Below are 140,947 nucleotides of genomic sequence, written 5' to 3'. Positions count from 1 at the left end.
TGCTTCCCATGGGCGATTAAAGATAACTTTAAGAACCATGTAAGACACGAATAGAATTACTTTAAAAATGATTACACACAAACTTAGTAAGAAGCCTCGATATTTGAGTGCCAAGAGAATTACCCTAAACAACTGTGTTAGAGCATCAACAAAAATCTTTAATAATGTCACCATCCGAAGATGACACGAAAAGGTCGATAAACCAACGGTTACAGTTAACCATGGAAAATAACGCGCAAAGACTGTTTACGTGACTTACTCTTTTTCTCACGAACGAGTACACGAATGAGATGATTATAAAAAAAGCAAATATTCGCTGTCATCTGTTAAATTATCTTCTTCATCACCAAGCGCTTTGAATGTCCGAATCATGGACCCCCAGAAGAAACTTTGACAGAAGGTCTTTTCGAATGTCCTCTTCGTCCATGTTGACCAATGCCAATATAGTTAACAACATGGCCACAATCATCGTCGGAAATGATAAAAGCTTATCTTGCAAGATTGATCAACGGACAGGCTCAAGAGTCAGGAGTCAAGATTCACGAAGATATTTCAAAATTCAAGATAATGAATTTATGAAGAATAGATAGGAGTTCTTTCATATTTGCAGGCTGGATCTGTTGTAGTGTGTTCGGCAATGTTTTGCTATCGAAAATGAAGAGAAACAAACACTCTACACGGCACTGGTGCTTTTGGAATGAATGTCAAAGTAAACATGATTGTAAAGTTCTTCAAAGTTGCGTAAAGAAGAGAATAGGTGAACCACGAAGGTCACCAAGGAAACCCCCATTTGGAGCTCGACTAAAAAAAAACCTTCCGTTTTGAAGAATTCCGATGCTCTTGACATCCCTTTTACCAAATGTTAAATATCGTACCATACAACATCGTACCAATTGTATCCGTTATGATTTCTACCCGAGATACTTTTTCATACGAACTCTGAAAAGCAGTAGATTTGCCGGAGATTTCTCAAGCTGTCGAGCGCGATCGGCTAGAAGCAGCCAAAATAAATGCGGGAGGAAAGTAAGGTAATACTCGTAGCAATGCACGAAAGAAAATCAGTTTCCGTCGGAAGCTTCAGAGAAAACATTTGGGCAAGCGCTACTCGCGCTTTTCTTCTCGACCTGACGCAGAGGTTTTCGCGTGCTGTGCCACTTCTTAGCCATTTCAGTTTCTTGGGAGTTTCCGTAACATGCTGCCAGTGTGTGGTAATTTTTTGTAATCGGAAAAATACGCCACAAACATTCGTCAAAAGTTCGACGTCCCGGGCAGATGGCCCGAAACAAATCGGTTTTCTCGAGCCGCAAAATCACTAGGAGAATAGAAGCGACTGGTAGGTAGCATCAATGACTTGCATACAATGTCGCGTGCAATATTACATGCAAGTAACTGGTGTTACTTACTAGTCCATCCTGCTACCCTAGTCAAATTTAGGATTTTTCGGGTTTCGGATTTCTCCAAAAATTACTCGTTTTTCTTGGATTTTCGTCGTCTCTTCCGCTTTGTCTCCGAAACTACTGAACCAATCCGCGTGAAATTTTGCACAGCGTGCGTAGTTTTGTAACACCGGACAGTGAACAAAAGACAGTGCGACGCTCCCACACCTGCGGGGAGGTGCGCTCCCATACAAACACTAGGTAAAATTGAGCAAAACTCGGATAGTTTTCAAGCAATTTGAGCCAAATTCAGCTGATGCGAGTTTTGGCATGTACACAACGGAAAGCGAGAAGGGAAACCGATCAGGAAGCCAGGAAGTCCGATCCTCTGAAACGCAGGTCAATCGAGGAATGAGGATCAAATGAGGCGTAGCGACGCGCGCCAGGAACAGCTAGTTTATAATTAAATGCACATCCACGATATTCGCAAAAGATTTCTTTGAAGGGAACAAACTAAATCCCGATGAGCATTTACCAAGTTGAAACACCAAAGTAGCAAAACAGCGTAGTAGCAGAAATCCATTTCGGTGTCCTAGACTCAGTAGCTACTGATTGCAGTGCAAGAAATCTGTCAGGGACCCCTTCAAACAAAAGTCCAGTAGTTCGATGAACAAGGACAACGATTTCCATCCCACAGCGCTCTCCGAAATGCGGGAAGCGCATTCGTCCTTCGCACTTCCTACTCATACGGCGGCCGCTACTGCACTGCGACATTCATCCTCCGGTCCCGGGGACCGGTAGTGTACCGGGAAGCACCTACCCCGCGCCCCGAGGAACCAAGGAGGACCGAGACGTCGAATAAAAACAAAAAGCCCCGGTCAACGACAACGACCGTTATACCCGTGAAACCAGAAAATTCATTAATTTCCACTAATTTCGGGCTCCTCTCCGCGCTGCGTGAACTACGTACCTCTCCGAGCGCCCCGGGCGGCCTGGGATGTCCTCTGCGGGCCTCCCGAAAACCCCTCTCTCTCTCGCGCTGAGCACTTCTCCAGGGATCCCAGCCCGGCAGCGCGGCGAACTGTGACAAAATATTGTTGCCCTGGCGCGCCCAAGGCCCAACGCATCCTTGAAGGTCCTCGATGTTCGGAGCCCACCCGTCGTCGTCACCATCCGACGAGATGCCGATGATGACGACGATGATGATGATGCCGTGTGGTGAAGGAAGAGACAGAAAACCAACCCCGGAGCAGCAATTTGGCCACCCCCGGGGGCGAGTGTTGAAATGTGAACAATCCGGCTCACAGTGGTGCTGCTGCTGCCCGGATCTCCGTTCGTCGCTCCAAGGCTGGAGGCCATCGTCCGCAAGGATACGTCGGCCAGCGGCTGGTGACCGGCTGGCTGGGCGAGGAGAGTTGAGCGACTTTCAAGGCAACGGCGCAGCGCAAAAAGCATGCCCCGAAGAATGATAATGAGCTGTAAGCTTTGCCAACATTCCGTCTGCCCATCGGGTGTCCTTTTGCGTCCGCTGTTTTTTTCCCTGCCACTGCTTCGTCGAGCCCCGTTCCGTCCAAGAGGAACCACTGCGAGTTCCAGCGAAGGTCTCCGTGGCCCAAGAAAAAGGACTCGCAGTTTTATGGAAGTTCTCTCGCTCTCGCTCTCTCTCGGTCTGTTTGTCTAGCTCCGTTTCCTCGGAACCTCCGGGCAGGGTTCCGGGCATCCAGGGTGTCCTCCGTGAAGGCATCTAGCAGGCCCTCCAGTCACGGGGTCCGGTCGGTCGGGATGGCGTATCCAGTGGCGATAACAAGGTTAAATAAACAGTTTACAACCCCTCGCTTTGGCAAGCCATAAATATGTCCGCACGTCGCTCTCGGATACGAGTCTCTGACAGGACGGGACCAGGCTCCTTCCAGGTTCTATTGGATGATTGGTAATAAATATTTTGCATTTCGGTTTGTGTCCGGTTTTTTCATTTTTTCAGTCCTCCTCGTTGCGACATGACCTAGCAGACGAAGAACTCTTGGACCGAGCATTGTCGCGCGGCCTTCCGTTGCCCCGGGAGAACCTCCCGCGTACGTGCCGATGTCAAGAGGAATGAAGACAACCGTTTGATGCTTTGGTGGACAAAACGCGCGTTTATTGCGCAATGCTCTGGTTCATAACTCGGAGCTGTATGGGAAAGCAATAAAAAAAACGAAGACGACGAAAGAGCGGAATCAATTATGAGGTGAATTGCCTCGTCTTGGCGAAGAGCCTGGTATGGCTTCGCGGGGGAAATCTGGTCTAAGAAATGCGAACAATGTGACAACGAGAAGCACCCCAAACTGTCGTTTCCGGGTTGCGATACGATAAAGAACTGGCTGACTCTCAATCGGCCCAATTCAGGCTGAAATGGTTTATGGGATATCCTTTAGCGGGTTTACAATCCCGTTGAACGTCTATTTGGTTTATAGACACTTTTGGTAGGAAAAAAATGAGAGGTTTTTCTAGAGTAGTATGTGTAGGTAAAGCGGAAACATACTTAGCAGGAGTTGACGCTCGTAATTGAGGAAGAGTTCGAATTTATCGAACTGAATCAATCAATCAATAGAAATCATACTGATCAAACATAATTTCACTGCTTCTTGAAGAGAAAAAATACCGTTGAAGCGAAGCAATGGCTCGAAAAGTGTTATAAGGACTCCACTCCATCAGAAACAAACATATCCCTATTCGTTGTAGATTTGGCTCCCAGCGACTTCTGGTTGTTCACTGGCCTCAAGAAATGCTCATGCTGAGGAAATTTCGATCGAATGAAGAAGTTATCGCGGAAACTAAGGCCTATTTTGAAGATAAATATAAATCATTCTGCAAAAGTGGTATTGACATGTTAGAGTGCCACATTTGGCCACATTTGCCTTTACAGTGGCGATATTTTTAGCTCTACGTACATTATGAAGGATTCCTGAATATTTAAAACTGTACAGGTTTCTTCAAATTTTCCAATGTACTGTGAAGTAAAACGATTTTAACGAGTAGGACGATTATAAATCACTTCCAAAGACTCGAAACGTATTTGAATTTCAATCCCTACGTTTGTAGTTAGTTTTAACAATTTGAGTACAATGTTTTGTTGATAAACGATGCATACAACAATTCAATTCAACGATTAATTTCAAAACTACAAAATGGACCACCCTGCTCCATTGAAGGCAATGCTCGAAAACCCACCAAAGACTAGTGATTATAATTTTAATTAATTGATTGGATATAGGTAAAAGTTTGATGGAATCTACTTCAATCGAAATACCTTGCGGTACCGGACATCCCGTTCGTGGTGGCCCTTGTTTCAACCGCTTTGCCCTCTGTGGTTTCGGCAATAATTGAAATGTTTGGACCACTGGGCCACATTGGCTCGGGATGATAAAACCACAAAACCGTGCCCCGAACGCCGCTAAGGACCCGGTTTTGATTGCAGTTAAACAAAGTCCTACACAACCAGAACTGGGAGTGATACCCTTTATCGAGCTCGTGGCTCGTGTGTGTGTTGGAAGTTTTGACCACAAGAACTACCACAGTTCCATCGCGCAGACCACAACGTTCCAACTCGAAAAGTACTCGAACGGCATTCCAACTCCGGTTACGGTTTGCGGCTACAAATCCCCCAACAGTTTGTGTGTGGAAATAAGTCCCGAAACAGTTTGATAATTAAAGTTTATGTAGCGTAAGAGTTTATTTCAAATATTTTATAATTATTTCTTATCCACTAGTCAGTTCATTCCTCTATTCTGTAGTATAAATATAGCCTAATGCCCGTATGCCCTGCCCTCTTGAGCACCAGAGCTGCGCGAGACCTTTGAGCAAGCTGGGGAAGGCAGCTCGGAAGTCAGCTCCTCCGAAGGTCGTTTTGATCTACAAAACCTCGCTCGGCGGCAGCAGCAGCCTCGGTTTCTACTATCGAATAGTGTGCTTACACCTAACAGATCCTAACTCTAGTGGCCTAAGATTCTAACCGCGCGGAAGAGAGTCTCGACTCAACTCAAACGGCAGGTCACCCGTGGCCCCGGGGTGTGTTCCTTAGTATACCGGATGTACCTTACGTATTCTTGCTCCGCGTGGAGCTCGCTATTTTACAATCTTCCTCTCCCATCCTTACAGTGACCGACACCGACTCAGCAGTGCAGACGGCTCATCTCCAGACCTCCGAGCTGCCCGAAGTAGGGATAGCCGGACTTGGCCTCGGCGGCCAGCGCGGCCGATTGGTAGTGCGCCGCCGAAGCGGCGTGCGGATGATGATGGTGTGCCGCGTGATGGTGGCCCATGTTGTTCGAGAAGAACGTGCTGGAGATGGCGAGAGAGAGAGAGAAAGGGTTCATTAGTTACTGGCCGGCTTCGGCTGGGTGGCTTCGGCTTCTTGGGCAGCGAAGTGGCGCAAGTAACCTACCTGTAGGCGTCCCAATCGCTGGCGGACTTCTGGTGGGAAGCCACGGCGGCGTCCACGTTGGCGCCGGCCGCCGCCGAGGAGTAGCCACCGGCCACGGCGACGGCGTAGGACTGGGCCGCAGCCTGGGCCTGGTGATGGTGGGCGGCGGCGGCAGCAGCGTGATGGTGGTGGTCGGCCATGCTGGCTCCGTGCTGGGTGCCGTTGTCCAGCATCGTCGAGAAGTAGTTGTAGCCACCGGGCGGCGGAGCCGCCGAAACACCGTGGTTCTGGGCCATCTGGACTCCGTGGTTGGCGTGGTGTGGTACCGGGGACACCGAGGTGGACGGGGCGCCTCCCACGTGGGACACTGGCGGACTGACCGAGCTCGGGGGGCTCATGGACGCGGGCGGACTCATGGTCGCGGACGTCGGATGCATCATGGTCTGGGCCAGCGGATTGTAGGAGGTTTGCGTCGGGGCGTGCATCGACGCCGAGGGTTGGCCGGGGCCGGCGGACGAGTACTGGGCGGCCCAGGCTGGCGTCATCGAGCCCGGGAACCCGGCAGCGGCTGCAGCGGCGGCCGCTGCGGCGGCTCCCATCGGTGATCCCGATCCTTGATGCTCGAACGGCACCTGATACTGGGCCGCCGACGGGTACATCTGCTGAGAGCTCATGTGCTTCCGGAGTCGGGCCCGCCGATTGGAGAACCACACCTGAACGCGGGCCTCCGTCAACTTCGTCTTCTGGGCGAGCTCCTCCCGAGTGTACACGTCCGGGTACTGGGTGCGGGCGAACGCAACCTCGAGCGCCTCCAGCTGGTCCCCGTTGAAGGTGGTCCGGCAGCGGCGCTGCTTGCGCTTCAGCGTGATGCCCGGTTCCGACTCGGTGTCGGAGTCTTCGTCGCACGATGACCCACCCAGGATGCCGTTGATCGAGTGGTTCCCGCGTAGCTCCGCTAGACCGCCGATGGAGTCGTCCCGACGGCCGCCGCCACGCAGCAGCCGACTGATCGAGCTGACCGATGGGGCCGTCGTCTTATCGCACAGCCCGTCCTTGATCAGACGGTCGCGGATCTCCCAGCTGAAGATGCCCGGGTTTACCTTGCGCAGCTCCTCGATCCGGAGCTCGATCTCGGGTGTCGAGACGCGTGGTTTCGAGCCGCCGATTACGCCCGGCCGGATCGACCCCGTCTCCTGGTAGCGGTTCAGGATCTTCGACACGCAGCCGTGTGAGACGCGCAACTGACGCGAGATCACGCACGGACGGACCCCGGACGCCGCCATCTCGACGATCCGTAGCCGGATGTGGTTCGGCAGAGGGCGCCCATTGATGAACACTCCGCCCAGCTGGTTGACGCGTCCCTGACCTGGAGCAAGAAAGCAGAGAGAGAGAGAGCACCGAGTTAGACGGAAGGTCGAAGAAGAAGAAACGCCATCAAAGACCGCGCGCATCGCGAGGATCAGGAAGTAGGAGAATGAAGAAACGCGGCCCAGGGATCGACAAGGGTGTGAAACACTGTTCGGGGATGACAGGGATTGGTCGATTGGAACATAGAGAAACCAATTAAACTGCTTCCGCCCTCGGGATCGCCCATTCCGGTTCCGGAATGAAACCCGTCCCAACTACCCGGAGACCTATAGGTCTGGGAAAGTTCCAAACCCAACTAGCTGGAAGAGCTGGCTTCGCCCGTGCGGTTTTTGACCGGTGGCTTGGGCCGGACCGTAAGTCGTAATCAATTACATCGCAGGATCTCCGAGCCGTCAAAATGGCGGCATCCACCCCCCCGGGGGTCATTAGGCTACCGGTTCCGCCGACTTGGGCTCTGCCCCGTCTGGAGATGCCCATTTTTGGGGCCGTCCGCCTCAGGTTCATTTATCATCACGCTCTTCGCAGGCTACCTGTCAGGGGAAGCGGGCCTCTTGGGGCCGCGCTCGGTAGCCTAATTAGAAGTTAATGGTACCGACGGCCGTATCAACGACACGCGGACTCCTAATGGCTCCAACGTCCGGAAGGTGCCGGCAAGGGACGGCAGACAACGAGCGTGTATCAAGATAAACAAGAGAGCGTCCAACAGAGGTTAGAAACAAACCGTCCGGATTCGGACTTCTGGTGGTTCGGAAACTGGCGGGAGCATCATTTGGCATTCTTCATCATGGGAGCCTCACCGGGCTGATCGGGACCGACCGTTGGGATCGTCGATCAGGGTCTGCCCTCCTATCAGGACGGGGGCCAGCTATCGATCGTGGGGTGCGCATGAATTACCTACTGCCTCCTGCCGCCCAGCGTAACACGTAATTACAGCCCTGCGCGCACCGATCACGATGTTTGATCTCCGATTCGATTGGGGGCCGCGCACACTGTTGGGGAGAGACCTACCCCAGAGATACTTTGCATCTCAACAACACCCGCGACCAGCGATCACTCAATCGGGGGCCCCTCCACGGAAGCGCTACCACCACACGTCGTAGCTGTCCCCCGCGGGCCCGGGACCGTCGAATATTCCAATAAATCCCCGTTCGGTGATACCTCCGAAGGTGACAGAGATAAAGTGCGCGAGTGGTCCGGCCGGCCCCATTGAGGCGTTGAGAAGATAAATGGCCGCGCCCCCCCCCCTTTTACGTCGCCGGCGGAGGGTGTTGAAGTTTCATTAAACACTTCACGCGCAACTCCTGGGGCACCAAGATCCGGACCTCGCGCGGAGATCGGAACGGTTTTTGATCAATTGATTAAAATGTACCGCGATCGATGCGCCCTCCCTGGGGAAGGGGGCATGAGAGAGGGGGTCTTGAGTTCCTCGTCGCTTCGCCTACACGGAGGAACGATCGCCGAATTAAGCGAGTTTTGGTCTTTTTGGTCCCCAGCCAAGTCCAGACCGCGGCCGCCAAGTGCTTTATCATATAAATTGATCATTTTTAGTTTATAAATATATTAAATATCGGTATAAATTATTATTCCACGGGAGCGAAAGAGAGAGAGGGAGAGAGAGCGATCGCGAGAGATCGGACGCCCTGGAATGCGATCAGCCCAGGCAGGCAAAAAGTCCATCCTGGAGCCAATAAATTCCTGGCGATCCCGCCTGGGAGTCAATAAATTCCTGGCGATTTATTTCACGCGCGCGCGCGCACGCGGGGTGGCGTATGGCGTACCGTGGTGTCTTGCGAGATGACGCATGGCGGCGTTGAAAGCCGGACCGGACCCGGAGCCACCAGCGCCGCCGCGGCCGCCGCCGCCGATCACGACCGAAAATAACGACGCCACCCGGACCCGGGCCACGGGCTCTGCGCCGGCCGAAGAAAGGTAATAAAATATTCCGGGGCACCCATTACATTATCATTATGAAGCATCGCCAGCAGACTTCCAGCAACTTCCCTGGGCCAACGGAGGTCGTACCGTATGGCGTGGCCGTGTGGCGTGTGGAATGTGACGCGCGCGAACACGTTTGGCGCGGCGCGGCGCGATGAGATGAGTGTGTTGTGTTGTGTTGTGTGTTGAAAAACAGGAATTACTAAAATAAGATCAAAGAAATATTGCCGCCCCCCACCGGGTTCCAGCCGCAGGGGCGGTGCGGCACACGGGAGACGAGGAGCGACGTAGCAGAAGGACGCGCGAAAGCAAGAGAAGCCGAAGAACGGACCGACGGGAGATGCTCGACCGCGGACCGCGCACCGTGATCAGCAGCATCATCAGCGAAGATCTCTCTCGGAGGCCCTTTCTCAGACGCGCCAAACTGTCTGTCGGATTTTACGATCACACACACACACACACACAGAGGCGAGCGCACGCCCGCAAAGGCCCTCTCGCTCTCGTTGAGGCTGAGGTCCTCCAGTGGCGGAAGGTGGGATTGGCTTTAGCCGTATCTTAATCCCTGATCTACAACAGGGCACTTTCTGACTTCGGGTCTGGAACGCTTTTGGAACCTTTCCCGGTGGACCGCGGGTAGTTTAGTAGAATAGCCCCATCCCGAGTGGTTTGCATTGTGAGGTGAATCATTGTTCGAATCCTATTAGGCGGCTAATTGAAAGAAGTGCGCAGGCGCGCGACCCGGCCCAGGGGACAAGTAACATATTTGTGGTCATTAATCTTGGGTCCCCGGCCCGAAAACGGTCCCGAATAAAGGCGGCCGAATCTGGGTAAAGGATATGCGAGCGATCCTTCTCGGGATCGCGCCCGCCAACCGTATGCCAACTCGGCGTCTCTCGGCGCACAATTAATGGTGCAACTATCAGTTCCCGGGCTATGATCCCGGGCTATGATCCCCCTGGACTTGGACCCTGCAGCTGTCGTAATTATCGATATCGAGATATTACGATATTCGTTCACACCCTCCCCGGGGATGATTTATGGCCGTGCGCTCTCGGCCGACCGAAAGCCGTCGGCAATCTCGATCACTTACCTTGGAACGGGTAGCCACTGAAGATCGGCGACATGTTTAGGCTAGCGACAGCCATCGTTGCTCAGATCGCGTGTCCTTGACACTTGACGTCCTCCACAAATCACGCACGCTCTTCTCGGCCTCCTTTTCGTCCTCGCCACACACTCTGATCGTTCTCTCTGATCGTCCTTCGGCCACAGTCTCAACGGCTCACTTCGGCTCACGGTCTCGCTCACTTGTCACACAAATGGTCGGAAGGATCCCGAAAACAACAACGACACCAAAGACACAGACAGAGATCGGTTGGGTCACCCAGTTTCCCTGAAGATCACCTTTTTTCGTTCTCAAACTTCAAACTCCTTTTCCGAACAGCGTCTTAAGAAAAAGATCCGATCCCGAGAGAGAGATGCTGCCCGTCGGAAAGCTGCCACCTTACTGATTCGGAGTCGGTGCCGGCCAACAGGTTTGAGCCGAAGCCGAGCCTTTTCCACGGCCCCGTTTTCATCTCCAGCTTCACTTCTTCCACATCCTGCGCTCCCTTCGCACATCGAAAGCTCGCGCAAAGCTCGCGCAGGACACGCCCACCGAGTGACTTAAGCGGCTCGAGTTCGTCGAGTCGCTCCGAAAATCGATCAAACCCACGCCGAGCGCCCGGATTGGTTGGGTCGGGCCCTCCGGTGGTTGTGTGTGGTCACAGTGTGAGGGTTGCGTGTGTGTGTGTGTGTGGCGGGGCCACCAACGGAGGAAAATTAATGTCAACTTAGTTGGCCTGGTTGACAAATGCGCGCCCGATCCGTGGCCATCAGCGCCACAAAGGATCTGTTGTTCACACCCGTCCCGTCGGTGGTCGTGTCCTTTGATGTTGCCCGCCGTCGGTTGCCTCGGTTGGGTGTTTATTTGAGGAATGTCCTTAACACAACGCACACACACACACTTCGTTTTGGTAACGTCCGCAAGGATCAATTAATAAACGGAGGAGCCGGGAGTCGAGGCGAGCAATAGAATGGTGTCGATTTTAATTACTAATTTATCACTTACAAAACGCTCGTTTAAAAATGTTTACCAATTCCCCGTCGACTAACCCGACAGTTGATGTTTTCCCCTTTCTACATTCCACAGTTTAATGTACGAAATACAGTGTTCTGGGTGGCACTAGAAACAGCGCTCCAAGTGCTATGTGTGGATCCCGACTATCGATCACATCGAACGGTGGCCGGTCCGGTGCCCCGTTGGATCGAATCGAAGAAAAAACAGTTGCGGACCTTAAATGGAGCGTGGAAAAGTGAGTGACATGTTTCGAAGTTGCGTGTAATTTCTTTCACTGGCTTACGGTCGGTTCCAGTTGCATCATGCATCAGCGTTGCGTTGCCAGACAGCGTTACAGTACAGTGCATTAGCAACATACACGCAACCTTATTTAATGATTTGGTGATAAACCATATAACACTGTATGGTAAAAAAATAACGAGAATTTGTTTATAACTCAAAATACTCTTCATTTATTCTCCTAAATACGTTCGTTTAAAAGCTTGCAAGCTTGCGTTTAAATGATCAGGAAAATGTGATGCAAAATCATCACGTTTTTGGCACCAATTGACAGTTAATTTTTCTGAGGTCCAAATGGTCACTCAAAATGGATTCCACGGATCCTCTCGATATTCCAACAAGGTCAACAACAAATTGGAGCGTCAATTCTTTGATTTTTTTGACGCATAGTTCATCAGTTGATCTTGATGATCGTCCTGGGCGTGCCTCGTTTTTAACGCTTTCCTGACACTGTTTGAACATTTTGTACCATGTATAAACTCTTGTTTTCGATAGAGCTGGCTCACCGAAGGTCTTTTGCAACATTCTCAACCTTTTTAGCAGCAGTAATTTTATTCCGGATACAAAAGTTAATGGAGCTGAACAGTTTCTGATGTTTTGAAAAAGAAGAACTTAGAATCTTAATAAGTATTTTGACGTATAATTGGACACAGATGTTGGTGACAGTGATGCCAACTTAGAAATAACAAACGTTTGTTCCGAATCGAAATCACGAACAAGTTCCAAATAAAAATTCTCCTTACTTGTTGGCCACAGTGTTGACTATAAGTCTTCCGGAGGGACAGTCCAAAAACCTAACTAATGCTAATGCTAATGCTAATGTCTTCCTAATTCGATTCGTTATCAGAGACCAGACCGGCGGCTGATCGTTCGCCATCCCATTGAGCGGTGATCGGTGCGTTTCATTCATAAACTTTGATCGATATCGAACTGAGCAGAACCTCGGGTGTGCGCGTAGTAGAGTCCCGGTTTTTGTATAGTAGTTTTAATCCCCAGGCCCACGCTTGTGGGAAAGTTGCGGGTCCGAAAAAAAAGGGCAACCATCTGAGAAATTGCTGGAACTGATCGCATTTTACCGGCCTCCGGCTGGCTGCTTCTTTTGCGGTCGCGGTCGGGAAACGTTTTCGGTACCGTTGGTACCTCGACTCTTTATTTGACCGCGATTCGATTATGCTCACCACTTATCTTATTTCGCTCTCTCTCTCACACACGGCTCGGCGATCGCTTTCGGCCATCGGTCCGATTTGATATGTACAACAATTTTCATTAGAAGATAAGCTTCTTCACGGCCACCAAGAACGGCTCACCGACCGCGGTTCTTATGGAAAAATGAGCCTCGCTTGATTGGATAGATGAGTTTTTCTCTGTTCATACCGAAAACAAAAAACAAACACTGCCAGCCTGAAACGCAAGGGGCACCTAGGCCTAGGCGGGCGGCTGAAGAGACGCGTTCTGTGCACAGGGCGTAATTGTTTGTTTGTGTTTTTATGCGCTTCCGATGCGAGCGATCAATCAATTCAATCAAGCCAAAGGAAGCATTAATTCCACAGTCTCCACGGCCGTCACGAAAGCGCGCTTCGGCACCAATTTCGAAGCATTCGGGCGCTATGTCGAATTATTGATTATGGCTATTTATTTTTCGGGTGTCGGTTTGCATCGGAGCCACCCCGAAAGACGGTGGCGCCAGATAGGATTGTGTTCTAGGGCGCTGCCTCTCGCGGGCTGGTCGCGTACGGTGGCGGAAGGATTTAGAGTGCCTTTCGGTGGGAAAGGAGATTGGCTGGCCGCGCACGGATTCACATAGAGAAGAAAATACTTCGACTTGTATGATGAGTTGATGTTGTAGTACTTTATTAATCGGTAACGGTTCGGTATACAAAATGACGAAAACCGCTCCTTTTGATCCATTCCTGAAGATCAATTTTCGAGCAAAGTCTCGCAATACTAATTAGATTAATAAGTAAAATCAAACAAGCATTTATCTTTCCCGCAGCCCTGATACCAGAGACGAGATGGGCCAATCCGTCGAACAGCAAGCTTCCATTGATGCTGGCGGAAATCGGTGAAATGATGAATGAATGCAAATCAGGTCGCAACATTAGCAGCCTTGTCCTGGCCGAACATCCCGCGGCGGTGATGATTTCGAACCGAACGATCAGCAAGAAGGATCAGATACCTTGACCGCTCTTGAATCCGCTTAGGGCCCGGGCGCTATATAGAGTGAAGCCACGCTAGAGCCGAAAAGATTAACGGCCGCGCTTGGTTTCCATTCCGAAAGGAGCAGTACCACCGGGCAGCATGTAGAGTAATTAGAAACGCCACGGCTCACGTCACGTCACGGAAATCGGAATCGAAGAAGATCGGAATCAAACATTTTCCCTTTGGCTTCTCCGTTCGACATCATAAATGTGCATGTTTGTTTAGGCATGTTCCTTCCAGGCATGTGAATGGGGCGCGCACCGGGGCAATGGGAACTGATTTACGGACGCCTGGTAACCCCTGCCCAGAAGTGTCTATATGAGGCTGAACTAATCAATTGACGCGCAGTTTTAACTAGGTCCGCGGGGCCCGTGGCGCTCCGCGTTGTTTGGGAAATGAAATGATACTCCCTGGACGATGAAATATGTACGAAATCAATCTGCCGGCATCGGTCCGCTCATTAAGTGAGCGCCCCCAGGGCCGGAGCCTGCCCGGGTCTTCGGAGGAGCAGAGAAGATGGCGCCACCGGCCACCGGCTAGTAGAGTGACCGACGGCAGCGCGGATTCTAATTCGTTTTGGATACACCCTACGAAATTCGATCGGCCCGACTTTGGCGATTGGGGGTTTTCGGAATTATGAGTCCCGATAACGAAGGAGGATCTTCGCATTGGATCCGCCGTCCGCATCCGCTGCGGGCTGCGCCAACCAGCGTTTTCTACACAGGTGAACGAAATCGTGTTCGTTTCGGTCATTTATAGTGCCCATCCCGATGGGCCGGGTTTGGTGGTTCCAGCAGTTTTGGGGGCCGACAAACAGACAACCTGTCCATTATCGACCTCGATCACGGGGTGGATGGCGATTGTGGGACTATTTTCCAGCAGATTTTTTTATCACTTGCGCGTTTGCTTGAAGTTCCAATGTCCAAGTTCACGTTGACAGCGAACACTATTTTTGTGCTCAGAGGCGATATTTGCCAATGCATACGATCGGACCACCAAGAGAATCAAGGTCCTAACGAAGTACAAAGGATTTACTTGTGGAAGACAAAACTCACGTGAAGATGAAATTTTGTCAACTTTCCGAACCCAAACTCTCTCTTTTTGGAACAAATTAAATTCAATTCTATGAGTTAATGAAAAATCGTTTTTGTTTATTGATCAGCTGGCGAAAAATCCAATTCATCACAAGTCAGACCTCGAGTCGGACACTTCTGGGGTACCCGTATATTACTTACAAGTTTTGCCAACCGGAAAGCATTAGCACTAATTAGCAAGCAAATGCAAGTATCTTACATTTGATATTATACAAAACGACTGTATTTCACCAACGCTATTTAGAGAAAAGACTGGCAGATTTATTCCAGATTTTAAAAGCCGAAGACCTTAACACGACAAAGCAACGCCACTAAATTTATGATAAATATGTTTGAAATTTACTATTTAGCTTGCTCAGTTCAATTTTTCGCCGTACGAGATGCCTAAACGTTAATTTTACATCGTGTCACATGGATTAGACGAATATACTGAAGTAAATGAGTCGTGATATAATGTCTCTAGTTTTTCCGAACAAACCCGAATCTTTTAGAAACTGTATGGTAAGTCAAGATTAAAAGATCTTCATTGTTATTCATTTTCATTGTTCATGAAAAGTACTATTATTAAGTTTATTTTTTTGCTTATTCAATCCCTTAGAATCCCTTAGAACAGACAGAGCCTTATTAGGCACCAATTTAAACTGTTGCATTCAAGTTGATGAACTGTCAGGGTTCAATGATCAGGGTTTCGTATCAGTGGTTTGGAGACACTGTCATATTGTCGTATTGCTCTGAGTCTTGAGAGTTCTTGTTTTTGTAGAGTGAAATATTAATACATTTTTCGTTTTACTATAAAAATGAACAGAACTGCTCCGTTATTTTGATACTAATATGATGATGGAAATGAAACACTTCAAGTTTTCCTATAGACTGCACAACCCCTATCGACTCCTGGTAACATCACCAATTCTTTATGGCTTTCTGCTACTACAATGCCATCCAATCTGCTTTCAAGCAAAGCAACATCTCTGAACATTCAATTCCGTTACCCATATCTGGTTTAGAACGTGCTCCTGTTAGAGTTCCAATGCTCCAACCCAAAAGAAGTCTAATGCACGACAGATAGAATATGTTTTGAATTTTAGTACATTTCTTCGCCTCTGCGAATGCGACGATCTCGAACCTTCTAAAGGCGTGGCGATACCCGAATGAGGTTAAAGATCGAATTTCGCGGTCGCGAACACCGCTGGTCCAGGTCCAGAGTGATACGTTCTAGTGAGTGGAGCGCCGACCGCCGGTGCGATGGACTATCGATGATAGCGATGGAAAATGGAGCCACTTTGCATCGGCTACCGTGAAGAGGAGATCAAAGGGAGCGCCTGCAATTGGACGCCTGCATCCGACTGGCACGAAACCATTCGCTGCTCCTGGCCACCTGCAAATCAGCGACCAAGTAATTCGATTTTAGTTCAAAGACCTGACACAGAGCGCGGGCAACTTTCGTGATCGCGTTTCTGGCAGGATCAAAGGGTGAACCCCTAGGAACCCCCGTACAGATATGCCCGCCCGTGTGTGGGCTCCTTCGAGTGAAATCTAATTTATCGGATTGAAGGGCCATAAAGCTGGCCGAGGCGGATCAGTCGGATGCAGCCAGTAGCCGGACGGACAGTTTACGATCGCACGCGGCGAGTCTAAATTGCGCAGCCCAAGTGCAGCCCCCGATCGAATGCATTTCACAATCGATCCGGTGGCCCACCTACGAGGCTCCCCCGCTCCCTTCCGGGGCTACTGTGTGAGGCCCGGCTTCTCCTTCAAACGGACCCGTGTGGGGTCCGCCAACAAAACGGTCAATTTCTTGCTAAACTTGTGCCATTTCACTTGTGCGGAATGAGATGAGTTCCGGGGTCCAATAAAAAAAAGCCGCACCGAGGAGGTGTACGGATGGATTCTGAACGGCCGATCGGTTCCTAGAACTCGCCGGCTCAACCGAGAGTTCTGTGGCTGTTTTGCGTATTCCGACAGAAGTCCGACAGCACAGACGGACCGTTTCCGAAGCGCGCGGAATTGCACACCGTATCGGATCGAGGTGTTATCGAGGCCACGCAGGTTCGGTCCTGCGCGCACCGATGCCTTCTTCGGTCGGTCCTCGCCCGAGCATCAAACGGCATAGCTCCCCCCGGGCTTTGTCGGCGCTTTTAGGCATTTATTTTTACGTTTGCCCATACTTACACACATATTTATGACGATTATGATCTATTGATCGTATCTTTTGAACTCGTTTCGGAGCGCGAGACCGAGTACCGAGCGCGGATGGGTCCGCCGACTTGCGCTTTCGCCGCGCACTGCACCTTATGAGGTGCGTTCCGTGGATGCCACAGCATTCCGTGTCCCGAGGACCCGAGAGAGCTTTACTGTGCGTGGTGCTGGGCACAGGATGGGACTGGAAGAAGCATGGATAGTGGGTTGCAGGTGCCGAACTGTGACCCATATTGCGATTATGCATCATTTTAAATAATATTAACAAATGGGTAAATTTTACTCAGAATGACTCAGAATTGGCTTAGATTTTTAAAGAACATTCTTAATATTCCTCTAACTTTTTACCAGAAAGGCAACCTTATTATACCCTCTGAAATATGTTTGAGATCAACTTGATCAAATTTAAAATGTAGTGAAGTTAACTTAGCAATGAAGAGTTTAAAAGAGAAGCAAATAGTAGTCATTATGGTATAAGGATTCTAAGTTGAAGATAATTTAATAATAGTTGATGAATTCAAACAAATCTTGATCAAACTTTAATAAAATTAAAACATAGAAATAAAGTATAAACATGTCAGGACATTAGGTTCCACGCAGAAATTGTCTCATCAGCCATTGAACCCACTGTGCCGAGTGGAGCTCGTCCCGGGCAGTGCGCATCGTCGTCACGATGTCTGGGTGGCTTGGAAAAATAAAAACCCCGAGACACACCGCTTAACGCGAGATGCGTGAAGTTCCCGCACTGCCTGCCTTACGCCAGCAACTTCGTCGCTGCCAGGACCATCGCCGCTATCACCCCGCAGGGTCGTCTGCGCGGTCGGTGCGTGTATCATGCTCAGTGCAGTGAAGAGAGAGAGAGAGAGAACGATGACGAAGACGAAGTAATAACACTGTGTGCTGCAATTGGTAACACCACGGCGGCGGCCCATAAAATCGCTTCCACTTTGCATCGCTCGCCACGAGAGATTGACGGGGAGCCCGCGGTCGCCGGAGACATTCGTCGGCCGGTGGCGGGAGGCATAAATTTTGGCACGGATCGAACCGAACCGGACGATGGATGGTCCGCACCGATGGCCGATCACTTTCTTCTGAGGGAAGTCGGCAAAAAGGCGCTTTGAACTCGCGGCATGGCGCGTCTTGATACGCGCGGCACCACAAAGCCGAGTGTGACATATGACCTGCGCTTCGGCCGGCCACACTTGAATGGATCCGCTTTGGACCACTCATGTTGCGCCGCGGGTTCGTCGTAGATGAGATCAGCCCGGATCGATCGTCCCGGGTGGACACACACGGGCCGTTGTGCCGATAGAACAATTACTCCCGTGGAAAAGTTGTGTCAAAGGTGCCGTGGCGGCAATGATGAGCGAATGATCCACTCCGGAGCGTGAAAGTGTGAAGCATCACTACAGAGAGAGAGGCGTGCACCGTTCCGATCTTCTCCATTCGCCACGATCCGCCACACGTTTGGGGGCAATCGATCGATCCGAGCATCAGACGATGCTATTGGAATTATTGGAGACTTTTTGGCTGGTCTTAGGTAACGGTCTTGGATCCAGAAGTCTAGCAAAAAGTTGACAGTCATACCAAACCAGGATCTTTATATAGTGTTTAGCTAATTAAAATGTAAAATAGTCAAGTCACAGAACCAGTATTTTCTACAACTGAAAAAATCAAGTATCGTGCATTAATTTATTAATTTGTTTAAGGTTTAGAAACAAAGGAAAATTATGAACGAAATCGAATCTGAAATCGTAGAAAAAATTCAGGATACCGTATTGGAAAATTGCCGAATGACTGAAAGAGAATTAGTAAAGGCTGAATAATAAAGTGTATTTCAAAACATAAAATTGTGTTTTTCTTATCGAGGTTACGAACTTACTGAACAGCCTAATATTTTCTCTTACAAGGTGAGTCCTTTAACTTTAAAACTTTAAAACTAAAACTAAACACTACAGTTAGTTCATTACCACATTTGATGCTTGGTCCGAGAGACCAAACCAAAGAGCATGCAAACAGCTCCACTCAAAGGCTTAAATCGTACTCCAGAAGAGCTTCAGAAGTCCTTCAAAAGAAGTCCAAAAATAAAGAACATCTTCCTTTGTGCCGTCTTGTCTATTGGGCAAATGTCGTTTTGTTCTACGTCCGAGCATCATTTTTCAACACCCGCCAAGCGCCCGGCAAACGCCCAGCCCAGCTCATATCCAGCATATGCTGCCAGCGGATCGGGCATTCCCGGTCACCATATCAATCATTCACGACTCCCAATTCGAGCGGATCGGTTTCGATGTACCTGTCATGTTTGGTCTAATTAAAGTTTCCTGGGGCCCGCGCGGCGAACCGAGCACACGGCACCGGACGGATTGACTAATAGACTTGCGCCCGGACTCCGGTCTGGCGCGGTGGCATGATACCCGTGAGGCCCCGCGCTGTAATCATGTGTTAAACATAAAAATACATTTATATTAATCGTTTTTATTGCCGCGGCCCGCTCGAAACATCTGACGACTCCGCCAGCCTAGACACCGCCTAGAGGTCTGCGCTCTCACTCTATCTCCTTCTCTCTCCACCGAACGGAGCTCGATGAAAGCGAAAAGAGAAAGAACCGAGAGAAGTATCGCGGGAAGAGCATCAAATTCCACAACGACTCCTTCGACGACGGGGGAACTGAAAACGCGCCACCGGTAGAACCTGCGCGCCACGGAACTGGTCTCCATTCTTGCGACCAAAAGGCCCGAGGCTCGTTTCATCGCCATCGACCCTTCACCCTCTCTCTCTCTGCCTCTCTGCCTCTGGCGTTGACCCCTGGAGGCCCCGAGGCTACGCGCGGACCTAACCACTCCGAGGCTGACCGTTTTGCCGGTTAAAGTCGGGCCGGGCCGGGGCACACAATATCGAAACGATGGACAACAATGCGGCGCGGGATCGGGCCGAGAGCCTGAGAGTCTGCGGACGGAGCGTCGGCGGGCCGGAGAACAAAACTCCCGGGATCCCGGGTTTGGGACTCGAGCGTTCGCCTTCGCGCCTTTGATCGGGGTTTCCCTTTGATTTTTGCCGGCCACCCAGAAGCGAAGGAGTCAACGCGTCTCTTCTATGATGGACTACACCACGAATTGAGGCATTTCGCTCGCTCAGTGTCCGGTCATAGCTGACGCGGATTAGTCCGTGATTCGCCGGCCGATATGGGCACATAAATGGGATGCGGTTCTCTGTGTCTTGTCTGCCGTGGGAAGTGCGATCGGTGCCCATGTGGTCCGGATGCCTTCAGCTTAACCCGTCCCGTCTATTAGTGACATCCTCGCCACATACCGTTTGGGAGGCTTATAAACTTTCAATATTATTAACTTTCGAAAACGAACTCTATGATAAGAATGGGTTCTGGGTTCCGTGGATGGCATGACGACTGCGTAATATTCTCAGTTTTAGATTATTTTGAAACAATAACTTTGTAGTTTCTAACAAGGAATGTAACGAAATGGACTGGAGGGCAGGGCTTAATATTTATTAATAACTTATAAAGTCATTTAATTACCGATAGTATTATGCAAAATATGTATTTTTTAAACAGGTTAAAGGGTTCTGCTATTTCATAATATTTTTATTTTAATCTTAGAAGAGCGAGCTAGACCGTATCACATTAAATGTTTAAGTATAAAACGATAGTATCATAACTGCCTCAATCATTATGAAATTTACTAAACATATTGATGAGATGTCACACATGGGTCAAGGATTCCCGGGGCTTAGTCTTTTAATACATAAAGCGGGTCGGCTTTCTCAAGCAACTTTATTTTACATTGGACAAAGCTCCTTATGTGCACTTTTATGTTGTTTCCTGATTTGTTCTCATCATTTTAAGCCGCTAGAGAATTCAGTAACATTTATAGCGCAGTGACGCAACTGAGTCCTCATAATATTTTTGAAGACATATCTTTTGTTCTTTTGACATTTTTTGATTGAAAAGCTATGATAAATTAACACCCAACACTATTGAATTAACTTGAACATAGTACACCCATCATTTAACAGTTTAAAGTAAAACACCACTCTTCATGACTCTATCAATTAAAAATTAATTATTTTCTGTAAAAATGTTTCCCAACAGCCTTCAAATCTTAGAATACCGACCTCGGTCAGTCAACTTCAATCAGACGGGCTGGTAATCTGCTTACAGAGCACTATCGTCACGTGCGAATAATTTCCTCCGTCTCGGGGCCATAATTTGACCGGAAAGACTGGCGAAAGAATTGAACTTCGCCATGACGGCTTCACTCTGAAGTTGTGCCGGCAGGGTGATGAGACTGTAGGGTGGCTTTAGGGCTCCAGGGACGTGTGAATCGCCCTGCTCGTAGTCGGTGCTCTTGATAAAATTAAGACATCGAACGTTTTGTAACGACGCAAGGCCAGAAGGAGTTAAAGTTGACAACAAGCGCGGCCATGATTCGAATATTACAGTTCACGATTTTACGACTACAGTTACACCAGCGATAGCAAACACCCCAAAACGAAGTCCTGAGCTCATGAATCAACCAACATCCAAAACATCTCAAGTAGACATTAATGCTTTGTTGCATTTATTGTTCTTGCTCACCCTAAAGAAAGAGATCTTAAAACCATTCACAGCTCTGCCAAACACAGAGTCGCCACAAGGGAGCGCCATTGCTGTGGAGTTCCCGACTCCAGACTCCAATTAATTTGTTTAACATCGACACCAGCCTGGTGCCGTTGGCGCCGCCCGAATCCCAAATCGTAAACATGAGATTGTCCATAAATCTACGACCAGTTTTCTGAGAAACGCGTGCCTACGACTTTTTCGGGGGGGAGCACACGCCACTGCCACCGGACCAAGTGGTGTCTGCCACGCCACGCCAAGCCTACCAGCTCATATAACCATCATAATTTCATAATTATTCTACAATTATGAAGTGACGCGAAGTGACGCGCATTCTCCGCAAGTTCGGCGTCGTCGCTCAGTCGCCTGTTAGTCGGGCTACCCCAACCGCACATAAAACCATAAGCAACGTTCTGTAAAACGATCACCAGACGGACGGCCAGGGCTTGAGGGAACTCATGCCTCAGATTTCACGAGGGAGAACGTGACACGTAACCACAATTTTATAGAGACGTTTATACGTTTATTGGCAGGCTGCAGGACCGAACTGGCGAACCGAACCGAAACACACAAAAAAACCCTTCCAAGGACTGATCACTTTACGGTGGGACCATAAACGGCCGGGTTTTGTGGGTCCGTGACTCCATGTGACTCGGAGTGAGTAGTGACACTGGAAGTCACTCAGAAAGATCGTAAGTCGATCGGGTCCCGTTACCCAAATCCTGCCTTTCGAAGTCCGGGCTTTCGCCCAGCGTCCCAGGGGCTCCAGGAAGGACTACGAAGGACCCTGCAGCCGGCCGCTGCATAAAACGGAGCGCATTAGCGAAGGATAATGTGTTTATTGTAGCAAACTTTGAGGTTCCCACCCTAGAGTCCGGCCCTCTCGCCAGCAGCCATGCTGCGAATGCGCTCGTAAACAAATAAAAATGGTCGGACGGTCGGGTCTCCGGTCATCCTTTTTGCGGATCGATCCTTCTACCCACTGGTGAGCAAGGATCGGGGAGGATCGAGACTCCGAAACGATGACCAGCACGAGATCTTCGCTAATCCAATTTGCATTGTTTGTTATTTCTGACGGCTTTTTTGACCCGAACTCCGCTCTCCGGAGATACGAGATGCGCAGTTCCATTACAGAGAGCCCTTTTACTTAAGTAAGTTACCTAAAGCTCTCTAGTGTGATTGAGGTTCAGGTCCATCTATCTATCTCGCTCAACCGGCAATCCTTTGGCTCTGGCTTTGCCATAAAGCGCACGGCTTTAATTTCGTCCACCATTTCTGCGGCTTATCTGGGCTCAGTTCGTCGACCTGATCCGGTTAATAACGTTACCTGGGCACCGTTAAGCAGGGTTCCCGTTTCGAAACGGGTTAGCTAATGCGGTCCGGGGCTGGTGGAGAGTTGCTGTTGCGGCAACATAGTACGGGCACTTCATTGGTTGCTGTGGCCACCGGCCGTCTGGACCATTTAGGGCTTCTTAGGCTTGGTTGACTATCTCAAATATTTGTAAACTAACCAAAACACGGCGCGTTGCGGCTGCGAGAGGGAAACGCAAAACGATGCCAGTTCTCTGCTCGATTCTACTTTGCGATATTGTATTTTTGCCATAGAGAAAGTTGAAAATTTAACTAGAAGTTGGAAACAAATTACAAGTTTGTACGAAAAGATGTTTAACTCGGAACATTTATCATTAATATCTTTCTCTAATTTCTGGCTGGCACAATTAATGGCTGGCTACTTCACTTCGCTTGAGTAATATCAAATTAGTTGTTACTTCATTAATGAAGAATGTTTTTCAAATTCTAGATTAAGCTTTATTCTCATTGCTTCATGCTGAACGATTGTACAGTCTAGTTAATTGTAGTCTTAGTTGCTGTCGAGAGCGACTGAAGGATAAAACGTTCGGCTCAGTCGTTCTCTAGTGCTGACTAAATTAAAGTATTCGTAGGCACACGTCGAAATTTAGCGCTCCAATTATATCCAGGATATCGGAATCTCGTGAGTCAACTACGACGGATTCAAAAAGAGATCAAGATCTATAAGGATACTTCTTTCCTGGTGAACGAAGTGAAGTAACTTCAGAGCAATCAATTGTACGTGAAATAGACTAACCCAATTCAGCCATACTTGCGCCATTCATCAATCGATCTCAGCATCTCAGTTTCGTCTTTTAACATTGTTTCGTGAAAAGCATGCAATTTATTGAAGGCACAAATTACGCTCAAAATTGCGTTGGGAATTGGAAATTAAATGATAAGCATCACGCGGTACAAATTGTACAAATTTTTCGGATGGTTCCGTCGACAAGAATGTTGCTATTTTCGGAAAACACGAAAAGCGTCGTACGTAAATATTTGCTCTAGGGCCTGCGTAGGAATGCCCTTCGGACGTTAGAGCGTTCCGGGTAGCCGAGATGCACCACGCTGGCTTGGAAGTGCATCGAAAGGCGAACACGGTGACAGTGAGGAAACAGTACAGGGTGACAATAAACAAATAAACTCATAAACAGAGACCACGGGGTGCGGAGACAACGGTAGGGAAGCCGTCGAAGCGGTCAGGGCGAGAAATCGTACGCATTTGTTCTAGTTCGACACCGAAAAACCTCCGCACGAAGGTCATGTCGGACTTCACCACCACCAACACTGCCTCGAAGTTCCACGAACGTCCTCCGACTACTATCGTATGTCCTTGTCAAACCCCGGCTTTAAGGCCCGGCCTTTGGCCCCTACAGTAGATGACCAGTTTTTTTGACGGCTCGAAGGCCGAACCGGAGATAAAAGTCACTCTTGGAACCGATTTCGTTTTCCGGGAGATCGGTGGGAGCGTAGCGTGGAGCGATTAGGACTTCCAAAATCCGGCCCCGCTCCTCCGGTGTGCGCATAAAATCGGTTTTAAACGGCGCAACTGCATCACGGAGCCGTCGAGGTCAGGTTTCTCTCGGGTTGCCTCAGGAGAAACGGCAAATCCATTTTCCGCTCCGTTGCCGAGATCCAAGCTCTTGAAGGACGATGGTCACCAGTGTTTGCCACTGGCGTCGTTGTTGGCGGCCATTGTTTTGCGAGAAAATGCTGCGGCAACGGCAACACAACTCAATTAGGCCCAAAACGGCCATAACGGCCCATCGCCAAATGCGACGCCAATGTCACTCCACAGGTGACTTCGTAGGCTTCAGTGACAGACTCTGAGGTGGTTTTGGTGTGTTTTGTTTTTCAGAAACTGTGGCTTTTGGTAGGCCGGATTGGCACCTGTCGTTGTTGCTGTTGTTGTTGAGGGCCGAAACATGCTACCGAAAATCCTGCAGCATTTCGAAGGCTGAGTGATACAAGGAAAACAAAATAAATTCTGCAAAGAGAGCTATAAATCTTCCTTTTTTTAACTGTTTCTTGAAAACTGCATTTTGAATGTCACGTTTATCGGCAGCTTGACGATTGTTATCAGCTTAATAGCTTTGATAGACTTTGGAATTTAATAAAGGATCCATTGAGGACTATGATTTATGGGCCTCTCTATTACTTTTCACGCTACTCTAAATTTTTGATTACAATTCTTGTGATTTGTGTGAATAACAATCTTTCGTTTCATGAATACTACAAACAAATCATAAAGTTTACAATGGCGAGCGAAACAACAGAGAACCGTGGACTTGTGGAATCCTCAAGCATTCATTCAGGTGAAGCAAAAAGGTGAGCCCAGAAACGAAGAAACCATTTCGAGGCCGTAACGGCTCATGAATGAAATCAATCGAAACTGCGTCAGACACTGCGCGAGATGATGGTGTGTGATTCAGTTCAGTTCGTTCCCGAACTGGTTATTGTGGCAACACAATAAACCGAGACCATCACAACATCCTCCAAACCGCCACCGCCACCGCCGCGCGAAGAGGTCCACCCACCATGGTAGAGGTGTCGGCCATAAAAATGCCAAACCTCCCGAAGTCACGATCGTCCTTCACAAAACGGTAGCCTGAAAATAGTTAATTAAAGATTTTTCTCTCATTCTCTCCGTCTCTATCTTCACGACCAAGGAACGAGTCTCTTTCCGTGCGTGTGTTAGACCCCCTGATTTCACGCCGCTCCTGTGGATCACTCGGTAGCTTTGTTTGGCTGTTTCTCCTTTTGACACGGGGAAATGATTTTAGGCCCCTAGGAGAGAAAAAAAACCAAGAAGAAGCACTGATGACTTTTGTTGGGGAAATCTCAGGGGGAAGGTTTGGCGACGGCGAATGGGATGATGTCAAGTAGTCGTCGATGTCGTCCAAGTAATATGAATAAGAAAGCGTTTCCAGTTGCGATCCTACAGGAGACCATATAGTTTGTAAAACGTTGCTGAGGTTCAGACCTCGCTATTGGCTAGGTATGCTGTACGGAACTGAACATAATACTTCCATTTTGTAACCCTGATGGTTTGGAACTATTATCTCCAGGTGAGTTGAAATGAACACAAATTGAAACGCAAAACATTAAGAGGAGCCTTAAGCGAACAATATTTTTATCCGAGAGTTGTCTTAATGGTCTGATCCCTGCATTGTGCGAACGTATTCTAGTCTACCTTGCAAAATTAACGTAGAGTAGATCAACTTATCCTCTACAGTCGCCAGAAGTGACGTTATCGTTATACTAAACAAACAGTATTAGAAGATTGGCCTGTGGAGGCAAGGCGACCATAGAACTTCATGTAATCAAGAAGCGAGTACGTCTAGGTACGTTTAGTCCCCGATTCCAGCCAAATGCCAGCCGCTTGTTTAATCTGGTATCTTCTAGTCTAGATCAAGTCAGATCTATAGGGTATCAAACGAACAAATTGACGTTTTCTCACTACAGACTTAAGAGTCTTTCATATAGACAGTCCTTGAAAAAGAGATTATCAATAACAGTCTACAGCTTAAGGGTATCCACAATTATCCACTGGATGATCCATCAAGTGTTTAGATTTTAAACAACTGATTATTTGACATTTAAAACTGGAAATTCATTCTGGAAATTGTAGACATTTAGAAAAAACTGTGACATTTACGAAATGGGATGCTGTACGTCAAACTGTAATTTGAAAAACTGATTTCTACCTCGGTGGTTAATGAGCAGAATTGTTGTATTTGGAGCTCGAAAAACCCTCACGTCGTGCAAGAGAATCCAATACACACGCAACGAGTGACTGTTTGGTGTTGGCTCTTCATTTTACAACAATTTACCAAAATCTTGTTAAATTCTAGATAAAGGGAGTTGGTACATTTTGACACAAATGGCCATGGTCAAGTCGTTTGCCCATACTTTGCAGTAAGCGGAACAAAACGATAGGCCTTAGCTTTCTGCTTAGCATCGCCTGGAAGCGCCTTGCCTATGGACCCGCGGCAGGACGTTCCCATAGTTCATTACGCGTCCTTTTCGCCTTATATTTTAGCTTCTGTTGTTCTTTGACTTTTTTTTGCTACTTGCCCAGGCTCTCTTCATCTCAAGTCGATCCGCCGCAACAGCCACCGCGAGTAACAGAGAGAGAGCAGAGCGCGGCATGACGTGGCAAGCGCGGCAGGATGTTTGTTGTTGTTGTTTGATTGAACCGCGATCATCATTTTATCATTATTCACCGCGCCTCGCGCCGCCCCGCTCCGATACCGGACGGCCAACTCCGGCGGACTCCGGCTCCTAAACTCGAAGGTGTCTAAATGGGTGTGAGAGTTATTTTAAAATCATTAAACACCGCTCACCGCACAACGCCGCGCGGTTCCGCGTCTCCGCCGCGCCGCGAGGTAGCGTCTTCATCCGCTCCGATCGCACCAAGCGGAGACCTTCAGAGGGTCCGCCACAGCAGCGTCGTGTGTTGATCGTGTTGAGTATTGATAAAGTTTCTTGGCTCATTTGGCTTGGCTCGTTCCACTTCTTCTCCACCGGCCCGGGGTGGTTCCACGGAGCACCGGCGCGGTCCACAGAGGGCTACCGTGTTACTACAACGAATGGCGCAGCGATTGGATGCCGAATTGAATGGACAGATCGATCGATTGATCGCGCTGGTGTGAGGGTGGCTGAAGGGTGCCGGCGGGCAGGGGGGGAGCGGCCTGCATCCCCCGTCGGAGGCTGGCTGCTGGCCGGACAATGGGAAACATTGAAAAATGGTTTTCGTAACATGAAGGAAGACAATTAGTCCCGAGATAATTAGGCATTTCCTTCGTAAGACCCCCCTCGACATAACGGCCGGCCGGACGGACGTGGTGTCGTAGGGGAGGGAGTCGTTCGGTAGTCACCTCCAAGTTTGAGGCAATATCGCGCGTATCGATGCCAAGGGTGTAGGAAGGTGTTCCGCTGACCGACAGCAAATCCTGTTGCGAGCGCGCGGCACGGACACAGCGGACACCCGGACAAAAAAACGCGGACAGCCGCGGCTCAGAAGCTCGCGACGCGACGACGTAACGACGACGTCGGCTGAGCCGGCGCATGAAAGCCTTCGGGGCCTCAAGGTGATAAAACCGAGCGGGACCGGACTTGGCGCGTTTTTCTTTCTTTTTTGGGTACCTTTTTGGCACTTGTTAACAATTAAGCACCACGTAAGCAGCGCTCCATTCGGCGCATTGTGTAACTATTTTGACGAAAACTGTTGGGGCATCAGAAAAACGTCGAACTGAAGCGAAGCGGTCTCAAGGGGTGGTAATGCTAACTCTACTTTAAGTCACTTCAGTTCAATTTCGAGATAAAGTGTTTTTTGTATAAAAAATAAGAAAAAATCCTCCCTATCATAAAACCTTAATTGCACTGCCAATAGTGACAGGAGAGCATGCGACGAAAAAACGAGTTCTGGTCTTTTTACTCACTTTCAGGGGCATAAAATAGGAATCTTGCGACACGAAATCATCGCTGAACTGTGACCTGAAACGCTAAAATCCTCAAAAGGGTGCATAATTTACCTTTATTTACTGGTATGGTCCCCTGTCAATACTCGTACTACATTGCCTAGGTAAGTTTTGCAACTTAACTAAGCCAAAGGCAGAGGCAGACTAAGACAAAGAATTTGCAATTATTGCTCAAAACTATAAGGATTACGTTTGGTTAAGAGAACGTTGAGCTATAAATAGCGCTGCTGCTAACGATCTGTACTACCCCATTCAGTGTAAAACTGTTGAGTTACTGTCGCAAATTATTAAATCTGAGTTTGAGAATCGACAAACTGAATCAATCAGTTATGACATTATTATGAGACCTACCTTGCTGTTAAAGAATTATTGGCCTACGTTATCAAAGCCACTATTCTCCGCAGAATGTTCGAAGTTCGAATCACGATTCAGCATCACTCATTCTAATGTTTCCAACTCACATTTGATGTGATTTCAAACGACTGCAGTTTCCAGTGCGAGTAGCTTGCACAATTAAATTAATTTTATTGAATAATACAAGACTAATCATTCAATGTTGGAAAACTACAAAACTGTATCTTCGCTACACAAAAGAGTTTGTGATCACTCAGAAATGTTAACAGTTTTTATGTGCTTCGAAATATTTTTTTTCCGTTTTGTCCCAAAAGTTGTGGTTTGAAATAATGTTTCCTTATTGGCCCGTTATTATGAGTTCTTTAACTCTCTACAATTACACCTCAAAACACTTTCCCTATAACTCACCTTACCCACACAATTTATGAGGTTTTGTGTGTGAGCACGGAACCCCGCGCAATCAACCGTCGGTCGGCAGCATCGTTCAATCAGGACGAGAAGATGTAAGAGAACGAGAGACCGGCGCAGGGCACGAGAGACTCGTGCTACATTCGGCCACCTACGCAGTTGATTGGGAATGACAGATTACGCCTTACGCGAAAGGTGAAAATATCTCCATACAACTGCCATCGCGGAAGAGCCGCTATTCAGTTGTCAAATAATGTGTCAATTAATTTTCTCGCCCTCTCTCGCCGGAACCAGGTCGTGCGCATCTACCGAACTCGGACCAGAGTTCTGGGTCCGCAGGTCCTTCTACGGGATTGCTGCATCTCTTGTAGGCCGCTAATCCGTGTTTGCTCACCTGGAGCTGGAGCTGGATCATAACTTAATTTTTTTTCTTTCCGCCTTGGCCGCGACCAAAAGCCGCCAACGTGCTGAGCGTTCGGCCTATGTGCCGAGTGACCGATATGACGGCGGGACCGGGAATTAAACATGCAATCGCAACGCGGCAAGTCGGAGCGAAGAAGTCGCTAGTCCGGTAACGTCTCGCCGGCCGGTTCGGCCGGCAAGGAATCGGAAATTAAGCGGACAAATAAGTGACACAAGAATGCCGTAAAGCTCCGAATTTCCAGCCGAGGACGACGCGGACGTCTCGCACAGCCGAACCGAACCACGGGCGGGGGCAAAAACTTGCCCGTTCCAGGACGGGTCCGGCGATTCATGCCGAGCGTGACACACAAATGCGACAGTTCGAGAATGCTGTCGGGAAGGATGACCTGCGGTACTCCCCGAAAGGCGATGTGCAATCGCTGTTTGACAGGACAAAAGTTTATTGCTACCATATTTCTTCCCATTAGCCTTTCTGCCTGCGCCCGGCCCCGAGCAGGAGGCCCCAGCATAATAGGATTGCGATAAGGATCCGGCGGTAATTTATGGTTTTTATGATTCAAATTGATTTTTAGCACCGATAATTAGTGAGGCAAGCGCTTTGTGCCCGAAATTAGCATGCAGTGAGGCAGAAAACAGGGTGACGCTGCATGACCGAAAGAGTGCGGAAAGCCGAAGGAAAGTGCTACGGGTTCGAGGATAAGCGATGCAAATATGCGGAAGAAACATACTTTTCTTTATGCAACCATCGCACCAGTTTGGAGGCTGAGAATTTTAATAACTTAACATTTTTTAGTTTTACCCTTTTTTTATTATAATTTTGGATAATTGATCTCACCTAAGATGATACGCATGGTGACGCTGGAAAAGAGTAGTTCATCATGAAGTGATCTCACATGACATAAGTTAATAGATTACAAAGCGATTACAGGTAAAATATTCTATTAAACTGATGTCTTTCATTGTTCTTGACGTGGCCCTAATTGGCCCATAATAACAATCAAATGTGGGTGGTATGACACAATTTATGACACCAAATCAAAGAACAAGATAAAATAATTCACTGTCGGGGGGTGGAAAGATATAAATCAAACGCAGCGCCTTTTGGCGAAAGTTTTACAAAATAAATCAACCGATGCCCGGATCGGTCCTCGGGTCCTGTCACCGCGAAGGCTCCGATAAGTGTTGACGGCGAGCGAAAAAATAAAACCAAACCAATCGAAAGAAATATCATAACAACACTCAATCATACAATCATTAGTCCGCGGGCGGGCTGCGGGGCCTGGGGAACGTTGCACCGGAAGCGGAAGCGAACCCGTCGGGCCGCGGAGTAAAACAAAACACCCCAAAAGCGGAGCGCCGGATTCCGGCACGGCCGCCGGAGGCTCCATTACGGCCGGGGGAGGAGGCTCGCTACGCAAACCGACGACGGCGGGCAATCTGGTTTGCGGTCAAATTTATCGCGCCGCTGCGCGGAAGCTTGACGAAATTTGATTTATTACCGGAAGGAAATTCGATCGGTGGCCGGGTGCTCGCTCCAAGCGTTCCGCGTTCTGTTACCAAATGACTCTCGGGTCGGTCGGTTCAAACCCCGGGCATATGGTAGGGTTGTCGGCTTCAAGGAAGCCCCGGACGTACTCGTTCAGCAACTCGTGGCGCGATGTTTGGTATGCATGAGAAACAATTAGAACAACGATAGCTTTAATGTTAACACATGGCTCAACAAATTCAACAGATTTTCATCTTTTTTTATACAGGCCCACGGAAAACGAACCATCTTCAGACTCGACAAAACAGCATCGTTTTGAGATACAGTCACTTGTTGCTTTTGACAAGCGAAATTGAAATTTGTTGAAGCAACGCCAAGTGAATCTTGCGGACTTATTGACCCATGTGCTAGTGATATGATGGATTTCCGCAACTTTGAAAATGTTGTTCGCCTTATACAACCGAGATGCTGTTACATTATTATTGGTATTAAGAGATGAGAAATGGAGAAGACAAAAACAAAATGCCAATAAGCTGTATTAGGATGTTTTCCTCCGTTTGCTCGCATCGCTGAAGTAGATCCGGGAAAGTTTTCCGTCGACGCGCCGAAATCCTGTAATCCACCAAAAGCAACTGCCCCCTGGCAGTACGAAGAACATAATAATGCCGTAGACATTCCCCACCGAGAAGCAATGGGCTTTTAATGCGTGCCAAGTGATGCTCGCTTGTCGAACTTTTCCGACACCAATCTCATTCGTATTCGGACGTTCCATTTCTGCGAAGTCCGACAACAACCAAGAAAAAAAAGACACCAAGTTATAGAACGCGTTCACATTGGGAAACGGTTCGCAACGAAAGGATCCGCCCGAGACCACCGGACCACCAGCCCAGAAGTATTACGGAAGCTCTCACGGCACATGATTGCCCCGAGGGAAGCAATCACTCAAACTGGAGTGTCAATCTCGGGCGTGGGCCCTTCGCCCCTGGACGGGGTGGCAAGTGGAATGCAAAACCCCGGCGGCAGTGAATTTGGTTCGCAGAAATGCTCAACTGTAGGCTGCCGAAGCAGAGATGCGGACCAACCGCGACGCTTTTTGTTTTGTTCGATCCGAATGCCGGTAGCACCCAGGATCGCCCTGTTTGGCGCACAATGAAACCGGTAGCCAGTAGACGCGAGGATCCTGCGAAGGAATGAAGAGGATAAAAACAACTGTCAACCCACCTGCTGTCCGCAATTCATCTTCATCGAGGCGAAGAATCACACCGTCGCCAACGATCGATAGCGTAAGCGGTTGAAGTTAAGATGAAATGGATGATCGATTTGTGGGAATATTGTCTGCGAAGGGTTACCCATACATCACGGGCTCACCTGATATCCCTTGGCGATGGCGAATCTTTATGCCCTGGCCGAAGTGGGGTCCGATATGAAGTTACAAGCTTGAACCTTGCGGAACAGTGTCAGCCGTTTCACTCATTCCAGTAAGTGCTTGGACGTTTAATAGAAGGAGTTAATGATAAATCATTAAACAGAATAACTAATTTGTACTAACGAGCTCACAATAAATGATTAGACAAAAAGATTTGTTTATAACTTTTATGCTTCTATGATCATCCTTTTTTACAATAATATTTGTTTATATTTTGTCGTTGACTATTTATTTGTGTTTGACAAAACACCTTATCAAGAGTCCGATATTATTGCCACAACATAGTCAAGCTACTTCAAATATTTTCGGCATAACTAATCAAGTACTGATAATAGTCGGTGGAGTTAAGTTTCATTTCTATGTTTAACATAAATAATTACAGCAATTAATAATACGCTCTAAATTTAGATTATTCATTTTCAAAGCATTGGGTTTCCAATTTAGGATGTGCATTGTAATTAAAGTAGTTAAGGCCTGTTAAGGTACTTTTATTATTTATTTTCACAACATTGAAACAATCAATCAATTATTTCATGTTAAAATCGTACAAATACTATTTGAATGCCTCAATATGTATAGAATATAAATACATCGTTCAAGTCACAGAGAACGAATAGCATCGGATATGTCGAACATTGAATATTATATTAACTGAATATTATGTTGAACATATTGACACTGTCCACTTCCCTTACGTCATTTTGAATATTTTGTTCGAAGTCTGTAAGGCAATGTAAGCTTTGTGTTGAAGCCCCGGCCGTGCAACTGTCTTGTAAATGTTGCAGAAACGTACTATTACAGAAAATAAAAGTAAAATTTATATCGATTTTCACGTTGCAGTATTCAAAGCGACTCAGAGCCTAGAGCAAGCATCAAGAAACCATCTCGGCCACTTCTCTCGACTCGACACTTTCTCTGCGCGAGATCCTCGAAAGTGTCTTTTCCATTCGTTCGTTTGGCCCAAGCCCAATGTTGATTAGCCGTCCTCTGGGGTCCGGTAGCAATCGACCATTTCCGTTTGGTAATTCTGTTTTTCTTTCGCCTTTCCCTTCTGACTCGATGCTCGGATCGATGGGAGACATTATTTGATCGATTTGATTCCATTTTTTCCATCCCATCGACATCGCCCGGACGTTGTCGATTCATCGGCCGGGCGCGCGGCGTCCATTTTCTCCATCTTTTTTTTTGTTTCCCACATCATCGTGGTCGGTCGGTTGTTGCTATTGTTGCTGCGCGCGTGTAATCCGGTAGCCGCGGATTCTGCCCGCGCAGTCCTGGTACAGGCTTCTTCTCCTTATTTTAGCAGGAGTTTTGTTTCTTTTCTCTTACATGGTTCGTGATTTTCGTGAAGGCGTCGGTGAAGAACTGTTTAATTTTATATACATTTCATACCGCCCTCCCCCACAGCCACCGGTGGACAGACCCCCACCCGGTGAATGCTCCGGAGAGCATACGGCAGGTACATAAAGGGTGGGCCCCCCGTCGCAGCCTGAGTCGGAAGCGTGAAGTTTCCTTTTTTGTTTTCGGATTCACTCTGACCTACCTGTGTGTTATTTTTTCCCCCGTTTTCACACGCACGCACGCACGCACACACACACACACGGTGGCCGCCACCGAAATGGCGGCCATTAAATGATTGGCCGAAACGCGCTGATTGGAAAAGGGCGAGATTCGAAGATGGAAAGCAGTGTTAGGAACGAAGTTGGTGGTAGCAGAGCGGTGGCCACCGAGGCAGCAGCATTTGGTGCTGGTGCCTGGTGCTCAATTATTTCCTTCCTCCGTTCCTCATCCGCCTGAGAATGTTGCCGGTTGATTGAAGAAACATGGTCGACGCACCGTTCTATGCTTCGCGCGCACCTAGGCCGGGCCCGCTGCCTACCCCCGGGGTCCTTGTAAAACCGCAAGTGCACGGGTGCTACTTTGAATACACATTCCAGCGATAATTATAAAAAAGAGCGTTCGCCCCGTTCAGCATGCAGGAGGGAGTGATGTTTTACATTCACAAGGTGCATTAGTTATGCTTCGGCACCTGAAAACGATAAGCGAAACTCCAGAATACACGGTGGTCAAATGTTCATGTTTGATTCTGAAGCAGTCACCGACCGGGTTTCGATCGATTTTTGATCACTTTAGGTTTTTAATTTATTTCATGTTTATTAAACATTTTAATTCATTACTTTGCATAGACGAAACTTTTAAGAAATCGTAAGAAGCATTGCGAGAACGACTTAGGTAACCAACATTTCCATTTCTGTCACGAAGCAGTTACTCTCACGGAAACTGTTAGCATAACAGAAACTGTTAACAGTTTTAAGCGAACTGATTTATAACACTTTAGCAAAAAAGCAAGGAGAATGGCGCATTTTGAAAACTGGAAAAACACAAGTTTATTGCATCCGTGGGGGGCCCCTACTTTAATGAATAAATGAAGAGTTTTCGAGTTATAAGCAAATTCTCGTTATTTTTACCCACAGTAGTATTTTTATTATATTATATTATTTTATTTGCTTCAGACAGACTGTCTGAGCTTGCAAGAGCTTAGCAAATTAATATTTTCAATACGTAGAACGAACGGAACGTCTAGCCACCGTTAGTTTCCTGGGATTTCCTCATGAGCCATGAAACATTATCGCGGTCTGGTTCGATTACATTTGCTTGAGTTATGTAAATGAAAATCTTTTACTTTGTATTTTATTTGAATAAAAATGCGGTTTGCGCCAATTTAAAAATTTTTTAAAAATGCTAGAGCTTCTATTTGGATGTTTGTGGTTGATTTCGGATAAATTTCTGCCACCAAACATCGCAAAAGTGTTACGATATTCTACATGGATTCCACAGCATTTAATACGTTCATTAAACAGCTACAGATGCAGGAAACGATAAATTTTCAACAGAGATTATATTATATTAGTGTCAATATTGTCAATTAATAGTTTCTTTTTTTTAATTTAACAAAATAAGTCCTTAATCGGCAATCAATAGAAAAAATAAAGTTGTAATGTAGCAGACAGAAATGGCATTGCTCACTGACATTTTGATATAGAAATTATCAATGCTTTTACTAAATTAAAGGAAAAGATCAACAAATTTAACCAATTCTTTACCGACATGATACGATCAACTGTTGTTTTCTTAGTTGTGCACAATTTAGTTGTAAATAATGAATAAACTTAAAAATACGGCACGGTCCGGTCTTCTGAGATTCACGGATAAACTTTTCCTTATACTACCCAGCGAGCGTGTTTCGTACTTTCTCAACTTTGGGCTTTTGTAACCCGCTTTTTTCCAGCCCCATAATTCTTAGCCTAGCCATAGGTTATTCCACCGAGGCCTTGGGGCCCCTGCGGCCACCACTGGCCACCGCTCGACTGCGCCTCGCCTGGCTATTGTAGTTAGGGGCATTCAATCGATGGATCATTAGCTACTGTTGCTACTTGAATTACTTCAATCATTACGCAAAACGTTAATGGCCGCCGTACACGCCGTGCAGACACGCCGTGCCTACGCCGCTCAGGCTTGGCGCTGAAAAAGGCGCGATCGGCTGATGAATTGAGCGATGATCGTGTACACATCACGTGTCTCTCTTTCGTCGGGAAAGGACGAATCAAAATTGATCGTTCTGCGCGCGAGGCGATCGAAGCGCAGACCTTTGCGTTCCGTCGTGGCGTGGCTGACGAGGGGGACTGACGAAGGACAGAAGCTGGGTGAATCAATAATGTGGTAATTCCAATCGCTCCAACGCAGAACCGAACACAAAGTGCAACAAAGACCACCTGCCCACACTAGGCTGGACGGTCAGTAGGTGGGCACAGGGTGGTGATGAAAAAACAACAACACAGCACTGACACTCTGCATACAGGGGGCTGCAATTTATAAAATTACCCTCAACGACCAGACCAAGCCGAGGTTCGCCGAGGGCTCGTAGGAGCGTAGTTACTGATTAAGCGTGGAGTTCAGTTTTCGAGTGGGCTTCGATGAGCCTATAAAAATGTTTTAGCACTTAAGTACTAATACTGTAAATGCAGGAACAACAAGAATTAATAAACCAATAAGTTCGAAAATGAATAAATGCTCTGACAAGAAATCTTTTATAGAGCCTCACACATTTACAAAAGGCTCAAACACATTTATCAAACAACGGGCTCAAAAAGACCCATTTGAAAAGGAATATTATTTATTTTATCTCGGAACGGCGTTAAAACATTCATTGCTCGTATAAAAAGCAATGTTTTGGTACTTTAAGGTGCACATTTACACCTTTGCATGATGCCAACAATCCACCGCGTAGCTGACATCGCTGTCTTCAGGTGGACCTGGTTGTCGTCTGCTCCATTATCGTCTCTTTAGCAACACGACGCACCTTCAATCAATTACATGCCGGTTCGATGGCTGACACCCGGACCATAACCGGCACGCACTCGACCGCATCCGGTTACTAATACCCCTGCCACACACACACAGGAGGAGACTCCTAATTATGGAGTCGCCAGGACCGCGATGTGATGCCTATTATTACGGTGTGACGACCGTCGGCCGTCGGCGGCCGTGCCGTGCGTGTGCGTGTGCGGCATGCGTCTTGGTGGGCCGTTCGAGACCAACGTAATCCCCAAAACATACCGTTTTATTATGGATTAAAGATGGCGCGAATTGAGTGTTGACAATCGATTATGGACGCCGTTTTTCTCACATCGTTTGCGAGCCTTCTCCCCAGAGTCTGCTGGGTGTAGCCGCCGCTGTGTAACCGGTTTGTTGTAACATGTAATTTGAAAGCTGTTTAGTGTAAGTTGTACGTAAAAGCGATCGAGTTCCCGATCCCGGAAAAGCGTTCCAATTATCGAAGGCTTTGGGTAAAATACTCTGTTGGGTTGCCGGCAGCTTTTAAAGTGTTCGCGGAAGGCATTAAACAAATTATTAATAAATTTGTTTAAGAAAAAATTATGTATTTTAGTAATTGTGACAATCACAATTACTTGACACCAGGCCAACGTATGAAATGGTGAAGAATTTCCCGCCCTACTAGCCAAACTAGGTTCATAAATAACCTGATAACTAATGAAGAGTAATACTTTTTCCGTTTGTCTTTTAAACATTTTATTTGATTTGCTCCAGTTTTTCCTAATGTGCGCTCCGGTGAACAGTTTTCCCAAAAATTTCCCACAGTCCCGGACCACAGACAGTCCCGTTACGGCTCCGAGGCGATCGTGACGAATCGTGCGCACCGAAGCACACGCCGCACCCTATCGCTTGGTGGAAAACTCCCCCAACTCCGACTGCAACGGTTTTCCTTTTCTTTTGGCAACCGGGCCCGAGCCATTATGTGTAGGGGTGGTGGTAGCAAAATGGTGCCCGGCGGCCGCGTGGAGGGTTCAACGAATCGAAACAAAAACAACCCCCGAAAGAGGGAGCCGCCCGACGTCGTCTTCCACGGTGGCCCGGGTGTCAGAACATTAGTTTTCCCAGAATGTTTATCCGCCAGTGCACACGCCATGCAAGGCCCTGCAAACGAAAGTGAGAACTTTGATCATAAAATTTAAATTACGATTCACGGTCGTGTGAACATCGCGAACGAGGGCCGAACGGCGTGGGCCACAATATTTGCATAACCAGAGGATGGATGGTTCCGGCAATCATCGCGCGTTCATCAAGGTGGCCTTTTTGTTGCACATCCACAGATCTAGATTGATCATATCGAGCATATTGCATGGCCCGATAAGCCGACGTGCTAGCTCATGGATGGTGTTATAGCAATTTAATATTTTAAATAATTGTCTATAAAAAAACGTTTGGATATGCCTGAACAAAATAAGGAATTGACCTATTGAAACTGAATGAAGGACTTGTTTTGATTCAACACAGGGGCAGACCCACTGAATGACTGAATGTTTTGAATGCAATATGTTCTTTTAATGAAATTTCGAAAATTACTATTAAGTCTCAATGGAAAATGACAACACGTTTATTTGTCCTCTGTAGTCGACATCGCGAATAAAAAAGGAAGACCTAATGAAACGTGTTAACATTTATAGATGTTATAGGCTTGCGATTAGAGTTCTCTTCAATGGCAACATAATAAATTTTTTTCATAATTATCAAAATATGTCCATTTTTATTTTATCAAGTTCTTATCACTTCACTGAGAGAATTCCAGGTTGTCGTCAACCCAGCTGGCTTAGTTTGCGGTGTGCTAAGATTTTATTGTTTCAGAAAATAAGAAACATTTTCAAACGTTCCACAAGACACTCACACAGAGCAACGGCGGGCCACTATAAGAGCCAGCCGATCTCCTGCAAACGGTGCGTCCACTGACCGAAACACCAGCAGAACTTTGCTCTCGGTAAATGCAAAAGCCCACCACACTGACCACCGGAATCACGAATCTGTAGTGGTCAAAGTAGAAAGTCCTTAAGTTTATGCTGGGCTGCCGTGCACTCGGACGACCGGTCGGTTGAATTAAACACGGAATAAATATCTGGCAACGGACTGGCCCGTGTTCCCCTTCGATGCCGGGCCGAATAGTTCAAGGCTCAGTTTTGACTCTCTATGCCCTAGGTTGGGCTTTCCACCACCATGTTGGAGGTGGCAAGGCAAGTTCTTGGCCGTTGTTTGGCGACTGGACTTTGTAGAGCAAATGGGACCTTAATTTATGATGGCGTGCAACGAGTTCACGTGCCGGCGGCAAGCCAATAGGCTGTTGCTTGCCGATTGTGCTGCCAGTTTGGAAGATATTTATGTGACATTTGGTGGCTTTTCGTGTGTGCATGTGGTGGCGGCGGCTGGTCAACGATTGCCACCCATCGTTGCAGACTCGTTGAGAGGGCAGCAGCAATCAGCGAGACGGAAACGGGGAATTGATATGATTAAATTTAAAACATCCGGATATTGAACGAGCTCACGGGCCATGGTTCGGCTCTTTTATCGGCTGGGATCTAATTTATTTTACAACCTCTGACCGGCCAAGGGGCCATGCCGGTGCATCCAATTGATAATGCGTTTTTAAATCACCGCCTGCAATGGCGATGGCGGAGGAACCAACGCGTGGCTACCGCTGGAGTGTTTTTGATTTATTGAATTGATTCGGGGTTATAAATTCATTATCAGAGTCTGGGAAACGCCATCTAGACTGTGGTCGTATCTTCTCTCAACCGCCTCTTGAAAGGGGACATGTTTCTGGTTCGATCAAGTTACAAGAACATTTTTTAAATTAGATTCCATGATTTCTTTGATTAGTTCTACAGGCTACGGGCTCTATTCTACAATAGTTTATTAAGGTTCTGTCCCAACGAAGAGAGGGAGCGATTAAGCCCGGCCACGATAAACTAAATGCTACTTTCGATCAAACATACATAAGTAGTAGTTGATTGCAGTAAAAAAATACCCTAAACACAGAAAACACTTCAACATAGATCAAAACACAAGTACAATACTCAGCAATGGCGAGACCCAATAAAACAAACTTAGTTTTTACCGAAAATCAAAAATCAATCAAAATCATTTGCCGTCATTTGATTGTGTTTCCACGAAGTGAATGTTAATGTGTCTATATTTTGATAAGGTGCGTTTTAAATAGTTTGTCTGCGAACCGATCAGAATTGACATAGAATGAAGAAGCTTTCAGAAGACTCGTAGCACAAACTCGTTGCACAAACGATGTATTAAAAGTTTAAAGAAGAAAAGAAATGGTTTGGAACTATCGCCAGTAGCACTAAAAACCCACGAAGAAAACTCTCGCACTTCAACGGATGTCCAGTCAGTCCCGCAACTTTGGCGACCGTAAGCGCATACGAACGTAACTAACATTTACCTATTGTTTCTTCCACTCTTGAAAAATTCAAATTACCACAATAGTTTTGTGGTTTTTCAACGTAAAAAGTTTTTCCCCAAACAATGCTTCCACAAAATTCTAAGTGGTTAAACCATTTAAAATGTCTACGGACTTCATTGTTCGCACAGAAACCCCTTCAATTGGTGCAACGCAGACGGATGATCTACGGACGAGCCAACTTGAAGTGTCAATTTTAATTTTAATTGTGTAACGTTTAAATTTAAAAGTCTAACGTGTGGATCTTTCTTGCGCACCCGGCTGCGAAGTCATATCAAATTTGTTCTTTGTTCTTGTTCTGTTTTTAAATTAAAATTCAAAGTAACTAACGATGAATTCGAAAAACCAATGGAATTGATTTCGCAACGATTCAAAAGCATACAATCCAACTAAAAATTTGCTTTTCTAACACGAATGTACTTGAACGAGTTTTCCAGACCTCAGCTAAACAGTGAAAATTGTGCATTTTTAATAAATAAGCCCCCGGGAAGTTCACGCAGTAAGTTCAGCTGCAAAATTATGACAAAAAACCTGCCACAATCGGCGAATCCTTCAACGCGCGTTTGACTGAACTTGGAGTTGAAGTTTAAAAATAGTCAAAAACTCGAGAAATTAAACGAGCGGCGCGCCACGATCGATCACGAGGCCGAATCTCGAGCCGCGCGCAGGCTCGCGCATTCGTCGACGAATCGATGAAACAGAATCACGTCCGAATCAACTCGACCACACACTGAGCATCAACAACAACAACAACATGTTGGGTGATGAATTAACCGAGCGACGACGAAAAGTAGGCGGAGTTTTTCCTCCCTTTCCCTGGCTTTTCATGTCCCTTTCCCTTGCACCCCTTCCTGACGATCGGTACCCGTTCGATTAAATCCGGCCCCTACCGGAACTACGGCCCTCACCCCTCGGTTCCTCGGTCCGCCGTCCAGGGTTTTCACCCCACCCCAGGCAGCTAGGGTGTTTGCGTGTGTCCGTTTCCGTTACTTCGGCAGTGAACCTAAAATCCGGCCCCGAATCACACACACACACGCGCACGATCGAAGCGATCCGTTTTTCCCGCGGGTCCGTCGCGTTTTCCTTGACGGCGGCGCTCGGATTCGGTATGGCACCCGGTATGGCGCGGATAGGGTGATCCGCTTGGGACCCCTTTTCAAGGGGCCGCGCCGCCGCCAGGCGCAGGCGAGAAAGAAACGCAAGATCACCCGGGGCCGGGCGCAAAAGAGGGTGGCGTGTGGCGCACGCGATACCGATTGGGGCGGTGTTCCTGCGCCAGAGAGAGCGAGAGAGCGCGAAGCGCAGCAACTCCCTCCGATCGATCAAACACGCGGTGTGAGTGTGAGTGGCCACCGCGGAATCGGCGGTGGTGGCGACGGCGGCCGCTTCGGCCGCGGAATAAATCCGGAATAATGTTTTTGTTTTGTCCGCCGACCGGGCCAGTTCGTTGAGAAGGCTTTCGCCAAGCGGTCGGTTCCCGCGGTGTGTCTCTCTGTCCGGATCGTCGTCGTCGTCGCTGCCGTCTCCTACGGGGGACACCAACCAACCAGCACCGCTCCGCACACAGCCAAGCACACGCGGCCACAACAAACCGGATCGCGGACCGTCGTCGTGAAAATGCAACGAAAGACTTCGATGCGCGAGGTTTCTCGCCTGCCGCCAGAGTCGGCGTCAGTGCCGACGGAGCTTTTCGGCTGAGCCCCTGGCCGGACCACCAGACGCCGCCGGACGGACAGTGGTGTGTGGCGATAGTGAAACCGGAACAGCGCAGTTCCTTCCATCCTCCCGATCTCGGTGATCTCGGTGGTCACGTGCGTCGCCGTCTGTGTGATCGCGATCGTGCGTGTGTGTGTGTGTGCGCGCGCGCAGTGATTAGTATCATTATCTTGATTATTATCATCAACATCATCATCGTCACCATCGTCATCAACATTGGCCGCGGTTCCCGCCCCATTATTAGCCGCGTCCTGGCCCAGGAGCCGTGGCGTCTACAGTGATTCCTAATTATGCGCCACGGCCACGGTTGTTGGTGGCCAATTTTGTGTTAATGAAATTAATTTCGAACGAAGACCGGCTAGTGTGTGTGTGTGTATGTGAGTGTGTGTAAAGTACTCGCGAAGCTAGTGTCCACAGATCCCCAAACCTGCGCTTTTCGGTGACAAGCGTGGAGAGGGCCGCAACCGTTTCTTAAAGGTCCTTCTTCACTCCCTTCGAGCGATCCTCTTGCGAGTGGGGTGGATGCGTGCAATTGTAAATGATAGTGCTCACTAGTGATAGTGTGTGTGTGTGTGTGTGTGTTGTTTGTGATACCGATAATAGCATCCTCCAGGCGATCGAATCGCTCGCTCACCCGGAGTCCTTCTGCCGGAGGTAATCCAAACGCGCCAAACGCGTTGAACCATTTGCCGTCGGATCGGATTGTTCGAAATTGAGAAATTAAGCAAACGGTAAAAACTGTAAAAGGTGAAACGGGTGAACCAAAATTACCAAGCGATGGATATGTCCGGTGCGAATTCGCTAAACATGCGACCGCTGTTCAGTGGGTATCCATTCCAAGGTAGGTGACGAATTGAACTTAGCGACATTTTACTTGTTTAATTAGTAACTAATTCCCCGTGGAAATTGCTGCTTATCAGCAGTTTATGTTCTGATAAATGATAAGTTCGGTGTTTATTGGTCCATTTGCTGTGTTCATGCTGATCATTATCTCCCTATGATTGTGCAGCCATTGGCAATTAAGAAAGGAAGCTAGTGAAATGCTTTGAAAATAGGGATAGGTGAAAAGTAAGACAAATGATAAATAACAATGATTTGTAATGATAAATAACAAAACTAAACTTGAAAAGACTTCAAAATCGGTCCTAAAAACAGGCCCAAAATCACTGCTAATTATAATGCGGTAATATTGCAAAATAATCAAAAGATTGTTTTACAAGTTATTGTCTTGAATTACAATCTCAGAATACTAGGAAACCTGTTAGTTTGAGTGGATAACAAGAATTAAACAACTAATTTTAGCAACGACCTCATGGAGATAATAAAATAACCAAAACTCAATGTATTATGTGTGGTCATGAAGGCAATGAGGCAATGATAATAAACTTTTAGTACTCGGACAGAGCAGTAAAGAACTACACTTTTTATATTGAAGTTCTATTATTGAGTTTACACCTTATTGACGATAGACCAAGTGTAAATAGTGGATGGTAATTTAATAGATGTAACTACTCTCTAGTTCATTTATATTCTGTATTCTTCAATCAACATTAGCGAAAAACGACCAGCTGTTTGGAGATGGTCTCGCAAGCATTAAAATTCTCTAAATGCCACACGATCGCACCTTCACACCTATTTGTAGCACCAACCGGCCTGACATCGAAGAGAAACATTTAAATAAATCACCAAATTTTTCACCACCCCTAAGAACGCAGCATTTGAATGGCAAAACAAAGAGAGACAGAAAAAAAACAATAGTAAAACAGAGCCAGACACCGCACACCGAGGATCCGGAGCCGGCACACTCATTGTTGTCGGCCGATCGAACGGTTCGGTCTTAAGCAGACAAGCGTAACCATCCACACCGGTGATCGTGAAGGACATAATGGACATCGCACGCTTAATCGGGCCGATTGTCGGCTCAGTGTGTGCCCCCCGTGCCAGCTGATGGCATCAGGTCGGCCGGCCGAAAGTGTCGAAGCGAAAATCAACCGTGGAAGACACGGTACCGGTCCCGGAGGACGATCCTCGCTAACCTCGCTCCAACTGACCGCACATTCTCGCCTTCCCGTCGATGGCCTCCAGGACCCCGGTCTGCGCTCCGTGGTGCAGCTTCTTCCACACGCCACGCTACGCCACGTCGTACAGCATATGGTCCACAAATTAGCCATACCTGAATTCCGACGAATAGAGCCCCGACGCCCCGGACCACCTCCATCACACACACACGGGGGCGAGAAGAAATGGAAAACCGGAAAATCGGAATTTTTCACGCTCCGGCCAGATGTTTTTCTCCGGCCAGTCCGTCGATCTGATCGACGGGCCGACGATGGCCCTTTCGATCGGTAGCTCCCGGAATATCGGATCCGGATCTCGACTCCAACAGACCGACCGACCGACCGACACTCTGCTTCCTCTCGGTTGATGGGCATCGCGATGCAATGGCGGGTCACAATGGCGCACATTGCCATCGGCACTTTTCGTTCTCGGGCGGCGGGGGATTTTCTCATTTTCTTCACGACGGGCGTAAAGACAGCTGAAAATTATGCACCAATGCACGCACGCTTTGCTAATGGTTTTGAGCTTTTATGTTGTGGGTTGTTGCGTCGGATCGAAACAACTGTTCCCGCCGGGAGATGATGTTTCGGGTTTTGGAATATGCGTTAGCGCACATTGTTCCCTCTTCATTCTATTTCCAAAGGAAGTGATTAAATCGTCATGCGCTGAGGGTGCCTGGTCCTCTCCGTATTAGTGTTATTAACTAATTAATTATTGAGTTAATTATACATAAACTTATGTTAAAAGTTACTCTTGTTTATTTAATGAGCAATCAATGAGAAGATAACTCAAATACCTTATCTTTCTACTATCTTTACCACCTTCGTTTAGCGACCAGTCCTAAAATAAATGAAGAATATCAAAAAAAAATTATACAATCAACAATAAGTAATAATCTATCGATAGGAATGACTGAAGGCAAACTGTGTAATTTAAATTAAATCAACAAGAAACAATAGTTACAGGTGCACTTGGGTGTAATCTAGACATTTAAGGGATAAGCTTGTCCCCGATAGATACTACTGGCCCCTGGTGGTCACGTAACGGAGGTGCTTCGACGGCGCCTTATCATGAGCCGCCTGATGCTAATTACTCAAAATGGTCCCCAATCCGAGGCATGGTCAGGCACGTTAGACCACCAACCATTGTGCACATGCCACACGGTTCTTCGACCGGTGTTTACAGTGATCGTTTTGGTCACTCGCGATACGTGACTGGAATTTTTTTAGCATTCGCATTCGCTCATCTCGCCCTAGGTTAGAATGACATCCAGCGTTGGGACGGTTTTAGTAACAAACCTGTTGACGAAACGACTTGAAGAGTGTGCCATTGTCACACTCTGTTTACGTAATTGTAAGATAGGTGTAGCTCTATGCATGGATACTAAATATAACCTTATTTACTACCCTTGTTGTCGTTAGTCACAGTATCGTTTGTCGTTCTCGGTTTTAACTGTTGGTAGTCGGCACTATGCTTCGGAATGTTTGTTTACTCATTCTTTTGCTATTTTTATTTTTATTTATTGTTTCCTTTCAATTGGATTGTTGCTTTCATTTTTCATGTTTTTCATCGTTTGCTTTTATCGTTTGTTATCACTTCGTTTATCCTACTATTAAATTTAATCTTGTTCGACATATAATTAGTGCTACAATTGTCACTCCTTTTTGTATGCATATTGGTCTAACGATCATTGACGCTAATATTTATTTTATACTTATTGCGTACTTTTTATCCCTATGCGTCTAAGTAGTCCTTGACTTAGTGCCGTTCGGCGTCAACTCAGATTGTGACTCACTCGAAACATATAAATGATAACTCTCTAATTGTCTCTCTCTTTCTCTTACTCTCTCTCTCTAACACAGGTCAAGGCCGTGTGAACCAGCTGGGTGGCGTTTTTATCAACGGGCGGCCACTCCCGAACCACATTCGGCTGAAAATTGTCGAAATGGCCGCGTCCGGGGTGCGACCTTGCGTCATCTCGCGCCAGCTGCGCGTCTCCCACGGGTGCGTGTCGAAGATCCTCAACCGCTACCAGGAAACCGGTTCGATTCGTCCCGGCGTAATCGGCGGCTCGAAGCCAAAGGTGGCCACGCCGGAAGTGGAGGCCCGCATCGAGGAGATGAAGAAGATGAACCCGGGCATCTTCAGCTGGGAGATCCGCGAGAAGCTGATCAAGGTACGTGCCGGGTGCTCCGGGGCTGGTACGGCTGTCTATTCGGCCGTCTACCTGATGGGCGCAGAGTGTTTGAAGTTGAGATTGATTCTGGGTTAAGCCTCGCCGGGATGGAGCCGTTCTTCTGGGCGGGGTGGGTGTCCCGACTCCACGGGTGGCCTTTCAATCGAAAGCGAAGCAATCGGTGCCTTCATTACACAAGGAAACATTATTCTACAAACACTTTAACAATACGGAACTATCGAACGTTAGCAAGAGCCTCCGATACCGGAGGTTGCCGGTGGGATTTGACAGGTTTGTCAAAAATGTTGCCGGCAGAACGTTGAATGATTCTGGCCAATTCTGGTCCACAGCGTGGTTGGGAATTCCATCACGGGAAACAGCGAAAGAAAACCCTTGACACCACTTGGCTTGGCTTGGCCACGTTCCGACGGCGAACGATGATCGGGCAAATGCGTTGGCAAGCGTTTTCTTCGCGCCGTTGGTCGGTTTCTACTCCATTTTGTTCTCGGCAGGAAATGGTTTCATTTTTCCATCGCCGGGCCACGCGATCCGTGTGCTACTGGCTTCGTACTTCGCACCTCGTATTGTGGCAGCCTATTGTTTCGTCGGCCACCGGCGTCCGTAGCCGAACTTGCCAGTCACTCTGACATAATTAGCCTGATGTACATGTCTTTCGGAGCGGAGTTTCTCTGCGCACACGTGTGTGCGCTGCCAACGATGATGGTGATGATGGTGGGGTTGTTAAACGCGACGGTCATGCTGCAACGGACCGAACCCCACCAGAACCCGCGCACCGAAAGCGAACTTGCTTTCAATTACGATAGGGCGACGGGCGACTAGGGCGCAAGTAATTGCACAATGTCGCTGCTAGCCCACCACGATCATCTCTTCATCGGCCTTCGAAACCTTCGGATGGGTTTCTAGAACTGGTCGCCCCACGGAGGCGAAGGGAGGCAACATATCGGGTATCGGGCGTGTTTTTATTGAGAGGTGCCACGGCGTTCTACGCCACACGGACCCCAAAAACTCACCTCCTTCGTGGTCCTATTCATGTTTGATGATTGATTATCTCCAGAAAGTGTGCGGTGGAGAAGCCATTCTTTTCCTTTCATCTACACACACACACACACACACACACAAACGCCGATTTGATCCTATTTCTATTGCTTGATTTTTCCAATCTATATATTTCAATACTTCAAAAATGTGCCTCATAGGCGCTGTTTCAATTTGCGTCATTTTGGTGCCACGTAGTCCACGTAATGGTCCTCTTTTATTGGAACATACTAGAAAAGAGATCTACTGCTATTGGATGTATTAGAAAATGTTCCATGAACAAGGACTCGCTACGGCTAGAAGTGAAAATACGAGAATTATGCCCATAAAATTTCATAATCGAGTTTATAAACTAGACAAACTAGTTTGTTTTACTCTGGAGCCAATTGGAGGTTGATCACCGTAACTTTGCTCAGATTAAACAATCAATATGATTCTTATGTTTTGCTCCTTTTAATTGCTCTAAACTTTGTAATCAACATTGCAACTCACAACCAATGAATAGAGTTTTCTCGAAGAACTTTCTCAACCAAGACGGTATTGTTCCAAGCTGACAGTGTTTGACCAGTTTGGTCTTCCGTTTCAGAATCGTTCCTTTTCTTTTGATGTTCGATTTACCATAGAACAAAATGTGCGTCGAAAGGGAGTCCTGTGATTTCACGTGTGTCTTATCGAAATGTTTCGCTCTAATTACCGAATGTAACACGGTGGACTTGAAGCAAATGTATTAAAATTCGGCATCGGCGTAGACAAGTGAAAAGATCAGGCAAGTGAATTGCCTATAACCACACTCTTCTAAACAATTTGTTGTCATTAAGTCTAATAAACCTAATAAAATTTGAGATGTGCTCTTCCGGCGGGTGGCGAGTTATCCAAGGCGACCCTAAACGGGATATGTTGTTTAAGTCTTTTGAAACGAATTCTAATAAAACCACTTACTTCTGTTAATCTGCCCAATTGAAACAATTCCAACATACAATATACTATCAAACGACCCGACTAACGTTGTTTAATCCAAATGCATGACTAAACATTGTTTTACTGGTAGATAATTATAAAATAATAATAACATTTTCACATCGGTAGCAACTGCATAACACTTGTGCATATAATGTAGCTCATTTAGCATATACATTTAGCGAGTATGCTCTGAAATCGGTTTCTTTTAAGAACAAAAAACATTTTTCAAGCAAATCGGGCAATGTTGATGAAACCGAATGCTGAGTTAGAAAGACCTTGCCTTGCCTCATTATCTCTCTCGATCGATTTAGATTAGCTTGAATATTTTAAGACTTGGTTATCCTTCTCATCCCTATGTACGCATAAATGGCAAAATGTCAGTCGTTGTTGGCCACCTTCACACAGAAATGACCTTTCGGCCCGGCTGTTTAAGCAACTGTCACCGGCAAATGTCATTGTCATGACAATCTATGTAAAATATTTGAGAAATCGTCTCTACACCCAAGTGGATTTACCAACAGTTTGCGCCCTAGTGTTGTTTGAACAACTCCGAGGCCGCTGCTGTGAACCAAGGCCAAAGATCCGCCAAAAGACCCGCGCAATGAAGTCGTCAGTTGGGGGCCTCGGCCAAGCTTTCAATCTCTCGCTCCGCTCACCGGCCGGAGTGTCGGTACCAGCTCCGTTGCGATATTAAATATCGTGCGCAGCATAAATGGCACCGAGCATAGGGGCAGCACGCTGTTGGAATTTGGAAAAGACCAGCTCCGCGTCCCGGGCGCGATAATGGCCACACCGGCGGCAATCGCTTTGCACCCAACAAAGCCCAAAGGGTGGTTCAATCCATTTTTTCCGGATCAAACCCTGGCCGGCTCCCGGTTTTGTCGAACGTTTCTCAGGTGGCCGGGGTGGCTGGGCTGATGAGCTGCGAGTTGGGCACTCGCACACCCAGCTGGCAATCACCTGGAGTGGCTCCCCGCGTTCAGCTAATTCTCGCCGGTCGGAGGATCATCTTCGACGGTGGCGGCTCGTACGTACTCGTCTCGTTCAATCAAACTCAGGCTCAGGCTTCCGCTACGTGTCCGCCAAGGTACGGCTGGCTGGCAAGCAGGCCGGCGGCGGCGATCCGAAATTAGGAATCATTTTGGAGTGTTAATTTGCTCGGGTGCACCACAAATCCACCACCACCGCGTCCTGGGCCTTTCCCCTTCCCAGATACCGCTAATGACTTTTCGGCCGCCGGTGATGAATAGTCCGGTCCGGCACAGGTTGGTTTCAATAGTTGTAAAACCTCGTCCGGCTGCCGCTGCTGCTGGGCTCTCGTGCTAGCGGAGCCTGGGGAAGCCCCGAAAAGCAGCAGCGCGAGGAGGTCAAACCGGGAGGACGATCTTGAGGATCGCCGCACATTGGCGGCGCGGTAACGACGAAAAATCTCATCAACACTCGGCCAGGCCAGGAAGGGCTCCGAGGCCCAATAATGAACTGTTGGACCCGGTGTCGAGAGAGGCGTCAGAGTTGCGGACGCGGAGAGTCTCTGACGAGCGACGACGTTCGCGAGGCGATCTTTTCGTCAGTCAGTCGAAGAATCGAAGAAGTTCGATCAATCGATCGCGGACGAGCGACAACGCCACCGTGTCTGCTACTGCTTGCAGTAAACATCATTTATTTTACAACCAGAAAAGCGCACCAACAATGGAACTTCAATCTACTACCATGACTCATCACGGGCGCACCCATCTCGCCCGTCTGGTGAATGAACCTACCAACGTCCACAGCTTCCAGGGACGACCGGTGGCCTGTGGCGTGTCCAGGTGAAAAATTCCGGTAGCGAGGCCGAACTTTAGTCACGGGTTGTTTGAGAGTGTACACATCCCAATTGTTGCCCGGGAGGTACCTAATGGTGTTGGGCGCGGCCGCTGCTGGCTGGCTCTGATTGATCCCGGTAGCCCGGGAGCGAACGCCCAGCTAACACGCTTTAAGTGGTTCGTCGATCGCCCAAAATCTAGTCGGCAGTCGTGGGATGCCGGAGCTGCCACCACCGCGGTAAGCAGATTATATTTCCTATTCCTTACCGATCGTATCGATTCGATCGTGAAGTCCTATTGGCATGGCAGGTTCCCTCGCCCGGCAACCGAAAGTGGACCCATTCCGGGACTTCTTTTAATCTCTTGGCTTCTCGGCTTTTTTTTGCGTCCGCTGGCTCCGGTCCCGGGGGAACATTCCTGAGCGGAGCCCATTCAGGTCCGAGAGGTCCGTGGTGCGGCTAATGAATGAATCGATGACGCGCCCCAAACGTGCTGCCCCAACGTGAATGGCCCCGCCGATCCGCGTCTGCCGATCGATTTCATAATCTGTCCAGGTGACCTCCAGCCAGCTCCAGTGGAGGCGGAGTTTTCTCGCTACTCATCGAGTGGCAGTTCGTGGACGCGAGAAATTACACCACCGATTATGATCCGATTAAGGCGAATTTGTTTTCCTATCACCCCGATCGGAGCCCGATAGAAAAACCAGTAAGCGTCAACGGGAACGCCACGGACGGTTGACGTCTTCGGAAGCCGGGGACATCAAACGCGAACGAGCGTTCGGGTGCCGTCGGTTTAAAATGGGAGTTAAAGGTGCCCTGATCTGATCGCCCGAGTCTGAAACAGGGTTTGAGATAGGTATTTTCTCAACTGTCATGTCAATCACGCGCGCCCGGGCGACATTGATAGGGGCCCCGGCGGTGCCAGTAGCTCCGAAGAAGTTCTAGACGACTTCTGAGCCGGGGAGGAAAAAGAAAACTCTGGAACTCGGGAAGAATAGTAAACCCCCATAACAATAAACTTTTAGGAAACTAAGAAAACAACAACTCACACACAAACAAACATACGGATCGTGGAATAGAACGTTCTCCTTTCTGCTCTTCTACTCATTTTAGACTGCCGGCCCGGACGAACACTGCGATAATAGGCATCCTGGTCAACTGGGGCCCGATGTTGGCTACCGGCAGGTAAATGTCCTAAGCTCCTTTACTCCTTACTGCTACCTTTGCCGATGCTCGGAAGGTCAATGTACCCACAAGGGGGCGATTCCTCTAGGCTGATTCGCCATTCACTGGACTAAATTGATCACTCAACCTGAATCTTGGTCCCCCCCTCTTGGTGACAATCTCTCGGAGACGCGACCGATCGGGCACACCGCCGGACATCGGTCATATCGGTATCGGGGCACGGCGCTGATCTCGATTAATGAGGCGTCGCGAAACAAAGTTATTTTATTTACCGACGAACTGACAGGCTTTTGTCGGAAACCCGGTAAAGGCGTTTGCTTCGTTACAGAGCGTTACGCATGTCAAGTCCGTCGCGGCGTGGCGTTGCGGAATCTTCAAAGACTCTGCTTCTCACATTGCCTGTGCTCCAATATCGGGCACGTGGATACCCGTACTTCACACAGAAATGCACGCATCATGCGAGTGTGTGTGTTTGTGGAGGAGACGACGTTGGACGAAGCAGCACAGCATTGAAAAGAACCAAGAGCTGCCTCCTGAGCTGTCAGAATTGATATTTATTGCAATAATCGCACACTCCGTGGTGTCAAGCGTTTTGGATTATTCGGGCATCCAAGTGTTAGCCAAATTCTTTTGAACGAGAACGAAAGCAGCATTGTGTGTGGGTCACCCAGTGTGTGTGTTGAGCATCGTTAGGTCAATTAATCCCCCACTACGGTGGTGGCCACAGAACCAACTCCTTTGGCGATGCGACTCAATGATATGTTATGCAATAATACCTCAATCAGTTATACAGTATCCATTAGTATTAGTATCGTAACGATGGATATTGTTCCATTATTCTGTATAATAGTTAATGAATAATCTCAAAAAAAGCAAATATCCAGTTGAGCTCAAAACAATGTTCTACGTCAACCCAGTGAGGCCTTCTCCAAGTCGCGACCGGACTAATCCCTGCTTTGATTGCGATTGTCTGCCACGCGTTCCGACTCTCCTCCTTCGAGCTGTTTCTTCGAGCTGCTGCCATGTGCTTTCGGCCAGCCAAGCGACGAATCACGGCGACGTTCGCGTGTCCCTAAAAGCGGCCCTCCTCACACACGTCAATGGTTTTTAGGCAGTTTCTTCCTTGTGGGTTCCTTCTTTTTCCCCAAGGCTCTTCGCGCCCATCCAAAGTGTCTCCTGCTCAGCTGCACCTGCACCGATGCACCTCCGATTTACCGCCGGGGCACGCTCGGGAACATCAGAATGCATTCTCGCCCACGCCACGCCGCCGCGTTCCGAGATATTAAGCAATTATCATTCTCCTCTTCCGAGAACCACAGAACCGAACCGTATGATTAAGTCTTTAGCAGCCCATCATCGGACAGATCGGATGATTGACGAATGAAATGAAGTCGGTTCGACTTTTTGGCGGCATGAAAGGCGAAAAATATGACGGTCCGGACCAGCTCGCGTACCGGATCCGAGGAGATCAGCGATTGGGAGATGTGGCAATGTTTCTCCAGTCGACGTTCAAAGGCCTGGTTCTAAATGGAAAATTACCGGCTGTCGATGGTGGCGAGCGAAAGGAACCATCGAACGGGCTAATTACTCCCCGATTGGCTTCGAAAACATATGGTACGACTCTTGGATACTTTCAGTGTCACTGAAGCACAGTTCTATAAATGTGTTTTTAAGTGTGTTTTTTATTCCTGTTCAATTTGTTTTAATAGTAAACTTTTTGCCGAACATTGTTTGTTTTGCATTTCGATCAATTTGATTTTTGTAATATTTCTATTGTTTACCCATTTTATCTTTTTTCATGTTTTTTTGCTCTCTATTTATCAAGGAACATGTCGAAGTGGCAAATTTCCATATTTCGCTTACAGGAGAGAATGAATAAATTGTTTAATGTTTTAATATTTTCAGTTCATTCTTGCTTAAATTTGTTGCTCTACTAAGCTTCTGTCTAAAATTAAATTCTCGAGATACAAAAACTACACTTTCATAATGTTAAAAAGCATTTCTATATATTATTTATATTGATAGTCAACGGTTGATAACATTCTGACCAATAAACGTTCCTCAGATTATTCAGAGAGAGCTCAGAACGATACACGGAACAGTACTACAGAAACAACCGAACGCATTACACTTTCCATTTCCGGCCTAACCTGCCTCGGTTTCTTTTGTCCACCAGCTACGCCAAAGATTTCCATAGTTTTCCATTAGAAAACCCCCCAAAAAAAAAAGGTTACAACTATCTTGAGCCCTTTTGTTCGATCGAAGCGTGGATCAAAAGGATCGTGTGAAATGCATCCTTCTGGACGTCCGGGCGCGGTGTTTGGCGGCCTTGAACCGAGCACATCCTCTTCGAGCACAACCTGTTGATTTCATCAATCATCGCGAGGACCAAAAAAATTGCCGTTTTTGAAGAGAAACAAAGTGGCGCTGCTGAAACTGGAGCTGCAACCTTTACAAACTCATTTAATTCGTTCTGTCTCTCACTCTCTCGAATCTAATGCCGCGTGGACCACCATTTTCATTTTCGTCCGCCAGGAAAACCGCTCAACCGGTCCGATCTGATTGCCTGTTTTCGAACGGCGGCTCGGTGAAGGTGTTATCATGATCATCATTTAATTAACGGCCGACCCGGAGGGCGGAAGGATGAAAGCGCAACGAGCACGAGCCTTTGACGGGTCCCGATTTTCGGGGGCCCGCGCTTTTCGAAGCCACGAGACCACAGCGGGCGACCACAAAAGTGTCGGTCAATTTCTTTTCTGAAAATTTGATTTGAATTTTTACCGGCATACCAGAGCCCAGACCGGCCGACCCGATTATGCCGATGGCTCGGCCTCGGTTCGATATGTGGCGTGCGACCGCGAACCGGGCACGGCGTGATGACGGTCATCAACGTGACTCGGTGAGAAATTTAATTGAAAAAAAACACACGGAGCGAAGTGAAGAACCCCATCAGTGTCAGCTGGGGATGCTGCGGGGACTGTGGGTTATTCTGTGGGGTCCGCTCGGGGTGACAGGTGTTCCGGAGCTATGAGCATACCCGCGTGCCGGTTAACACTTCAGCCCTTTCTTCGAGTGCTGGCTCGAAGATGTTTTTCTCGACGATAAGGCCTAACGACGGTGAAAGTTGTGCCGTCGATGGAAGTTTTCCCAAAAGGGTCCTTAGTAGTTGCTAAACGGATCCCACCTTAGGGGTAGCTTCACCGAATTGGCAGTTTTTGAATGAATACTGCCCTAGCTGTTTGTGTCTGATCGTGAAGCAGTCCTTCCGTCAAACATCACCCCAAAAGGTGTCAAAGGAAAATCAGTTCTTCAAACAATGCAAACTGCCCGCGAGAGCGCACAAGTATTTCCTTTGGTTCAATTTATGGTATCAATAAACGGAAAGGGCGTGTTCCGCCAAAGCGAAAAGAACGTGAAACTTAAAATCATCCACCTCAACCAAGAATGGGGAATCAAACCAACACACCGGAGCCGTGTCCGGTCCCGGTCAATGGAAGTCAATGGAAATGAGATATTAACTGCTACAGCAAATAAGGCTCATAAAACCGGTCATCATTGGCACACAGAGAGATAGAGATACACAAAACGGAAACAACAAAACCCACCACCGGCCAACCGCTAGAGCCGCTAAAGCATAGCGAGGAGGCCCGGCCGTCGAGCGTGCGTGAGTGTAATAGAAGTGGGAAAATTTAATTAGAAGCTGTGAAAAGGTTTAGCACCCACAAATTTACGAGTCGTATCGGTTTTCCTTCCCCCCAACGCCAACCAACCCGATCAAGAGAGAGAAAAGGAAAGAACGCATCGAAAGCGAATGGCAGAACGGAACCGCGGCGAATGTTAACACCTGACCTGAGGGATAGATAGAAACCAATAGGCAGGCAGCATTGCGACGCGTAAAGTAGACGAAACCGAGAAAGCGGAAACGCGTTTGAAACAGACACAAAACGCCGTTTAATGAGAACCAAATAGAACGTGCCAAATGGACTGACAAACTCTGGCAGCCTCTGGACCCTTTTCCGAACCGGGCGTTTGGAGTTTTTTTCGGGGTCCTCCTGCTTCGCTGACGTTCCACAATGGCTTACTCACGGGCGATTGTTTTAATGGCTGGATGTGTTGGAATGTTTCATTTTCCTTCCGTTGTTTTTCTTTTCACTTCCAGGAAGGAGTCACGGATCCGCCCAGCGTGTCATCGATCAGCCGGCTATTACGCGGTGGCGGTATCGAGGGAAGCCGCAAAGACGACGATGGGCGGAAGGATTACAGCATACACGGAATTTTGGGCGGTAAGTCACGGCATCGGGGTGTAGATAAACGAAGAAAAAAGAAAAGGGCAAAACCTCGCTAAAACAGGGGACGAAAAGAACAAACATGGCAAAAAATTAGCAAAAGCCTAATCGAATAAAGTACGGTTGTTAGGAATGGCATGGAACGTAAATAAGTTAAAAAATTAAATTGATTGCGAAACACAAATTCAACTTGATTAAAATAATGCTTTTGAAACAAAGCAATCAAATCAACACGCGCGTTAAATGGGAAAATAGCAAAGCATGGAATGGTTGAACACTTGGTGACTTGGGCTCAATCGGCACTTTGATCAGTGGTGCTCCAACGGCCATGGTTGCCATAATTAGCCGAGCAAGCCAACCGCACGATGATGCATGATGCGAGTATGTGCATCGTCTGACGGGTGTCTGGGGCTGTCAGAGACCCTAACATGCCGGCTCGCCGGCAAGTGACACCCGGGCCGACGACTGGACCCGTTGGATCCCGTACGACTTCATCGGATCCGCTGCAAACGCTACAAGTAGAGCCATCACCAGCACGCCACACCGCCTTGATAATCCGTAGTCCCCGAAAACTAGCGCGGCCGGTTTTGCCCTGTCCTTAGCCGTTCCGTCCGTCGTCAGCATGCGCCGATGATGAGAGGCTTCATATTTGTGAGATGACATTTCGGACTCGGCGGTCCGCCGGCACGAAATAGATATACTAAAGTCCACTAGCCGATTCAGCGCGTTCTGGGCACGGTAGTGCAGTTTTTCTGTCCTGGTAACGCCATGCAAGCAGTGTCGAGATGGTTTTTTTTTTGCAAACAACGCTTTTGCCACGTTTGTTGTTTCTCAATGTCACACGTTACGGCGGAGCGACAGCTGAGCTTAATCCATTGGCTCGCGTTTTATTAACGTTCTCGAGTTCGGTTCTGTATCTCTCCCGGCTGACAATGACACAGTTGATAGAGTTTATGTGCTAATGTGATACAAAAAGGGGCAATATAAAAATGACGTAGAAGATTGTACCTCGAAACAGGAATACGGAGTAAAATTAAATTGAAAGGACAGTGTAATAATAAGTATTGTCAATGTGAACAAGCGACGTATTCAATGGCAGAAACTCTGGATATAATTTCGGGACTGTAATTATTTAATTTTTGAGTGTTGCGAAATTAACTTAAAAATCCTGAATTGCGCCTGAAGGTAGGCAAAGCATACCTGTTACTTTTTACAATATGCAGAGGAATTAACACTGTAGCCAAACTGTCAAGGAGGACAGCATAAGAAAGTTGAAAATTTGTAATGGTCAACGAATTAGAACGTACAGTGCTCTAACATGTCAGACCACACGGTCTGGTATGTGACCAAAACTTGCATCCGCAACTTATCTGGAGTATGTCGGTCTTTCTAGAACACGGCAACATTTGCCGTTTCACTTAACCATCGCCAGGGCGAGAAGTAATTACAAACGGACTTGAGCGACGTATTCAAAGCGGTTGTCGAATTTGCTACAAAGCCAGTGCACTTCAATCAGCCTCGGAACGAAAGTGCCGGCCAGTAAATGCGTTCCGATTGACCGAAATTCCCTTGGAAACTGTAACGCAACGGGCCACAAGACCGCACGCTCCTTTGATGGTGCAGCTTTTCCGGTGCTCCGGTACCTAGTGAATGAAATGTGGCCGCCCAGATGTCGAAAGCATCTTGGCCGGCGAAGCCAACCGACAGCCAGCTGAGTGCGCTGAGTAATTGTTGTGACATTTGTGTTTTCGGTGCCATTCTTTTTGTTTTTTAATGTAGCCTTTCAAACTTTATCCAGCTGCCCCGTTCATTGATGCAAAATGGCGGCAACATGTAAGAGCTCCTGCTCGGTCGCTCTGGTTCAGCTCCGTTTTTTGAAGGGTTAGGAACGCACAAAGGCAAAGTCCCCTTCATAGCGGAGTCGTCCGAGCACTGCGGGACCAATGTTGCAGGACATTCGTAGCGTGAAATTTATGCAGCATGTGCCCGTGTAGTGCCTGCTGCCTGCTTTGTGTCCTGGCACTCCCGTTGCGCACTTTTGACCGTCCCGGACCGACCGGAGCAGGAACTGTCCTGACTTTGTCGTTTTTTGAATGAACACCGGCGGTCCATTTTAGCATAACGACAAATCGATCCGCATTGTTTGTGGGGCGACGGAAGCTCCTGATTTCTCGCAACAGTTTAGAGGAGCGGGGGAAATAGGTGCACGGAAATACCGCTCGGCCGGGGGTTAGCCGGGGCAACCTGCCGAGCGGCCGCAGGACGTCCGGAAGTGACGTAGTTTCAGGTCGGAAGTTCACCACACAGCGCAGTGGTTGCGCTGGTCAAGGACGTTGCCATTTCGCACGGCAAATCCCGGCTGCCCACGCTCGGTCAGTGGTCGAGAGGTGTTCTATGGAGGACACGTGGAGCAAGGACATCGCTGCTCGCCGGCTGCTTTCGCAAAGCGGTCGGTGCAGGTGCGAAGAAGCGAAAGGAAGGAAGGCTCCCCGTCAACTGTTATAATCCCGCTGAGAGTGCTTTTCCGAATGCTGCCGGATAAACAAATCATCAGCAAACAATCGGGAGTGTTTGCCAACATGGCGCGCATTGTTTCGAGTTTCTTTCAGGGACTCTTTCCAGAGGTTTTATTTATATACCCCTGCTCGAATATACACAGTGCACATCTCAAGAAAAGCTCGAGAAGGGCTGCCCCTACTGGCTTTTACAGAATTATACACAAAGTGGCTGATACGCAGTCAACCGTCGTTACGGGGATTTATCCAAAGAAACATTGAAGGCACTTAAATAAACAATAAGTAATTAAAGAGGAATTAAAATATACGAAATCAAAAGCATTGCATGATTGCAAAAGCACACGGTGAAGCTTGTTGGTGATTAAGTTCCAATTTAATGATCAAACATTGCGGCTGGATAATACGAACTCATCGTTCCTTAATTCTATAGATTGTAAAATGCAATGAATCCTGGTGTTAAGCCTGTTGGTTCATTTCAAGTAATTCAATAAGATATTTTACCAGAGGCAAATCTTCGATTGTTGAAGTTGTTGAATAAAACAGTTGCGTTAGATAAAGTAGCTAAATTAAAAGAATTGGCCAACAAAGATGCTGCCCAGATGTTTAAGAGATGAAACAAGTGGTTACAAGAATTCTAAAAACAATAGTTTAGCCATTAAACCAATTATAAATTTCAAATCAGTGTCGTCAAATAAGAGTCTCTTATAACCTTTCCTTTCTGTCGATATAACTGTCGAACGATATACTTAGTTGATAAAAATTCTAATTCAGTTGATAATGGTACTTGCACAGCATCTTTCCTCAGTTCGTTATTATCTGCTGGGTATGGGAAGTTTTTCCAATGTGTTAACAAATTATTTCTACTTTGCTCGCATTTACATGAAAGCAGCTACATTCGAGTTGACATTAATCAATACGTGTCGGTGTTTTGATCTCCGACCGTCGCCCGGTAGCAGTCCCTGCTGACAAACACTCGCCATTCCGCCATTGTCCCGACAGTGTCCTGTCCGGTTCATTGTGGTGGTCATTGTGGCGAAAAAGAAAAGGAAAATACGATACGAAGAATTAGACCAATCGATCTCTACCGATGACCCATTGGAGACGAGGAGATGCCGACGACTTAACCCCTAAACGGCGGTCGGCTCAGATTCCCACGTCGCTGCCGGGCGACCCACTCCCGTCTTCTTAAAATTTGTCGGCACTGTCTCTCTCTCTCTCTCTCTTCTAGAAATGGTTTCCGCTTTCGAGGGGATGATTTGTGGGATTCCATTCCTAGTGGCCCTTTTTCTCGTCCTATATGCTCACTGTCTCCGATCAGCACCAGCACCGGCGTAGAGACGCGATGATCTTCTGCGTCGCGTCCTTGGCAACGAAAAAAACGGACAGAAAAGCCACCCGGGAACAGTGACAACAATTAAAAGGTTGTCGTACAACATCATTTTCCAATTTCTCCATCCCGGCGGCAACGTGTGAAGCCTTTGATGTGCTGCCGACAGCGACGCCGCTGCCACCAATGTGGCCGCCGATGACACCCGGAGCCCCGTCGAAGGTGCAGAGGGTTCTCGGCTTCTTCCGATCCGTGCGCTGCGCCATGGTCCCGCCACACTTCGGTGGCCCAGTTCTGGACGGTAACGTGAGACGGTATGGCGACGACGGCGGCGGTTTTGTGGTGCAAGCTCGTCCTCGGCAACCAAATCTAGCGGAAAGAAAGGACACGCCCTGTAACGTATACCGTGCATGTTGCAGTTGATGGTGAAAAGTGTGGCCCGCGGGAACCGTTAAGGATACCGTTTCGCTGGGAGGTCCGTGGTTTAGCCACCTCGACTCGCGCATTGCGAGTTGAAGCTTCGGTTAATTATGCGTTCGGCATTACCTTCCCCGGCTGGTACCGTATGAGGACTGACTTAAGCACCAAATACGACCGCCAAACGGTAAACGGAGAGCAAACCGGTTTTACGCATAAGATCATACTAGACCACACATTATGTTCGGCTGCTAATGCTTCATGCAATATTTCAACCTTTCTCGGGGGTTTGCCACGATTTTTGGGCTTCACTAACACTTCGCTTCACTAACATCCATCAGCAATATGCTTACAATGCAATGGGTACAGCATTTTCTTCGTGATCCATACATTTCCAAGCTATGGGATGGACAGGACTAATGACAGAAAACGGTTGTAAAACGTAGGACACAAGTGTTTGGCAAAAGCATTAGCCTTTTCCTAGTTTAGCTCGATCCCTAGTTGCCTGTGCTATTCTAAAATCATCATATTTTCTGACTTTATTTCTGCATGGAAAAACTGTTGTTGTTGCTGCATCCATCAATTGCATCATAGCAAACCTGTGCGTCCCACAGAACGCGGCATATCTTACCTAAGTTCTCCAAGAAAAATCGTCGTCATCATCATCGGTACCTTCAAAAACTACCGACAGAATGCGTCAAGTGCGCAGCAACACAAAGCAAGGGCGACATACAACAACGAATTGAAAATATTTTCATCCACCGTCAATTGTGCCATTGTTCGGCGGGGCCATTTTTGCGGCCAAACCCAGGATTAAAGGACCCCGGTCCGAAAGGATCCGTCCTGGTATCCTTGCCTCCTGGTCTGTGTGTGTTTGGTCGTTTGCCGTTTGCCGCAAAATTCGATCACTCCTGCGAGCGATTGTGGGCCAATGTCAAGATGATCACAATTATGTTGTGGACCCCGAACGGGGCCTTGCCTAGCTCCCACAGGAGCTAGGGGCGACACCACTCTAGGGACGTGTGAAAGTCAAACACATCGCCGAGAGAATGAAGTGTGCAAAACACCCAAGGCCCAAGAAATGATTCATTTTCTGGTCATCATCCTCTCCCGCGGTCTCGGGTGAGCCTCCCAGACCGGCGAAATGTGACCGGCGGCGGCGCAGGCGGCAACATGATTTTCGTTTCATGTTTGGTCGGGTTTTCGTTTCCCCGAGGCCCTGCCGCCAGCCGAAAGACCTTCACCGGGTTGCCGGCGCGGCCGTTCCCACTGTGCGGGGCAAACAAATCACTTGTCATTTAGGAGCAAAAAAGACCTGAATAGTACAAAACACGAACAGTACCACCGGATAAAAAGGGGGCTAGAGAGCGCAGGGCTTTGCTACAAATTTGTGTCTTTTTGATGTCGGCGATGCCGGCAATCCTGTGTGTGTGTGTGCGGTGAACAGGTCTTTCTGTCCTCTGGAGCCAAACGAAGAAGAAACGGAGCAGAGCTGCCTTCTTGACAAGGCTTCTTGTGGAAGCTCCTCGTTGATGATGTTTTAGTTTTGTGCCGGTATGGGTGAGAATTTATCACAACCCAACACCTTCCGCGCGATCGGCGGTTATCGAGCGATTCGACGAGTAAGCGTTCGGTCATTAATCTTTCCGACACAGAGAGAGAGAGTAAGAGCAATTTCAATAGCCACCGGCACCTGCAGTATCAGAGGAATAGCGGTAAACCGGCAGGACCTCTAGGCACCTTCCGGCACCGAAATACCTGTTCTTTCGGCGCAACCGAGTTCAACTTCAGGCACACTGCAGTCGCTGAATGAATTAAAAAAATTAGATTACATTTATTAATGAGCATACGAGTGAGTTGAACGTAGAACTTTAATTAAAAAAAGAAGCAAATGTGCTGTTAGGTTAGGGCGGATCAGGATCAGAGTCCTGGTGCTGCTCAAACAGGGACACGCTGCGGCCGGCTTTGTTCCTGCCGCCAAGCTCAAAATCAAACAATGTGCGCGATCCAGATCCGGACGTCAGAGCGGGATTCTGATAGCCAGACCCGGAGCCCCCGAGGGGCGGTTCTCGATTGATGATCCTGACAGGACGACAGGATCGATTCACCTATCAGTCTCAACGCTCATCGTGCTTAGTCCGGCATCGGCCCGTTTTTTTTTTGTTTCCCGATCCGATTCGGATTCGTTTTCCGGTTTTGTGGGTCCGGCTTTGGTAATGGAATTAAGTTTTGCTCTTTTCGGCTCGCCGCTCACGATAACCCGAGTAGTAGTTTTGGTGATCCCATTTTTCGTCCGGAGGTGTTATGTGTTTTTTGCCACCTATTTCCTGTGCTGACCGTGGCCGCATCCTTTGAGCCCGGCCGAGCCGAGGGTGTGAGATCATTTACCACATGACGTGCCGTTGGCCGGGGCGGTTCTCTTGGAACCGGCATGCGGGTTCCGATTAACGAAGATGGGAAAAAGCATTGGCCAATCATTTTGTGGCGCTAACCTGTTGCCGTGCTTAGTTTTCATTAAATTAGGACCTTACACGTAACACATAATTAACTGAGCATGACTTAGACTCCTGAAACCTATTACAAATGTTTGATTTAATTTCTGAACTGGGCTACGTTAGCATGCTATTTGAGTGTGTTTTGGGATCTCTCATGTGTAACTAATTTCAATTTGAGATAAGTTTTAAGGCTATGAAAGAAAAAACTAAATTTAAAACCATTTCAATTGGCTTCAGTTTGAAAAATATTCCAATTTCAATACTTCAATACTTTCTCAAAAAAAAATTATGTTCCGATGTACACACATGTCGACACGCATATTTTATCTATTTATTTACCAATAATATACAAACTATCAACTATCAAATATTCATTCAATTATTGGAGTAAATTTATTAACAGTTGATTGGTAACAAAAAAAGTGCTCGAAAATCTTATTGCTAACATAAAACTAGCATGAGTCCTTACGGGACACATTTTAAAGAACATTTACAGGCACCCAAACATTTTCAGATCACTCTGTACTGTTCTTCTCAATTTGTGATCCTTGTCCACAAGAGGGCAGCAACTGCCTAAGACAGTTTGATCACATTAAAATATTTGGTGAGCTTAATCCCAATTATTATAACAATAGGACTAATGACTACAACAATCCTGATTACTATCCTATTGAAGAAGTTGTTGTTTTATTTTACTGTGAAAATAAGGCAAAAAGAAGAGATTCGAAAGAATCGTTCTTAGGGGAAAGAAAATTAAAAGCTCAAACAAGAAGTGATTTTAAGATAATTGTTCGATTCACAGTTTCATAGCCTCACCATCGGAACAGTCTTTTCGTACTTTACTCTTACATTAAGGGAAAAGTTAAGGCTGTGTTTTAAGAGTAAGAAATTCAATGCTACCGAATCTGTCAAACTCAAATTCATTAGAATCAATTTCTTCAAAATCCCTAAGTAAAGTACTTATCGCTCTACAAGATTAAACTAATTAATGTCACCATCCATCTCCATTCTAACAGTTCTCGAATCTTTTGTCACATTACCTTCCGATCGCCCACCTGACGATCGATGTCCTCTCACATATTCTAATCCTCTTCCGCTGTCGGTCAGCTATCTAACACCTACCGGAAACTAGGCCAATAAAACACGGGTCAAAGTGTACACCTGAAGCGCCCTCGGACCGGACCGGTCCGGTTCTGGGTTCCAAGCGGTCTCACTCAACGCGGCCTTTGGTCGGCTCTTCTTGATCCGTGCCGCGCCAATGAGATTACACCCGCCGGTGGCCCTCCAACACCGAACAAATGACCACCGGACGGGAGAATCCTTTCACAATCGAGTCATCGGGAGGATCCCACTAATAAATGAGTGTGAGTTTACAGCAGCTAATACCGCAAAATTGTGCCCAAGTGTCAACCGACACAATGGATCACATGATACCGAAGCCAATAAAGCCCTCGGGCGGTACACTTCAAACGCGGCCTCATCCCAGGCTTCGGACCTGTGTGCGCTCCGAGGGCCGAGTGAAATAAGGAAGGCTCGAAGGTGTGTACTCGCGCACCCTCGCCGACCCCTTGCCGACCTGCCGGGGCTTGACGGCGAAAAAATGAAATGAAAAATTGGTAAACGAAACCTTTTAGCCTTATTATAATTTATTAAGGCGATTCCGTCGGCCAGCCCGAGACCGTCAGACCGAGTGACGCTCTCTGTTCTCGCTCGGACTCGGCAACACCGCACGGCAGGGCGGAACGAGGGGAACGGTCAGAACGGAGAAGGCCGAAGGTGTTAAGCTCGCTCGGGCGGAATCCTCACTGGCACCGCACCGCACGCAGCGCACTTCCGCTGTCCGCTCGGCCGGACTGACGCTGCACTGATTACTGAAAAATGACATTCGATATCCGATTATGACTTCCTTTGCTGTTTCTCGGGAATGTTTACGACTCAACTGCCGACGCTGCCGCCTGCCGCCGTGGGCTCACCTTTAGGACCTTTGGGAAACAGTGCGGCGCCCACTGAACGTCCTGAGAATGTTCGGCGTTCAGCGTTCAGTGAGTGTCGGAAACGGTTTGCTTTAAGCACCAACAGTTACAGGTAGAATGCGAAACAAAGATTGTTTATCGCCAATTAAAATTGATGCCACCTGCTGACGATATGCCACTGTTCTGCTGACTTTGGACTACCAAACGATTAAGTTCGAGCAGTTTGATGTTCTTAAACGATTCGATAAAGTTGATTGAATTACATCCGACAAAACGTACTGTCGTACAGCTTTCTGAACTACGTAATTCTAATTTCAATGGAGTACGAATAGTTCTATGCGATTGATCGTTCAAGTAGAACTAACGTGACACTATCGCAATCGTCTCATAACAACTCATATTAAACTATATTTTTGCTATCTTAATTGGAAAGACTTTCTATAAACATAGGAATTATGAATTCACTGAATGATAGCGAAACGTTGATATTGAAATATCGATATTGAATTAATGTTGAACACTGTTGTCAAATTAATAATGTTGAATTATGTTAAGAATACGATGATAGGAGAAAGGAATTTCTCTCTTTTTACCATGGAGGAAGTCTTATGACACTACCTTTGCAGACGATGAATAGACCTTTAAATGTACTTTCAAACCATCATGATGTGAACATGACTCGAATTGTGGCTTATCACTGCTCCAATTCATCGGTTTACTAACTAATGGCTTTCTAGGTAGAACATTTAGTTGATAGTAACACGGCCCGGTCTGTTTTAATTAATAATAGTTTTATGCTAATAACATTATAGAAGAAAAACCTGTAAATTAATGTTCAGTTTACATCCTACAGTTTTTTTCCCCAATAAGTTACCAACATAATATTACAACCAACAGTATTACGGTAACTTACACAATGGCCAACTGCGAACGGTGAGGCACTATTTCTGACCATCACTGTTCACCGTGCCGAGCCGTTTGCCGTGGCCCAGTGGCTAAAGGCACCCACATGGAACTGTAGAAATGAGTTTACCACCAACATCGTACATCGTTCCTCAGGAATGCTGGCTTCAGTATGCTTCACACACGCACACACACACACACCTTTTGTGGCGCAAATTCTCCCTGAACCCACCGTTTATGCTTCTAGCTGTTCCCCGTGTATGTTGTGCATAAATTTGCAAAGTCCCAACATCACCCCGGCCGGCCGGCGAAAAGAAGAGAAGAAACGACGACGACTTTTTGGAGGGTACTTAATTTTACATCCGAGTGCTCCGAGTGGCCTAGCTTAGCGTTCGTGGAGCCATTAAAACCCTGCCAGCGTACCACAAAGTGTCTGCGCTCGGATGGCATTGGGAATTTAATTGTTTGAAATAAGTTTGTAATTAATTTCATGCTCCGATCAAGATGTCAGAGCGCGGTGAAATGGCTTGTGTTACAAAACATCTCACCGAATGGTTCGTATCGATCGCTCACGGGCTCACGCCAAGAAATACTAAATACGTCCGAACGGATCCTGTCACTTCTGACTTCTGAGAGTTGTTCCAAACATCGAGAACATTGGTCACTGACCCGGCATGGTGCCATAATCCTTTTTTGCCTCCGAGCAGTGGATTACTAGACACGCTCAAATGACAATACCGGAGGCACGGAACGGATGGCGATCAACTCGGCCATCTTTCATTTTCTTCCCCAGTTGCCCCGCGCGGGACACAGAAGCACCGAACAATTACATAAACCGCGTCGTCGCCGGCAGTGGGTGCTTCGGAGGACTTTATTAGGGCGAGCTGCTGGGCTACGAGTACCGTCTGTGTCCCCGTGTCCCCTGGCCCGAGATCAAGAATTGTCGTGCAGTCGACGTACAGCAGCGTGCTGGCCCACGGCTAGTGCGGCCCCGTCACTTTTATGAACTCATTCCGAGAGCGAAGGCCCACCTGTGCCCAAGAGTCGGGCCGACCCGGGATTTGATGGCCTGTTTTGTTTTACGGTTCGCCATCAATCGGCCGCCAGTCGCCCGACAGAGAGAGAGAGAGCAACAGTAACTACAACTGTTGATCTCCGAAAATCGTAGGCCGTATGCCGCAGAACCTCATCAGTGTCGGGTCGGATAGATTGCATTCTGCAGCCTCTGGAGCGCCCCCAGGGGGGAACGTACCGCGGTCCGTTGGAGCAGACCTCCAGACGGACCAGAGATGCGTACTTCTTCGTGTCTGTTTCGCTGTTGCCAGTCTCCTCGAGTCTCAAGAAATAAGGAAATCACACGAGCTCCACGCGGGATTGGTCTTTGGGCTTTTTCCTCTTCTTCGGGAGCTGGCAGCCATCCACGCGGATCGCCCGTCCGTCCGTCTTCAACATGGCTCCTATCGGTCCGATTCTTCGCTGGACGCGAACGCCGCGCTGTCTGGCGATCCCCGATTGATCCGACACGGCCGACAGTCCGCTCGGCAGTATTCCGAGAGCGTTCCGAGATTGACTCATCCGCGCACGGGCCGACTCGACATGCTTCGACAGTGGTTCGACAATTGGAAATGCTATTTTATGGCCGTGGTCTTTCTCCCGCGTGCGTGGCAAGCTTCATAAGAGAGTGTCAAAATTTAGCGCACCAAGAACCTCGCGGGCGTCGGGATCATCGACGGTACCGCGTTGAGCTCTGAGGTCTGCCCGCCGCCGACTGGACACTAGTAACGACGCACATGTTTTATGGCTTTTTAACCAACTGTGCTCCCAACAGTGTCCGAGGCGGTCCGCTCGGCGGTCGGCACTAACGACACAACACACAGGATGAACGGAACGGGTGTTCCGCTCGCACCCATTTCGAGCGGAGTTATTTAAGTCTAATTTATGAATATTGTAACATCAGCCCGAAAGTCTAATGCCGGGGCCCTGTCAAACAACAACTGGCTGGCTGGGTTTGTGATTACTTTTTGGGCGATTGATTTAAGGCATCCTGTTGTTACCCCCCAAAACTTGCCGGGCCCCGAGCATCGAGCATTAGCGCTCTGGCCAATCAATGTCTCGTGCTCGCTGTGAGAAAGAATTTTGCAAAACATTCATGCAACAGGCGAGGTTTGGAGCGGAGTGCGAGCGCGTTTTGGAAATAACTTTAAGAAAGCCCTCTCTTTACGAGCTTAGGTTGGGTCTTGGGCCATCCAGCCAACCAGATGCAGCAAGCGAACTAATCATGTTGACTAAATAGAACTCAAGCTGTGGGAACGCGGGAACCCAAACGTCAACATCATGTACATTTTTTCAGTTTAAATCTGCTCTCAACGGAAAGAAGCTTCGCAAAATTAGTAGACCGGTCTGCTGCAACGTGTCTCTTGGTTTCAGTGTGTACTGCATTGTGCCATATTGAATGCAATTTATTCATAAATCTAATCTGTGAGAACGGGACAACAGCTTTCCTATCAACAGCATAAAATTTAGTGATCTACAGACAAATTGCAAGTATCTGCTAGGTGGTACAAAAAGTTTCAATAAGTCTTTCATATTTTGAATAACGTTTAACCGTTGTTTTTTAGGAAACAACAACATTAGAGCTTTTCGTTATTTGTGGAGGAATTTGACAGTTTCACTTGACTAGAAGGTCTATGATTTGTTTTTCAAGGACCTTTTTGGAGGCTGTGTTTGTTGTTAATTGTTTTTGTATCACAAAAATGGTAAGGTTGAAACTATACACAGAATGCTTCATTTTGAAACCATTGTGGTTCTGTAGGGAGCCGCCACCATAAGGCATCAGAATGTTAGTGGCCAGACTTTTAGAAATGATTCTAAGCCATCAGAGGCGTTATTTATATGGAGTATTTTCTGACAAACTGTACGTCGCGGTAGTTTAAACCGAATTGCTATAACGAGTTGAAACAAATTATTGTGGCAACCCAAAATCAGCTATAATATTAGAACCGTAAACTCCACAGATCTTATTGTAAACGAAGAAAGCTTTACAGTTTTCTACTTCTTTCTAGTCTTCAAAAAAGAACCTTAAATAGCGCATGAAAAATGTAATGTTTTATGAAATATTTTGTTTATCATAAAGTTTGTACTTTAAACACAACAATTAATAGTGAAATACAATATCGTACAGATGCACCGTCACTGAAGAAAATTTTGCTGGAAAAATGAGTGATTTCAAATCCTCAACTTTTTAGTAAGTTCAAATAGTTCAATCAAACTAATTCTAACACGTTGTTCTGTTATTAGGCGATTCGTTTTCTAAAATGGCAGACATTCAACTAAAAGTTTAATACTTGGGTGTTCAGATATATTAAAAAAACTGTAAAATGCCAGCCCTGTAATTTCAAAATAGAAATGAAAATTTAAATTCAGCAATAGGATCTGGAAGTCAATTAAATAATGTAAACATTTTAAGCCAGAACACCTGAAAGGTGTGAATTATTGCACATTTTAGACCCAGAATCGGGTCTCCCCCTTTTGCCACAGGACGCGGCCGAAGCCAAAAATCTGTGTGACCTACCACACAGCACGGGCGACAAAGCGAGGAACGGCCCATAAATGTCCGCGTTATCGTCCGCGACAGAAACAATTTATTTGACACAAACGTTCTGGAGACACTTTCGCACCAACCGAGGTACTGGTGTTAATTTCACGCGCCAAGATGTCTACCAAGTACAGGGATTCCGTCCAAACAGCGCCTGGGGAGGGCACTCGCGGGGGATGGAACGTAAAATGTAACCAAAAAGTTGTTCAGCAAAAGGAAAACACAAAATTGAAGGGAAATGCGAGTTGCCACCGTTTGCCGGTGGTGGCCGATTTCAGATGTTGGCCACCGGTAACGCTCAACATACGCCGGGCGCGGGCGGTGGCACTTGCGTGTGGTCTGCGTGCTCCGTCGGCACTTTCGCCATGGCGGGCGTACCGGCGCGGAACGGAAATGAGAGCCATTTCCCTACCGAACTTTCTCGACCGACCGCCAACCGATGTTGACATCTGGCTGGCTGACGGGCCGGTTCCGGCGCGGCCCGGTTTGTGAACAGATTTCAATTACACGCCATATTAGACCGGCGAGCAAACAGCGCAGCCATCCGCGACCATCCGCGTAACTAATTTGGAACCTATTTTTGTCGTCCGTCCGTCTTCTCGCTCGTTCCATGCTCGGGCATGCTCCACCACCAACACCAGGACGGGGCTCGGACTCGAGTGACACGGAGTCGGAGCCGGGGATACTGCTGAAGCGGAAGCAGCGCCGCTCGCGGACCACCTTCACCGGGGAGCAGCTGGAGGCGCTGGAGAAGGCGTTCCAGCGGACGCAGTACCCGGACGTTTACACTCGGGAGGAGCTCGCGTCCAACACCAACCTGACCGAGGCCCGCATCCAGGTGTGGTTCAGCAATCGGCGGGCCCGGCTGCGGAAGCACGCCGGCGCCCAGATGTCCACGCCGCTCGGTGGCCTCGGCAGCCTGCCGATGTCCCACCAGTACCACCACCACCACCATCCGGGCGTCCCGAGCAACGCGGAGTCGTACCAGATGGCGGCGGCCGCCAACTACGAGTTCGTCACCCAGAGCCCGTCCGGCTTCTCGAGCGGCCACTTCCAGCACGGCCACTTCGGGGGCCAGAACTTTGCTTCGGCCGCCGCCGCCGCCAACCACATGGGCTTCCACCAGAACAACCAAGGTAAGAAAAGGAAGGGGGGACGATGGCGACGAGGGGACAGCACCACTCATTGGCGGCGGGCGAACTTTGTTCCACTTTCAGAATTCCTACCACCAGAGTACACCAAAATGATGGGCGAAGAGTACCTCAAGCCGGCACACGAGAACTCCATCAAGCTGAGCCCGTCGGCCTCCCACGGTGGCGGCGGAGGCGGTGGCGGAGGTGGAGGAGGTGGTGTGGCCGAGAGCTACGCCAAGGTGCCCACGGCGGCGGCACCGACAGCGCCCGTCGTGGCCCCGCATGAGACGCCCTGGAGTCAATCGTACCCACCGCATCACCCGGGCCAAGCCTACGCCGCGAACCTGGTCGGTTGCGCCCCGCCAACGGTGACCAGCACCGGTACCGGGGAGTACCATCCGATGCAGCAGGCAGCGGCCGCCGCCGCCTACCCCAACAAGTACTGGTCCTGATCGGTCGGCGCGGCGCGGTCCTGAAGCTCGGCTTTTTTGTAATGGTGTTTTTGGAGCCCACGAAGCGTACCACCATAACCACCGCTTCGTTGCGGATATTTATTTCTTTCCCTTCCCTTTAATGCTTGGGATGCTTCGGTGACGGCACGACAGTGCGTGTGTGAGACGGGGGTGAAGATCACTCACATCGCGCACTCCCCCGGATAGGGCTACGAGTGTGCGCGCCACCGGCAAACTAATTAAACACAAAGATTCTAGATAGTTCACTTTACATTGTAATGCAAGGCAAAATAAATTGTGTAAGCTCTTCGATGCACCCAGAAGCTGTGTGACGTTTCCTATTGGTTTGCTTATGAATTGTCTTCGACGGTACAGATCCATCGAATAGCCCTTGGTATACATTAATTTTATTCCTATAGATAAAATAAAAAATGCCTTAAATTATATAACATTGGGTTTTAAATTCTTCTTCATTTAATTCAAACTATATCTGGTTGAAAGAAAAATTCAGTTCCTGCGCTGTAGAATCCCAGAGGAATGGGACAGAAGGTTACGCAGTTTACGTCTTCCAACATGGCACGGCTTTATGACTTCAAACAAGGCTAACAAGCACCTGAGTAAAACGAGTTGGATCGGAGTTATTACAAAATTACAAGTTATTACAAAATCTCAGTTATCTTGTCAACGAAGGAAACAGCGCATTTAATCGCGTCCTTTCTCGCGTAGAATTCCTGCCATTTCGAATCAACCGGTTCGAAGCCTTTTCGTGGTGAAAACCTCCCCGAGGTGAATAGCGATCATTCGTGTGCTCCGCCTAAAAGTATGCAATCGAACTACACCGGTCGCTTTAGCAATCGGTCGGGCGTGTAGAAAGCAAACGAAATTGTTAAGGAATCGGAGCTTTTCAGGAGATTTACACGGTAAAACTTTTACACCGATAGTTCCTTGATATTTTATCCCAAACTAATCGATACACGGTGAAATTATTATTCCAAATATTTTCTTTATTTCAATCATTTGACTAGCAAATTTTTTAAACAGCTGTTGTTTTATGCATACTATTTATTGATCAATCGGATTTAGTAGTCTTATATTTTAGTGTCCTTTAGCAGTGAAATGATTTATAGGCTCTCATTTTTTAAAATTAACTGATGTAATCGGCTAAATCTTTTCCAAACTCAATATTTACTGTTTTCGGGCACCAGGGCCAAAACCAGTAGCTAACCAAACAAAGTTTAGTATTATTTCTACAGAAAACAATGATTCTGTTAAATACTACATAGAACGATGTGATTGCTCAAAAGTGTGAACCATCAGGTAGGTTAACTAAAGACGTTTCTTTTAAGAATAATGACATCTTAGATCTAGTGTAGGTTGAATTTTAGACAACACATTTTAGATTTGATGTCGAACATTCGGACAAAAGGCTGTGCTGTTACACTTTTGTCAACTGTTTACTTATGACAATCTAACTCTCTTTTTCGACTATTTTACGACGCTTTTCCATCGCGCGTTTAGGTACTCCCTTTATTCGGCATTTTTAATATTACGTATAGAAAGTAAACTTATTTTAGACATTTCATAACTCAATCTACTCTAGAGGTCTCTTAAAATTAAGAGAGAACTCATAGTTTCACATAAGGTTCGAAGCACCTCAAACGAGATAGAATCAAAATGGCGTCTGAACGTCATTTGCCATTAGAACGTGAGACTAACATTCGATATCTTTCGAAAGCGGTTAGAACAATAAATAAAGTTTCTATATTTTTGATTCCATTATGTATAAATAATAAACTTTGTTTTGCGCTGATCCACTGTGTTTTTGTGAGAAAACGAATGAATTGGCACTCACGTTGAATGTGAAATAAATTAAATAACTTTGTTGGAGTCAGGTTAGGCTCTACCCAGAAAGTAGCTGTGATATCGAAAGGGGTGTCAGTTGGGGCCAGGCGGGCACCCGGACCGGGGTATCGGCTGCCGGCTGGGAAGCCCCAGACGTCGTGGTGGTTGCGATGGTCGTCGTTGAGGCGGTCGTTGAGTCACTCGTCGAATCTGTCGTCGTCGATGACGGTGATGTAGTTGTGGTTGTGGTTGTTACGGCCGGAATGCAGATTCCCAGTCTAGCGTTGAAAACGGATCCCTGTCCCGGGCAAACCTGTTCGTAGCCTAACAGACGGCCCAGTACCCGTCGGCACCAGTAGAACTTCGACGGGTCTCCAATCTTCTCGAAGAACCCTTCCTGGTTGCACTTGTAAACGCATCCCTTAGCCAGCTGGCTGAACTCCGAGTGGGCATCGCACTGGTACATCAGAATGTTCCGGAGCACTGGCGGGTTCGTGTCACGGTTAAAATTACAGTACGCGTAGTACTTGGAGTTCTGCGGAAACGGCACGAAGATTGATTGCGCGAACGGGTGACAGTGAACCTTACGACAGATTCTCGATCGGCTGCAGGTCTTCTTGGCCGAGTCGTAGACGTAGTTGTGCGGGCAGCGGAACGCCCGAGAGTTGACGCCGACTTGCGTGCAGTAGTGGAACTTGTGGCAATCGGACGGATCGGGAAACACTCCCAACCCGGTGCAGAGTATGCCTGCGCCGTCTCCAGTGCCGATCCCGCCGACGTCGGCGGTGTTCCTGCACTCCGGGAACAGCGGATCGATCGTGGCGAGGCACGCTCCACCCATATCGAACGCCAGCGTGTGGCAGTACGTCGACGGTGGGCAGTTCTGCTCCGGTAACAAACTCTGGTCAGTTACCCCCGGGATGCACACTCGAACCCGCCGACAGCCCGTGCAGACGATCTGACTCGAGCTGCTACAACTGCCCGTCAAGGACGTGTCGACGAAGGGAGGCGAAAGCTGGGAACCGCTCCCCGGCCAGTACGTGGCTGGGGAGGACAGTTCTGCCGGCTGAATGAGATTGTTCTCCACGGCAGCATAAGACTCTGCGACATCAGCTTCCGCCGCGTAGTCGGGGTAGAGATCCTGTGCAAAGGCTGCGGCCTAAGGAGTTCGAGAATTCCACCGATAAACTCTTGTCGTGGCCAACCACTCACTCACTAGACTTACGGCAAACAGCAGCACGACGCGTAGCCCATCCATTGTGACCACACCGAACTATGGTCACCAGAATACGAGACCTCTGGTACACCTCGACTGTTTGGTGCCGCTGAGGAGGCTTACGGCTTTTATCTCCTACGTCCGACGTAAACAGTTGTGAAACCGTTATTCGGACACAGGTGAGGGTTGTCCCAGTTGCTCATTGTCGGTGCGCCAATTGCTTCTAATCAGGTCGATCAATAGTGCGCGGTGCGTTGGGACTGTCAATAAAGTTTCTAGTTTGCCTATTTGGACCTGTGCAAGAAAGTTGCCCCGAATGCCCGAAATGAAAGTCGAAGTGAAGAATAACGGTGTCAGATGAAGTATGGCCTGATTCTGGGCAGTTCTAATAAGGCACATAAATATTGTGTTGCCGTCACAGCTCACATGTTGCAAAGTTTTGGTTCCTCGTCGAAAGTCAGTCAGGTCTGCTCTAACAGCTGGAGCTCTTAGAAGCGAGTACGATAATATGTGTCAGTGAAAAAATAAAAATTGCCTAGAAATGTAACATGCCTTGGACCCGTTCACGTGGACACACTCGTAGTACTTCTTCTTATCGGCGGAAAACGACCTCTTTTGTGACAAACGAATCTAGAATCACTGCTGCCTGACGTTGTTCTCTCAGGGACACTCGAACATTGCGATTATACGATTGCCCGTAGCTGACTTGGCATCAGTCAAGAATCGTTCGGCGCCACTATTGGTTGTAGCCACTATCTGCCGGACAGCTAAGTCGAGTGTCCGTGTCTACATCTTGTCATATGAAGCTAGGCAAAGTTGTTTAAACGATGCACTAATCACCACAGCTTCCCGCTTACTGGACTGAAACTTATCGATGAATGTACGCTCACTCGGAACTGATCAGTGTTTAGAAGCCTAGTAAACGATTCAATATGCCTCTCTATACCATAATGGGTTTAGTTTAAGCAAACACGACTAGCACATAGTTCACTTTGGCAGGTTGGAACGTGCACGGCGTGCCGCTTCCCATGCTTTTATAGCACCATCTTGCAAGATGTGCGTCGAACGTCAAGTTATCATACTCTGGCCATCAGTTGATAAGATAAAATATCCATCACAAATGCATTGCCTAAAATCGACACATTCGCCATCTGTTTGAAGGGAACCGTCGTGACTCAGGGAAACACAGGGAGGAACATGGAACCCCACAAGGCAATAGAGAACCCCAATTTCAACCTGGACGGAACCCGAAGACCGAATGCCCCTCACTACACATTAGCTTTAAATCAGGTATTTGTGCGTCTGGTATAGGGTGCAGGCTGTTGATTCTGTTGGCTGTGCTGGTGCAGGTCTGAACTTGTGTCTTAACATCTTCCAGCGATTCTTCGGACTCATACATTATTCCACAATTTCGCGTAATGTTTTTATTCACTTTCAATGGGTTCACCCAGTAACAATTTCAGAACGCCCTAAAGATGCAGCGTAATTGAATGAAGCAGCCACAGTTACTTCTTACAGGATCCCACCGTGGCATCAAACGTCAGCGCAGGTGGACAATTTTTTTCGTACAATTCAAGCTGCGTAAGAGAATCAAATGAAGTAAGCAAATGTACCCATACGCAACTTAAGCATCATTCTGAACTGTTACCTTTGTTTTGGAGCTGTACAGGCACTCATAGTACTTGGCCGTGTTGCCAGGGAAGGCGAAGCGGCCATCCGATGGGCACTGGAACTCGCATATCTTGAGGTTGACATTGAATACCTCGTGCTCCCGCGGACACAGAAACACCAGCGGACCCTTCGACGAGCACAGGAAGTACAGCTGCGGGAATGGTGTGTACACGAACCACTTGTCCTTGTTCTTGGTGCAATCGGTCTGGAAACAGTCGGCGCTTTTCGTCTTCAAGAAGCACGATCCGCTCGTCTGGTTGTACACATTGTTCGTAGCTTTACAAGTTTCGGGATAGCTGATCTTGTTTTCGTCACAATACAGGTATCGAGTGCAGTTGGTGGGGTCTGAAAAATGGAATTGAAAATTTTCTTTCGTAAAACTTACTATCATCGAGAGTGTCATACTCTATCCACGGACCTGGGTAGTATCCAGGCGCTCCTAGCGGACACAAATCGTCGGACGAGAGGCAAACCGATTGTGGGTCCGGAGTTGGCGAGCAAATACCGGCCCCGACGCAGTACGGACTGTCGGGAGTCGCATCCTGGCAACGGTACTCCGTCAGTATGGTCTGATCGTAGCTGCAAACCTTCACAGTGCTGCAGTCAGTACAGCCTAGCCGTTCTCCAGCAGCACAGGTTCCTCCAACGGCCCTTTTCGATGCTAGCCTGCGTGACAGGGCAGTCGCCTGTTTTGTTTTAAATTAAAACCAATTGGAGAAGTGAGATAATTTTCGTTAAACTAGATTTAGACACTGTACCTCCACGGCTCCTACAACCGCAACAATCACTAATGCGAGAACCAGTACACGGCACATTGTTGCTGTTCGTTTGAAAACCACTGGCGACTGCTACGCTACGGCCTATGTTTTTATAATCCACCTCGGATCCACCACTGTTCACTCTTTGCTAAGGTAATTTCGTTTGTTTACCGGACGATATACGCAAAAGAGATAAGCGGGACTACCGAAATTTAAAAAACACCATGAACGGATCATATGAGGATATCTATTCGAGGCCATAACACTATAAAGTGAACGATAACGTGAATAAATATGAATACTGAAACAATTCTTAGAAAATGCTCAGAAAGTGTTAATATTCGCTCGCCTGTTGTAAACCGCATTAGTCCTTCTATTGCCCAAGTAACCGCATCGAATTTAAAACATTAGCATCTTTAAGTATTTTTTGGCAATAATGTATTTCATTATTCATTCTTTTATTTCAATACAATCGAAGACTCGCGTAGTACTTAAAGAAATATCGCAATAGCAGGGATGTTTCATAAATTGTCGATCCGAGCATTGTTGTTCGTTGCATAAAAAAAGCCGAAGACCGAATTAACAATCATCTTAAGAAATGCCTCGCTTAACCCTCTACGGGAGATTGGGTGGAAATCTGCTGGGAACTGTCAAGATAATCTACGACACCGTAAAAGCGCACGCACTATAACCTTGACCAGATGTTTCGGTGCGTTCTTTTAAAACCTTGCGGTGCGATCTAATGCCAGCTGTGTGCTTATCATTTTCGAGCAGTTCTTAGAATTTGGACTATATTTATAGTCTGCGGACAACAATTCGTACTGCATAAGTCCTACTGCAAATCCTGGAGCAAAAAAAAATCGTGTCAACTTCCTGTCCACAAAGTTCACTTGCCGGCCTTGTGAGTGCCGGCCTTATCAAACAACCCAAAATTAGCAAAACTGGTCTCACTTTCTTTTGTTTGTGCTATTAGTTTCATACAGTTAGTAAGTGACAAGTTCTACGTTTTGTTGCGAATTGCATGTTTTTAATCTCCCTTCGCGTTACTCAGCATATACAACCCCGCAGAAGCTTACAAAATAAAACAAGGTTCAACCTAATTTCTTTAAACCATGTAAAACGGTATTCGCAATAATACTATCGGCGATTTATGAATAATGATTTTTTAACAACCGCTTATTTTGACGTGTTATCTGAGACAAGTTTTCAATTTTTATTATGGTTGCCTGTTTTGTGTTCGGAATTGAGCTTCTGGGGCAAAAATATTGTTTAACCCTTTAACTTTGATGAGTTCTTAACCGCCTGGTGTAAGCATTTTTTAAGTGAAGGATGCTGAACATAATTACTGTAGCTTAAACAAAAATAAACAGAAATATTAAACATTTACTATTTAGTTGTAATTTATTTAATATAACAATTCGACAATGGGCAACAGAGTCTAGTTGACAAAAAAAACTTAGCTAACTTAACAAAGCCCAAGCTAACCTAACATTGCGACTGGCGAATTTATGAGTAACCTTAAACAGAAATATTAAACATTTTGGTGTATACGAGGTGTGATCAATAATTTTCGCGACATTTGAATTTTCTCGGGCTTCGTATATCCGATTTTCGATTTTTTTATGGAGTTAGGTTACTACACATGTCAGTAACTTATGGTGAACAGTTCGGCCATTTTGAGTAATCAGTCAATTTTTGACAGCTGTTTTGCTTGGACGTGTTTTGGCTCATCGTCGATTTTTGTGTACTCCAAAAGTAATTGACCACGAAGCTGTAATTTGAGTTTTGGAAAAAGGAAAAAAACAGGAAAAAGTTACAGGGGGCCAAATCTAGAGAATACGGTAGCTTTGGCATCATTAGTGTGTTGTTTTGGCCAAAAATTCGCGCAGAAACCACGATGTGTGAGGAGGGGCGCGACAACCAATTTCGGGTTTCCCACAAATTCGGGCATTCGTAACGGATTGCTTCGGACGAATTGCGCATAACTTGCAGGAAATATTCTTTATTGACCATTCTGTCTTCTGGCAACAACTCATAATCCACCACGACCCTGCAATCGAAGAAAATTGTAAGCAAAACTGTTCACATTCGACCAAACTTGGCGTTTGGAAGTTCACATCTTCTCGGACCTCTAACAAAATTTTGAACCACTGATAAGCAATGCTTTTGGTCTTAAAAGCTTCACCATAAGACACAGCCAACACTTCGATTGCGTCCGAGCTCTTAATTTCGTTTTTCACACAGAATTTGATAAAGATTCTTTGCCATCAATTTTTTGGAAGAGATAAAAATCGACGATGAGCCAAAACACGTCCAAGCAAAACAGCTGTCAAAAATTGACTTATTACTCAAAATGGTCGAACTTTTCACCATAAGTTACTGACATGTGTAGTAACCTAACTCCATAAAAAAATCCAAAATCGGATATACGTAGCCCGAGAAAATTCAAATGTCGCGAAAATTATTGATCACACCTCGTATGTGTATCAGTTCATATGTTTGATATGTTTATTAGTTCCAGTTATCCCTTTATCCAGTTGCTTTGTCCCTATTTTATACAGTAAAGTTGCCTTTCTGAGAAACGTATTCCTATTCAAAAGAATACTCCAAAGTTCTGTTAATAGTTAATAGTTCTGTTAATTTTCACCACAATTGACTAAAGTTTAAAACATAAAATTTAACACAAACAGATATGTCAAGTCGGCAGTTCGTAGGGTCTGAATAAAGTTAAAAAATTACATTAAAGCCAACGACAACGCCATGGTACTCTGTGCTCGTGGGGAAATTGAAACAAACCAGGATGTAGTATCCAGGTGAACCGAGGGGACATAAATCGTCGGACTCTGAGCAATCAGCATTCGCGGCAGGGGCATCCAAGCAAACACCGGCCCCGACGCAGTAGTATTGTTCGGAGTCACAGCTTGGCAGCGATTCAACATTCGCCTGTTGAAGAGGATTGAAATCCAGCAGGATGGCTGAGGATACTTTTCCGCTCAATTTAACAACTTTACCTAAATTTCTGCAACAAGCTACTGATTTTCAGTACACCGCTCCTTCTCTGTTTATAAGCATCCTACTTAGTTTAATAAGCTCCCAACTAATGAACTTGGAAACAATTTTGTTTGTTGATACATGCTTCAAATAAGATAACCAACGTTGCAAAACACGGGCTTGGGAAAATTTTGCTCAGCAGCTAAAAATTGAAGGTTTTCTAAAAATAAATACTCACTTTGAGATTTTTTTAGAAAGTTTCTTGGAATGAAAGGCTTAATTTAAAATTGAGAAGGTTTTATATGTAAACCTAAAAATTAATTAATTTTCAAATAACCAAACCGAAGTCGTCTTATTGTCAATCTTAAACATAGGCATAGTTTATTTTGCCAATAATAACTAGAACTTATGCAATCGTTACAGCTGGCCTTATGTTGTTTCTGAAGATGTTATATAAAATCATTTGTTCTTGTCTGGTCTTAGATTCTAAATGCATTCAGATTTGACGAATGGCTTTAAACTACGCAATCGTCCATCGGCAATTCCAAAATAAACAAATGTGCGTGTGACATTGAACAAAGTTATTAATTCCTAATGTCATGCAATGTTATTCTAGGTTTAGCTACAGGATCAATCCTCCACAGGAACTTGCATTACTTGCACATTGTAATGTTCTTCGAATTATCTGTAGAAGTTATTGTGAAAGTATAAAATACATCAATAAGTAACAGACCGCAACAATACTAAACTGAAGCTCTTTTTTTCTTAGAGGAACGGAAAGAACTGTATTTATATAAACAAAAGCCATGAAATATAATTCAACTACGATAAAATATGATAAAAACACGTAGCCGTTTGGAAACACAAAAACTGATTTATGAAGCTTACATTATGTAACATTAACCACCTTTTGTTTGATAAATTCAACAGACAAATTATTTGTTTATTGACAAAAGCTTTCTCCTTTCATTACAATCCTTCTTTGGAACAAACAAATACAAATCCTCAGATAAGTCGTACAATAACATTGCAGCGACTCTGTGTCCACTCTTGAATCCACTATTAAGAGGCACTATTACCAGGGATCATTGGGGCAGGTACAACACACATGTGCTTCGTGTCATCGAACTCCAACCCAGGAAGACAGGACTGCTCGAATAGTTGGAACTAATAGGGAATAGGTAAATATATGCGTCATAAGTTCTGTTAGCCGAATGGCATCGGAGTCCACACTCACCCCTCCGGTAGCGGTAGGCAGACACATGTAGTAGCGCGAAGTATCGCCCGGATAGGCAAAGTTGCCGCTTTTGGAGCAGGCAAACTCGCAGGCTTTCTTGCCCTCGACGAACACCTCATTCTCTCCACACTCGAATATCATTGGCCCCGAAGTGCCGCAGAATATGCTCAGCCGGGGGTCAGGCTTGTACGCGTACCACTTGTTCAGCTGGCCGGCAGCATTACAGTTGACCTGGAAACAGTCGGCGGCGGTCTTCTTCAGTGACCACGACTGGGCCGTGAAGTTAAACACATAGTTCGATGTGGGACTTGACATTTTGACTGTTTTCTTGCTCGCGTCACAGAAGACCGCCTCGCTGCAGTTGGCAGGATCTGTAACAAACGGCAAGAATTGTTGAGGTTCCGGTACTGAGGAGCGAACTGAAGGAGGTTTCCCATACCTGGGTAGGCTAGATTGCCGGCGGGACACAGTTCACTCTCCGTTTCGCACGCAGCATTCACCGTGACCGAACAGACTCCTTTGCCAGTGCAGTACGGACGAGACGTATCGACCGAAGAACACTCATACCCACCGACATTTTCTTTTCCGTAGCTGCACACCTGCACAGGGAAGATGATGAACTTGAGGATCTTTCGGAACACTACTTCTCCGTTTCCCGGGCCTTACCATTACGCTCGTACAAGATCCACAGACGATGCGATCTCCGGTGCATTTTTCCGCAGCCGTGTCTCCACTGGCGGGTTCAAATGCAGCCCTTTTTTTCGGTACCTCAAGGGACACGTCACCGGCAGCCTTTACCTGTACGGCCGCCAACGCACAGAGCACCACTGCGTACCCGACACCCTTCATGTTGGAGGCTGGCTGAGCAAAACGTTGGTTTATCCAGCACCAACGTCGTTTTTATATCGTTCACCGTTTTCGGGAAGTTCTGCCCAAAAGTACACCCTCGCCGCTACGTGGTGCTGTGACTTTCGGCGAAAATTTTACTATGCAATGGTATTTACCAGATAAGATAAGATGCACACCCGCAGCGTCTTCCCGCTATCGGGGAAGAAGGGGACTCACCTTAACCTCAACTGAATTATTCGACTACTTTCGGCACTTAGTAGCCATAATTGGTTGCGTTCTAGGAACCTCTTACCCAGGAAGTTACCGCGATGAGATAATAAGCCTGATATCAAATGCATAGCCATGTGCTGAAGGTTAGAACTCAAGGTTAAAGTGTTTGCCAATTCTTGTCCTACTTATGATACGTATTTGGCATTATGATCCTGGAGGGTTCGTTGTCATCTTTTTTGAATTTCAAAAGTGTGGAACCCTTCGGAATTGAGGATGCAGTCATTTATTAGATAGATAGTATGCCTAATCGAGTCCAGGTCTGCTTCTTCAGTCCAATATGTGTCAGATACCCGCCTCGTGAGTTTTAAGTTACGCCATGCTTGGCTGAGTCAGTACCCCGCTGCGGTTACTACCTTGAACTCGATACCTTCAACCAGTTCAGTCTCCAGTGAGCGTTTTATGAGCTTACCATGAAAGCAATGGTACATAAGGGCTGCACGCGTCGTCTAACTCAGTCATCGATAAGCATGTGGGTCCCGCTAGTTTAAACAATCCCTCCACTCCCCTGTTTTATAGTCGGATGTCCCATTGGGGGTCGGTCCCTTTGGGGGTGTTTCTGGGCCGAAATTGGTCCACACCTTCCGTTGGATAGGTTCCAATAGGGTATCTGGTCTGTTGGCTACGTTTCTATTGGAAAGATCATGGAAGATGCTTTTCATGCAAACATTTATCCCGAAAAAACGTCAAAATTCAATATTTACAGTTTTTCGAGATCAAAACAAACCCTATAGTACTATGGTCAAACAAATTCCAACTTATAATCGCCATGTGACGCAGATACCAGATATTTGCGAAAGATACGGGAACGCTGCAGTTCTTACGATCTGTGATCTCTCCCTTTCCCCTGTCTCTCTCTCTCTCTCGGTCTATTCTCTTGAGTATCGTGAAAACTGCATCCTCGGTTTATCTAATTCGACGAAACTAACGTGACCCATATTGCAGTTCTCGGTTGCGTCGGAACGCTATTTAAATGCAATCCGGGCCAGGCTCGTTGCAGTTCTTCATGATGCAGCTCACGGTAGTGTTACTCTTACTAGGTGCTGTAACGGCACTGTACCAGGCCATGACCTACGGACAAACCCCGAACCTTAGCGTAAGCACCAGAGAGTTCGTCAAGAAAGAGTGTGACGGCGTGAAATCGTTCATCTGTGACTCGTGCACCTCCCGGAAGCCGTGCATCAATGGTGTCGAAGTCAACCCCACCATTAATTGCGGTGCCGGTCTCTACTGCATCGAAAGCACCTCCTCCGACCGGTGCGGTCCCACGCCGTCTGCTGTTTGTCTTCAATCAACGGCCAGCACCTCGTTCACGTGCAGAGCTACCGGAGTCCTGCCCGGTTTGTGGTGTGCTCGTCCTTCGCGGCCAGCTCGGCAAAGTTTTCCACTTCAGACTCACCGCAAAGTGTCTCTTCTGCAGATCCCAACAACTGTAACAACTACCATGTGTGTCTGGCCGTTGGCGAAGCTTCCAGCATCTACAACTGTCCGCCGGGATACGTTTTCAGCATTGCGTCAGCTGGCTGCATCCGTCAGGTGTCGGCGGCCAACTGTGTGACCGTAACGTGCCCGGCCGGGGAACCCGCCTATGTCCTTTACGGCACCACTCGCCAGTACTACGTCGTATGCGATGGCACGAATCGTCCTACGCAGGTCCTGAAGTGCCCGAACCAGTCCTTTTTTACGTTCTTCGCGTCGAGCACCCGCTTCGGCGAGTGCGTCTATACGTGCTCCGGGCAGGGCAACTATCCGAACAGCAACAATCCCAGCAGCTACTTCCAGTGCTACCTGCTGAATGGCCGTATCGTCTACACCGAGGTGGATTGCCCGCAAAATACGGTGTTCAATCAAACCTTGCGGTACTGCGTGAGGGCTCAGTAGAAGGAGTGCATCACCACTGTACTGGCCAATACGTTGAAACAAGGATTTCTCCTAAACTCGTTTTTGTTACGTTTTCCTGGTTACTACTGTAATTATTAAGAGTAGTTTTTTTAAATGTTTTTGCTGATATACAGACGATGTGTATAAAAAGGCAAAAGCTAACGAGTTTTATTATTTTCCAATAATACTTACGAACAAGAACGAATTTTGTCGATAGAAAAGAATTAAATTATATATATATAAATTTTGCGTTGAGCGCATCATACTTTGTTCTGGTTTACTTTCATTCACCGCGACATCTGCCCCGCGAAATGTTTAACAATTGCTCCGAACATGAGGGGACATGATTTTTAATGGCCACGGTCAACAATGTGTCGAACTGTTTCAGTTTCGTGCCTTTCAGTTCACAGTTGGTTAAGCAGCCAGATTCCATGTACAAAAATAATGTTCAGTTGTGTTCACATTGATGTACCGCTACTTTAACTGACAACAACAAAATACACGGATGAGGCAGCGCAAACGAAACGGGACGGTCGAAATCCTCCGTGCGTAAAAGGTAAGTAACAATGTTGTTGGGACGTTTCGAACAAATTTCTGCATTGCATCACATGTACTGTAATTAGGTAGAGAGCATCATTTTTGTGTAACGTTTATTTAGTTTTATGGGTTTTTTAACGAAATTTGTATTCTTCTCAAAAGGCTACACAGGAAATGTAACCAGTAGAAGGGCTGAATGAAACATAAATGAATAATGGAATATTCAAGAATAATAATATTCTGCTGCGTCAGTTAAAAAACTCCATGCAAATTGTATGAGAAACTACCATCCTATGTAAATCCCTAATGGGTAATGTCCAAATCATTATCCTTGATTTTTTAAATTTATGAATTTGCTGGGTTGATTTCTTTATATCTGACCTTGATCGCGGTTGATAAAAAATCATACGAAAACTTATAAAACTTTTAATTAAATTACCACTATAAGTCTAGTAGTTATCCTGCTTTCAACGACAAATAACTTAGAAGTAACCTTTGGAGGTCGTCCAATTACAAACCATATTCAAACACAGATGCTTAAACTGTTCAAATTCTAGAAAACACCCGCAAGAAGCGCAACTGCTCGGCGATAAGAGACCACAGTAAAGATGTATGGCTAGATGCGGGTATATGCCGGAAATGAATTGCCAACACCGCTGGGAATCGTACAACTTTATCTCCCCAGTGCAACAGCTGATGCCGTAAAAGACCGATAAGACTAATTGCTGCGTTTAGAGATAGGCAAAACAGGGCAAAAAGGTAAACTCTTGCCAGGAGTTCCATGAAAACAGGATTAACTTCTGCACCGGGTGCTACTGATTCCGAACAACAACGGAGCAGGCATTATAAGCGAGGCCGCAAGTAATCGTCGCGACTAGTGACACTCGAAATGGTATCTGTTGCAGCGCTGCTAGTCATCGTGCTGCTGGCTGTGGTCACGCTCGGCCATGCGGACCTGGAGTCGGAAGTCCCAGGAGTTCCCGGGACGCTAGCGAACGCCAGTGTACCCCAGCTGAGGGCCGCCACCATTACCGGGGTCTGCGATGGAACGAAGCAAATCGTGTGTGCCTCGTGCAGCAGCATCCGAGTGTGTTTGGGCACCACCCCCGGCCAGGATGTGACGGTGGTTTGCCCAACCGACCAGCCATACTGTAACTACGGTACCACCTCGGATCGCTGCTCCACCGAGCCGATCCCGACCGTGTGCAGTGATCCGGCCGCGAACGCTCCCGTCACCTGCTCGGCTGTGGGCAAATTTCCAGGTACGTCCTGTGGGTCCTGACTCCGTGAATCGTGCGGTTCATGTCCACTCCACCACTCCCCAAATTAGATGCTAGCAATTGCCGCATCTATCACGGCTGCCTGAGTACGGGGGCCAGCTCATCGATCTACACCTGCCCCAGCGGATACGTCTTCAACCCGGCGGTGGAGCTGTGTGCATTCGAGAATGTATTCTCCCGCTGCGTAACCCTACGCTGTGCGGCCAACTTCGTCGGCCACGTCCGGTACGGTAACTCACTGCGCTTCTACGGGTTCTGCGACGGCACCGGACTGGCTCCGATCATGTTCAAGTGCCCGGATCGGGCCCGCTTCACCTTCGCCACGGGATCCAGCTTCGGCGAGTGCGTGTACGTGTGCCCGGCCCAGGGCAACTTCCCCAACAGCAACGACCCGGCCACTTACTTCCAGTGCTTCTGGGCCAACAGGCGCTTGCGGTACAACCTGGTGCACTGCCCGACGGGCCTAACATACAACGCCACTCTGCGGTTCTGCAGTTAAGCTGCCCAGGAAATGCAGCAGACTTCTGGCGGCCGTAAAGTCCTTACATTGAACGCCTCACCTAGTTTTTTGAGGAGCTCCTCAATACGATAAAATAAATTTTGATCACCCATTTTCACGAAGTGCACATACGTTTCGTGTGTGCACATACGTTTTAGTGTTGTAATTAAACTATGAGACAAACCATTGAAAATGAAGCGTATTTTCTTCAAATTAGAAAGAAAGTTTAAGAAATCAGAAAATATTTTTCAGATTTCTATTCAGTATTGTCTCGGAGTTAGGGTTCGTCTAACTTCAATTTCAGTGCCTTCAGTACACAGTTCCCAATTTAGTTGAAAATGCTTTTATCAGGCTTCATTTTAATGCTTTGAATACAATTTAATTTACAATCCATCCAGCTTAATAGAGCCACTAGAAGATAACTTGAGTCGGGACAATTATTATATTAGTACACTAGCGGGACAATGTTGTTGATGACAATGATCATCAACACGATGACAGTTAAACTGAAATTAAACTTAAAATCGACGACGATGGGACGAGTGGTAGCAAAATAAGAATAGACATTTCAGCATATTCTAGTCTCGAAGTTTGAAGCTTCGAGCCTACTGTTTTGAGATTTGGCACAGCACCTCCGATCAGTAGCGCGGAAACTTCATCCCCAATTACGGTGAAGTATTTCACGTCATTTACTTTTCCCACAGATATTCTAGTGTTTTGCTTCACGATAGCTTAACATCTCTCAATAGAAGCAAGTGTTTGAAAGAATGCTGTATTTCGCGGAATATTGATGTTATTTTCTGCGTTCTACGACTGAGTTAGCTCGTCACATTGGCACGGGACTATGCCAAGCATAACGGCATAAATCAAAACATATCTTGATGAGCGCTTATCTTTGCGAGATGCAATGCTGTGAAGAATTCAAGAGCAATAAGCTGATTAACTTCAGCTTTGACATTGTCAGCGAATCTGACGCATTTTATCTGGATGTTTTTGATGCGGTAGATCCAGCGGGCAGAGTAAGGACACTAGAATCCTCAACAATACCTTTCTCTCGGTCCTCAATCTTACCTGACTACAATAATAAGTCATAACACAGTTGGTCATTCTAAAGATAAGTCCATGTTGTGTTGGAACCTTAGAGGTAAGATGTTCATACTGCGGGATAAATCAAGAAGGATTCCGAGATCGCGAACAAAATCCCTATCCCTTCTATCCAAATACCGCCAATTTTATATGAGTATATCAAGGATTTTCGAATTTTCATCACCCAGTCCGCATTAGTGAACCTTGTTTGGTGTACTGCGTAAAATTCAAGTCTAAAGTGTAAAGAAATTGCTATAAAAACTAGTTTAAAAACAGTAAGTCATAGGAACACAAAGCAGAGCCATAAAAAGGACCAAAGAAGCTGTCCTTCCAGAAGTTTTACGGTAAGTTTGCCCCCTGGCAACAAGTCTTATAGAGTTCCTCAACCATCCTTAGCCGCGCGTGAGTAACGTTCACCACGTTCGACTACAAAATGCGGCACTCTAAGGCGCAATAGAGAGCCCCGGAAAACGCTTTTACAATCGAACTACTTGCCGTATGCATCATTTTATTCCCCGGGCCGTAAAATGGGGCCCTAAGCCCCTCACAACTGGTGGGGGGTGGCGCACCGTTACTGTGCACTACTGTCTCCGATTGCTTCCGTTAGTTGCTCTCCAACATCAAATTCACTCGGCCAACACCTCGGAGATAATGTAGAAACTATTTAAATAGCCGGCCCCTGTGCCTTATCGGTTGCTGTGAGAGATGCGCGTGCTGTGTGCAGTCAACAGTGTTGCACCGCTAGCGGCAGTGTCAGGAAGTGCGTCCCCCGCGGTACTGGTCCGACATCGGAGAGGCTGAAAGCATTCCGGACCGGAAGTACAGGAGAAGATGCTACGTTCTGCGTTCGGTGCCGGAAGCCCGGCACTGCTGGTCGCCGTCTGCCACCTGCTGGTAGTAGCTGGAACAACTTACGCCCTGGCACAATTATAACGACTCCCGCCCCGTCGTCCACACAGGTTCAGGCGACCGGAAGCGCTCCGGTGCTGGTGCTGGTTGCAAACGGAAGCGACATTACGATTAATTTTCCCGGCGAAAACAACAACAACCGGCTGGTGAGCATCGTCAGCGCATCCGGCAACAACAACCCGTCCATGGTCGATTGGATCGGTGGCAACGGAGCGAACAAGGCACCCTCGATCTCGCTCGGTCGGGGACTTCCGCCGGTGGCCGATGACTCGGACGAGTCAGCCGAGGATTCGAACCCCAATCGCCGATGGTCGGTGGCACCACCGGTAGGAGCGATGCCGGAGAGCGATGAAGCGGCCGGGACACTGCCCACCGTGACGACGGCCACCGTCGGAGCCGTTACGACGACGAACGGGACCGCCAGTATCCGGAACACCACTCCGAAGCCGACCACCGTGGCGGCCAACTAGAAGGAGGGCTCCCGGAATGTTGAGGCTGAAGGGTTCCCATTGAACCTGGACCCGAAATAAAACAAAGCTCTGCTCACGGCACACGGGCCCCACGGGGTTGTTACTGTTCTGCGTTCATGTTGCGTTACCTTTATTTCAAATGCTGCTGTGAGGGTTGTTGTAATGTTGGTTTATTTTCATTCCTTTTGCACAGATCGTTAGGGAGGAAGAGGGTTCGATAAATACAATCAGCAAAGTGTTGTCCTTTCTTTATATTTATAATGTATATAAGTATATAAGTATATATAGTATATGTTTTTGATAATACATGATCCTTCTTGGGTTTTTGGGGGGCCGTTCGCTCAACGGGACTTAATTCAGCCACGCAAAGACCCCCGCAGGACTGAGGGTACTCCTGGGGTCTCGCCGGAAAGGGTTATCGAAACGGATAGGCAATTAAGTGTGTGTGTGTGTGTGTGTGTGTGTTTTTGTTTGATAAATACAGTTCATTAAAAGATGTACACTCGAGGAGTCATATGTGGTCCACATACGATCACTCAAATGGTAGTTTTTTTTTTTGGTAGCCACTAATGGCGAAGGGCGAAGGATAAAAACACACACCAACACAGCGAAAGTTTTTTCAAGCTGATACCTCTCCGCATGGATGTGTGCATGCTTTGGCTGCCCCCCTTTTTCTCGGTTTTATTGTCTCGTTTGCACCGCATAAAAGTCTACTCAGTACCCTTTACCAGTTGTGTGACTTAAGCATATTAGTTATTCTTCGCGTGCTGTGACGCCACAGGACCTCCCCGTTGGCGGCCGATTGATATTGTCCGAATTGCAGTAATTGTTGTTGGTTAGTTCCATAGTTTCTTATTGTCCCGATTTTTTTTAATGGTACCCTGCCACTAGCTAGTACCTCTACTTATTGTCTCTCTAACTCTTCCATATTCGTGTGCTCGAGCTTAACAGTGTGCATTGGTTGTTTTTTTTGGTTGCTTGTTCAACAATCTTATCTCCTTTCTGTTGTTTATTGTCAATGTATTGTGCTTCGCGTTGGGTGTGTAACATCGATATCAAAATGTGTCTCCACTCCACACCGCGGATCGACCATCCTTACACAACTACCATCTTGCGACTCGCGATCAGGCGCCTGCGACACCTGCGGAAGTGTCCTTCGATGTGTCCGTGTGTGAGAGTAAAGTTTAGAAAAAAACAAACACCACCCAGCGGCGGCCTGGAGCGGCCTAATTTTGGGGGTCAAAACTGGTTATTGTCTGATCGGTTTCCAGAAACGGTAATCGGTAGTCACCTACTACTCCCTTGCTGATGTACAGGGAATGCTATGAAGTATATGTATATATATATATATTTATATTAAAGTCACCTAGCATGCCCCTCGTTCACTTGTAATGTGTGGATAAAATGTCAGGAATAGGGGTACACTTTTAAAATCTATACACTTTTGGGGGGCACCGAAGGGCCGCACATTTCCCCCCCGGGAGCAGTTCCTTGGACAACGTCTACCGCAGAATGCCGAAGCGGACCACCACCAACCGGTGAATCTGCATCGCCCCCGTCCCGGGACCTGACTCCTACGTATCTCCTGCGTCTCCGTGTGTTGCTGGTAAAAAGAAGGGTCCTGATGATCCGGTTTTATTTCCTTTTTTTCCGTTTCCCACTGTGACATTTACATTGACTACGAGTGTGATTTCGGTGAGGTGATTCACCAAACACCGACGACACACTCACGAGGCTTGGAATCAAAAAATCACCCTCCGTGGCGTCTCAGATGCTGGGTCTGTCGGTCGGCGGTCGGTTCTGCGGTAGCCGTTCTGGTGACAGGCTCAAAAAGAATCTCTAGTTTTTGCGTACGCTCCCGGGGGGAAAATGCCGTCGTCTGGTGGTGTCCGTGGGGGTTCCTTACGCTGCCTTACTCAAAGTATGGGTATGTAGATGGGCCACGGGACTTATCTTAGAAATCGCTTAAAAAGTAGCGCCGAGATATTGAGAGTGTTTGATTATAGGTTCTAAGCTTGGCCACCTGCGGTCCACCGGCGGTGGTTCTCCGTGTATAATACGCTCCGCTCCTAGGCTCCTCCCGGCTGTCCCGAGGCAAACCCAGCACCCACCTATCGGCGCGGTTTTACTACTTGATATGAGCAAACAGATATGAGAGTATTAGATATTTAGTCGTGGTCTCGGCAGAAAACGGGAAGCACTTCCTTCTGGGTGTGTCTGTCTTTGGACCGGACTCTTCCGGTGTTAATGGAGCAGTACGTTTCACTGTTTAAAACCTGTCAGTTCACTAGCAGTTCGGGCGGGACGAGAGTACAAAACTAAGGTAAGTCGATAACACTGTAGAGGAACCGCGATAAGCTGCCAACCGATTCCAATGTCAACGCCGCGTGCCTGGGAGAGTTTACTGGTAGAGCCCGCCAGGGCCGCGCCCGTAGACGGCCTGTATGTACCGGTTGTCCATGTAGTACTGCTTCTTCAGGTAGTACAGCAGCTTACGCAGCCGGCTGGCGCAGCGGAACTCGTCGTCGGTGTAGAACGGGTTGACCCGCTCACTAACGTACTCTTCGCGTGGGTAGGTGGGACGACTCGCGGAGCCCTCGCCAGTGTAGTGCGGCAATTCTGGGCGGCGTGGCCCCCCACGCGGACTCCCGTATCCCGGAAACTCCCCAGCCGACGCCGCTCCGGAATCCATTAAAGCACTGTCTACATACGCCGCTGGTTGGTTGTCGTAGTAGCTCGGGTCGGGAGTAAAATTCGACCTACACGGAGTGACCGAAAAGAAAAAAAACGGGAATCAAATGGATCTAAACTGGACAAAGCTAGGCAAAGACCGATCGGCGATCGAACCGAACCGGAACATTAATAACCGGAATTAACAATAGGTGCAAAAAAGACATGCAGTTAGAGTTGAGAGCTAATCAACAACAACAACAACAACGTGTCCCAACAAAAACCAAAAACATGAAAAAACGAGAAGTTTGAGAGTATCTGACAAAAAGACTACTTGGAAGAAGAAGATGATACAAACGAATGCAAAACAGCGAAAGACGTTTAGTCGGATGAACCAAGACCGTAAAAAAGAAAGGTTTGGTAACGAGTAACACGCTTCGCCAACATGCAACATGACCCGCTGATCCTACAACGAATATGAAAGGGTCACAACTTCGATGATCGCTACTTCAGTGACAACAAAAAGCCGCTAACGATGTAGTACAGTCACAAAAGGCAAAACTCGTTCATTCTAGGAAAAACGGAATAGATGTTCACCTGCTTCGCGTGCGTGCTGTGTTTTTGGTTTTGTTTTTGTTTTTCGTTCGTGATTGTTACGAATTGTTTCATTTTATTTTTTGTAACGAGAGTGTGGGCCGTAGGAAAAAAAGGGAGAACAAAAACAGTTTTGTGTCAATATATGCGTTTGCAGCTTGCAGGAGATAGTGGGTTTGTTATCGGACGCGTGGATCGTACAGAAGACCCACCGGCCAACAGTAGATCGCGTTCGCTTAACATCCGAATGAACACACAGCACGGTTCACGGTCAAGTGTTTCTAGTCTAGGGTGAAGGTCTGGAGATGCGCTAGGTGTGCAGCTTTGAGAGTTTTGAAACAGGTTTACATGTTCTTGACAATTTTTCGTTTGAATCTCGACGTAAACGAAAATTTATTAAGTGTTCTTCAAAATTCTTTCACTGTTTCAAATCTAACGCATCCGTCGACCCGTTTGACATGTGTCAAATTGTTAGTTTTCTTTCATGTGAACGGTTAAACGAGTGCGACCTCGTTTGCGACCTCGGTGCCATATCGCCTCGCCGCAGTCGAAGTTACGGTACAGTGTTTCGAAAGGATGTTCTAACAGAGTCGCAGTGAGACTTCAAACTGAGCTTTGGTGGTAAGCAGAGAGAGAGATAGAGAGAGAGAAAGAGAGGGAGAGAGAGAGAGCAAGAGAAAATGGACAGATGGACATTCAAACGAGATAGAAGAGGGTGCCAACAAAAAACCCCAATACAGACCTCATAAATGAGGAAAAGTATACGAGGAAAAAGTGCTCGATATAAGAATTTCAATTGCTCGATCGTGTATCTCGTTAATTGGACTTTTCTTTTACATGGAATTTGGAATATAAATTCCTCAAATTATTTAAAACTCATTCATCACTTCATTGATGTGTTTGACATTAATGCTCAACTAGTATGTTGAGCAATGTGCCCCTAATCTTGATTGGAATTTCAGTTTCTGTTTGAATTCTTTGTTTTCCATGTTTTTAATTTAATTTCACTAATTATTGAGCGCTTTGAATAAAGATTGAGAGCTTGAATTTTTTTTTTGTATTTTATAAATACAAAGCAACAAGCAACACGTAAACATAAATAGAGTAAACATCAATTCCGTTGAAACCAAAAAATTAAAACTAAAGAACAAGACCATAATACAAAAGAACCAAACAAAGAAAGGTAACATATCAATATAAAGATAACTTACAAAAAAAGACAGTAGTTGAAAACGAAATAAGCAAACACTGTGTCGATAAAGGCAACCTATTGGCTACGAAACTAGTGGCCACTTAGTTTTCCGTAACCAATAGGAACCTCTATGGCAAAGTGCAGCGAAACAGAAAAAGAGGAAACAGTACACCTCAAAACAAAACAGCTTAAACAGTAAAAACATCCGGTGTAAACGGAAGTCCGAAGAGGTTTTTGGTAGGCACCCTCATCCCATCCTCCGTATTGGGGCACCATGAATGAACCGCAAACATGCAAACATTTGCACACGCGCAAGTGAAGTAACTGTGTGGAAGGTTAATTGCCCTCATCAGCAGGAGCAGTTAAATGCACAATGCAACAAGGCGGGAAGGGAAGAGTTAAAAGAGAGCAATTCAGGTGTCGGGTCGGGTAGATTTGTACAGCAATGTGGAAAATGTGCTCCGCTGGTGGTGCAGTGTACAGTGAGGTAATCGATCGAAAGGGGGGATGCTACGGGAACAGCGCAAGTCCTTACACCGACACACACAAACACACAAATAGGGCATATAGGGGTAGGTCTATCTATTGGAGCACGGTGATCGGGAGGTGGTTGGGAGCCAAACCAAAGGGCACAATCATGCCAGCAGCGGTCCCGAAGCGGGACGCCCATCATCCACCGAAACAGCTAGGGAAGAGCAGGCACATCAAAATCGAAAGCCCGGAATGCGTGCCGTTCCGAGCAGGAAACACTAGGAGGGTTGAGGGTGTGGGAAGAGAGAGAGAGGCCCATGAAGAACGTGAAGAACACGAAACCAAACATCATCATCATCCATCTCATTCCTTTGATAGAACATCTACAAACAATGAACCGCTTCAACTTCCTACTATTTGAGACCTCGCCCTTCCGGCCCGGCTGAAGCGGTTGCCCCGGGACGGCCGGAACGATGGCGCCCAGCCGGAGCGGACTATCGAGGCAATATGGCGCTTGGTCGGGGCGGCCCGCAGGCTCCGATCGGCATCCTCGCCGCCGCCGCCGCCGCGGTCAGCGAAGGCCCAACCGCTCTCGCTCTCGTCACCTTCCGCTTGTTCACCGCCGTCGTCGCCGTCGTCGTCGTCGTCGCCGTAACGGGCCGTACTCCAAGGGTACTGCCGTTTCGTGTGGTACCGATGGAACCGATTCAAGGCTCCACTTCTGGCGAGCGACCCTGGTCACGGCACGGACCGTGGCGTAAAAATACAATAATTCGTAAATTGGATTCCCTCCCCTTTCGAGACGGGGCGAGACATTCGCGCGTTTGGCGCCGCAACTCGGACCGCGACTTACCGAGGAAGCGTTTCTCCTCCAGGTGGTTGTCCGCGCGGCTGTAGAGCGGGTACGTTTGGGCAATCGCCTCGACGAGCTCCTCGTAGTCCTGGGGAGCGGTCTGGTACACCGGTTCCAGCACCTCCGGGCTGCTCTCCTCCAGCTCGTCGTAGTACAGTTCGCGCTTCTTGCGGCCGTGTCCCTGCGAGTTCTTCAGCGCCTGGATGTTGCGTTTCTCTGCGAATTCGTGAACAGAACAACAGCGTGACACGGTGATCAATTTACCCGAAAACCCGTGGGAAGTTCAATGGAAAGTCAATAACTGACAAAACCGATTTCTCCAGGATAATCTTGGAGAAATCGAAATCCGGTATATCCATGAAGATTTGAACAAGAAGGACGTGTAAAACTAAACAGACTCATAGCTCAATTGTATACTATCAAGTGTTTGGATGTTTGGAACTACCGATTACTTGACGTTTTAAGACGTCAAACTTCATTCTGGAAATTGTAAACATTTAGTAAACATTTTTAAATTTACGAAATCGTTCAAGAGACGTCAATGCACCGACAACGAGTGACTGTTTGGTGCGTATTTTGGTCTGGCGGCATCATCGGCCCATTTCCCTTCGCAAATGAAGAAGAAGCCGCGTACGAGTTGGCTGTATCTTGCCCTATGATAAACAACTTGAGCTTGGGCCGATTTTGACTGCTTGTAGCCGGTAAAGGATTAAACATTTCGATTGAGGGACCGAAAAACAATGATCGTCCCTCGCAGAAGGTGACGTGAATTGACTCCTGAGGTCGTTGCCTCGTGGACCTTGCCAAGATTCGGTTTTCCTCTCGTCGGCGTCTTGTATCTTGCACCGTATCGTCTTGTACCGACAGCTCTGATACCGGAATGTTTGCATGTTTCGGATAAATATTCCGGGTTGATTCTTATTTTAAAATGACATTAGTTAGACATTAAAACCGAAAGTGCAATTACATTACACGATTGCAGATGAAACAAATGCACCTTCGTGAGAGGCGGCTCCAAGCACTTTCAACGTTCCACTCTAACACTGGGCCATCCAGCTCCTTCGTCCACTTCACAGAGAAACTTCTCGCAACATTTTCCAGCACTTTGGTCAAATGAAACCGGTAAATTCCCGGCATCGCTTCTGGTGGTTGCATTTGTAAATAAATTTACGCTTTCGCTGGAATGTCGAGCATTTGCATCCGCCAGGCTCCCCGGTTCCGTGAATGCCATGCCTATCGTTTGTCACCTACCGTTGTCGCCCGTTGGCGAGCCCGACTGCTCCGTGAACTTGTTCGCCTGCTTCGGAAGGCTCCAGTCGCGAACCAGCGTCTGGATGTTGCGCTTCTCAGCGTGGCTGTACTCGGGCAGGGCGTTGCCGCGGGCCAGCGATTGCATGTTGCGCTTCGGGGCAATCGAGGGCAGCATTCCGGTGCGGAGCAGCGACTGGATGTTGCGTTTGCCGGGCAGCTCGTACTTGCGGGCCAGGGACGCGATGTTCCGCTTGCCGCTGAGCAGGTAGCCGGACTTGAAGGCCGACCCGACGGAGCGCTTCTCGTCGGTCCACTCGCCGTCCGGGGTCGTCTCTTCCGATTCGGCGTCCCGCGACGGTAGCTGCCCGTTCTTGGCCAGCGTGGCCAGGCTGCGCTTCAGCTGGTCCGGCTGGTTCCGGAGCAGGCCGGCCCGGGCCAGCGCTCCCACGTTGCGCTTGCCGAACACGGCACCGTCCCGCAGCAGGGCCCGGTAGGACCGCTTGTCCACTGCCTCGGTGCTCTCGTCCAGGTTTTGGAAGCTCTCGCCCGGCTCGTGCTCCAGTATGTGGCGCAGCTGGTTGCGCAGGGCGGCTGCATGCATCTCGTAGCCCTCCTCCGGGTAGGTCAGATCTCGCAGCAACGACTCCAGTTCGCAGGGCTTTAATCGCCTCCCTTCATAGTACTGTGCATTGACCTGTAACAAGACAAGACGGAGACATCGGTGAAACGAACCGCCCGGATTTGGGTATCAATTTATTCAAAACGGCCACATGTTGTCATGGAAATATGTATATATTCTCAGCAGAGCAGAATGCGGAGTACATGGCATCACAGCATGATGAAATTCTGGTCACAATACTTATCGACCAGAAACATTTCCATCTTATTAGATGTATTTTTTGCTTATTTATCAATATAAAGTAGAATAAACGAACCACAAGATCCGTTCAATTCTGTTTTAGAACTACCTTAGAGCTTAGAAAGCAGAGTGAGGAAACCAAAAAACACCTATCAGATTGATGAAAACAATTAACAATAAAACAATTAGGTATACTGTTTATGTTTAACACTAAACAAGTTTTACGTTAATATTCATTTAATTTTTCATTGAAATCTCAAGAGTTAGAGGAAAAGATTCTAAAAAACTGTAGAAACCTGTCTATAATGTTACAAACGAAATGTGTAACAACTACCACTATCATATTAGTGATTAACATTAATTAACACTTTTTTGCAAAATACCGATTAATATAGAAATCATATCAATGAAATAATGATGCTAAGCTACATTTTGCATACAACAAACAATCGATAGTTTAGAGATTTGTTGCGACCATGTGGCTGTACACACATCGACTCAAGCCGCAGAAGCCAAAAGAGGTTCCACAAATAGCTTAATCGTCATTTCTAGAACCGGGAGAAAACGCGAAGCTTAAGCAGCGGCAGGGACTTTCTTCTGCTCCAGTCTCCCAGCCAAAAGGCTCCACAAGCCCGTCGAACGTCAGCACCAAGGGGCAATATGCGCGGAATCTTTGCTGACCTTGCGACCAAGATTGCCGGAGCCTAAAAATAGCCCATCCTCTTGGGGCGGGGGGAGGGCGAAATGTTACATTCTGAGCACGGCCTCTTCCACCACCCATCGCCTGCGCCGCCCGGACGCAAACGAGTCCTGCCCACTGACGGACCGTGACGGATGATGCCGCTGCTGCCAGCGTCTGTGTGTCTGTGTGTGTGGTAGTCGTGCCGAATGAAAACTAGCAGGCCTCTTATCCATCTTTTGGAGCCTGTAGATGACGTACATAAATGGGACCCGTCAATGAAGGGCGCACATTCATGCGGCCAACTTGCATCCTTGTTTTGTGCTTTTTTGTTCTCACGTTTCCTTCGGTAGCTTAAGGCCTTTTATTTCTTTCGGAAAGGACGAAACAAAAAACTAACAACCCAAAAAGGTCATCGTTTTAATGTCAAGACAGAAAGTTTTCGTGCCGTATTCGTGCGGCACACTGACATTTTATGAAGATCTGAGCAAAAGTACTTTGTAACCACCTAGGGTGGCTACCTGGCGGCCCTGGGACACAAAACTTTCTTCGCTGCTCCGGGTCCCCGATTCGTCCCGATTATGAAACATCATTCCAACGTTTGCAGCATTGAAAGTTCGCGAACGCAGCTTACAAATGGCCACAAACAAATGCAAACTATTAATTGATTCCATCGAGCGGCGGAGAAGTTTGCGTTTCCTGATGCTTCCCAGAAGCCCGTTCCCAGCAACTTTGCGCATAAGCCTGGCAATTTGCGAAGGCTAATGTACTAGCCCCAAACGCTTTTGCTGCTGAGCAACTGTCTGTGTCGCGCCAACTTTTGCCAGGACCAACCGATGTATAGACTAATTGAATTTTGTGTCAACTCTCACGCACACACGGTGCCCTTCGTAGGCTAATGAATCCGTGGCTTATATCCACTTATTTGTTGCATAACTCTTCAGTGTGAACTTTTTCGATATCGAAATGCAAAACAAAAACGGGAAACCGAGACAACAATTAGCATAAACCCATCGCAAATAGCGAATGACTCAATGGAAAGCCTCATGTAACGGGCGACTACGAACAAGGGGAAAAAATGATTATTCAAGCAGATATGCTGGGTCTCTGGAAATCTTCATAACGATCGTTTTTAGTCACATCTGGCACATATGCGTCCTGGGGCCTAATGGGGCTGGGGCTTGCTTTAACGCCGCCGGGGGTTGCCGTTATCCGTGCAACATTAAATGCTTAAACGATGTTTGCTAAATAACTCCCTTCCCTTACTCTCTCTCTCTCTCTCTCTTTTTTTTTGTTGGCCCGTATAAAACGAGGTCAGCACCTGGTGCAGCTCGGCGACTCTTTGCAAACATCGAGTAGCATAACACAACAGGCCTGTGAATTCCAGTGTGCAGTGGCAATAAATCGTCCTGCGGAACCAACATGATTGCAGCGATCGATTGTTTGCCCATTGGCCGCTGTTGAGCTGGAGGCAATGTGAAAAGCTGCAGTCCATAAACGTGTGCCTTTCGATTGGGTATTGTTTATCCAGTGATATGAATCGTTTCCGTTTTTATTTATCTTTTGTGTGGATTTCGTTGCACTGCCTTTGTTTATTTAAAACAAGTGGTTATTGGAAAAGATTCATTTCAAATACCCGCAAAGTTTCTACTAGATAAACACCAGCACGTATGCTCAAGTCCATGCCATCTGCATTCACTAGCATCAAAGTTTCAGTTTAGCAAAAAGGTTGTTGGTTAGTTTTTTGTTTCGAAACGAAATTGCTAAACTGCCAACTGGGAACTATTTTAAGTTTCATTTTTTGGTTGTAAATTACGGTTACTACTAATAATCTTGCAGCCTAAACTTTCTAAAAATTCTCCAAGCTGTCAAACAAAAGACAAATTGGGAGGGTTTCAGGAATCTGACGGATACTAAACACTGTTCAAAGCAAAAATGTCCTTCCCAGAAGAACGCATGAAACCGTCGGCCGTGCCGTCGTCATTTCACTTGCCTCTCAACGCGGAGCAAAGGACATTTTTTCATTAAAAAATGCAAAATAGCCAAGCGAGCACTTTCCAGCGTGGCATGCGCCAATGGTTACGCTTTCAAGTGAACGTTAAAAACGTCAACGTGATGGAAATTATTGCTACTCTTTTTGTGTTCTACACTTCCCAACATACTTAGGAAACACTTCGACGGTGAGCGTAAAGGACCCAAGCACCCAGGCGTTTCATCGTTGGAAGAGTATCCCCGGGCGTCGCCAGGCAAGGTACGAAGTTATTTTGACAAACGCTTCTACCCATCAAGCAGTTTTGTCCTTTTGTTACTTTCCCTTATCATTGTTTGAAGATTGAAGTGAGATTGAAGAAGTGACGTGGCACGAACCTCGAAGAACGTGAGCTGGATAAGTATTATGCGATAAGTTACGAAGGAATGAAGATGGCACATTAATTAATGGTTATTGAGTTCAAACGGCAAAACAATGTGGCAACCACTTGAACGTTTTAGTATTCAACTTCCCAACAAAAAAATTTGAAGAGAAAATGATGTACCATTCTACAAGAAGCAGGAATAAAATAATGTCTTATAGGAAGCAGAAGAACGGATATTTCTTCAAACGATCCTTTAGCGCTACAGACCCTATTGTTTATACCTACTCTACGTTCCAAATCGTACAATGTTGATTTAATCTTCCTTCCTTTTATTTCTTTTTATTTGTTGATGTTTTTAGTCAGTCGAGAACTTCTTAGTCGAGTTTCCATTTTTTGTGTGCCGCGTGTGAGAGGCTACGCATATTATTTTCCACCTTTGAGAACTGCAAACAACGTACAGGGGTAACGAAAGAACACTAAACTCAGACAAAAACTTGATCGTTTCGTGATGCGAACACTTCCTTTTTTTCCATCTGCCATCGCCGACGCTGACGGTCACCGGCATTTTTAAGAACTCGGGCTTCGGAGAAGGGCGCAATCAAACAGTTTTAATTAATTTCAACATCCCATCCGCATCATGCGATTTAATTTCCCCATCGATGGCTCGCATTATCCGATTTATGTCGGTGGCCGTTGTTCCACCCCGTTATGCGATGGCACGAGTCCCTGTCCGTTCGATCGAACGCTCCAGGGCGCACGGGCATGTTAAGTTTGTGCGGATCAGAAATTCATTAGAAAATTTATTCCTGTCAAAATTTCCGACAAATCCCTCTCAATCACGGCAAGCGGGGACAGTTCATCCGGCCCCTACCGTCCCGGGTCCGGTTGCGCAGCAATCGGATTACTATAATGAAGTTTGTGGTCGGAAGGACGATAATTTTTATTTGCTTCCTACGCCGGAGACGGGACGTATCCTGTCTGTCCCGGGTCCCCGTGTATCCTGACAACGGACCAGAGAAAACAGCAAACGGCTCCTGGCGAGGCTGCTGAGCTCCACGCTCCACGTCCACGTCCACGTCCACGAGTGGTTGGCTGGTTGCTCGTGAAATGTCACCCCGAACCGTCCGCTTATCGTTTGCGAATTTTCGACACGCCGCACTGTCTGTGTCACCGCTATTTTTCGCCCGGCCAGTGCCGTCTTCGGCAAGGGAGACCTCTCCGAGTATATTGTTTCGTCTAATGAGCGACGGAAGCCTGTCGCTGGAGATAGATATTGGACAGAAGATTGATGGCCGGCCCATAATCTGCGGCAATAAAAGAACATTGCGTCGTGGAAGCCGATTTGTTCGGCTTTGGGCGGATACCGTGCGATATGCGGTCGGTCAACTGTTGCTCGGGACGAATGTCTCGGGACAATGGCTCTGGACACTGATTGAAATTATGTGAACAGTAATTAATCTCAAAACACGTCGAAACTTTAACTGGCTGTTCCTTCGGTCGCTTCTCGACACTTTTCGTTCCACTTTATCCAGATATGTGCTTCGTTTTCGGCCCGCCAACATGAAATCGGCCCATTTTTTGTGAAAACAAATGATTTTCCTGGCGGCAGAACATTGCCACGTTAACGTTGGCATTTCAAAATGTCACTTCTTGTCTTTCTCGAGCTTTTCTCTCGTTGCGTCTCGAATAATACACCATCAAATGGAACGTTCTGTTCTGTGACTTTTAGCTATTCAAATCAAATAAACTCAGATCGTTTTACGAAGTACTTGTGAAGTGAGTAATGCATTCTGTAGTAATTACCTTTTCTGGACATCCATAAACAATGGTAGAATAACGTTAACGATAAACGTTTGAATTTAGGAACCATTTGAAATTTCACCCTGATAAATTTAAATTCTCATAAAAGGGATCGGTCGTCAGCCAGGCAGCGACCAAAGCCACCTGTTTTATTCCTAGGTCACCGTCCGAAACTGCTACCATTTTTTGGGTGTGTTTGACAATCTTTTTGTAAAGTATGGATCCGTTAACGAGCAAATTCAATGCGCATAAGTCGGGAAAGTTTGTAAACTCCACAATGACGTTCTTGGTCTTTACCACAACGGCGTCGGCATCATCGAAATGAGTCGTGAGCTAAGGATGCCCTATAAGGCAATAGAAAAGGCTGCTTCCTGATTGGCTTAAATTATTTCTAGCATAAAACTTACTGCAACATTTGTTGTGTATCTCAATGTATAGAAAAGAAGCATTATAAAACGTAACATAGCGGAAACCGTCACATAGCGGACGTGGTCGACGAGTACAGCACCAATTGAATAGCACATAATATAGTAAATAGCCTCAAGGGATCATTTGTCCCCAACAACGATGGCGATGCTCAGAATATTATCATCAATGGCATTTAACCATCCATGACCGTAAATTTGAAGCAATTGATTGTTGCAAATAACAGCTTTTGATAGGATTTCCCAACGGAGCGCCAGCGAATTATTTGCTGAACGATTTATTCCACCACACGGATTAACAGGACTCGATCGATTTACTCCGGTTCGAGCGATGTTAAGTTGTTAAAAACAAATAAAATAGGATATGCATAACCGTGTGAGTTCAATGATGTATTAGCTATTATTATTGGACCCACTATTAACCTTTGCCCTCCAATATCACCATTAGGCCATTTTTGGGAATAAACATTGCGCCTCCTTTTTTTGCATTTTATCTGCCACATATGCCATCATCCCTTTTCAGTTGATTAGCATCGCCACCGTGTTATTGGAAACTGCCCATTACGCCTGAAAAACGACGACCGTTTGGCTTTTGGCTGCCATCGACAAATTGCACAATCCTGTTCACGCCAACGGCCCTCGGATTCGGAGCTCAAATGGAAAAATAAAGTAACCGTGAGGCCGGCGTCCCTGTCTAGGGTCCCACATGCCCACACACGGCCCACCCACGCGATGTGTTCAAAGGTTCGGTAGCGCTAAACAACCACTTGGCCGGCAATCCGATTTAAGGGTGCGCCCGAATGCAATAAACTCCCCTCGTACGGTTCATTTGAAATGGGGCAGCCGGCAGCCGCGAGTGCGGGGACCGATTTCCAATCAACATTTTGCGGCCGTGTAATGCGAATCTTTACTACACGCCGTCCGCCGCGAATCCTCTACATGGATCCCCGGGCCCGACACTCTGGGTCACTTCTTGGGCCGCAATCCGAACCATAAACTGCGTGTATTGGTATCCGGACCAAACGGAGAGCTGAGCGGCGGCAAGTCTGGACAAAGTGGCGATTCCCGGAGGCGGTCCACCGAAGACCTTCCGTAGACGTTTCGGGCTGGGCATAAATCTGTGGCAAACCAACTTGAACATTTCAATTACGCTCGGGAGTGGACCATTACCCATTGGAGAGGGTGCCTCTAGAGTACCAAAACAAAAGTTATGTCGTTTTGAAGAGCTTTCAACTAGTCTGGTACAACTTGAACCTGATGTAGTTGGACGATTGCAAACAACTGTTTAATTGTTAATTGAACACGAACAGAAATTCACTTCCAACACAATAGAAGCACTGCATTTTCACCAATCCTTGACCGCCTTCTCCGCAGACCTGATGAACGTTAAAGCAGTCGCCGGGACTACTTCCTTTTAGCCTTTTATTCTGAAGAAAATGTCGTGTGGATGCGGACCAAGTTCCCACCCGGACTTTCAGACGAACACTGCACTGGCCTTAGGCCTTAGGTGGTGAACCTCTAATCGGACGTGACAAGTCACAGATTGCTAGCGGTTGTCTTTGAAGATTGCTTTGCGGGCAGTTTTGGCTTACATTCGTTGAGTAATGAACAAGCTAAAACTTCCGCCGAACTCAGTCCAACCTCAACAATGGCTGACAACAGGTGACCTTAGCTTTATAACAAATTTGAACTTTATATTTTGACAGTGGCAGTGTAGTAAGAAGCGACGTCCAGTTACTAAACAATTTTGTAACCACCAAATGTTAGATTCGGGCAACTGCACCAGCTTTTAACATGACATTGGAATCATTTGGTAAGCGCAAACCTACAGCTTAAAGCAAAACTTGCTTTAGCACAAACGGTAGTTGAATTCTTCGTGTTACTTGTTCTTACGCTTGTTAAAGCCGTTAAAGTCTTACTGTCTGTTATAAATTCCGTTCAAATCCTGTAAAACGAGCTACCGAGCGGCTATTCACATATTTTCGGTACACAGCATATTACAGTACGTTACAGTCAATACGTTTATTTACAACCGCAATTTACCCACCAAGAAGAAAGCCACGAAAATTAATTAGCGTACGGGTGATTAATGACTATTTAAAATTGAATGGATCCAACGAGAGTGCTCCACAAAATTCGCTCGATTCAGATGTTCATTAGGCTGCGACATGGTAATACTCTGTGCTGCGCCTGTAAAACTTGGTTAAACACCCGCAGATGGGAGTTTCTAGCGTCTTGAATTTCGTTTTGGCATTTATTTCGTTACCCTGAATGTGTTCTATCGCCAACAGCTCAATACTCGATTAAATATAGGTTTCTAATTGGAACCAGGGAGAAAGTATTCGGCGTTTTTTGTCATCGTAACCAATACTAGTGACGGTTGTATTGATACCCTGATTTTATTTTAGCAACTAAAAATTTCGGTAAAGACAAAAAAATGTAAAAAGTCCAACGAACCCAGAAAACCATTCAATACCAAGCGATTGTTGGTTGTAAAATTTGGATGCAAGTAGCGCTACATCGACCATTAAACGCCATTGAAAGGATGTCGGGTTTAAAAAAGTGTAAATCCGACCAACAAAAACCGGAGGGGTCAAAAAGCCTAATCAAGTTCCTCTCCCAGTAATCTCCCTTTCATCACCCGGCAGGCCCCAGCCCGTGGTGTACTACTTACATGGTGAAGGTACAGGAACAACAGCATGGAAATCCTCAGAAGCCATTTCGGCGGTAAAAGCATCGCGTATCCGGCCATTATTCGTTTTTCGATTTCGTTTCGATTCAGCAGGTTCCAACTCGCCACTCGCCACTCGGTGTCTGCAGTTTCACAAATTCACAATTTCCCTGTCGTTCTCCTTCGCGGCACGCGATTTTACGCTTCCATTCAACTAATCCTCGCCCCGGGTATTACGAACCGCTCGAAGCTTGGGCGCACTGTTCACGGGAAGAGGGCCCCTGTACCGGGATATGTTAGGCCAAACACACACACACACGCGCACACACACTGGGACCGGGCGCAGTCAGTGGAGAAATTCCAACAAATTTTGCAATCCCCAAAAAACACCTGTTATGTTGCCAACGAGAACGAAAGAGAGAGAGAGAGAGATATTTAGAGGGTGGGAGAGATAGATAGCGTGAACGTGAGACGGAGGAGCCAGGCGCAAGAAAAACAACAATCAATTTCCAATCAAAGTCATCTTGCGTGCACACACACACACACACACACGTGTCAGGAGAATCTGCAGGGCAACCGCAAAATAAGCCATTCTGGGGGCCACGCAGCGGCGCGCCACCCAGCGCCACGGAATGTCCTTCGCCGGCCTTGCTGGAGATGGCAAGGAAAATCAATTTATGTATGTGTGCCCCCCCGTGTGGCACACCGTTTCCAATGGTAACCGCCCGGCCAGGACTCGCCCGGTGGCTGTGAGATGTCGTGTAGCGTTCGATTTCTTCGATGCTTCGCACATTCCGAACCCCGGCTCCGGTGGAACGTGAAAAATCCTTGAAGCTGATTTGGGGATTGCGAAAATGTCGGTGCTCGTGCACGCTACTTGTAGAGTCAACGTTCTTTTCGCGAGTCCCGCCCAGAGAGTCCTTTCGATGGTCCACATAGAGGTGCTAGTTACCGTAGGAGAGGGAGCATTCAACACATCCTTGCACCACCCGCACTGTCCTGAATGTGCGTAAATGCTTCTGGCCATTCGGCACCAATTGTGACACTTTACTCGGTGGTTCCGTGAGCTATTGTGGACTGACTGCGTCAGTGTGACGTCCTTGGTGACCACTCGCGTCTTCATGTTTCTCTTTCCTTCACGGACCAAACCACCGGAAGCTGAAAAAACGTCCACCTGCAGCACACACGCACGCACACACACTACGCACGCAGTACGCAACACACTGTACCGCCAAAAAGGAAGACTCCGGGACTCGGGACACTCCACTCCGCTCTCTCACACGTCACGCTCAGTGCTGCGACCAGAATCGCCTGACCAGCGGCAGGTTTCGGCAATCCTTTTTATATCCGACGTCCGACGAGGCGTCCGAGACGCCTGTGAATGAATGAACGTATGAGCCGACGAACGTGGACGCGCGCGTGCGCTCCGTGCACTGGCGTGGACGGCGCGTCGCGAGAGTGCCACGACGGCGACTCTACGGGACTTCAGGCACACACCGGGACTTCAGGTACTGGGCGCCTCCATTTGCAAAACTCATGGTCGGGAAATGGTTGGGTCCGGCCCGTGTGGTTCCCGAACCTGGTTCTTCGTCCGCCGACCGAACCTCGATTCACAAACAAACTTCGCACACAGACGACCGACGAGCGGAGTGGAGCAATCGAATTGGAGCGCAACAGTGCGCGTTCGCTACTCACCACCACTACCACTGCGAGGTGAGTTACTGGGAATCGGCTGGCCGAACCCGAGTTCGAATCTGTGCCAACATTAGAACCATTAATTAGACCCTACGGTAAGGTACCAACGAATAGGCACGAACTTGAATGTAACCAGTCGGTTAGCGCCATTTTCTAACAAACTCAGCAAAGATGTTACAACAAATTCATTAATTTCAAGGGATATTTATGGCTGTTGTTTAACGTCTACGGTGACTGAACTATTGGCTAAATCACAAGCTTTTGGTCTTACAAACGATCGGCAATGCATCAACAGCCTCGTGCAATCGCCCTAAGAACGGATAGAACTGAAGAATTCACCAACACCTACCAACAGTAGGGATGTAGCACAAGTGTTAAACCGTTCATTTGCATCAGTTCACAGGAAACTGATTGATCGAACAAGAGCTGGTGAGTTGGGCTACCGTAGATTCTCCTGAAAAGCATCCGTTTTGATGTAGCTCTTGGTAATAAACTTTACTAGAGAAGTGGACCCAGCAGCCCATGCAGCAGATATGTTCTACCGTAAGCTTCTGAGAATGGCAAATGTTACCACGGGGATCATGTTTCGTATCAATTAAAAGAAGAGGTAAAAGACGGAAGAGAAAATGAACGCAGCCATCCGCTCGAGCTTATAGTACAAAGGATGTAGAAATGACGAGATTTGTCGTTTGCGCATGTACAGTACCTCAGAAATGGCTTAATTTGAAGTAATTAAAATAAAATCTATGTTCATAATTTAAACTTGATTTCTGTTTTAAGCACACACATATGCTCAATAATTAAATAAACCTACTGATACCATTTCCAACCCAGATCACCATTAATCGTAAAAAGTTTGAAGGTTTGAAATACTCTACTCAACTCAAATAAAGATACATTTATTAGAAATTTCATCTAACTTGCTGCGAAGCATAGAGTGATGTCTCACATAAGTACGACCGTCCGAATATTTTCTATCTATGCTACAATTAATTTATTAAACTATGCTAACTACGTTTAGAACAATTGAACGGAAAGAGAACCATTTACCCATAAGCTGCCCAATGAGCGTGGTGTAGTCGGTAAATGCTTCATGGACTTTCTCCGTGCTGTGAAATAAAACTGTGTCCAGTGTGATCGACTTTCCTTCTTCCTCTTGGTTGCAGTTCTTTGCCAATACCGACTCTGCAGACTACAGGCGCCTATGAAGGCAATATTCTTCAAAATAGCCCGGCGATGCTGGGTACAATCTCGCCCGCTTCAATCGCATAAAATCAAAATGAACCCTCTTCCGCTCACCTGAGGCCAGCGATTCATTTCAGTGTTGCAGCGAGCTCGAGAACTCACACTGAAAGTTAGCATCGACGCGTTGAAGTGGATGTGGAAAATGTGGCACCGCCGAGGTCCAGAACGCCCGAACCGAACGCTGCGCACGCAAACAACCTAAGGCGAACTGACAAACGTGCTCCCGGAACCGGGAATAAACGATTACGTCCTGCCCACACAATCCCCAGCGGTGGTTGGGCAGCGGCGGCGGTGCTGCGCCTCGGAAACCCGCCTCCGATTGCGCGCTCCGGGGTCGAGTGCCTTCGGTATAACTTGTTGATAGTTCAATAAAAGTGTATTTGCATTCGCCACTTGCCTGGGCGACGATGGCCGGCACGGTCTCTCGCCAGCACACCACTACGAGGACACCGGGACTTCCGCTCGACTGCGCTGACATGCGTTTCGGGGCATTTTTCTGCCAGCCACCGCCGGTCGCTGGTTTCATTCATAACGCCTCTTGCGTGCTCCAGTTCTACACGCGCGATGGTAGGATTTATGTTTACCGCCCAGTGGCCGGTGGCTGCTTTATGCTGACACTTTCCCAACCGCAGGCACGGGCACGGGCGCAACATATTATTTTTCCGTACCGTTGATTTTTGCATTCCTCGGCTTCGACTTCGACTTCGGCGTGCGTCCGTGCGATTTGGCTTCTTTTCGCTACATTTTTTTTCGTTCATGAATCTGTGCCATAATTTGCACCGATGGACCGGTGGAGAGCAAAGGGTAGGCACCGCAATCTGCACGGTTCGGTGCGCTTTTTCATAAGCGAAATTTATGATGTCACGTGACCGGTGCAGCACCCGCCCCATGATTCATGAGGCGGCGGACTCTGGCACTGTTAGACCCCCGGACATTGATGGAGCAGATTGATGAAGCCTTCTGCCTGCCAGCCGGCCAGTGCCGTGATCCATTTTCCAGGCCGGGTTGTGGAGGCCATTAATTTTCCAGCGGCAGTGCGAGCTGCCAATCAATCGTAGCGCCGTGGCCGTGGGTTGATTATGAAACTGTTGACTGCTGTGGAAACGCTGTTATGCAAACGTTCAAGGCCGGTGCACAAGGACAATACCAAAATGCCGCTGCCACTCTTGAATTGCCCGATCGCTTTTATAAGTAGCGCTTAACACATTGATCCACCATCACCAATTGGGGAATCAGACTACACCTAGGATAGATAAGCTATGTCCTTTGGTAGGAAAAATGCTGTTGGACGAATAAAAATGTCTAAATTTGTCGATAGCAAATGGAAAATATTCAAACGCATTGGAAATGTTCAAATTGTAACGATTATCTTCTCGATGCCACTTCTCGGTTACTGAATGATATATCGGTGTTACTTCCTCGATCCGTGTATGTTGTGTAATACAGGGTGGTCAAACAAGCGTTCTCTTTTTCATTTGGTTATAAAATGAAAACGACTAAACATTTTTCGATGCTTAAACATTCTTTTGAAAGGTTGATCATCAAATTTATGTGTGAAAAACAATTTCGCTCAAATGTCCCCCACGATTGGTTTGGCAGTAGCCCATTCGGTCAACCCAATTTTTGAGTACTTTTTCGACTGTCTGTGGTCCTATCTCGGCAATGGCTATTTCAATTTCGCTCTTAAGTTCGTCAATAGTTACTGGTTTGCTCGCATAACATTTATCTTTCACCGCTTTCCAAAGATAATGTCAAATCGCAACTTCTTGGAGGCCAAGCCACAGACCATTTCTGCTGATTATTCGCTGTCCGAGAATGCGGCGCAAACAATGGATCGTGGCTGTCGCTGTATGGCAGATAGCCCCGTCCTGTTTTAACAAAAACTGTCAACTAAGTTCTCAGCTTCAATTTTGCCAAAGAACCAATCAGCCAACATTGCTCGGTAGAGTACGCCTTCGACGGTTCCGGTGGCTCTTTCTTCATTCATTGATACGGCGGCCGATGATGCCGCTATCCCGAAATCTGCACCGAACAGTCACTCGTTTTGGATACATGGGCTTCTCTTGCACGACGTGTGGGTTTTCCGAACCTCAAAAACGACAATTCCATAGCCACCGAGGTGGAAATGAGCTTCAACGAAATGAGGTTTTCAAATATCGTACCGTTTGATTTAAGACCTATCACTTTGGAAGTAAGTTTTTAATATTTCCCAGCTTTCTTCAAGCGTAAAACGACCCATTTCGTAAATTTCTAAGTATTTACTGAATGTCTACAATTTCCAGAATCTAATTTGACGTTCTAAACGTCAAATAATGGGTACTTCAAAAAGAGAACGCTTGTTTGACCACCCTGTATAAACCGCACGCAGTGACAAAATGGTTAAAAGAATGGTTTGGTATTCCAACGTATCGCTTGGCATGGTTTATTTAGTTACGGAAAATAAGAACCAACGGAAGCACATTTACGAAGCACAACATCATCGTGCAAAAATTTGATTAATTTACTATAGCCGCTGCAACCAACTAAATTAAGCACTATCAAGCATTACTTATGTTAGTTTAATCGATAGTTTTAAGAAAGAGTTTCAGTATAATACTGTAACCAACAAGTACGGAGAATTTTGCTTTTGAAGTTGTTTGTGATCCCGGTTCCGGAGAAATATTTTTATTTCTATTATTTTTTTATTTGTTTTTAATAACGTCAGAAACTGTTCAACAACGTAGTTCCATTAAATTTTGTGAGCGGAGAGCAATTGCTGCTGTCAAAAAGGTTGAAAACGTTGCAAAAGGCCTTCGGTGAGCCAGTTTTATCGAAAACAAGATTTTATAAGTGATACAAAATATTCAAATAAAATCGGGAAATCGTTAAAAACTAAACTTGTTGGAATACCGAAAGGAGCAGTGGAAACCTTTTTGAGTGACCGGTTGGTCCTCAGGTTAAACAAATTTTCGTTATTTTTTGACCAAAATAGTATGTTTACCAGTATCTTTTAACATAAAAATATAGGTGATAAATTGTGATAAAAATTAATAATATTAATATTTTGTATATTGAATTTAATAATATTATCTTTCATTAGTTGAATACATTGTTGAATTATATTAATAGTTATTGTCGAATACCAGTGAAGTCAACATTTTATTAAAGGTCCCTGTAGAAAGCCATTCTGGTTTATTTTGACATACAAGTATAAATCGGATCTACTAATTCTGTTCATGAGCTCAAGTAGTTTGTTTCTTTCAAAATCAAATCAACAAAATCAAATAATGTGAGAGTAAATAAAGCCAGCAATCAAACCCAAACATTAATTGAGCTCTCTAGAAAGAGTCAACCGCACACTCTTACGACTTTTAGCGTTATTGAATTTCTTTGGCGGACCTTTTTGGGAGAAAAGCGTTTTAAAGACGGTGAATGCCCGCTAATGGCGGACGGTCCACTTTTGCCAAACATAATTTAATAATCCCCCGTCCCGGGGAAAGGTTCTTTATGCCGTTCGCTCTATCGCGCCGCCGGCTTCCAGATTGTGTCCTGTGACCATTCCTCGAAATTGATGTGCTTAAAATGCAGATCAGTAGTAGCACCAGTAGCAAGAATCGGGCCCCACCAGCAGCACCGGACGCCCTGTATGCACCGACCGACTGAGAACCTGTACCCTGGGCCGGCCGGGAGTTCATCGTCGTTCGGGGATGTCTGCCTGAATTTATGACGCTAGCACTGGACGCACCAGACCAGGGGGTTTGTTCAACTTCCCTCGTTTTTTCTTGCTCTTCTTGTCCAGGGTCTACTGGCGGTGCTCGCTCGGGTCCTTGCAAAAACTCTTACTTCCGTAAAAGGATGGCTCGCCATCAGCGGCGCGCTAGGCGGTCAGCGTGCTAAATACAATCCCAGTGTGTCGCGCGAGGCTTCTTTGCCATTAAAACTGGTCCCAAAAGTGGACGATCTCACAGCCTCGCCACTCTCAGCAGACGTCCAGACGGCGAGACGCCAAATTTATGAAAGGCCCTTTAAAAACTGACCGCTTTCTTCGCGACCGGACGGGCCAAACTCGGTGCCGGTGAAACAAATCCAGAATCCACACAAGTTAAACTTTTCGCTGGAGAAATACACAGAAATAGGCTATAATTAAAGTGCAGCACGGGCCACAATTTTACCATCCAATCACACAACACAACTTGGCCAATTTTAAGTTAGTTCCACAGAAAGTGTTCGTGTTTAATTAGTGGCGGTTGCACTATCATTAATCACATACCATCCAGGCGTGTTCTTTTCCCGATTTTTGCTATATAATGTGAGTTTAGTGTTTCGCACCAGTTCCCGGTGGCACCGATTTCATTCGTAACCGCAACCGGCCCAGCCGTGAAGGATGCCGGATTGGAGCGATGAGGCTGAGTGCGCTGGTGCTGGCGGTAAGACTTATAATGGAGTTGCAACATTGATTAATGACTTCGTGTGATCTGTGCCTGCCGGTTATCATTTGCAGGCCACGGCCGACCCTGTGAACGGGAATTTGGTGACGTCATGAATAAAATCACCGAGAAGGGGGCCGGGGCCGGCGGTCGCCAGTGGCGTCATTCAGCAGCTGATACAGAATAAAGGTATGACGTGATTCGCCAAAATCAGAACCCCCTTTGGAACCTTAATTACACCGCACATCGCAGCACTTGCTGCAATACACGGACAGACACCTGGAGCATTGTGATGAGCATTCCGGCTACACAAATCCTTCGCACGCATGATAAGGATTCTCAGCCCGCCACGTGCTCGATAGCCTGTGAATGAGTTGGAAGTGAATCGAAACAGTGTCCATTGCCGTACAACGGACACCGCAATCATGTTTCATGTTTTTACCTACATACATAAAAATGCATAAGGGAGAGTTGACTATTTTGTTATTGAATAAGGTAATTTACTACAACTACTTACGCCTTTAACGATTCGTTTTTATGTTTTAACTACCAGTTGTATAAATTTGAAACTATTGGGTTGATGTTTCATAGATGTTTTTAATCGACTTCAAACTTAAAAAATAAGTAACTTAAAAATATGTTAGACCTCAAATTGCCAACCGAGCATACATATTCTGTTTCGCAAAAGTTTTTACAGTTTTCGAAGGAAGCTTTTCTTGGTTACTTTTTAACGGAATCAAAGCGCGCCCACTGCTGGCATTGAATGCTCATTAGCCATATCGATCCTGTAACGCGAGCTTAGCTCGCCGATTAACGAGGCTCTATCGATACTGCTGCCAGCTGCGGTCTCGGAGGCATAATCTGTCAGCCGGCAATGTGTCGGCGGGAGATCCGCCCGGCAAATGGTTCAGTGGTACCAAGGACGACTAACACTGCGCACATAAAGTGAAACCGAAGCTTGTTCATAAATTGTGCCTCGTTTCGGGTTTTTTTGTTCGGTTCCGTACCCGTACTGCATTTTTTTCAGACACATATCCCATCATCACTGACGTCCGTAATAACCTACTTCGCAGCCCCGAGGGATCCATAAACTATCGGTTTTACTCCAAACCTCCTGGGGGTTTCTGGTGGCATTTCGTAGGCGGTGACATGATTTGTACTAATTATGCTCGCTGGGATTTGCAAATGACGGCAGTGCTGTGATTGGCGTAGGATAACCAACCCAATCGATCTTTATGGTAACTGTTTTTTCTTCAATACCTTAACTTTGTAAAAGCAGTTCAAATATAGCAAAATGAGCATACACTGTAAATTTATTCCATTTTTCCATTGAATGTTATCTCTCATTCATTCACACCATTCAGGATTCCAGTGATTCTAATATTATTAGTATTTCACTGATGATTGTTCAGTAATGAGCATTGAGTTATGTTATCAGCCGGCTTTGAACCTCATTTGATATTGTGAATTCATATTGAACATTTTTATGATTTTCGCATTACTCCATTGATGGAATCAGCATTGTGTTATGAATTAGCAGAGTGTTACAGAGAAGCATTAGGTAGTCAAAACAAATGGTCACGAACCGAAAATTGCGTTAGACATTAAAGAAGGCTAGCAGCGATGACAATCAATTTCATCAGCCATTTTCATTAATTTTGTTAATTTGCATACATTTTTTAAAATCATATGAAAGCTACATAAATAGACTTTAATGGAATAATTTTGAGTAATGCACAATGAATAGCTGCATAATTTGAATTGAAGATTTTATTGAACAGCCCAATGGATATTGAAGCATTGTCGTGGTTTAAGCTATGCGTCGTGGTTTGTTACGTTGCACATGCGTTGTCAAATTCGACCGTTTTTATCCTCCCTCAACAAGATTCAACAAAAAAATTAAAAAGCAGCAGCGTAGCAAGCATTTTATATGTTCATTTTCGAATATGCACATCACTACTTCAATACTGAAGGCCTTAAATTAAAAAAAAACTCAGTTCTGTGTTTTAAAAAAGTGTAATTAATTCTGAGTGCTTTGACTCAAAATGCGCTCAATGTAATCAAAGTTGGCGGCCTGCCTCAGTAACAACACTGAGGAAAAACGCCCAACCACAAAACAAGCCAACCACCAACTGCTTCCGAAACGATAGCCGCCACTTCGAATTAACTACCCAAGCCAACTGAATCCACAATCGGCGGTCGCGCAAACAGAACGCGTTTGGCACATACACCACGCAACCGCGCTCGCGCAAGTACCACTCCGAAAGGGTGGTAATTGCACTTCTCGCTCTCCCTTTCCGGTCAGCATATCAGACGAAGCGACCCATCCAAAACCCATTATCAAACCGCGCGCGTGTGTGTGTCACGTATGTCACGGGTATCGGGCCGGGTGACGTGCCTTAAATGCCACGCATTTATCGTCCAATCGGTTGGGCCGCGTGTTCCAGAGCCAGAGCCATGGGCTCGGCTTCAGTGTCACTGTTCTTGCCTGAACCGCCAGTTGGCAGTATTTGACCGGTGCGTCAGCATTATGGACGACAAATTGGGCAAGGCCCGCAAAGCTCGCTGGCGATCGTGTGCCAGGGACACGTCGGAAGTTCTGTACAACCTCCGGTATCTGCTTGTGATCTCGGTGACTGCCCTGCTCATTTTGGTCCTGCGTCACCGGTACCGTCCGCCGGAGAACAACGTCGAAGCGCACCGGGAAGAGTTCGTACTGCCCAACGTGGCCCCGCAGTCCAAAGTAGACTACAACGACTACCAGCAGATACAGCAGGATCTCGAGCGTACCGGACCTGGCGAGCAGGGCAAACCGGCCACGCTCAGCCCAACGGACAGTGACAGTGAACTGCGCCAGAAGCTCTACTTCCAGAACGGCTTCAACGCGCTGCTTAGCGATAAGATCAGCGTCAACCGCTCCGTGGCGGATCTGCGGCACCCGAGGTATCGTGTTATCATCCCTCGCACTCTCTCTCTCTCCCTCTTATCAGCACTCAATAGGGTCGCATGCGGCAAGTACGATAAACTGTTTACGTGTTTTGTTTTTGTGGCATACTTGACTACGCACGGCATGCCTTTTGCACAATCGCCACTAACATTCGGTAAACGGCAGGTAAATCCTAGCCAAAACACATGTTTTACCTGCGCTTGTCGTAACACATGGGCTAAAAAGTCCCGGGCTTAAGGAGGAAAACGCGTAATTTTTTTGTCAAAGTTGGATTCATTCATCAGCTTCGTCTCCATCAAGAGCCACACAATCTTTATAGCGAAGGTCTAACATTTAACACCATTTTTGTAGAACGACTTATCTTTTGCCTCAGTTTCAGCAATAACTTCTTCATTCGAGCGAAATGTCTTACCGGTGAGCATTTGTTGAAGTCTGCGAATAGCCACTAGGCCCCTGGGGAGCCAAATCTGGTGAATACGGTGCGTGTAGGATCCCGAAGTGAAGTGATGGAACCTTGTTGCATCCATTGTCACATATCGACGCAAAAATTCCGGTTTGTTACGTTGAAACATGGCCAAATACTGCCAAGAACCATCAACACGTTCTTAGTTTTGGTCGATAGTAAGTAATCGCGGGAACCACTTTGAACAGAGCGTTTTCGTAATCAAACGTTCATGCAATATGAAGCCAACACGTTCTTTTGATACTTTTACAATGTCAGTTAACTCACGGAATTTCACTTTTCGATCAATCAAAACAATTTAATGTGTTTAATTGTTTTGTGTGTTAATTGTGTGTTTTATTTTTTTCTGCTGTTAGGAGCCTGATTTGAACGTTCACTACTTTCAGCATAGTCGGTGTCGCTTCGACCAAATTTAAAATCAGCAAACCAATGTTATTCTTTCTGATGAGAGCAGAGTCTTTGTAACACTTTTCAATCTTCGCTTGAACGGTAATATTGTGAAACTTTAAAAGCTTTCTTTTCAAGGTTAGTACTAGCTGAAAAAGCAACGAACGACTTTTCAGCCCATGTGTTACTACTGCCATTCGCTTGCCATACACCGGCCCTAAATGTTTGCCGAACAAGTGTTTTCAGGAACTTTTTTTGCGCCAATTCAAAACTGCTGATAAGGACTGGCTACTGACAACTGGCACTGTTGCAGAAAAAACCCGCCGTTATTGCATTTCAATCACCGAAATCGATCGCAGAAAGCCATTCGATACCCTTACCTCATAGCGCACTTACAATTTGGGGACCGTACCGATCGCACTTACGCAGCGTTATTTAACCAAACCCAGTGTGGCCAATTAATGTTTTCAGCTGCCAACTGCAGACCTACTCGAACCAGCTACCGGTGGCCAGTGTCGTGATACCGTTCTACGAGGAGCACTGGAGCACCCTTCTGCGCACGGTCTACAGCGTTCTGAACCGCGCGCCGACCCATCTCCTGAAGGAGGTGATCATCGTGGACGATGGCAGTACGAAAGAGTTTCTAAAAGCCCAACTGCAGGAGTACGTGGACCGGCACCTGCCGAAGGTGAAGCTGATACGGCAGGGCACACGCACGGGACTGATCCAGGCCCGGCTCGCCGGAGCGCGGGTTGCCACCGGAGATGTGCTCGTATTTCTCGATTCGCACACCGAAGCCGGCGTCAACTGGTTGCCACCGTTGCTGGAGCCGATTGCACAGAATCGCCGGACCTGCGTTTGTCCGCTGATCGACGTCATCAACGATCAAACGTTCGCCATGACTCCGCAGGACAACGGCGGTCGGGGGCTGTTTGACTGGAAGTTCCACTACAAGCGGATCGCAATCGGGCCCACGGCTACGGTGTCTCCGACGGAGCCGTTCGAGAGCCCGGTCATGGCCGGTGGGTTGTTCGCCATCGGGACCGCATTTTTCTGGGAGCTCGGCGGGTACGACGAAGAGTTGGACATCTGGGGTGCGGAGCAGTACGAGCTGAGCTTCAAAATATGGCAGTGCGGTGGGCGAATGCTAGACACACCCTGCTCCCGATTCGGGCACATCTACCGCACCTACAGCCCGTTTCCGAACTCGCGGAAATACGACTTTGTCACGCGCAACCACAAGCGGGTGGCCGAAGTGTGGATGGACGACTACAAACGGTACATCTACGAGCGTGATCCGGTTCGGTACGCCAATTCCGATGCCGGCGACCTGCGCAAGATGAAAGCGATACGTCAGAAGCTACAGTGCAAACCATTCGACTGGTTCCTGAAGGTGGTGGCACCGGAGATCCTGGAACTGTATCCACCGGTCGAGCCGGAACCGTTCGCTTCCGGTGCCATCCAGAGCGTGGCTGAACCGTCGCTTTGCATCGACACCATGCAGAGAGGCCGCGGGCAGCCGGTCGGAATTTACCCCTGCTCGAACGATCTGGTGCGACCGGCCAACAAAAATCAGTACTTCGTCCACAGCTGGCACCGTGACGTGCAGCTGAAGGCCGACGACCAGTGTTTCGACACACCGGAGAGTGCACCCCGATCGCCGGTCACGATGTACACGTGCCACCTGCACCAGGGCAATCAACTGTTTCAGTATGACCACGTAAGTGAAGAGCTGCCGGTTGCCGAGCATCTAACGTACTCACCGCCTTACCCTTCCGTAGCGTACGCAGCAAATCAAACGAAACGACCACATTTGCATCGACTGTGATCCGGCCGCGAAAACAGTTTTTGTGAACCGGTGCGACTCGGCAAGCCGCACCCAGCGCTGGAAGTTTGGCAAAGTGAACCTGAAGCTCGTGAAACAGTGGAACACATATGGGGCCCGGTTTCTGTGAGCCTCTTGGTTGGTCCAATAAATGGTTATCCCTGCGGGGTTCCTTTCTGTATCCCTTTTCCTCCGATATTTCGTTCGCACCGCTTCTCGTCAAACTGCACGCACATCCGTCCATTCCATTACATCATTGCGCTTTACTAGCCGATCAAGTACACTAAACCTCCATCGATCGCTCGGAACAAGGTATAACGGGCACTGCACTCAAGCTCGGTACGATCATCACGGGTTTGTTTAACTTTCGTCTGACCAATTCCAGATGCCGTACGCTCCAGTACTCCCGAAGTCTACCGTCCGTCAGCGTCATCGTGCCGTTCTACGAGGAACACTGGACCACCTTGTTGCGCACCGTTTACAGTGTGGTGAGACGATCGCCGGCCAGATTGCTGAAAGAAATTATCCTCGTCGATGATGGCAGCACGAAACCGTTCCTCAAGCGCCAGCTCGACGACTATGTGGAGAAGCACCTCAAGTCGCTGGTGAAAGTAGTACGTCATCCGGAGAGAGTCGGTCTGATAACGGCCCGATTGACCGGTGCAAAGCTGGCCACAGGAGACGTACTGTTGTTTCTGGACTCGCACATCGAGGCAGGAATCAATTGGCTGCCACCGTTGCTCGAACCGATAGCGCGCGATCCACGCACCTGTGTGTGCCCCTTCATCGACGTCATCATGGACGATACGTTTGAGTTTGTCCCCCAAGACCAGGGCGCCCGTGGTGCGTTCGACTGGAACATGCTCTACAAGCGGCTACCGTTGCGACCGGAAGATCTCCTAGACCCAACGAAACCGTTCCCCAGTCCGGTGATGGCCGGTGGTCTGTTTGCCATCAGTGCCTGGTTCTTCTGGGAGCTCGGCGGCTACGATGAGCAGCTGGAGATCTGGGGCGCGGAGCAGTACGAGCTGAGCTTCAAGATTTGGATGTGCGGTGGGCAGCTGATTGACGCTCCGTGTTCGCGGGTCGGCCACATCTACCGCAGCTATTCGCCCTTTCCGAACGCGAAAACGTACGACTTTGTGGCCAAAAACCACAAACGGGTGGCCGAAGTGTGGATGGACGAGTACAAACATTACGTGTACCGTCGGGATCCGCAGCGGTTTGCCATCGATGCGGGGGATTTGTCGAAAATGAAGCATCTGCGCCGCCGGTTGCACTGCAAACCGTTCCGCTGGTTCATGGAAACGATCGCACCGGATCTTATCGAGTGGTACCCGCTGATCGAGCCAGAAAACTTCGCTTCCGGTGTCATCCAGAGTCAGGCGAATGGAAACCTGTGCGTCGAAGTGGAGAGCATTTCGGTTGGCGGCAAACGCGCCCTGCTGGCACCGTGTGCCAGTGACAAAATCGCACCCGAACGCCCGGGACAAAACTTCCAGTTCACCTGGCGGCGGGACATCAAATCGATGCTCTTCTCGTCGGAGTGTTTGGACGTGACGGAACACTCGCCTGACGCGCAGCTGCAGCTGATCGGCTGCCACAATCAGCAGGGCAATCAGCTGTTTCAATACGACGTGGTAACAATCCTTGGCCGCAGCAAATCGGAGAATCTATTAAAACCGCCGGATTCTTTTCGTATCTTTTCAGGACACCAAACAGATCTACGCGGGAAGGGATAAAGCGTTCTGCCTAGAGGCTCAGCTAGCCCGCCGTCAGCTCACCGTCAACGTGTGCAATGAAGCGCTCCAAACCCAGCACTGGCGCATTGGTCATATGAACGTACAGCTTCTCAAGAACTGGCACAAACACGGTGCAAAGCTAGTCGATTGAAACCCGTTTTTATTGCCTCGTCCTGCTGGATCCGTGCAGGCCATAACCGTTAATACCCGTCCCGACTCTGTGTTATGAACTGGTCTAAGTAATAAAATATACCCGCGCTAAGCGCCTTTTGTCTCCCTCATAAATGCACGGCTCACGTTCGTTAAAGCTTCGACTCGGTGAGCCACTTAAAGTCCTGCGGCTTACGGTCCGCCTGCGGACTTATGATCACGTTGATCACACTCGGTCTGTCTGTGGGAATTAGTGCCTCCTTGACGGCTGCCTGCAGCTCCGGAATGGTGCGCACAAAGTGTCCCTTCATACCGAACATGCTCAGCATGTTCTCGTAGTGCGTTTCGTGGGTTAACGCCGAGGCCGGTGTTCTGAAACGACAACACTCATCAGTCGGTTAAGCTTACAAATGCACCGCTACACACTTACACCTGCGTCAAGTCGCCGCCCGATCGCATATCGTCGTACGTTTCCTTGTCGAACCCGGCATAGATGCCATTGTTGTTCACGATCACCACTACAATCGGCAGCTGGTAGCGTACCATCGTCTCCAGCTCCATGCCCGAGAACCCGAACGCCGAATCTCCCTCCACACATAGCACCTTCTTGCCCGGGAACTTGTCCCGGCAGACGAGGGCCGCGGCAATGGCAAACCCGGGACCCACGCCCATCGTACCGAACGTTCCCGCATCCAGCCGGTGGCGGGCCAGCTTGTTGTGCAGCAGTGTCCGCCCGATGTCCATCGTGTTGGCCCCTTCGCTCACGATGATCGCATCCTTCGGAATGTACTGCTGCAGATGGTGGAACACGGCGTAGTAGTTCAACGGCGTGCCGGTGTTCAGTGCCATCTCTTCGACCACCTTTCGGTTCTTGTCGTACTTGGCCTTCAGATCGACCCACCACGGCTGGCGTGCGTCGAACCGGAAGTGCTTTTTCGCCAGCGCATCGATCAGCTGCTCGGTGAAGGGCAGAATGTGCGACTGCACGGCCACACTGCTCAGCACACTGTTGTGTAGCTCCTCCGGGTTGAGGTCCACCTGAATGATCTTCACATCGTCACTGTAGCGAGGTGGTCGGCCAAAGTGCAGGATCCAGTTGAGGCGAGCGCCGAGCAGCAGCACTACATCCGCTTTCTGCAACGCCAGCGTCCGGGCCGGAGCAATGCACTGCGGGTCTAGATCCGGGACGACCCCTTTGCCCATCGGCGTCGGCAGAAAGGGAAGGTTCGTTTGGTGGATCAGTTGGCGCACTTGAAGCTCTGCCCGCGCGTACGCCGCTCCCTTGCCTACGATCACCAGCGGGCGTTTGGCCGTTGCGAGGAGCTGAGCCGCCTGTTCAACCAGCGAAGGTTCGGGAAACGCAACCGGAGGCATTGGATGACTGTACTGCGGGGGTATGGCATCTTCGGTGGCCTTAGCCGTCAGCAGATTGCCCGGGAAGTCGAGGTACGCAGCACCCGGGCGACCGTAGCACGCTAGACGGACCGCTTTTTCGACGTGCAGCGGAATTAGCCCGATGCTGGGTGGACGGGCCGCGTACTTGCAGTACGGTCGGCTTAGTTCGACCTGCGGACACTCCTGGAACCCACCGATGCCTTCGTGATCCTGCGAGGTTGAACCACCGATCACTAGCAGTGGCCAGCAGTTCACCTGTGCGTTCGCCATTCCGGCCGTCACGTGCAGCAAACCCGGTCCCGACACAACCAGACACACGCCCGGCTTCCCCGTCAAGTATCCGATCGCCTGAAAGAATCCCGATTTAGCGATCGATATGTTGTGATTGGGGCAGGGATTGACCGTACCTGTGCCGCGTAACATGCCGACTGCTCATTGCGCATCCCTACATACTTCAATCCCTCCGCCTGCATGGCCATGGATAGCTCCACGACCGGGATTCCTACGATGCCGAAAACGTACTCGATACCCTGGGGACGACACGCAAACCATTAACACACACTCGTGCACAGCATAATCAACAGATAGACTATTACGGGGCAGTTTAAAGCCATTATAGATACCGAACGAACTGATAACACGGCCCCGGGACACGGGCTTCACGTAGTTCGTGGAGACTTATCGCCGGCTTTAAACTTTGACCCCATCTTCTCGGGGACAGTTTTCGTACCTGGTCCTTTAGTGCCTTCGCCAAAACTGCATTTCCGTCCACCTCCATTGTGCTTGGTTCCTAATATAACTGAAAAACAACCGAAGAACAAACAATTAAGGACGTAAAAACTTAAGTACGATAACTGGAAACGAGGACGAACAATCTTGTTTTGACTGATTTGAACTTTTTTGACTGACTTTCGCAGCTGAGAGGCTGTCAGTTTAGCTGTCAATCAGGCTGTCAGTTCGGGGAACGAGGCATATGCACGTACGCAGCCGTCAAGTTCTTGTGGCTGCGTACAGATGAATCAAGTCGAAATTTAAACATTTGAAAAACTAACAACGAACAGTGTGCTTTGATTTCTTCCGATCTTCATCAAATGTGATCAATGGTTAGTACTAAATTTTCTTCCGCCCCAAACTCAGAAGTTTCGTCGAACATACAATTTAATTTTTGAACTCCAGCTTCATAACCCGAATATTCATTCCGAACACTACTAGAAATGTATGTAAAATGTGTGTAATAACAAAACTGCAATGAAGAAATAGGATGCAATACACATGTTGCTGAAAAGCACATTCAATTTTTGATACTGGATTGGTAAGTTCGGACTTACCAAACGTAGAACTTTAAGCAAAATTCATTCCGCACCAACCACAATCAACCATAACTTAATAGTTATTAAAACAAGGAAAGAGCAAATCTCAAATATATATTCGTTTTTAGTATGGAACTAGTGAAACCAGTTCACGCAAAAAATACTAAACTCCTGAGAGTCCTGAGGGAAATACTAAACTTATTTGCACTGTCGCCATTAATGTGACCACACCGAAAACGTCCATTCCATGATTGTTTGAATACTTATTTCAACTAGCACCAGAGAAATAACCTAAAATGGACATTTTGGAGCTGAAATCATTGCATTTTAATGTTGGTGATCAATACCGCATACCGCTGGTGATTGCTAGCTACTACTAGCTACTAACTAAATCAAAACCAAGCATGTCACCCGGAAGATCACAAAGAACACGATGTAAATAAAAATCAAAAGAATAAAATAAAGGCCGTCATTAGAGCACCCAATTGCGAAAAGCTCTCTGCCTCAGCACATGGTCGGCAGAGCCACGTGGTCGGCCGAGTCGGCCGAGCAAAACGAGAGCACTGTGTGAGCGAAAAAACAACAAAATATTCGATAAGCTCGTTGTTGTCGCCCGGCGGCAGCTACCACCACCACCAGCAACGCCACGAACGATATCGACACGAACAACGCCACGCACGCGAGAAAGCTTTTTGCGATAAAACTGTCCGGCGGAAAATTTGCTCTATCAGTCGGGGATCAGCTGTACGATCGTTGTGACTTTCTGCACACGCGCCCGTGATAGATAGAGAGAGAGGAGAGAGAAGCAGAGTGCGTGTCACGGAAGCACAACGGCGGTGATCGCGGTCGTTGGACGATTGTTTCGTGGAAGTTTCCGTGTTTGTGTCCCACGGTGCGGTGTCCCGTAACGCATCTGCCGAGCGTGACCTGCGGTGATAGGTGCTAAAATCAAAGTTTGCCAAAGCCAGTTTACCTCGGCCGTATCCGTAGTGGAGAGGTGAGATTTTTGCGGCTGTTGTAACATTTCCAAAGTTGGCGAATACTAATGTGTCCTCGAAGCGTCGAAGGAACTCGACCTCAAATTCCGATATCGGAAATCGGAAAAATATTCCAGATTGTAATGACCGTCTTCAGGTGATTAGTGAGGGTTCTAAAAACCGGTAACCGAACCCGACCCGGAGTTCCCATCCATCGTTACGAAAAACTACCCAAAGTCCCACACTTTGTATTCGGTAACTACTCCCTGCATCGTGAAAACTGGTAGCTCGCGTGAAAATTTGTGCTTTGCATCGGGAACTCCACACCGGTCACGACCTGGCTTCGAGTCTAGATCCCAGAGGTCCCTGCTAATTAAATACTATTTAATGGGGGATAAGATATATTGGCAATCCCAATCGTGCTTCCCAATAACAACCCCTTGGGCATAACATTATGGATGCGTTATTAAATTATCACAGTACTAGTGATTGGTCCTAATAACAGTGCGGCCGCTTTTGTGAGCTACTTTTAAATAGCAAAACACCTTTAGCCAATTTGTTTGTCATTCAGTCGTCAAACAAGCGTCTTCAAACCGCCCTACAATATAACACATTGTTAATGTCCTCAACACGCAGCGCCGTTTTTGTGTCTTTGTCGAATTGTTGTGTGCTTGCGTTTGTTTGTACACGTTGTGATAGAGTCCGCTGGGTCGTGCAATAACGCCCAAAAAATACTAAACAGGAGACGGTATAAAACGCAACGGGCAACTCAAGGTGCCATTTTGACCCCAAGTGGAGGACCCCAGGCGTAGTTTGCCAGACACACAGCTGGCTGTAAAGTAAGGTCGGAACTAGGACAAACATATCCTCCTAGCATCGGAAACCCCGAGATGTTGTCCGTTGTCTCAGCTACCTCTCGGTACTCGGTGTCGTATACCAATTAACACGGACGAATTAGCGCTCGTTATCGTGCGAATGGCTGGTGTGTCCCAGGCGCAACTTCTGAATGATTTACCTCAGAAGCGGCAGAAGCGGCGCCAATTTCGGTGCCATATCTTGGTCTTTACTGCGCATCAAGCGGATAAAATGGCCCTCACTCTCACGCACGCCCAAGCTCTATCTCCGGGTATCGTCAATCGTCTTGCTCCGTGGTTCTTATCTGCGGTGCGGTGTTACTGTTGGTGACCTCGTCCACCCCACCGCCGATCGCTCCATCTCGTGCTAATCAACCGGCAGTGGCATCGCTCCCCAGGGCCATCCTGTGCCATCCTGCGGCCCGTTTATTGTGGACCTTGAAATGCAAATCGTCGTGCACTCCGTGGGCCGGAACTGCGCGAGGGCCGCCACCCTGAGGAGGAAGCGTCTATTAGCGTGGTGAAAAGAGCTAACCGAGTGTGAAGTGCTAACTAACCGCAGCCATCAGCAAAGTACGCGTACCTAATGCTCCATCCTTTCGTTCGCAGTGTGGACAACGAATCGTCACCGCGGACCTCGGACGTCACCGGTGCAAACCTGTGCAGAGCGGTGATCGGGGTAGTTATGATGGGCGAACTTGCGCTGTGAATTCTAAGCACACGCCTTTCGGGCGGTGAAGGTGAATCTGCCGACCCGGTGAACACGGACGGACACACGGTGCAATCCGATTCAGTGTGTGAGTCAGTGCGCGAAGGAGAGAAGAGTGTTCGGGAGGCAAAGTCATCGGAAGTCAACCGGCGCACGCGGAAACTCCTTCAAAAATGGTCTACACACCCGTAGTTCGGCTCATCAAGGCGAGCGGTAAGTAGGAAGCGGCGTAGTCGATGAAAACTATAACAAAGAATAGGCCAATAGGTCGAAGACCTCCCCGTTTATCGGAGGCTTCCTCGGAGTCTAGAAAGGTCATATGGTGGCAGACATTGAAATCAAATAACTTTTACTAGATCAAGGCCAATAGATTCGATAGGTCTTCCATTGGCGTTTGTGCAAAGCTGGAGGTCGTCAAATGGCACATTCTTGCAAATTTTCGTCTGGCTGGAGGACAACAACTTATCAGCTATCTGGCCTTAGGTTCAACTATGCACAATTTTATTTACCTAACGATCGTGTTTATAGAACGCAAGACAAAGACTATAGAAAGCATCTGTTTGAATGGATGACATAATAGATTGAACTTAACGAATGAACACTAAACTGAACTACCAAATTAAATAAAGGATTCAGTAATAGCAAACGGGAGACCGATAAAGGTCAAAATGATAAAAAGTAATCAGGAAAGAAACCAGCAAAGTGTAAATGAAACAGTATCCAAGCAGCAACAAGAGAACATAAAACGTGATTTCACCTATGAACAGTTTATTCATCTGCTGGATAGCCATGAAACGTGGCCATGGAACACCTACCGAACCTAGATTAGATGTCTAGAAACGTTTACCATTCCACAAGTACTCCTTCTTCGGCTGCGGCTTTCGACTCGTTGCGGCCGGACTTTCGGCGGGCAGACTCTGGACATACGAGCTCGCCGGGTACCAAACCGACAGGACGGGCTTGAAAAGGATCGGCTCATCGTGCGGCACACGGACCACCGAGTCCCGGAGCCAGGTCGCATCGGGCACTTCGGTGGACGGTGTGTCCTCAGTGCTTGCCTCGGTGGTCGTTGGTTCCGTTGATGCAGCTTCTTCCGCCGCCACGGCGGCCGCGTGTTCCGCTTTCGCCTGCGCCACTTCCGGCGTGTCCTGCACGGGTGTGGGCAAATTGGAAGCGTCCACCACGAACCCGTCCACGTCGTTGGCGGTGTAGTTCACCCTTTGCGTCACATTGTTCGCATCTAGGTACTGGTAGGCACCGACCACCGTACCGTTGGCGTCCATAAGCTCGACTTTCGCCGACGATCCCGCATTGTAGCCGTACGCGTATTGTCGGCAGTCCTGCCCAAACACCAGATACTGGCTGCCTACCTCGTTCAAGCTCGGCAGAGCACACGGGTCGCTGGGTGGCGCCGCGTGGATCAGCAGCCCGTACGACAGTAAGGAACTCCAAAGTAGATACATTTTAATCGCGGCTTCCCGATCCAACTGATGTCCCGGGATGATGCACAATCATAATTTATAGTGCCGCGGATCCCAATCGTTCCAAAACGACCCTTCTTTCAATCACTACCCCCGATGTCAATGGACTCGAGGCGGGGTACTCAAAAGTGAGCTGGACTCCAAACAAAGGTGCCTCAGGGAAACTAGTTCAGGACAACTTGTCCCGGGAGTTGCTACTTCTAGTTCTGATCGAACATGCTGCACTTCGGAACAAAGAATTAAGGTAACGCTAATGCAATCAACATTACGCTCAAACTGGTTCGGGATCCAACAGGTCAACCAATGTTCTAATTGACGTGACCTCAAAACCGTTGTAATTACGTAAATCAATGGTCCATCCCGCGGAATGTTAGTACCCAACAGAGGTACTCCGACAGGTTTAGGGACACTTCCAAGAAACGCTACACCGGGCGACTCTCTGTAGCAGAAACCATAAATCTAGACCCGGCAAAAATAAAGCCCTTCCAACGAAGAAGCGATTTGTTCGGAGTGCAAACCACTTCCTACCATCCCATTAGCGGCCACCGGGCAAGCAATCAAATTGATAGCCGACCGGTGACCGTAAACTTGTCATTGCGCTGCCCTAATGGTTTGTGCAATCTGACGCAACAATGGCTAATTTATGTATGCACCGCACACGGTGCACGGTGCAAAAACGCAAACCCTCATGGCTGGGCCAATCTCGACTCGATCGTTAAACGTCCGCGCCGAGCGGTGCGTGCCCAGAACGTCAAGAAATGAGCCTTTTCCTCTCGAATGTGAAAGTTACATCAATGCCCGACGCATGACGCATGATGCATGGCTGGACCAATAATTATTGCCACTGTGCATCACCTGATAGTGTGTTGCCGAGGAGAAGATGTCACGCGAGCGTCTCCCTAAACCCGCTCTACGCGGTTTCGTTAATGACAGTTGCACGACGCCCGCGCCCGGGACACTATTTGCCCGACTCATCACTCTCCAGCTCGACAACCCTGTTTTCTGGCCGGCCAGCAGCAGTTCGTGTCTTCGGGCGCGCTAGAGAAACAAAATAAACACTCCCCCCGGGAGGTGTACGGTGGACTGTTTCGCAAATCATTGCAACACCATCATCGCAAAAACAGGGGGCGAGAAGCGGAATCGTGAACACGTGTCCGCCGGTGGCCGTGTTTTTGCGTGCGATCATAGATCGGGAATCGGGACACTATTTGGTGGCAGGAAACTAAAGGGCTGGAATTTAAGTTCATGAAAGAAAAATCAGAAAGGACCTATGTTACATCCTAGTACTGGATTGTTTAATAAGTTTTGCGCTTCAATAACAGAGGGCGCTGCCACTAGCCTATTGTAAATTTATTGTTTTTATATTGGTGCCCTCTTCATATGAACGTATATGAAGTTTCGTTTCAATCTATCAATTCAAATCAAGAAAAAGCAAAAGAAATTTATACAGTAATGTTAAAAGTATGTAAGGACTCTTCGCCTTGAATTACTAAAAAGATGGGTGGCTGAACTTAAACGTAGTCGTACAAGCCTTGAAGACGATCCACTTCAAGGACGTCTAAAAACGGTAGCAAAATCTGAGAGCGTAAAAAAATACAGGACTGAAAGAGATTTAGGCATCCTAGGCATCCTAGGCATCTCATTGGGCAGTGTAACCATTATTTTGACTGAAGTATTGGTTTTGTATTGGGTTTAAGAAAGCTGTAGTTCTTCGGCTTCGATGTTGGTTCGTGTCCAAAAATCGGTCAAGAAGGTGTTAGCATCAGTTTTTTTGGGATGCACAAGGAATTTCGTTTTATGTATTATTTTATTTTGATGAGGAATTCGAGAAAAAAGACACGGTTTGCAGAAGAAACAAATCCTTTTTCCAAAAGGCAATGAACCGTGTCACAAGAACATTCTAACAATGGCAAAACTTCATGAATCAAAGTTCGAATTGTTGGAGCATCCATCGTATTCACCAGATATGGCCCCTGACGACGTCCATCTGTTTCCAGACCTAAACAAATTCATGTGTCGAAAGCTTTTTTCATCAAATGATGATAACAGCCGTAGAAGCGTATCCTTTTCCAGCCCTTCCAGAAATTGTATTTCAAACCATAAAATTGTGTTATTCTCATCGAACTGCAAAACTTATTGAACAACATTTCTATAGCTTATTTCTCCTTATTACATTTTCTTGATTTTTTTATGAACACGAAATATTATACGACCCTCAGACCCTCTCTTTCTCCAAGTCTCCAAATATCTCCCAAATAATTCCTCGATCACCTGACAACACGCAAGGCAACTATGCCATCGCTTGATCGCCGATCAATCGATCGGTTTTGCAAACCACCGACCCAACCCAACCGAAGTCATTGGCCCGAGCCCGACCCGCTTCGCCGTAGTTCCGCGTTTCGCGCACGGCGCCACGCGAATGTCGCCGCACGCCGCCGTTGCATAACGTCGTCACTCTATCACTGACGCTACCTCTATCTTTCGCACACACAGATCGCATTCCAACCCGATTCAATGTCGCGGTTATGCTTTTCTTGGCCTGCCTGATCAGCTACATGCTGCGCGTCAACATGTCCGTCAACATTCTGGCCATGGTGCCCCCGATCCAGAGCAAGGCGGCCATCGGACCGGCCAGCGGCGATACCAACCGGACGGCACCGGTCCCCGATGTAAAGGTTCCCGATGTAGGTCTCTCCGGACAGCATGGCAGCATGGCAACAGCGTCTCACTTTTCCTTTCCTTCCAACCTACTCTTCCCCAGTACGGACCGCGCTACAACTGGAGCTCCCACGATCAGAGCATCATCCTGGGGGCCTACTTCTACGGCTACCTGGTGTCATCGTTGCCGGCCGGCGTCTGCGCCGAGCGCTTCGGTGGACGTAACATGGTCGGCCTGTCGCTGGCCTTTAGCGCCCTGCTCACCGCCCTAACGCCGCTCGCCGCCGACAGCGGCATGTGGGCGACGGTGGCCAACCGCGTTGTGCTCGGCATTTTGGGCGTAAGTATTCGTCGACGGTAGAATAGCGATCAAACCTTTGCCCGGACGACCGAATAGGATTAGCGTGGTGAAGCCCTGAGACCCACACACACACACACACACAGGTGACACAATCCAGAGGCCACTGCAAAACCGGAGAGGCTCTGCCCGGGGAGTGAAAGTAAAACATCGCGAGCAAACCGGTGGCCCGGTGAACACGTTATGGCCGGGGGATTTTTTTCCATCACGCCACCGTTTTGCCGGGCTGTTCCGCGATGGCCTCCGGGTGCGATTTACATTTTACACCCTGGCCGGCCGGGCGGCCGATTGAGAGCCGGTCAACCGTGCGCGCGAATGCGTTGATGAGCTTGATGTGGAGCGCCCAATTCGCCCAACTACTAGTTCTTGTTTTTGATGGCCGACGAGGCCCGGGTTCGGGGCCCTCGCTTCCGATCGTAAACGATGACAGTGGCCGTGGGTGATGTCTTCCTTGCCGATTGGATGGCCCCGAGGCCCCCGAGGACCAGGTGGATTAGCAACAGCTGGCAAACTACAATATAATTGGACGAATGTGTGGAGGAACTCTCATATTGCACTTACAGTGGCCTCTGGCACACTGAAAGTGAGTGTTTCGTGCCCGACTGGGACTGGAACTGGGCCTCAGTCAATTGTGTCGTAGGAATCTCTCATTTACCACGCTACTCCAGGCTGAACCTGACGACGGTGGAAGTAACAGTCTGCCTTCTATTCCTTAGGGGTTCCTGTATCCGGCACTGCACAATCTAATCTCCAAGTGGGCCCCACCGGACGAGAAGGGAAAGTTCGTGTCCGCTCTGATGGGCGGAACGTTCGGGACCGTCGTCACCTGGCCGCTGGTGGGCGTGCTGATCGAGACCCTGGGCTGGTCGTTTGCGTTCTACATTCCGGCGGCCATAGCGGCGGTGGCGGCCGCCCTCTGGTACCTCATGGTGGCCGACAGCCCGGCCGCGCACCCTCGGATCAGGGCCGACGAGCAGGAGTACATCGAGAAGTCGCTCGGCGATACCATCTCCAAGTCGAAGCTGCTGCCACCGGTTCTGTCACTGGCCACGTCGCTACCGTTCCTCTCGCTCCTGGTGCTGCACTTCGGTAACCTCTGGGGTCTGTACTTCCTCATTACGGCGGCACCGAAGTTCATGAATGAGGTACCGTTTCGAGCGAATCCCCACAAAACGGCTTTCGACAGATTGATTGATCTACGTTGGATTACTGGTTTGCCCGTTACTCTACAGGTACTTGGATTTAATCTGGCCAAAGCGGGTTTCCTGGCGGCCATGCCCTACCTGGCCCGCTCGTTGGCAGCGTTTGTCTTCGGCACGATCGGCGATCACCTCCGGAAGAAGTCCATCCTCGGCGTGACGGCGATACGGAAATCGTTCTGCATCTTCTGTAAGTATCGGGGAAGCCAATCTGGGACTTATCTTCGAATATCTCAAGGTCAAAGCGATGTTCCAAGTACGGGCTTTCGGTTACCTGTTCCCGAGTATTCCGCCCGAGGGCTTCAACGGGCATTCGGCCACTTTAGTTTCTCTGTATGTGGAATTGTACTTGAGCAGTCTAGTCTGGAATCTATTTCTGTGGAGGAGCCAGCCTTCTCTCTCCGATCATGTGCGCCGAAGCATCGATGCAGGGCAGTCACATAACAAATCATTTATCTTTCTCACCACTCCGTCAATCGGTTGCACATGAAATAATGTGCTGGGCTCTATTCACAAAGCCCCAGAAGTCCCCGAGCGATAGGGAAAGCGCCCTCGGGATGCCGGGCGTGAATGCCGCGATTGATAAGCAACCCGTACCCGTGCCGGTGTCCACGGCGGATTGGCGGCGGAGCTATCGTGACGCGTATTGCGAAGTCAAACGATCGACCGGCAATTTCCCGACTCGCAATTGCGCCAACATAAAGACCTGCGGGAGCTATAAATAGCTTCGGACACGACAGTGGACAAGACATGGCCGACCCGGTGGCTAATCAACCGATTCCATTTTAATTGCCCGCACAGCTCACATAATACCCGGCCTGTTTCTCGTGGGCCTGATCTACATCGGGTTCGACGCGTACGTCTGTGTCGCCATCATCACGCTGTCACTCGGCTTCAACGGGGCCTCGACGATGACCAACCTGCAAAACTCCCAGGACCTGGCGCCCAACTTTGCCGGCACACTCTACGGGATCATCAACTTCGTCGGCACGTCCAGCGGCTTCATCTCGCCGATCCTGGTGGCGCACTTCACCGCCGAACGCAGCACCATGGACGAGTGGTCGGCCGTCTTCCTGATTGGTGCCGCCGTCTATATCGTTCCAGCCATCGCTTTCGTGCTGTTCGGATCAGGCGAGGTGCAGAAGTGGAACGAACCGGCACCGAGCAACCGGGTGGCGGATGCAGAACGCGAGCGGACCTAGGAGACACGCGGACTGGGCAGCTCTTGGACACTCTCGAATGGAATCTCTTGGAATGTGTGGCCGGATGGCCGGCCGGGCGAGCCCTACTTCAGTAACGGAAGAAAAGTATTACTAAGCTTACGTTTTGTGCTGTACAGTTAGGGTTAGGAGTCTGTTTTTTTTGTTTTTACATGAATACTTTACATTTACACATCCACACACCGTTAGGAGGTGCCTGTGACGGACATGCGGCCTAATAAAGATTCTTAACTTATCTTTAGCCTACACGCACGCTAAGAGCCATGCGTCTGTAGATGATCTACGCGACGTAGATTTAAATAAATGGAATATACTAAACCTTGACCTGTGCAGTTTTGCTCCCGACGTGATGTGGAACACCACGGCATGGCTTGATGCGATGGCTGCAATGTAGTGATTAGCTGGAGGGGAATCTATGAACTACCAAACCTCTTTATCCTTGGATCTCCTATATGACTCCTGACGTTTGTCAGAGGGTTCAGAAACACTACAGAAACTCTAGTAAAGTTCCCATTTATAATAAGCGATCTAAGCAGAAAAGACGTTCCATACGACAAATGTAACTAATCTTTCTACCCACAAAATCTTTATACCCACAAAAGGTCCTTTTCTAGGACAGACGATTCCCCATCTCGGTTCTTTTTTTTTCAACGACCTTCCGTTTTACGGTTTATCTGGTGCCTCATCTATCGACTCAAACTGATCTCCAAATGAGGGATCTCAGGGCCGTTCAAAACGGATTCCGTCTATATTTCAGCAAGGGCAACAAGGTCTTATCAAACGACCAGTTGTTGTGCTTGGTCGTCAGGGTCTTCAACCTTTTCACGACTAAAGAATACTTTTGACCATTCTATGCTATCGTTTTCAAGGTTCGTTCTCTGCTGATTTTTGCAGAGTTATCAAAAAATTAAAATATTTGTCGCCATCAAAACATACAGCCTATTTGAATGGCCTAATTCGTCATTCATTTTTAAAAGCAACGGGCCTTATTGCCAAGTCCCGAGCTAGTTTTCAAAAGGGGGTTCCGACGATACACGACTGTACGAGCATTGAGACTATAATTTATCACTCAATCTCGCAGACCCGGTTGTGACGTGAGTCTTATACTAATCTCTTATCGCCTTTCGTGTGGATAGGGAGCATCCAAGGTTCAATCATGAATCGCAAAACATCTACATTAGTCCTTGGGGACATTGACCAAGGCATCAGAAAGAGTGTGAGCATGAGCAGAAGAAATCGGAAACACGTAGCATTTGTCACTGGAAGAATCAGTAGCAGCGGAATTCGTAATACAAGACAGGCGGGACAGTATCGCATTTCCGTTTCGATTTAACAAACTGCCAGAATAATGTTGGAGCTTGGGAACTCATTAGGTGCTATGTCCGTTGAAGTAGCTTAGGTAAATAGTTGCTTTTAGGCGACGTAATAATAGTATTATCTTTTGCTTATCTAATACTAATACTTCTACTATTCTAATAGTAGTTACTGTCAAGACATAGACATTCGGACCCGTATTACAGAAATGTCCCTTCCCTTCCCGTCCCTTCCTTCCAGACCGTTGTTAAATTGTTTCACGATGGTGTTGAAATTTATTGCCACATAGGTATTCATAGTAATAATGTAAGCCCTTTAGTTACCATTTACGAACAGCTAACGCCTCACGTACACTTGACAGTAGTACTACGCTTTTTGTATTAAAACGTTAATTTAATTATATCTTGGCTCGGTCTGGACTTGTTTAAGTAACGCTCTGCCATGGCACAAAACCCCAAAGTCCATTCCACGACCAACTTACGGTCGGAACCGTGGAAATCAAGCACACAAGCATGTTTATCAACAGCGGATCCACCAAAACCTTTTTACCATCACGACGGGGCACATGTCTGCAGCCCGAAAGGAGACAAGCTTCCGACGGCGCGAATTTGGACCCCAAGTTTTTGTTTTATTTACAGCAACAAAAACCTTCTCCAACTGCACCCGACACACGTACGATCGCCGACTGGTGGCGGACGCGTAGATTGTGACCACACGGGGGTACGTGATCGTTGGCCTCAACAGGTATCGCCAGACCGCAGCTCGACTCTCTGGCATTCGGGGGGCAAGGTGCGCATTCCGATAGCAGCACCACGCACCACACGATTACGGGTGAACTCGGTGCCCGGGTAGTCATGGACTTTAAAGGAGCTGCCAAAATGTGCCACTAACCATCCAAGTATCAAATAACGCAACGACTTTATTCAACGATAAATGCTTACAGACTAGGATTCTACTTTGCCCCCTCCAGCAGCCCTTTTCCCTTCCCCCCCACGCGGTGTGGACAGATCGACACAATCACTGGATTGTTTTTGGTGACGGGCAAGGTTTCTCGATTGTTGCCGAAGCCACCGTCGATCGAGATATCGGCTGACGACGACGGCCCAACACACAGTCAACCACCGTCTCGCTGGTGCCCACCGTGCCGGCATCCCGCCTACGCGCCTCCCTCCCGTTGACACTTTTGGCTGGCGACATCAAAAAAGTATCCGTGGGCGCAGTTGAACTTGTTCTCGTCACACATTGGCCTGGACGGGTGAAAGCGAAAAAAGTCAGAACATGCATTACCAGAAGCTACCGACAAGAACCTCCAGATCCAAGGGAGGGACCACGGTACTTACAGGCCACGCTTGCAGAGGTAGTACGATCGCCGATCGTGCGGATCCTGCACAATCCCGTCCGCAGGGCAGATGCTCACCGTGTACGGGGCGAACGCCACGGCCGGTGGCCCTCCGACGGCCATCGCGTGGAACTGGACACCTGGCACCGGTGGCTGGTTATGCTGGGGTGGCGAATATTCCGAATAGAGTCGGACCATCGGGCATGACGGTGGGAGCGTTGGTGGTCTAGGAGCTGGTGTCGAAGGTGGCACTGTGCTGGTGACAGGAGGAGGCGCTGCAGACACAACGGCGTTCAGCGCGAATCGCAGCGGGTGAGGACAGTAGGCAGGAGGCGGCCGGAAGGTGACGGCACTCTGGGCGAAGAACTGGATCGGTGGCGGTGGCACCGTCGTGGTCGTGGTGGTGGTGGTGGTGGTCGTAGTCGCTGGCGTCTGGATCTGGGCGGTGGCAATGAACCGGACCCCTTCCAGCGCTGGCGAAGGAAAATGACCAGACGGCGGCAGAACGGCGCAACACTTCTTGCGCTGTTCCCGGTACAACACCGGTTGGCTGGACGACCCCTGCTCCGAGAACAGCTGCGCGGGGCTCATCGCTCCGGCCGAGCAGCCACTCTCGGAGTACAGCTGGGCCGTAGCTGCGGGTGAAGAACCGGGCTGCTGCTGCAGACTGGTCAGGATGTTAAACGAGTCATCCAGCGGCAACTCCGCATCGACACCACCACCAAGCTCCACCAGGTACGACGGTACCCCGTTGGCCGGTTGCTGGAAAAAGAACGCGTCGCCAGCGCTTGAATCACCGAACTCGTCCGACTCGGAACCATCGCGTACGATCGAATTGATGAACTTGTTGTCCATCGGCTCGTAAAGCACCTCCGTAAAGGCGGCCATCGGGTCGCTGGCCACCGGCACTGTCTGGGGTGCCGGTAGCATCTTCGCACCCTGTGATGCCCCCTTGGTGTCTTCCGATTCGTCCACGTAGATCACCATCGGTTTCTTGGCGTACGACTGGCCATTATACGGTCCCGGGTTAGGGTAGCCGCCGAACGCGGGTGATTCGAAGTGATAGATCTGAGGCTCGCTTATGACCGCAGGTGGCTGGTAGTCGGTTTGCAGAGCCGCCAGTACGATCGCCGTCAGCGGGTACTGCCCGTCACCGCAGATGTTGATCGGATCGTCCTCGTCGTAGTAGAACACGGCCAGCCCACCGAGACCCTGCTGCACCACAAAGCACACCTTCTCCTTGATCGACTTCTCGTTCTCGTACGAGTACCAGGACAGGTCGCGGAACGCGTACGGACTCTTGGCGCTGGCGTCCCAGATTTCGAGCGAGCCGCTGTACAGCTTGCGGCAGATCTTGTAGTACGGCCGGATCTTCAGCTGCAGGGCCGGCGTTCCGATGCGGTACTCGTTCTGGATGTACAGCTTGTACGTCAGCGTCATCGTCTGGATGACGATCACAATCTTGCTGCTGCACAGCCCGGCCATCTTCCAGCGGTCCACATGGTAGTCCTAAGCGCCGGAAAAACCATAAGTTTCGGCCTCGCGTCGTTGAGATCCAGCACGGTACTTACGATATTGTTAGACGAGCCGGGACTGGACGAGTAAAGGGGCGCGATGAACGATGTTTTGCGCAACTTTCGAAACTCGGTCGTGCTCAGAATGACGAAGTCGGCGTACTTTGCCAGCTTCTCGACCGGATAGTTCACCTCGATCACCGACGGACGGCTCGGCACGGTCACCGTCAGTCGCAGCCCGTTCCGATCGCACGCCAGCCGAAGATCCCTCAGCAACCGCACGTACTGGTCCTGCAAAGACACCAGCAGGAGTAGGAGTCACCTATCTGGACTGCCCAGATCCGACCGACCGACCAACATACCCGTTCCTGGGGCGCCGGATACAGCCACGAAAGATCGATCCCATGGAACCCGTTCGTCAGCGTAAACTCGACCAGGTTGTCGACGAAGGCGGCCCGCCGGATCTCGTCGCTCGAAAGGTACACGAACAGTTCCGAGGGCACCACCGAACCACCGAACGAGACGATGATCTTCAGGCCGGCCCGCTTCTTGTAGACACCTAACGGCGCACGGAAGGAGCAAAGGAGGGAGCGTTAGTCGCACCGGCGCGGACAGTCACTGACAGTCGGGGAGCACTCACAGTTGTCCTTGAAAAACGGGAGCGGCACACCGTCCGGGCTAATCAGGATGTCCGTCACTATCAGGTATCCACTCTCGATGTGGTCCAGCTTCGTGTTGCCAAAGTTGGAACTTTTCACCGTAAGAAAGAGCGCCGGTTGGGTGGGTTTGGAGGCGGCGTCGGCCACTCCAGCACTACTCAGTATCACCGTAAGCAGCCACACACCGACCACCGGAACCGCGGAACCTAGCCACCCGAGAGGTCGCGCACTGGCACCCATGCTGTCCTCCTAGTGCGTTTGCAAAACCTGCGCTCTGCGCGTACCTAGAGCCAACTAGAGCCGTGCCGTACCGGACAGCCACCATACACAGCACCGTACTAAAATTGTCCCCCGTGGGCCGCGGGGCCTTATATAAACCCTGCCAAGGGCCCCCCGATTCTGGGCTTTTCCCCGCACCAACCGCAGCGACCCGGGCTATCACCGGGCTAACCGCTTTTTTGTCCCTATTTGCAGCGCTCGTCTCCAAAACGCACGCTTCGCGCCCTGCGCGGCGTGTTTGCACGCAAAACAACGGTTCCCGTTCCACGCACTCCCCAGCGCGGTCGCGCCCGGTAATGGTTTCCAGCGATAGTTCCGTCCCCGGGGCGGGCGCTTACCCCGAAAACCGGAACGTGGACGTTGGACCATTTTTCCGTTTTAGGCCCTCCGTGGTCTATATCGGCCTGCACCGCCGAGCGCATAGCGTAGCTACTGCATAGCTTCTCTAATCTAGGAATTCGCCAAAAGACGTACAGGAAGCTGCCGGTCTCACGCGTGTGGCGTGTGGAGTTTGGTTCGTTTTGGCAAACAACGGCCCCAAGATTATCTCCAAGCGGACCGCCGGTCAACCGCTTGACCTCTCTCTGGAATCGTCGGTCCTGTCGGACGAACCAAAAACCATCGCCGAATCCGATCAGTTCCCCATAAGCATCAGGGTCAGGTGCGCGGTCACCCGAAAACCACATACCGAAGCGTGTGTGTCACGCAAACAACTGATAATCCCCAACACAGCCCAGCACCAACCACACCGTGGAGCGTTTTTCCACATCCTGTTGCACGTCGTTCGATCGATGGGGACACGAAACAAAAACCAACGACGGAATTCGGTCGAGCTGGCTGGCTTCATGTTGGGAAGGGTTTTTTTTTTAAGTTGCACCCTGCATATCTGGCGTTTGATGGTGCCCTGCAACGGTCGTAGTCGTATTTTGTATTCAACACGTGCCAAGGACATTCTTACCCGTCCTGGTACAGGAAGACTTGGCGGTTCATCACGTTCCAAAGAAGAAATGCGGCCGAAGAGGCTAGAATTGGGTTGGGGAATTCTTCCCTCATGAGACACGGTTACCACGGTGCACTTTGACCCGAAGGACGTATTGTATCTGGTAAAATGCAGCTAACCGAGCTTTCGGGCAGCTTCTGCTTTATATTCCAAGCAATTGTTTTAGCCGGGTTTGTATCTTTTACCTGCGCTAAAGTCACGGACGTTCAACACTCTTGGAGTGATTCTGTATTCTTTTCATGTACTTGATGGTCCAAAAATATGGCTCGTCGGTGACGAAAAGCACAAATAGTTTGTTAACGCACAATATTTATTGGCATATCTGAAAATCTGAAAAATTATATAATAAGAAGAACTAAGGCATAAAATAGCTACTTTGCTCTAAATTGTTAACTCATCCGTCCAAACCCGAATGCCGGGGTATGCCGCCACCAGGTTTGTGGTGAGTACAGACAAATTTTTGATAACTTCGATAAGGTTCGAAGGGATAAGGGTTTTGGTTCGAAGGCTCAAATTTGCGCATGGTTTTGTTTGCTTTACATGATTTTTCCTTTTTTTACCACACACTTTCCTATGTGGAACTTTTCTCCTACCAGCGCCTAAATGTATGCAATTGTGCGTACTTGAGCCACGAACGTCGCTCAGTGTGTTGCTCAAATTCAGTTCCACGTTCAAACTCCAAACGCCTAGTCAGTTTGAGAAGGCCACTTATCGTTAGGGGAAACACAATAGGAGACGAATGACGCGCTGCGCTCAAAGACTTGAATAATACAACAGGGGAAACACTATGTAATCGATAGTGGAATAAATTTCATGCTTAAAAGCACCACTCCAATGAACGCCCCCCTTAACGTCATTACTGAAAACCAATTAAAAAATCCTTGCAATTTCTCGCAATATTTTCTTGTAAAAAACTATATAAAATATACAATGGCTCGATGGCTTGTATGCAGGTGCACAATCGTGCAACAATGCCTTAAACTGGCACACTAAGCCACCCGATAGCAGAAATATGCGACCAAGAGCTGAGACCAGAGCACACGAGGAATTTTCTATTTTCCGATCCCTCACTCGCTCGCTCTCTCGCTCTGTCTCGCTCAACCTCCTCACGCTTCGAGGCACTCTGGCTTATCGCTTTTCCGTGCCATTGGGCGCGTAGGGCGTGAAACTTGCCGGCAGCAGCAGCAGACGAGCATGAAAAAGCGCGCATCACGAGCTTCGCGGTCATAAAAACGGCCACCGGCGGCGTGTGCTGAGCGTGATCGTCCGCGTAAGTGCGTAGGACTGAAAGGGAGAAGAGAGAGAGAGACCGACAGGGAGAGAGATAGAGAGAGATAGACCGAGATAGAGAGATCAAGTAGAGACCTCTGGGACGGAAGGCAGACACCGGCACACGATCGCGCGAACCGCGGATATACGCGAATCGACCAGCGGCTGGCCAATTCAGTTGGGAACGATCGATCGGCCAGAACCGAACGCACGATTTGCACCGTCGCCAGTTACCCCGTGCTGCGGTCAGTCAGGTGGATCCAGATCAGTGTGCTGGGTGTGCGTTTTAGGCGGAACCGCGGGTGGCACGGCTTTGCTTAGTGTTGGATGTGGGAACCGGCTCGAAGACAATGCGAAAGGCAGTGTTGATGTGTGAACACGCGATCCGAACCAGCGATTGATTAGACGTAAGACAAGACACTCTATAAATCTCGCTCGCTAGTTTTGCTTGTTTGTTTTCTGTCGTATTTGCGATCGTGGTGGACTTGGCGGTTCCCATTGCGGAATCCTGCCCCCGTGAAGTGAAGTGTGTCCAATAGTTGTGCCACCCCGAAACCAACCGACCGAGCCACTTGAAGGTCACTTTGGAATTCACAAGCTAAACAACGACGCACCATTTTGGAACCACAACCAGTAGCATTTGAAATGGCAGAGCCTGGACGCGATATCTGGAACGGGTTCCGAGTGGCCGCTCTAGAAAGGAAAGGAGCTGCCTTTCAAACGCGTGTGGAGGAAAGCCCTTCCCATTCTCCGACTCCGGTGGCCTCCGCCGTCTAACCGACACGGAAACCGCCGGACCGTGAGGCCGACCGAAGGATAACACGGTCACAGCTGCCCGCAAGACCTTGCCCTTTCCGGCCGTAATGTTATGCTATGCAAAGTCACTTGCTTCTGTATAATGTCCAAGTACCGACAGCAGTTCGGGAGGATTGGCAGAAATCTGCATCGGCCGAGCGACCCGCCCAGTAATGCTGCACCCTACGGTCACTGACCCAATGCTTCTTGGGCCTGGGGCTACCTCCCTCTTCTAGTGGAATGTTGGGTCCATGCACTCCTTTTTGCCGTCATTCTTTGCCGCGTGTTGCTCGTAATTTCGTAACACTCACTGTAACCTGTTGGTCTGGGTCATTTTGTGTCGGGCGGTGTATTTTAGCCTTACAGCAGGCTTATTGAGCCGTCGGGCTCCGCAGCCGCTCCAGTATATGGTGGCGATATCGCAGCCAACTAGCAGGGCAAATTTTGCCTCCCTATTTTGGTCCTCCCCGGTCTGTTATCTTCCTGCAGGCTGGTTCGCTGTACGGTTGTAGAACCGGCTTCACGAGATGCTGGTCGAACGCGATGATGATGATGACGGCAACGGTGAGGATCTGGTTCATAATTGGACCGGAGCACATTCCGCCAATCGTCAATTGCTTCAATAAAAGAGGCGAACGCGAAACCGATTACGCGTTTCACTTTAGCGCCACCTAAGGCGCTGGCCAGTGACAAGCAACACAAAAGCTTGAGTTCCAGTGATTGAATGTTCAGCTAGTTCAATATTGATTGTGGCGATGATATCAGCGCGTTCCGCCAATTCTGGGCCAATCACAAACCGATCGGGGCCTGTGACAGCAAACCTCCGCGACGAGTCTCTAGAAATTCGTCGTCCGTATTATTTGAGAACACGTTTCGGGCAAACAAAACCCCTTAATTACGGGGATTTTTCCAAGAAGGACTATTCACACGGTGGCGGTGTTTGCAAACTTGGACTCGCGGCCATACAGTGTTTACCAATTAAATTCGCAGCTCGTTGAATTATCGAAACAGCAAACGTGTGGATACGCGGAAGCCGAACCGTGGAGCGTAGGGAGGAGGTGAAAGCGCTCTTTCTCTTAGTCCGAGGCGCCATACTGATCATCGCCACGCCTGTCGGGGTCTCCCATCGTTTTCTACTTAATAATGGATCCGGCAAATAGGGGACACGTAAACAAGTAAAGTACCCAGGGTTAGCCCTGGGCCCTAGTCCGGGGGTTGGGCCCAGCGGAGAATCGGTTAATGATGAACAATTTTCACATCATTGCCAGCGGGGTTGCCAGCATTGCCGTTCCCCAGCGACGCGAGTACGCCACATTGTAGTGCTTCACGAAGCCCCCGATTACAGCACCTTATCCTACTCGATCCGGGTGTGACTACTGTTATTACCGGATCACCGTTGATTACCGGCATGCGATGTTGTTTTGGGGAGAAACCGAAACACGGCACAGCAACGAAAAGGTCACGTTTCCTGCGAATTAGAATCTGGAACCTACACAGCTTCTGGTGCGTGTCCACGCGAGGTGACGTACTACCTGCCTGCACACAAACAACAATCGCCCCCTCCGCCAATATCCGATCGGACCGGAAGCGATGGGCCATTACAGATCCCAAACTCTCGGGCCCATAAAACCGAATTAATGGTTCTGTGTGCGGTTCGTAGCCGTGTGGTCGTTGATGTCTCTCTTTAGTGTACGAGACTGGCCTCGGCATGGTATTGAGGTGGAAATTTAAGCTAATGAAAACACGATTTCGCAGAGCTGCAGCGTTCCAGAGCGAGCAATGCAACCGTGTCCCTTAAGAGCAAACTACGAAACGAAAGTCAACATTTGCGGTCGTTAACTTGTATTGTAACTTGCGTCGCTCTTGGGGGGGCAGGTCTCCAGGGGTGCTGGACGGGTGCTGGGCTGCGCTAATGAATTACTGAGTCGTCGGTCAAGCCGTGATAAACGATCTGAAATCGTTTACTGATCGCCGTCCCAGCAAGCGGCCATCGAACAATTGAAGCGTCCACCAGCTTCCGTCCGTACCGTCCGTGAAACCTTGCGTGGCGGTTGCGGACCGGACCATATG

At 47.9% G+C, this 140,947-nt stretch overlaps 12 protein-coding genes across 12 annotated transcripts in view; 7 read left to right on the top strand and 5 right to left on the bottom strand.

Annotated features, from left to right (window-relative positions):
- Positions 1-5,527: 5,527 nt before the first annotated feature.
- LOC128268678 (protein gooseberry-like) lies at positions 5,528-10,226 on the bottom strand. The gene is made up of 3 exons (XM_053005855.1): positions 10,172-10,226; positions 5,800-7,144; positions 5,528-5,696 (listed from the first exon to the last, which is right to left on the bottom strand). Exons 1-3 carry the CDS (start codon positions 10,224-10,226, stop codon positions 5,528-5,530), a joined length of 1,569 nt encoding a protein of 522 aa, XP_052861815.1.
- Positions 10,227-42,819: 32,593 nt separating this feature from the next.
- On the top strand, positions 42,820-70,375 carry LOC128268675 (protein gooseberry-neuro). Its single transcript, XM_053005848.1, has 6 exons — positions 42,820-42,883; positions 45,963-46,276; positions 51,207-51,278; positions 55,438-55,561; positions 69,432-69,926; positions 70,008-70,375. The coding sequence occupies exons 1-6, from the start codon at positions 42,820-42,822 to the stop codon at positions 70,373-70,375; spliced, it is 1,437 nt and encodes a 478-aa protein (XP_052861808.1).
- A 4,563-nt stretch (positions 70,376-74,938) lies between these two features.
- LOC128278663 (uncharacterized) lies at positions 74,939-75,919 on the bottom strand. Its single transcript, XM_053017394.1, has 4 exons — positions 75,863-75,919; positions 75,523-75,790; positions 75,082-75,449; positions 74,939-75,010 (listed from the first exon to the last, which is right to left on the bottom strand). Exons 1-4 carry the CDS (start codon positions 75,917-75,919, stop codon positions 74,939-74,941), a joined length of 765 nt encoding a protein of 254 aa, XP_052873354.1.
- A 3,945-nt stretch (positions 75,920-79,864) lies between these two features.
- Positions 79,865-80,939, bottom strand: LOC128268168 (uncharacterized). Its single transcript, XM_053005194.1, has 4 exons — positions 80,757-80,939; positions 80,530-80,689; positions 80,091-80,461; positions 79,865-80,020 (listed from the first exon to the last, which is right to left on the bottom strand). Exons 1-4 carry the CDS (start codon positions 80,937-80,939, stop codon positions 79,916-79,918), a joined length of 819 nt encoding a protein of 272 aa, XP_052861154.1. The 3' UTR covers positions 79,865-79,915.
- Positions 80,940-82,219: 1,280 nt separating this feature from the next.
- LOC128267452 (uncharacterized) lies at positions 82,220-83,352 on the top strand. The gene is made up of 2 exons (XM_053004283.1): positions 82,220-82,546; positions 82,627-83,352. The coding sequence occupies exons 1-2, from the start codon at positions 82,273-82,275 to the stop codon at positions 83,085-83,087; spliced, it is 735 nt and encodes a 244-aa protein (XP_052860243.1). The 5' UTR covers positions 82,220-82,272; the 3' UTR covers positions 83,088-83,352.
- A 1,121-nt stretch (positions 83,353-84,473) lies between these two features.
- LOC128278014 (uncharacterized) lies at positions 84,474-85,589 on the top strand. Its single transcript, XM_053016644.1, has 2 exons — positions 84,474-84,886; positions 84,955-85,589. The coding sequence occupies exons 1-2, from the start codon at positions 84,514-84,516 to the stop codon at positions 85,401-85,403; spliced, it is 822 nt and encodes a 273-aa protein (XP_052872604.1). The 5' UTR covers positions 84,474-84,513; the 3' UTR covers positions 85,404-85,589.
- A 992-nt stretch (positions 85,590-86,581) lies between these two features.
- Positions 86,582-88,124, top strand: LOC128268757 (uncharacterized). Its single transcript, XM_053005960.1, has 3 exons — positions 86,582-86,833; positions 87,162-87,383; positions 87,449-88,124. Exons 2-3 carry the CDS (start codon positions 87,321-87,323, stop codon positions 87,866-87,868), a joined length of 483 nt encoding a protein of 160 aa, XP_052861920.1. The 5' UTR covers positions 86,582-86,833; positions 87,162-87,320; the 3' UTR covers positions 87,869-88,124.
- Positions 88,125-88,351: 227 nt separating this feature from the next.
- Positions 88,352-103,768, bottom strand: LOC128268756 (neuropeptide-like precursor 1). The gene is made up of 5 exons (XM_053005959.1): positions 103,691-103,768; positions 94,900-95,593; positions 93,649-93,864; positions 93,220-93,529; positions 88,352-90,627 (listed from the first exon to the last, which is right to left on the bottom strand). Exons 1-5 carry the CDS (start codon positions 103,766-103,768, stop codon positions 90,270-90,272), a joined length of 1,656 nt encoding a protein of 551 aa, XP_052861919.1. The 3' UTR covers positions 88,352-90,269.
- A 9,795-nt stretch (positions 103,769-113,563) lies between these two features.
- LOC128278662 (N-acetylgalactosaminyltransferase 6-like) lies at positions 113,564-118,548 on the top strand. Its single transcript, XM_053017393.1, has 3 exons — positions 113,564-113,976; positions 117,041-118,295; positions 118,366-118,548. Exons 1-3 carry the CDS (start codon positions 113,564-113,566, stop codon positions 118,546-118,548), a joined length of 1,851 nt encoding a protein of 616 aa, XP_052873353.1.
- A 64-nt stretch (positions 118,549-118,612) lies between these two features.
- LOC128267483 (2-hydroxyacyl-CoA lyase 1) lies at positions 118,613-120,807 on the bottom strand. Its single transcript, XM_053004322.1, has 4 exons — positions 120,673-120,807; positions 120,350-120,472; positions 118,978-120,290; positions 118,613-118,919 (listed from the first exon to the last, which is right to left on the bottom strand). The coding sequence occupies exons 1-4, from the start codon at positions 120,718-120,720 to the stop codon at positions 118,700-118,702; spliced, it is 1,704 nt and encodes a 567-aa protein (XP_052860282.1). The 5' UTR covers positions 120,721-120,807; the 3' UTR covers positions 118,613-118,699.
- Positions 120,808-122,058: 1,251 nt separating this feature from the next.
- Positions 122,059-130,749, top strand: LOC128278149 (sialin-like). The gene is made up of 7 exons (XM_053016817.1): positions 122,059-122,249; positions 123,693-124,005; positions 127,767-127,957; positions 128,035-128,271; positions 129,006-129,434; positions 129,522-129,678; positions 130,290-130,749. The coding sequence occupies exons 2-7, from the start codon at positions 123,966-123,968 to the stop codon at positions 130,688-130,690; spliced, it is 1,455 nt and encodes a 484-aa protein (XP_052872777.1). The 5' UTR covers positions 122,059-122,249; positions 123,693-123,965; the 3' UTR covers positions 130,691-130,749.
- Positions 130,750-138,301: 7,552 nt separating this feature from the next.
- Positions 138,302-140,947, top strand: part of LOC128269237 (sialin-like) — a 5,431-nt gene continuing 2,785 nt past the window's right edge. The window contains exon 1 of the mRNA XM_053006640.1: positions 138,302-138,489. The gene's annotated coding sequence lies outside the window, so the exon portion shown is untranslated. The remainder of the gene's footprint in view (positions 138,490-140,947) is intronic.

The sequence above is a fragment of the Anopheles cruzii genome, chromosome 2 (assembly GCF_943734635.1).
Source record: "Anopheles cruzii chromosome 2, idAnoCruzAS_RS32_06, whole genome shotgun sequence".
NCBI lineage: Eukaryota > Metazoa > Arthropoda > Insecta > Diptera > Culicidae > Anopheles > Anopheles cruzii.
Note: the sequence above shows the minus strand (reverse complement) of the source record. Positions and strands in the feature narration are given on the sequence as shown.

What these genes read in the sequence shown, in the direction of transcription:
- LOC128268678 (XM_053005855.1), bottom strand. Translation starts at nt 10,226, where the DNA reads ATGGCTGTCGCTAGCCTAAACATGTCGCCGATCTTCAGTGGCTACCCG. An exon ending in CAGTGGCTACCCGTTCCAAG is followed by an intron (nt 7,145 to 10,171) that starts GTAAGTGATCGA and finishes TTCTTGCTCCAG; the next exon opens with GTCAGGGACGCGTCAACCAG. An exon ending in AGCGATTGGGACGCCTACAG is followed by an intron (nt 5,697 to 5,799) that starts GTAGGTTACTTG and finishes CGCCATCTCCAG; the next exon opens with CACGTTCTTCTCGAACAACA.
- LOC128268675 (XM_053005848.1), top strand. Translation starts at nt 42,820, where the DNA reads ATGGATATGTCCGGTGCGAATTCGCTAAACATGCGACCGCTGTTCAGT. An exon ending in TCCGCGAGAAGCTGATCAAG is followed by an intron (nt 46,277 to 51,206) that starts GTACGTGCCGGG and finishes TACTCATTTTAG; the next exon opens with ACTGCCGGCCCGGACGAACA. An exon ending in CCGATGTTGGCTACCGGCAG is followed by an intron (nt 51,279 to 55,437) that starts GTAAATGTCCTA and finishes TTTCACTTCCAG; the next exon opens with GAAGGAGTCACGGATCCGCC.
- LOC128278663 (XM_053017394.1), bottom strand. Translation starts at nt 75,919, where the DNA reads ATGTGCCGTGTACTGGTTCTCGCATTAGTGATTGTTGCGGTTGTAGGA. An exon ending in AGCGCCTGGATACTACCCAG is followed by an intron (nt 75,450 to 75,522) that starts GTCCGTGGATAG and finishes TCCATTTTTCAG; the next exon opens with ACCCCACCAACTGCACTCGA. An exon ending in TGTACAGCTCCAAAACAAAG is followed by an intron (nt 75,011 to 75,081) that starts GTAACAGTTCAG and finishes TCTCTTACGCAG; the next exon opens with CTTGAATTGTACGAAAAAAA.
- LOC128268168 (XM_053005194.1), bottom strand. Translation starts at nt 80,939, where the DNA reads ATGAAGGGTGTCGGGTACGCAGTGGTGCTCTGTGCGTTGGCGGCCGTA. An exon ending in GATCTTGTACGAGCGTAATG is followed by an intron (nt 80,690 to 80,756) that starts GTAAGGCCCGGG and finishes TTCCCTGTGCAG; the next exon opens with GTGTGCAGCTACGGAAAAGA. An exon ending in CGGCAATCTAGCCTACCCAG is followed by an intron (nt 80,462 to 80,529) that starts GTATGGGAAACC and finishes CGTTTGTTACAG; the next exon opens with ATCCTGCCAACTGCAGCGAG.
- LOC128267452 (XM_053004283.1), top strand. Translation starts at nt 82,273, where the DNA reads ATGACCTACGGACAAACCCCGAACCTTAGCGTAAGCACCAGAGAGTTC. An exon ending in AGCTACCGGAGTCCTGCCCG is followed by an intron (nt 82,547 to 82,626) that starts GTTTGTGGTGTG and finishes TCTCTTCTGCAG; the next exon opens with ATCCCAACAACTGTAACAAC.
- LOC128278014 (XM_053016644.1), top strand. Translation starts at nt 84,514, where the DNA reads ATGGTATCTGTTGCAGCGCTGCTAGTCATCGTGCTGCTGGCTGTGGTC. An exon ending in GGCTGTGGGCAAATTTCCAG is followed by an intron (nt 84,887 to 84,954) that starts GTACGTCCTGTG and finishes TCCCCAAATTAG; the next exon opens with ATGCTAGCAATTGCCGCATC.
- LOC128268757 (XM_053005960.1), top strand. Translation starts at nt 87,321, where the DNA reads ATGCTACGTTCTGCGTTCGGTGCCGGAAGCCCGGCACTGCTGGTCGCC. An exon ending in TCGCCGTCTGCCACCTGCTG is followed by an intron (nt 87,384 to 87,448) that starts GTAGTAGCTGGA and finishes TCGTCCACACAG; the next exon opens with GTTCAGGCGACCGGAAGCGC.
- LOC128268756 (XM_053005959.1), bottom strand. Translation starts at nt 103,768, where the DNA reads ATGGCCGGATACGCGATGCTTTTACCGCCGAAATGGCTTCTGAGGATT. An exon ending in CTCGCCAACGGGCGACAACG is followed by an intron (nt 93,865 to 94,899) that starts GTAGGTGACAAA and finishes ACGAATTCGCAG; the next exon opens with AGAAACGCAACATCCAGGCG. An exon ending in GGAGGAGAAACGCTTCCTCG is followed by an intron (nt 93,530 to 93,648) that starts GTAAGTCGCGGT and finishes TGCCGTGACCAG; the next exon opens with GGTCGCTCGCCAGAAGTGGA.
- LOC128278662 (XM_053017393.1), top strand. Translation starts at nt 113,564, where the DNA reads ATGGACGACAAATTGGGCAAGGCCCGCAAAGCTCGCTGGCGATCGTGT. An exon ending in GCGGATCTGCGGCACCCGAG is followed by an intron (nt 113,977 to 117,040) that starts GTATCGTGTTAT and finishes GACCAATTCCAG; the next exon opens with ATGCCGTACGCTCCAGTACT. An exon ending in AGCTGTTTCAATACGACGTG is followed by an intron (nt 118,296 to 118,365) that starts GTAACAATCCTT and finishes GTATCTTTTCAG; the next exon opens with GACACCAAACAGATCTACGC.
- LOC128267483 (XM_053004322.1), bottom strand. Translation starts at nt 120,720, where the DNA reads ATGGAGGTGGACGGAAATGCAGTTTTGGCGAAGGCACTAAAGGACCAG. An exon ending in CGGCATGTTACGCGGCACAG is followed by an intron (nt 120,291 to 120,349) that starts GTACGGTCAATC and finishes GGATTCTTTCAG; the next exon opens with GCGATCGGATACTTGACGGG. An exon ending in GGCGGCGACTTGACGCAGGT is followed by an intron (nt 118,920 to 118,977) that starts GTAAGTGTGTAG and finishes TTGTCGTTTCAG; the next exon opens with AACACCGGCCTCGGCGTTAA.
- LOC128278149 (XM_053016817.1), top strand. Translation starts at nt 123,966, where the DNA reads ATGGTCTACACACCCGTAGTTCGGCTCATCAAGGCGAGCG. An exon ending in TCGGCTCATCAAGGCGAGCG is followed by an intron (nt 124,006 to 127,766) that starts GTAAGTAGGAAG and finishes TCGCACACACAG; the next exon opens with ATCGCATTCCAACCCGATTC. An exon ending in GAAATCGTTCTGCATCTTCT is followed by an intron (nt 129,679 to 130,289) that starts GTAAGTATCGGG and finishes TTGCCCGCACAG; the next exon opens with CTCACATAATACCCGGCCTG.